The 144,179-nt window shown below is 46.5% G+C and overlaps 2 protein-coding genes across 4 annotated transcripts; one reads left to right on the top strand and one right to left on the bottom strand.

Annotated features, from left to right (window-relative positions):
- Positions 1-66,415: 66,415 nt before the first annotated feature.
- On the bottom strand, positions 66,416-117,338 carry HEMK1 (HemK methyltransferase 1, mitochondrial release factors N(5)-glutamine). The gene is made up of 12 exons (XM_074958285.1): positions 117,139-117,338; positions 114,553-115,067; positions 113,921-114,012; positions 112,765-112,858; positions 94,195-94,356; positions 87,636-87,700; positions 74,953-75,002; positions 73,451-73,556; positions 72,135-72,230; positions 69,349-69,462; positions 68,972-69,006; positions 66,416-68,109 (listed from the first exon to the last, which is right to left on the bottom strand). The coding sequence occupies exons 2-12, from the start codon at positions 114,802-114,804 to the stop codon at positions 68,075-68,077; spliced, it is 1,101 nt and encodes a 366-aa protein (XP_074814386.1). The 5' UTR covers positions 114,805-115,067; positions 117,139-117,338; the 3' UTR covers positions 66,416-68,074.
- A 2,012-nt stretch (positions 117,339-119,350) lies between these two features.
- Positions 119,351-141,616, top strand: C7H3orf18 (chromosome 7 C3orf18 homolog). 3 transcript variants are annotated; one of them, XM_074958283.1, is made up of 6 exons: positions 119,351-119,876; positions 124,224-124,631; positions 127,874-127,899; positions 129,739-129,868; positions 137,535-137,872; positions 140,942-141,616. In XM_074958283.1, the coding sequence occupies exons 2-5, from the start codon at positions 124,398-124,400 to the stop codon at positions 137,613-137,615; spliced, it is 471 nt and encodes a 156-aa protein (XP_074814384.1). In that variant the 5' UTR covers positions 119,351-119,876; positions 124,224-124,397; the 3' UTR covers positions 137,616-137,872; positions 140,942-141,616. The 3 variants fall into 3 exon arrangements, with proteins under 3 accessions (XP_074814384.1, XP_074814383.1, XP_074814385.1); XM_074958282.1 differs by having other exon boundaries at positions 137,535-137,968; XM_074958284.1 differs by lacking the exon at positions 140,942-141,616 and adding an exon at positions 138,726-140,904.
- Positions 141,617-144,179: the final 2,563 nt, after the last annotated feature.

Raw genomic sequence — 144,179 nt, 5'->3', positions numbered from 1 at the left:
CTTCATGAACCTTTTTCTTGATTGAGTCTTAAACTCAGCCCTGCAATCCCCAATCTTTTGGCAGCCAGGAACCGAATACAATAAAACATAATTGCTGGTTGGTAATCCATTATTACACGACGTGGCTGGAGCAGCACTCCCTGTTTACAGCAACAGAATTCCTGAACAGGGTTAATACCTATGCTGGCTAATGAGCTTTTCGTGGAAAACTGATCCTAGCTACACCCTTTGGTCCTAGCTACACCCTTTTTATATGTGACAGAGAACGCCTATTCCAACTTGACTTTAACTGCTAACTGGCATCACTGGAAGGTAGTCAGTTACACTAGAGTGTCTTCCTCCTGCTGTTTTATGTTGCCTATTTTAATCCCCTATTGAATACCTTGAACCTCAATCCCCTCTCATGTACACCAGTGTAAGTCAGAAGGGGCTCCACAGAAGATGGTGGAGCTTCACGGATATGAAACAGGTGAGTGAGAGGCAAGTAAGTCCTCTGAATATGCACCACAATCAACAATGACTGTGGGAACTGGAGAGCCAGCAGGGTGAACTCATGAGTTGCTGGGTTGCTCGTGTAATCTATGGGAGAAAGAAGTGTGTACCTTTTTCAGATTTCTCAGTGGCTAAGTGGAGAATTAATATTTGCAATTTCGTGTTGAGAAAAAGTTTTGGCTTGCCAGCCCTGAAGCTCTTTTTCCACAAATGAAGTATAACATAAGTATCGGCATGCTGCTTACGCTAAATCTGGAGGGAACACCTCTGGAGTCAAGAAGATAATTTCATCTTTTATCCCATTTAGTCCTTGACCAGAGACTAACAGCGATGACACTGACACCAGATTGCTAGGAACAGGAATGAGCTCACCAAGTAATTTCTGAAACAGTCTTTGCTCAGGTAGTGATAGCTTTCAGTCACTACCAGTCTAGTGGTGCTCTCCAGGAAAAAAGCTTCATGCACCATAGCCTCAGAGCCAGAGAGGGCCCCAGTTTTGGTTTTAAAATACTGTACAGTCAGTGAGCCAAATTAATCCCTGATATAACTTCACTGATGTCAATGGGAGGTTCACCAGAGATGAATATGACCTGCTGTATTTAGACTCCAACTGGATTCCTAAAGTGAGTCTAAGTAAGGGAGCCCAAATGGTAGGTGCCAGCTGTTTGATCACTTCCTCATAAGCCACACAGCATTCTGAGTCATGACTCAAAAATTATAGGCGTTTGCTTTGGAAGCAGGAGAAGAGAATGGCTTCCATCCTTCCCACAGGGACTAGGGAAGATAAAGATGCAAGATGCGCTTGGCAGAAGATAAAGAGACAGCATGTGGGCTAGAGATCAGGTTTCAGCTCCCTAATTCCATCTGCCTGTAATTCCAAAACCAGAGTGTATATTGCTTTGTTATTTAATGTTACATTTCATGTACCTGCCCAGCCCTCAGATGAGGGGCTATTTCTCCATTCTCTGAAATGACAGGTGGAATTTGTCTCCACCAACCAGTTAAGAGACATTTAGATTTTAGAGGCAAGAAACTTGATATGAGCCTGAACATCGCTTACCCTCCATATCCCAGCATTCGTCAAAGTCTGGGTGCTGGTGAAGGTGGAAACAAAATCCTCTTTCCATAATGGACCGGACCCAACCCCGTGATCAGAACACCTCAAAAGTATAAGGACAGTAGGTGCTGAAAGTTGCAACTCAAAGTCTGTCTGTTAACGAACTAAAAATAAACACATGAAGAGAAATATCCCAAAGACAGGAACAAAATCTATGGTGTAGGTAAGAAAGAGAGAATGTGGAGTGGGGTAAGGAGTGTCTGACCTACAGGGTTTAAGATGGTCAGAGCTAGGCTGAAGTAGCTCTTGGATCCCCCCCAAGAATACCCCTGATACGTCTTTACTGAAACACGGAGTGGTTAGCTGTTGCCTTTAGCAAGCAGGAGGCTGGGAGCTCCAGGACTCAGATGATGAGTGACCTGGCAGAAGTTATGTGCAGCTCTCCCCTTCCCTCCCTTTTTCTGTTAGGCTGCAGAAAGGAAACAAAATGAGCTTCAAGACCTATCTCCTCTCAGTCAGCTCCTTCTGCTCCCGCCCATTCCTCCCTGGAGTCATTTTCACTGGCACTCGGCTTCTTCCAGGAACCCAGACATGCAGCAGGCCAAGTCATTCCTCTGCCAGCAGCCCATCAGATGGCAGGGAGTGGAGATTTTTGAAAGGAAGCTAATTAAGTATGTTTTATTAAAAAACCTCTTGTTTATGAATGAATTAGGTGACGCATGAGAAACAAACATAATACAGGGAGATGCCTGGGCATGAGGGTACTGCAGGCGTTGTTCTGATGAATAACTGTGCTCTCTCTTTCGGAAAGGGAATAGGGACATATTCTTGGCCTGCACTTTACAGCTTGTCTGTTGGGTCTCAGTTGAAGACCTGGGAAAACGGTGGTGGAGTTTTACTTGTAGGCTTCATTGTGGACTTTTGGGGTGGGAATAACTTCTTGAGTTCACACTGGGAGAGGGGTTTCTGTTGCACATACACCTCATTTGGCAGTGGTGAGCACATCTCAGCCCCCATTTTCCCTGGGCTTAGAGGCACAGCACAGAATCGCACTCCTAATATTTTGCCAGACACAAAAAGCCGCCGTATACTTTCAGTTTCAATGACTTCTTATTTGACACTAAGGGAAAACCAACAAAGGAAAATCTCCCTGAGAGAGCAAAGTGTGTATCTCTCCCCTCTGTAGCATGATGCATCTGGACTCAAAACAAAATAGCAGATGCCTGCTGGAGATACCTAGAAATATAAAATGCAGTAGATAGGGCATATGGTCATAGCTACGATACACACCACATAGTTCATTTTAGTAGGGGCAGGTAGCTCGCCAAATTCCCATGTACTTATAATGTTCTGCCCTTCTATAGAGCCTTTCAGCGGAGGATCTCAAAAGGCTTCACAAAATATGGGCCAAATTCATCCTTAATGTAACTCCTCCATAGTTTGAATGACCCAGCCGACCAGTTCAGGGGGTGGCCTCTCTAGCACTGTTTAGTCTCAGTGACTCACCTTAACACTCCCCACTGTTTTTAGTTCCTGTAGGCACTATGGTAACCTGCCCTCCATGGAACAGAATGCAATCACATATTCATAGATTCCAAGGACAGAAGGGACCATTGTGACCTCCCGTATCACACAGACCATAGAATATCCCCAAGAACTGATCCCTGAGGGACCACACTGGCAACGTACCCACAATGATGATGATTCCCCATTTACAATTACACATTGAGACCCATCAGCCAGTTTTGAATCCATTTAAACCACTTTAAACCATTCATAACAGCAATATAGTTGATCCCTAAAGACATTGCATGGGATTGCAACATCTGTCACATCCGCCCCATAAAGAAGTGGGTGTAACTAAGGGACTTCACTGGCAACCAAGGGTAACCCACCAGTTTATTCCCTGGGTGGTGCAACAGCCAGCATCTTTTATAATTTCCAATAACTACCAAGCAAGAACATTGCAAAAGAATTTAAAATGTGCATGCAGGGGATGAGCCACTTCCTTATTTTGTGCTAATTTAAGAGGAGATGGAAGCTTCATATGGCAAAACGGATGGGGAAGCTCATGTTCCTTGCTCCTGGCATAGGTCACAACAAAGACAGAGGGCTTTTCAGGGTTGTGCTGCCACCAATATTCACTTCTTTCTAGCTGCCAAAATTCCTCCCTGTGCCACCACCATGTTCACATTGTCAAGGGGTCCTGTCACCAGTGTGCAAGTGCCATTACACACATTGAGTGAGATTCTGTGTTGCGTCCCCTGCTATGCTCGGAGCAGAACTCAGAGCATAGCAGGAAGCGGGGCAAGGCAGTGTCACTCCACATTTGATCCCCGTGCACCCCAAATTCCAGGCTGCTCCAGGGACTGAGAGGGTCCATGGAATCCTTTAGTCAGCTCAAGGGGCTCCTCTGAGTTATGTAGCCCAACCCAGGTTCCCTACGGAATGTTACAGTGCCCATCCCCTATTCAATGCAATGCCAGTGAAAGAGGAATGCTCCCTTTGCTGCCCAAGGGGCTTTTATAACAGTGTAGGGGGTGAATCCTTGTCATTAGAACATCTGTTCCTTGTAGGAAAGGATGCAAGCTCTCCTCTGCTTTCTCTGAGATTAAGCCACTTACTTTGGAGATGTTACCTGCAGAAAGAGCCAAGTCTTGCTAAGTGCGCTGCACATCATCACCTCCCAAAGCAGGCTACATATATCCTTCATACTGTATACTTCCTATGAGAGACTCATGCATGTGGTGATATATGGTAAACATAAGAACAATCCCAGTTTTCCCTCACCTGAGTGTGAGCCATATGCCAGGTTCAGATACCCATCCTGGCCTTCATCCCTGAGGGGGCCAAACCACCATCCTTTCAGTTAAGAGCCAACCATGTAGAACAATTTCACCAATGCCATGCCCAGGATTTAGCACACTCAATTCAAAAAGAATTAAAGGAAGGTAATATAATTAATGCCAATCAACATGGGTTTATGGAAAATAGATCCTGTCAAACTAATTTGATATCTTTTTTTGATGAGATTACAAATTTGTCTGAGAAAGGTTATAGTGTTGACATAATATACTTAGATTTCTGTAAGGTGTTAGACTTGGTACCACATGCCATTTTGATTAAGAACCTAGTAAGATAAAATAAACACGGCAGACATTATATGGATTAAAAGCTGGCTAACTGATGGATCTCAAAATATAATTGTAAATGTGGAATCAGCATAGAATGAGTGTGTTTCTAATGGGGTCCCACAGGGATCAGTTCTTGGCAATAGGCTATTTAACATTTTTATTAATGACCTGGAAGAAAACATAAAATCAACACTGATAAAGGTTGCAGATGACACAAAACTTGGGGAAATAGCAAATAGGAAGTTCACTGATTCAGAGCTATCTCAATTTCTTGGTAAACTTGGCACAAGCAAACAATATGCATTTTAATATGGCTAAATGTACATGTGTACATTTAGAAACAAAGAATGTAGGTTATACTTGCAAGATAGGGAACTCTATCCTAGGAAGCAGTGACTCTGAAAAAGATTGGGAGTTGTGGTGGATCATCAGCTGAACACAAGCTCCCAATGCGATGCTGCAGCCAAAAGGGCTAATGAAATCCGTGTATATATAAACAGGGGAATCTTGAGTGGGCAGCAGAACTGGACACAGTTCAAGGACACTGGTAAACTGGAGAGATTTCAGAGAAGAGCCATGAGAATGATTAAAGGATTAGAAAATATGCCTTATAGTGACACACTCTAAGAGCTCAATTTGGGTTAACAAAAAGAAGGTTAAGGGGTGACTTGATTACAGGCTATACATACTGTAACAGGGTCTGGCCAGATGGCTACAGGAGAGTGATAGAAGGCATATATATTAGCCCCAGGTTAAGTAGGTCCCTTTTCCCTGGGTAAGGTAACAGGGAAGGTTCCAGAACAATCAGGAACTTTCTGGAAACAATTCAGACAGACAGGCTGATTAAAACACCTGCAGCCAATCAAGAAGCTGCTAGAATCAATTAAGGCAGGCTAATCAGGGCACCTGGGTTTAAAAAGGAGCTCGCTTCAGTTTGTCGTGCGCATGTGAGGAGCTGGGAGCAAGAGGCACTAGGAGCTGAGAGTGAGAAGGCGTACTGCTGGAGAACTGAGGAGTACAAGCATTATCAGACACCAGGAGGAAGGAGGTCCTATGGTGAGGAAAAAGAAGGTGTTGGGAGGAGGCCATGGGGAAGTAGCCCAGGGAGTTGTAGCTGTCACACAGCTGTTCCAGGAGGCACTCTAGACAGCTGCATTCCACAGGGCCCTGGGCTGGAACCCAGAGAAGAGGGCGGGCCCAGGTTTCCCCCAAACCTCCCAACTCCTGATCAGACACAGGAGGAGTTGACCTGGACTGTGGGTTCATGAAAACGGCCAAACTGAGGGCTTCCGTGAATCTCCGAGGCGAGTAAATCCGCCAATAAGCGCAAGACCCACCAAGGTAGAGGAGGAACTTTGTCACAGTACCTACATGGGGAACAAGGATTTAATAATGGGCTCTTCAATCTAGCAGAGAAAGATATAACATGACTCAATGCCTGGAAGTTGAAGCTAGCCAAATTCAGACTGGAAATAAGGTGTAAATTTTTAACAGCAAGGGTAATTAGCACTGGAACAATTTATCAAGAGTTGTGGTGGATTTTCCATCACTGATAACTTTTAGGAAATCAAGATTGAATGATTTCCTAAAAGATCTGCTCTAGGAATTATTTTGGGGGAGTTCTCTGGCCTGTGTTATACAGGAGGTCAGACTAGATGATCACACTGGTTCCTTCCAGCCTTGGAATATATGAATTCATCACACTGACTGCCACTTCATAGCTTCTGTCTGTTTTTAGTTTGCCATAAAGGCAAAAAGTTTTCCTTTAAAAATATCACTATTGGAGACTTTCTTGCATGTAAATGATATCTGAAGCCTTGATGGGTTCTTCACCAACATGAGCATTAGCTGCTAATAACTTTGCATACTACTGAGCAAATTTGTAAAATGTGACACCTGTAGCTACTTACACCAGCGAAAGGAACTGAAACACAAAGAATCCTGGGCTTGGTTTGCTTTTAAACTCAGTATGAAATTGTCTGGCTCCCCTAATCTCCATCCTGTTCTTTTCTTGAAAAGAAAGAAACAAGCAGCAAAGGCAAATTATTTTAAACACACCTACTTCTGCTTCTCCTGACAGTAGCTCAGCATGGCTCCTGCTGACTTGGCCAATGGGAGGGTGCCCTTTGGTTCACCTAGTAGAACTGCTGCCTAGGATGCCACAAGGTGCCTTGGTTCTCATTCAGCTGCAGTGAAATGCAATCCCAAAGCCAGAAGGGACCACTGTGATCATCCAGTCTGACCTTCTGTATAGCAAAACCCACAGGACTTCCACAGAATAAATAATTTCAAACTAGATCAGATCTTTTTTTTAAAAAATCCAATCTTAATTTAAAAATTGCCAGTGATGGAGAATCCACCACAATCCTGGTTAAGTTGTTCCAATGGTTAATTACCTTCACTGTTACAAATGTATACCTTATTTCCAGCCTGAATTTGTCTAGTGTCAGTTGCCATCTCATAGCAAACCCATCCCATTATGTACAGACACAGTGAAATGCAAGAAGGGGGTTAAGGTCGTGGTTTGGATGTGAAGTCTCCAAAATCTGTCATCTGATCCTCAGAGGGTGACTGGGGGCAAATCTAAACTAAAGAACAAGTGCTGAGTGGAAACAGCCAGGTTAAATGAATAGATCCTTCGACATTAAGGCTGGAAGGGACTATTCTGAGTATCTAGTTTGACCTCTTGCATAACATAGGCCAGAGAATTTCAAACCGTGATTCCTGCCTCAAGCTCAATAACTTATGGCAGAGCTAGAGTATCTCTTTTCAGAATCTGTTAAGAGGGGCTGCCCGACCACTTGGGAGTTAAAACTTGTAAGAGAAGAAAAATAGGTATTAATGTGTACACTTGTAACAGGGCTGCACGTAACCTATGACAGTGCTTTTGAGCTGAATGCCCACTTGTCAAAAAATTTTCCCGTAATGCCGCTGCTGATTTTAAGTCACCCCATGGTGCCTAAGTGGTGCTGCACAGAAGGGAGATGGACTATTAAAATAACTTAGGATGGTGAGAACACTCCTCCCCCAGACTGAGGAGCAGATGTGCATATGGCTGCTGACAGTGAGCAAAACAGGGTTACTTTGTACATGCCATGCTGAGTCTGTTTCCTTAACTGCTTTGCAGGTTTACTGGAGAAATCTCCACATCATTTCCGGTTTGGAGAGAGCAAGTGACAAATCCCTGACTGGGTTGAGAATGGGTGAACAATTAACAGAAGCAACATAGTGCCAGGTGGCACCTGCTGTCTTGAGTTACAGCTTAAACAACAGGACCATTTTCTGTTGGTAGCTTTCTGGGTCCTTTTATTCATGGCCATGTGGGTTGTGTGAGGTTGGTTATGGGTGTCTCCCAGGTCTGACACTGACACTGACCTTTCACAAAGAGGTTGTGGCTGATACCTGAAAACTCTGACCTTTTTACCGTACCTCCCTTTTAAAAATTCCTGTGGTCACTACAGCTATCTCCTTCTGTCTGTGTAGCAAGTTCTCTTGCTCGCTTTTTCATGCCAGTTGCCCTGACGTTAAATAAAGTGCAAAAGCCAAACAACCAACTGAATTACAGGAGAAAAATATTAATCCCTTTTATCTCTGCTGCCTCCAAACTCTTGCTCCTAAGTCTTTGGAAGTTTAAGGTCACTGAAATAGTTATTTTGTTTTCCTTCGAATAGCAGAGAGAATTCCAGGAAGTTTCCGCCAGGACCCACAACTGCAATTCCTAGAACTGGAATTCACAGCTGCTGACTCGGCTTGAGCTTTCCTAGAACAGCTGGGCCTCTGGTCACCTCCCAGGGCTGGGGAACTCATTCTAAAGGAGGGAAGAAAATGAGAAAACATTTTAGAAGTCGGGGTAGGGGGGTGCAAGTGGAGAGAGAAGAATCACAGAAAACAGGCCGCATTTCCCTTACCCCTTCACCACCCCATGTTCCAAGGATACCAGAACCTGTCCCTCCCCTTTTATTCAAATCCCAGGAGGATTATTTTCATTTTATTTTTAAATATCAGAAAGTGCATGAACCTGAGCTGTGAGCCCAGCTGCAGCCTGTCTGGGCCATCCACTCATGCAGGCTGCCCCCCATTCCCACTCTTCCCATGCTGGAAGACTGCTGGCATGTCTTGGAGCTTGCTTTCAGTAATCACGTCTCTCAAATTTAAGAATGACTCAGGGACAGGAGGCAGCAATATCTGAGTGTTGATGGTCTCTCAAACTGGATTTTATTCTCAGTGTTCAAAGGACATTATGCAAAGTGTTGTCTTGGGTATGAATAGTTTAGGGTGAAATGGACCCCAATGCAGCAGGGTTTAAACTGTGTGTTGGGGCCTGTGTGGAAGATCTGTGCTGGGATGGATTTCCCCCAAGGGATGATATCCTTTATAAGCTTTCACTTGCTGGCAGGTTTCATGGCTAATGCCTGTGATGTGTCTTAAAGGAAACCTGTGATTAACACATTGAAAATAAACTGTTTTATAGAACAACTTCCTGGCTTTTTAAAGTAACCAGTTTCCCATATTTTGTATCTCTATTGTGACAGATATGGCAATCTCCTGAAATATTCTCAGAAAACCTTACTGTATGAAGTTTATGTATTAAGGTGGGCCGGGATTGCATGTAACTTCCCTGGGGAGAGATGTGACAGATGTGAGACCTGGGAAGTGTAAAGGAGTTCAAAAAACTTTTCTGAAAATGTGTCAGACAGGTATGGACTTCTGGGACAATAAGTGTTAAGTGGATTTCCTGGGGAATCCCCAGGGAGAGGTTAATGCAAATTCCCCAATTCTGGTGATGAAAAAACCTAGCCTTTTGAAGCTATGCCATCAGGAGAGGGTCATTGTCTTCTGATTTACCTGTCACAAGAGGCCAAAATCAAAGGCCCGAGCAGTATAAAATAATGGCTGATCTGCCCAGCCTTTGTTCTGGTTGTGGATCTAAAACAGATGAATTTGTAACCATGGGGAAAACCCAGCTGGGGGTTCTGAAGGACTAAAACCTACCAGAGCCCTAGCTTGGAGTTGGAAGTGACCTCTGGTAAGCCTTCTAGCATGTGTGCAGGATCTTTTATTGTTTTAATGTTTTCTCTGTAATGCTTTTATCTTAAGAATATTAGAAGGAGCAGAGTGGTAACATATAACTACAGGTCATACACTAGTCATAGCCCTTGGAGAGAAAGCAAAGCACAGGTGCTAGCCATTTTAGGCAGTCTGGCTTGCTGGGGATATCACAGTATAAGGCAGGGAGCTGTTCAGACTTAAAATCCCAAATCAAGAGGGAGGGAGACATGGATTTATTCCACCCAAGAGAGGTGAGAGCTGGGAGCCAGAGGAGGCCCTTTTGGACCATGGACAGGGAAAACAGGTGCAGTTGCCCTGAGATTGTGACATAGAGTGCATGTGTGTGAATCAGAAACCAACCACATGGAATGCTGGGAAATAAACTGGACTGTGGGCCAAATTCTCTTCTCCACTACACTGGTACAACTTCATGAAAATGAGGGAGGGAGCACGTGAGAGCTAAGCGAAGAATTTGTCCCCAGATGTGACTGGCTAACGTTGTAGACATTAATTCCCTAGAAATGCACTTTTCAGACAAATGTGTAATGGGATATACATGCAACTTCTATGAGTAGGGCTAAGAGGAGGCAGCTCCCATTTGAATGTATTGGAAAGCATATATACATATATATACATATATACATACATATAAATGCTTTCCAATACATTCAAATGGGAGCTGCCTCCTCTTAGCCCTACTCATAGAAGTTGCATGTGTATCCCATTGTATTAATATTGTATTAATATATATATTAATACAAAAGAGTTGACACACCTGCTGTTGGGTTTGAGGTTACCAGAAAAAGGCAGTCTTGGAAGGGAAGAGCTCTTAAAATAATTAACTGACTGAAAAATAAAAGCAAAAGATGTGGGAAGAGCCAGGAGGAAAGTAGACTGGGAAAGATGGTAATAAGCTAAATGGATTTCCTTGCTCCTCCATTACCAATTTCTCTTTCCAATTGTGTGCAGGGTGGTGGAAGGTGACAACTTGGTTCCATTTCCTGTCCTGTCCCCAAGGTCAAAATCCCGTGTGTTTATTTGGTTTACAAAAGGTTGAGAGAGGATGTTTGTGTAGCAGAGAGAAATTACTATGGACTTTCACCCTCAGGATCTCCAACTGAGTGTGCCAGTGTCCAGGAAAAATATTTATTGTTGCTCAAGTACATTGAACGGGGGCTATGAAAGGGAATAGGGAGGAGATCTCTCATTCTCTCTCTAACTGCTCTCCTATGTGGGTCCTAGCCATTTGGTTTCTGCAGGGCCAGGGAAATGAAAAAAAGAAGAGGAAATTATTCAGACCTATAGCCTGAGAATATTTTCAGGCCATGCCACTGAGCCTATCCAGCCACTGGTGTCATAGACAACAGGTAAGTAGTCAGCAGTATGAATTATTATGTACCTAAAAGGCTAAATTGTGGCTTTGACACAAGCGTTTGGCAAGGAGCAGTACTTAGTTTCATTACCCTTAGTGTAGACCAGGAACCAGATAGTAACTCAGACAGTCACATTCTGGTCCCCAGTTCCCCTTTGCTCTGGGAGATGCCATTATCCACTGTCAAATACTGACAAATGCTGAACCGTTGTAAATGCATTTTAGGCTTTCGAAAATAAATATACATTTTTAAAGACAGAAATCCAATGGCAATAATAACAAGAGGCTTCAAGATTATTTTGTGTATGACACTATCCTAAAGCCTTTTAAGTCCAAAAGAAAGGTTCTCTCCTCCCCTCCACCAGACTCCCTCTGCCAGTTTAGTTATAGTCCTTTGCCCATTTGGAATGACCACTGGGGTAGTCGGCCGTGAGAAGCAGGATTAGGAACCTGGCATTGCTCCACATCTAGTCCCCACTCTTCCTATGGGAACCAATGCAAAGTGAGTTTAAACCAACAGATGGAAAAGCCTGTACCCTTGGGCTGCCTCCAGAGGCCAGTATCAGGTGACTTCCTGTAAAGGAAGAACATGTAGCCACATGCTGGTCCTAGAACTTGAGTCATGTCATCTCTGGGTAGAACGGCACTTCCACCTAACACAGGCTACTGAGGTCACTGTGAGGATGTGATGCAGACAAAGTTCTGGAGACTGAGTCACCTACTCCCTAGCAGCCAATCCCCTCTCTTGACACAAAATGGAAGAGTGCAAAAGGGAAGGGGGACAGGAAACAGTAAAAAGTCACTCTGATGTCACCAGAGGCAGTGTCAGAAGGAATGAGCATCCCCTGTCTGTAGCCTCTCTCACATGTTCTGCTAGATGATGGAGCAAGACAGCGCTAGTGCTGGGTTTCCAGGAGGGGAGGGCTTAGCACATCCTCATCATCTGACACTGAGACAGAATGATATAAACAACCCTTTTCTGGGGCAGCAAGAGGAGATTATCAGGAGGGCTGGTCTACAGTTTTATGAAGTTCCTTTACTCTACAGGGCACTGCAATTGGCAGTGATCAGCTCTCCTTACATATGCTGTTCTCTCTATGATTGGTCACCCTTACACAGCAGGTACTCCTTGCTTGGTTCCGCCACAGATTCAGACTGACATTGCCTCTTTAAGACCACATCCTTGAGCCTGCCTCCTTCCAGGGTTTTCCTGATTGTTACACATCTACAAACTAGATACAAATTAAACATGTAAGAGCAAAAAGAACCACATCTCAGCAAAATGGTTTCATCAGGTTGGCTGACTGAGGAGAAAAAGGATGGATGGGGCAGCCCAGAAATTATTATTCATCCATTGCAGAAAACAGATATTTTTCTCACTCTTCGCTCAGATTTGGCTTATGTACTGAGTCCGAGCTATAAAAGGCTCAGAAATACAAAACAGATTTTTTTCATATGAAGCAAATTGCACAAACAAAATTGAAATCTGACCTTTCTGTAAAGAGCTCCTAATATGGTCTGTACAGCCCATTGCCAATGCCAGTTCACCCAATCAACTCAACTTTTTGTGGCAGCTGCAGTCCTCCATAATCCCCTATTTCTGGCCTTTATTCCTTCTTATAACCTGGTGGTGGCAACACTCCTTCCAGCTTCACACAACTTAACGGGCTTCCATTCTTAGCCTGTGCACTTCATTCTGAGGGACTGGGCGAGATCCCCCCTTCCTACCAGCTGGCACTGCATGTGCTGCTTCCGCAGCACTCCCAGCCCGGGATCAATATTTAATTCAAATCTACATGGTGGTGACAGCCCTGCCCATCTGCTACCACATGGTTGGGCCAACCAGAAACTTACATTTTATACCATTCTTATGGGAGTAAGATTCCCAGCAGTATGGTGATAGGAGAGCAGGTGTTTAAGGTTTATAGTGGGCTTTAAAGATCACACAATGAATTGTAGAAGTGATAGCCAAGATCTCATGGCCATAGGGAGAGCGTGGGAATACTCAGCCCTAACCCAGCACTGCACAGAGCTGCCATGTTTTAGGCAAAGGCTGTTTTTTCTATCCCTCTCCCACTTTCATTCTCTCCTTTCACTGTTTCTTTTTTCTTTCTTTGTTTACCACTCTCTGTACCGTTTTCTCTTTCTCTGGAAAGCAGTATCTCCTTGCCTCTTATTCTTTGCAGCCTTCCAGTCCTGTCTCTCAATTCCCTCCCTATGTGAACAGTCCCTCCTCAATTACCCCATGTTCCATTCTCGTCCCATCTTGCTTACCTCTGCCCTGGGACCTTCACCTTCTTCTATTTCCCCAGCCCTCTTTAATTCTGGCCTTAACACATATGCACCCATCAGTGGAAAATGACTCATACATTTTAAATTAAGTTGAATAGCAAGACAGGCATTTGCTTGACATCAGATGGACCTACAGAAAGATAGTGTCTGCACTGTAAAGAAGTATCTTTTCCCTTTTTTGCTGATTTCACTTTCTTCAGAATGTTTCTGTAGAGCTCTCTTCTCCTTCACAGTATGGCCACAGGGCAGGACAGCACAGTGCTTGGTCCAGCCAGCTACAAGGAGTCATTTCTCATGTAATTTCTTCGGCTCTAAAAAAACACTATCACTTCCTTTTTCTACATACCACGTGAGCCACTGTTGCACTTCACACGGCTTAGTACCCGCACCAGTGCTAGTGCCTGAACACTTAAAATAAAGTTCAAAATAATTTCTCAGGGAGCTGTTTTTCGCCACCAAGATTGCCTTTACTACCACTCAGAAATTCTGTTTCCCTTTCACAGCTTAGTCGTCATCCTCTCTTGACTTTATTCAAGGCCTGTGTATACCACGATCCTGCAGCCACAGAATTTGCCACACAATGCACCCCTTCCCACAAAACTATGCACCCAGATTTAAGCATTTATTAAAATAAAAGTGTTACTAGCCCCTACGGCTGAGAAGAAAACCTCAAAAACCATGAGCTAAGCGTAATCTGATGCAATGCTGTTTGTCTGAGTCTGCAGAGAGCCTGAAGCAATACTGTTGTAAACTGCAGTGTTCACACTGAAACTTAAAAATGACAATGTAAATGCCAGTGGTAAATATCTCACTGCTGATGGTTTAAACAACCAGCTCATGTGTTCATCTCCCAATCCCATACTATGTCCCCAGGTGCCAAAAGCCCCAACTGTACCCTATCCAGCTGCCAAAACATCTGGATTTCTCCCCTTCCTTGATGGCAATATGGTCTGAGTCACATCATTGGGGGAAAGGGTTCAAAAGAGAAGAATAAAATATGTGGAGCACAGAAAACACGGTGAAAAGGAAATGGGAGGCAGAGGGGTAATGGGTACGTGACCTACAGTGTTGAAAGATGCCCAGAGCTGATGCCTTTCAGAGCCAGACTGGAGTGTCTCCTTTGTGAGGATGCTCTGATATAGTTTCTTAAATGAGACTTGGAAGCACTGAGCTAGTACCTATCTGGGGAGGCTGTAAGGGGCTCTAACAGTGTGATGATGAGTGACCTGGCACAGCCTGTGTGCAGCATTCTTTCCCCTTTCTCCGTCAGACTGTGGCAATATAACATAATGAGCTCTAAGAAATATCTCCCCGCTCTGCCATCAGCTTTCTGCAGAACAGCCTGTGCCTCCCCTCTTCTCCCCGTAGTCATTTTAGCCAATAGCTGGAATCTTCCAGGAAATCAGACAAGACAAAAGCCGAGTCACTCCTCTGCCAGCTGCCCAATCACACAGCAGGGTGAGGAGATTTTTTAGAGGAAACTAGTTTGAAAAAAAAGCAGCTCTTTGCTTTTTCTCAGGACCTGGCTTCTGTGCAGCATGACACACACAAAAAAACCAACCACTTGGATGACGCCACCCAAATGAAAACCAGGCAGAAGTAAGGTGGGGGATGGTGGTGTGCAAAGCTCTGAATTAGGCTTGGAATATGCACAGCCCAAAGTGCATGTCAGAACAAGAGTTAAAGGCTTGCTTCAGGAACCCAAGAGAAATCCAGTCCCCTCCCCTGTCATGCTCCTGTATCAGACACAGACTGACTAAAGAGCTTTTACTTCTGAGGAACATACACACCAGGCAGGTTCATGATAAGATCCTTTAATGCTCTGCCAGGCATGGCCGAGGTTAGTTTAAGTGAGGTATTTTACACACACTGCCACCTAATGGCTGAACAGTACAATACAGTTTCACATTCCATTACATCTCTCCATTTAAGTTCTACTTTCCTACCATTTACAATATTTACACTAAAAGAAAAGGAGGACTTGTGGCACCTTAGAGACTAACAAATTTATACGAGCATAAGCTTTCGTGAGCTATAGCTCACTTCATCGGATGCATTCAGTGGAAAATACAGTAGGGAGATTTATATACATAGAGAACATGAAACAATGGGTGTTACCATACACACTGTAACCACACTGTTCCCCACCCCCTGCTCTCCTGCTGGTAATAGCTCACCTTAAGTGATCACTCTGGCTACGGTGTGTATGGTAACAGCCATTGTTTCATGTTCTCTATGTATATAAATCTCCCCACTGTATTTTCCACTGAATGCATCCGATTAAGTGAGCTGTAGCTCACGAAAGCTTATGCTCAAATAAATTGGTTAGTCTCTAAGGTGCCACAAGTACTCCTTTTCTTTTTGCGAATACAGACTAACACGGCTGCTACTCTGAAACCTGACAATATTTACACTATCACACTGTCTTTGAAGTTCAGGATGTATCAGTCTGTTAAGCGTCTCTGAATTGTACTTGTTTTCCAATTACACAACCCGAACATGCAACCACTTAGCCATCTGACTGTCCATTAGTTGCAATGACTGGCTGCAGTTGGTCCCGAATCCTTGAGTCTTCTTCTTCTGTTCTCCATCCACCATCTGTAGAGTTTGCTCTGTTCATTGTTCTTTCTGAGGAACAAATTGTAGATGTCAATGGTTTCTGTTGAACTCTCCACCATCATCAGTCTCAATCGCATATGATCTGGGCACTGAATTCTTTTTCTTTATGACAGCTGGAGTTGTCAACACCTTTTCTCCATCCATCCAGCAGTCACTAGGTTCTAGACCTGGCAGTTCTCTTACTGAATGAAATCTGTTGCAAAAGCGTTCATAAGCTCTTTAAGCCTTTTTATCCAATTTGGCAACTTTCTTCGTGTCTGGCCACTTTGGAGCTGGATTCTTTTCCAAAGTTGGAACAGTAATTCTGAGTTGTCTTCCCATCAGAAGTTGTGCTGGGTTGTGCCCAGTAGCTGCTATTGGTGTTGATCTGTAACTCAGAAGAGCAAAGAATGGATTTTCCTGTTGTAGGATTTTCTTGGCTGTCTGTAGAGCTCTCTCAGCCTCTCCATTCGCTTGTGGGTAATGTGTCATTTGGAATGACAAATTCTGCTACAATGAATTGTGGTCCATTGTCCATCACTAGTTGTTCTGGAATAATGAAGTGCACTTCAGTTTCTCGATAACATTGTGACATGTTATGTTTTTCAAGCACATTATTTCTATATACCTGGAAAAATAGTCCATGACGATCACGTAATGACGTTCTCTGAATCTGCGGCTTGTCTCTTTAAAGATCTCTCTGATAGAGGTGTTGTTATTAAAGTTTCTTTGTGTTGTATTTGTCTGTTAGTTCTGCAGTGTTCACGTGCAGATACTTTCTTCTTTGTTTTTGCTGGTTCCTAGCTACTACACTGACTAGTTGGTCCATTAGCAGCATTTAGTTAATCATAGAATATCAGGGTTGGAAGGGACCTCAGGAGGTCATCTAGTTCAACCCCCAGGTCAAAGCAGGACCAATCCCCAATTTTTGCCCCACATCCCTAAATGGCCCCCTCAAGGATTGAACTCACAACCCTGGGTTTAGTAGGCCAATGCTCAAACCCCTGAGCCACCCCGCCCCCCAATTGTGGATACACTATTCCAGTAGTGGTTGCACCAGTGCCAGATACTCTCTGATAATCCTTGATGTCCTTCATGGATAAGGTTTAGGATTTCTCCTCTCATTTTGTTTGGAATTAAGATGCAATTGTCTTTAATTGTAAGTCCATTTTGATTCACTTAATTGTCCATGCATTGCAAAGCAGTCTCTTGTCACTTCCTTGTTGTCCTTTAGATATTTGGACCAGCTGGCTCTAATGTAACTTAGAACTTCCTGAAGTAGCGTATCTTTCAAGGTTGCTTTCTATAACTGGTGTAGTCTCTTTTCTGACACAGGGCTCCATGACAGTATCTGCTACTACCAGATTTTTCCCAGGATCATATTTAGACACAGGGTTAAATCACATTAACCCGAAAAATAGATGTTATCATCTCAGTAGTGCTTGATTCAAGTCTTTTCCATTGTTGAGGGTTACAAGCGGTTAGTTGTCTATCATTAGTATAAATGAATCCAATCCACACAGATATCTGTAATGAATGCCCATACGCTTGCCAGGCACTCCTTTTCAGTCTGTGCATATCGTTTTTCTGCTTCTGTGAGTATACGAGAGCAAAATGCAATTGGCTTCCACTCAGACCCACGTTGTTGAAACAATACACCCTCTAGGCCAGGGGTTCTCAAACTGGGGGTTGGGATCCCTCAGGGGGTCACAAGGTTATTACCAGGGGGGTTGCGAGCAGTCAGCCTTCACCCCAGTCCCTGCTTTGCCTCCAGCATTTATAATGGTGTTAAATATATAAAAAGTGTTTTTAATTTATAAGGGGAGGTCGCACTCATGGGCTTGCTATGTGAAAGGGGTCACCAGTACAAAAGTTTGAGAACCACTGCCCTAGGCCATAGCTGCTTGCACTCACACTGACCATGGTGGGTTTGTTCACAACATAGTACTTGAGAACTGGAGTTACTGAGATAATTTTGTTTACCTTTTTGAAGGCAATGTCTTGATTTGGCCTCCACACCCAAGATGTGTTAGACTTTAACCATTCATTCAATGGTTTTGTCACTGTAGAAAGGTCTTGTGGGCATTGACGAAGGTAATTTACCATCCCCAGGCTGTGTCTCAGTTCTGGAACATTAGTTGGTGCATTCAATTCTCAAATTGCATTTACTTTTTCAGGGCTAGGACTGATTTCATCTTTGTTTATTGTCTGTCCCCAAAACTCGCTTTGGGGTAGGCGAAAAATGCATTTTTCCTTGTTTAGCTTCAGTCCACAATGACTGATTAGACTTAGGACTTTGTTGAGGGTTTTGTTATGTTTTTCCATCGAAGATCCATATATCAAAATATCATCCATGAAAACTGCAACTCCATATGTGTCCGATATTCTTTGACATTCTTTGGAAAATGTCAGGTGCACTGGTAATCCCAAATGGTGATCTTTGAAAGCAAACTCCCCCAAAGGATGTGATAAATGCAGTCAGTTTAGTGCTTTCTTTGGCTAAAGGAATTTCTCAGAATCCACTCGAGGCATCCAGCTTGGAGAATACTGTAGCTCCTTTCACTCTGGGGAGGAAGTCGTCCAGTCTTGGGAGGATATAGCTTTCTCTCACAACTGCTTCATTAAGTCTTTTAAGATCCACACAGATTTGTATTTTCCCATTTGTCTTTATAACTGGTACCATTGTGGCACTCCATGCTGTTGGCAGAGATTTTCTCGATTATGCCAATCCATTCCATTCTCTTTAACTCAGTTTCTGCTTTATGAAGTACTGGGATTGAAATCCTGTGAGGTGTATGTACACTATATGGTTCAGCATTGCCTCTTTAGGTTATTTGTACTGGATCTCCTTTCAAAAGTTCAATATCACTGAATATTTCATTAAGTTCTTCCACCTTTCTCACTAAGCCCATCATGGCTACCACACTGTGGCTGAGAAGGCTGTTGGTGTGTGATCCTTTGATCATGTACACTCTGAATGCATAGCTTTTGCAAGTTGTTCCTATGATGAACTGGCCCACACAGTTCAGAATACCTCCAGGGCTAGTCAGAGCTGTGTTAGGTGACTTCAGCTTTAGGAAGGGTTGATGATTATTGTAAATCCCGTCCGAGATGGCTGTGAAATTTGCTCCTGAGCCAATTTTAAAGTCAATAATCTTGCCATGAATATTCAGTTTCACTCTCCAGCAGGCTCTGTGTCACTGCAAGTGACAGATTCCAGAAAGAATGGCTCCTGATTGTCTGTAATATGAGTCAACTTCCTGACTGCTTTGGTGCAGCAAACAACTGGAAAATGTCCATATTTCATTCATTTATTACACCATGTGTCTCTGGATGAACATGCATCATCTCTGGGGACATGACTTCTTCCATACCTGTGCACGTAGGCTGAAGTTTGTCCCTCTTAGTCTGGGCATTCTCTCTTCTTGCCTCAGGGGTTTTATGATAATGTCTTTTAACACTCAAGTATCTGTTTATAGTGTCTAAGCTAGTTTCAGGTTTTTCAAGTTGCTCCTGCCTTTTGTTCTGTTGTTTGACTAATTCAGACTGCTTTGCTTTCTGTACATCTGTGGCTAGGATTAGGTCTGACTTCAGTTTTAACTGCTGTGAAAAATTTTTATGTTAACCCAATAACTAGCCTGTCTCTTATCTTTTCATAATTTGCATTCCCCAAAAAATCGGTTTTCAGCCAATGGATGCAGAGCTCTTGTAAACATTCAATATTTCCCCCTGGTTCTTGAATTTTCTGGTGAAAACATGCTTTTTCACAAACCAAATTTCTCTGAGGTATAAAGCATGCATCAAACACAACCAGAACCCTTTCACAGTCATCTCTGTGACTATCTTCAGTAAAGTCAAAGAATTCAAAGATATGCACTGCCTGCTTCTGCATAGCATAAATTGAAGAATACAGCCATATATTTCCAGTTTCTTTGTGGAGCTTATTTGCAATGTGAAACCTTGCAAAATATTGCTTCCAGTATGACCGTTGAGAAGGTTTGTCAAAGCTGAAATTCTCTGGGTCACTGAAGAATGGCATGCTGATGAGATCCTGCAACCTTTGTTGCTTTGTTCTTCCTGTTTGCAACCTTTGTTGCTGTTTTCCTTCTCTTTCTCTTCTTAGTTTACTTTTGACACCATGCCATGCTCTTGTATCAGATACAGACTGACTACAGAGCTTACTTCTGAGGGAGATATGCATCAGATGTGTTCATCATAAGATTCTTTAGTGCTCTGCTAGGTGTGGCTGAGGTTAGTTTAAATAAGGTATTTTACACACAGCACTATCCAGTGGCCGAACAGTACTATACAGTTTAGCATTCCATTATACTCCTAGACTTGTCTACTTGAAGAGTTGTAGAACTCCCAGTCATAAGCCTGATTGGCCCATGCTTTTAAAATACATACACTTCATGAACTTACCTTAAATTCAGCCCTGACACCGGCATCAGAACACTTTTCCTTCGGGCAAGAGGAGAAGGTGCCACTAAACAAAGAAGGCCTGAGGACAATGGTGTAAATCCAATGCAAGTGAGAGCAGAAACAGGCCCAATGTTTTTAAGGGAAGCATTTGGCTCTAAAGGGGCTATAGGTCCCCAAATATGCCACCTGTTCCTTATGGTCTGTATGGGTTTAGGCAGCACTGTGGCTCATGCTCCACTAAAATTATTACAAGACAGAACCTATTTTCAGCATTTCTCATTGGTGGTATACATGTGCGTGTGAAGGCAGCAATAGAGAACTACTATGATCCTTTAAGGTCAGGGAAGTTAGATAAAAGCTAGTGAGGAAATGTTTAATTATAGTAGCATGAGCAGTGCTGCTACAATGCACAGTGCTGTGTGTGTAGATCTCTATCTAGAGATGGTGTTGTCTGCTGCTGAGAGCAAGGGCTTGGGGATTATGACTCTTGGAATGTATTTATAGATTTTAAGGCCAGAAGTAACCAGTGTGATCATCTATTCTAGTCTGCCCCCCTGCATAAGTTGGGCCATAAAAATTCCCTGAACGATCTCCTGTTTGAACTAGAGCAGATCTTTTAGAAGACTGTCCATTTCTGATTTAAAAATTGCCAGTGACAGAGAATCCATCACAACCCTTGGTAAATGGTAATCTGTAAAAATGTGCACTTTATTTCTGGTCCAAATTTATCTAGCTTCAACTTCCAGTCATTGGATCTCGTTATATCTTTGTCTACTAAATTAAAGAGCCCAATAGCAAATATTTGTTCCCCAAGTAGGCACTTGTAGATTGTGATCCAGTCACCCCTTGGGCTGTAGCCCACGAAAGCTTATGCTGTAATAAATTTGTTAGTCTCTAAGGTGCCAGTACTCCTGTTCTTTTTGCTTATATGCTTCTGTTTGTTAAACTAAACAGATTGCACTCCTTGAGTCTATCACTAGTTTTAAGACATCTTTTCCAATCCTTTAATCATTTCCCATGGCTCTTCTCTGAACCCTCTCCAATTTGTCAACGTCTTTTTTGAATTGTGGACACCAGAACTGGACACAGTATTCCAACAGCATTCCAACCAGTGCCAAAAACAGAGGTAAAAGAACCTCTCTACTACTCCCACTCAAGATTGCCCCATTTATGCATCTAGGATTGTATTAGCCCTTTTGACCCCAGCATTGCACTGGGAGCTCATGTTTAACTGATTATCCCCCATGATTCCCAAATCTTTTTCAGAATCACCACTTCCCAGAATAATTCCCCCCACCCTCGCATCCCATCCTGTAAGTATGGCCTGCATTCTTTGTTCCTAGATGTATGACTTCACATTTAGCTGTATTAAACTACATATTGTTTGTTTGCACCCAGTTAATCACGTGATCCAGATCGCTCTGCATCAGTGACCTGTCCTCTTTCTTATTTACCAGTCCCCCAGTTTTTGTGTTATAGCAGTTAAGAATGGCTGGGAGACCTACCCTTAATTCACAGAATAAACCTTTCCAGAGTCAGTCGCAATGTTCTCACAGATGGGGGATCCCCCGCCTCTTTGGTCCTATATGGACTAAAATAGTAATCTCACATTACTAATCTATAGAACAGTAACAGTCAAACAGGATGGAACTGGTGAGTCCCCATGGCAAGGGAAACTCAAGCTCAGACTACAAAATAGAATACATGACAGGACAGTATATTCATCACCATTCCAAGAATACTATGGAGAGTGGGCAAAACTAATACCTACTTCTACTAATTTCAGTACATAAATTCAGCCAATGGCAATGCTCGGCCCAGAACATTTACATTGTCAAATAGAATCATAGAATCATAGAATATCAGGGTTGGAAGGGACCTCAGGAGGTCATCTAGTACAACACCCTGCTCAAAGCAGGACCAATCCCCAATTAAATCATCCCAGCCAGGGCTTTGTCAAGCCTGACCTTAAAAACTTCTAAGGAAGGAGATTCTACCACCTCCCTAGGTAACGCATTCTAGTGTTTCACCACCCTCCTAGTGAAAAAGTTTTTCCTAATATCCAACCTAAACCTCCCCCACTGCAACTTGAGACCATTACTCCTTGTCCTGTCATCTTCTACCACTGAGAATAGTCTAGAACCATCCTCTTTGGAACCACCTCTCAGGTAGTTGAAAGCAGCTATCAAATCCCCCCTCATTCTTCTCTTCTGCAGACTAAACAATCCCAGTTCCCTCAGCCTCTCCTCAGAAGTCATGTGTTCCAGACCCCTAATCATTTTTGTTGCCCTTCGCTGGACTCTCTCTAATTTCTCCACATCCTTCTTGTAGTGTGGGGCCCAAAACTGGACACAGTACTCCAGATGAGGCCTCACCAATGTCCAATAGAGGGGAACGATCACTTCCCTCGATCTGCTGGCTATGCCCCTACTTATACATCCCAAAATGCCATTGGCCTTCTTGGCAACAAGGGCACAATGTTGACTCATATCCAGCTTCTCGTCCACTGTCACCCCTAGGTCCTTTTCCGCAGAACTGCTGCCTAGCCTTTCGGTCCCTAGTCTGTAGCGGTGCATGGGATTCTTCCGTCCTAAGTGCAGGACTCTGCACTTATCCTTGTTGAACCTCATCAGATTTCTTTTGACCCAATCCTCCAATTTGTCTAGGTCCCTCTGTATCCTATCCCTACCTGCCACTGTATCTACCACTCCTCCTAGTTTAGTATCATCCGCAAATTTGCTGAGAGTGCAATCCACACCATCCTCCAGATCATTTATGAAGATATTGAACAAAACCGGCCCCAGGACCGACCCTTGGGGCACTCCACCTGATACCGGCTGCCAACTAGTCATGGAGCCATTGATCACTACCCATTGAGCCCGACAATCTAGCCAACTTTCTACCCACCTTATAGTGCATTCATCCAGCCCATACTTCTTTAACTTGCTGACAAGAATACTGTGGGAGACCGTGTCAAAAGCTTTGCTAAAGTCAAGAACCAATACATCCATTGCTTTCCCTTCATCCACAGAACCAGTAATCTCATCATAGAAGGCGATTAGATTAGTCAGACATGACCTTCCCTTGGTGAAGCCATGCTGACTGTTCCTGATCACTTTCCTCTCGTGTAAGTGCTTCAGGATTGATTCCTTGAGGACCTGCTCCATGATTTTTCTGGGGACTGAGGTGAGGCTGACTGGCCTGTAGTTCCCAGGATCCTCCTTCTTCCCTTTTTTTAAACATTGGCACTACATTCGCCTTTTTCCAGTCGTCCGGGACTTCCCCCGATCGCCATGAGTTTTCAAAGATAATGGCCAATGGCTCTGCAATCACAGCCGCCAACTCCTTTAGCACTCTCGGATGCAACACATCCGGCCCCATGGACTTGTGCACGTCCAGCTTTTCTAAATATTCCCTAACCACTTCTTTCTCCACAGAGGGCTGGCCACCTACTCCCCATGCTGTGTTGGCCAGCACAGCAGTCTGGGAGCTGACCTTGTTCGTGAAGACAGAGGCAAAAAAAGCATTGAGTACATTAGCTTTTTCCACATCCTCTGTCACGAGGTTGCCTCCCTCATTCAGTAAGGGGCCCACACTTTCCTTGGCTTTCTTCTTGTTGCCAACATACCTGAAGAAACCCTTCTTGTTACTCTTATATATCACCAGCATCAATCCAGTATGTATGTTTCATTAAAAATGATGCAGCCATTTGTCCAATGTAACTGCTTGGTTTTGCTCTGAGCTAGAACATCGGGTTATAAGGTTAAGAACATTTTACATCCTCACAGTACAGCTAGCAGTGCATCCCCACTCGGTACTTTGAAAATCTATCCTTAGAATGCAAAAAAAAAAAAAATTTTTTTTTTACCCCAACAAATATTGCTGAGTCCATGACATTGGCCAATCAGAGCCACCACTAGGAGTTTTCTAACTATTCAAATATACAGGCAAGCTCACCTATGGTTAGGGGACACTTCCTTTCAATAAAGCCGACGGCAATCTTATGGATGTTTTTGTCCATATCCTATCAGCTCTTTAATTAAGGGTAAACGTTAAGTAAGTAAATGAAAAATGCACTTGTTTTTCCTCCTGGCCCAAAATCAAAAGGCAGGAAATTCCCAGGGAAGAACAACCTTAGCTTGCTCCCCTTTACCTATATACAGCACTAGACTGGGTAAACATGTGAGGAGGGTCTGCATACTATCTTTATTCTGTACTTAGAATCAACAAAGTGAATTGAGGACAGGGTAGCAGTGAGTGAACAACAGACTCTGAGCTTTAACCTTAAATATCCTGGCTTGAATGCAGCCATGCAGAATTGCATCTTAAGGGGCCTTTGCCAAACGGTGGCAGATTTCAAAGTGCAGTGGGCCTGAACCATGGAGTTCAGATTCAGATTTTCCAAAGTGTTCGGATTCAGGGCTCCTCATCCAGGGGGACTGGACAGGGAACCAGTATTCACTGATACACAGGAATCTATGCAGAGATGGGAAAGGAAAGTACGAAACAAATTACACTCCAGCTTCATGGGGGTTTGGTCCAGCCTTGGTAATTTTAAAGCTTGCCTGAGAGTGGCCTGGACTCTTCAACTGCATTTTAATGTAAAGCAGTACATGTACTGTAACAAATTCCAGCTTCCCAGAACTTCAGGGTCGTCACTGTTACACTGTGGCCATTCGGAACTTCGGAAGGACAGAACTCTTGTCCACAGGGCCCTGTCATTTGAGTTAAGAGAGAATCTCCTTTAGCTGTTAGCAGTACAGGGACTACATACAAGCAACTGAACAATTCTGATTCTATCCAGCAGAGAGCTGTGGTACACACCCGTGCACTGCAGTACATTACAACACATTCTTCTAACAAAAGCTCTATTGAAAGAATGCTACGTGAAACAAACTGATCAAAGCAAGGAAAGGAACAATGACATGCACAGTTGCTTAGTGGAAAGGAGTGTGCGGGATGGGTGGTGTGGGTTAGAGCAGTGGTTCTCAATCTTTCCAGATTACTGTACCCCTTTCAGGAGTCTGATTTGTCTGGTGTATTCCCCAAGTTTCATCTCCCTTAAAAACTACTTGCTCCCTTAAAAACTACTTTATGCATAATCAGGCATAAAAATACAAGTGTCACAGCATGCTATTACTGAAAAATTGCTGACTTTCCATTTTTACCATATAATTATAAAATAAATCAATTGGAATATAAATATTATACTTACATTTCAGTGTACAGTATATAGAGCAGTATAAACAAGTCATTGTCTGTATGAAATTTTAGTTTGTATTGACTTCACTAGTGCTTTTTATGTAGTCTGTTGTAAAACTAGACAAATATATAGATGAGTTGATGTACCCGCTGGAAGACCTCTGCATACCCCAGGGGTATGTGTACCCCTGTTTGAGAACCACTGGATGTTTGGAAATACAAAGCAGTGGTTCTTAACCTTTTTGGGCTTAGAACCCATTTGTCAATGTTTATGGCCTGTCACGACTCAGTAAATAGTCTGGGGGTGGAGGCCCTGGGGTGGTTTCAGTCAGGTCCTGTCGCCCGAGTGGGTTGGGCCCTGCCCGGCACTCACCCCACAGTGGCAGCTCTTGTGCCATGGGGCCGGCTGGGCTTGGCTCTCCACTCCAAGCATTGCAACCTCCAGGGTTGCAGCACTGCTCAGGATTGGCCCCACTCTCAGACTGGATCAGATTTGTCTGAGTGGAGTTTTGACCTGGCTCACGGGGTTGCAGTGCGATTCACTCAAATTTGGCCTACACGGACTCCTGTCATCATGACAGCTGGGCTAAACCTCAGTGGCGCTGGGACCCCATAGGCTGGAGTGCCTGGAGTTGGGAGGCAAGCCCAGCCAGCCCTGTGGGACAGGAGTCACAGGAGCTGCCACGCCACCCTTTGAAACATTTGAAACCCAAACAATTTTGGGTCCCGACCTACAGGTTGAGAAACCCGACATTAGAGTTTGCCAGGACTACTGACTTTATTGTGGGGGAAGGTGAATTGAAAACTGACCCACATAACTTGAGCCAGGGAGAGTAACACAGAAATGATCTATTATTCCTAGAAACTAGGGGCAGACGCCATCCTTCTGCCAAGGTACACTCCAGTCCAGAGCCTATTAACTGCAGATTCCTTCCCCTGCTCCACCTTCCATTGTCAGGGCAACACTCCCCGGCGTTGACGTCAAAACTGCCTTTTGTTCGCTTGAACAGTCTTTCCCTTCTGCTGGCTTGTCGGGCTGAGGCACAGAGACAGCTGTGTAGCAAACTCTAATTTGGATTGTATTTCCAAACACACCCCAGTGCTTGGGAGAAAAGTCTCCTTCCCATCCCAAGAATTTCAAGATTTCCAAATGAAAATTCAAAGTGTCTCTCCACCTGAATAAATGATCTTCCACCGCTCCTTGCATCATTAATCATCTCCTTATGATCCCTTCCTGAATTCTTGCCCTGTATCTTATCTAGTGTTCATTTGTCTTGAATTATTTAGATGGCAAGATCAAGGGCAGGAACGGCCTCTCTTTCCTGGCGTGTGACATACAGCATAAACCTATTGCTATGTCAGGGATACTAGGAGAGAAAAAACCCTGCCTGCCTGCAGAGACAATGTTGCATTTGGGGATGGATCTCCACATGTGCCAGTGTAACTCTCAGTGATGCTGGAGAAGTGGGGGAGGAGGAGATTAGGTGGTACTATGACACCTTTCCAACTCCTTTAACCTGGTGCAGCCAGGGGCCAAACTGGTTTAAGAGACTAAACTCAGCAGGACTGCTGTGCCACACAGGATCACAACTGGGCACATTGTGCTTCACTCTTTCCCCTTTTGCTGTTCCCATACTCACCACCCCTGGAATGTTTCTTATGTTAGGGGAAACAGGGGTATGGGCTGGGCTGGCTATGTCAACTCTGGATAGCCTCAGTTTCTGCTTTAACTAGGGCACTTGGGAGGGGGCCCAGTATCTGGCCCTTTAAGTTTAGGTTAGTGCAGGCAGAATAAGGCTGTAGACCAGGGGTAGGCAAGATATGGCACGTGTGCCAAAGGCGGCATGTGAGCTGATGTCCAGTAGCACTCACACTGCCTGGGTCCTGGCCACTGGTCCGGGGGGCTCTGCATTTTAATTTAATTTTAAAGGAAGCTTCTTAAACATTTTAAAAGCCTTATTTACTTTAGATACAACAATAATTTAGTTATATATTATACACTTATAGAAAGAGACCTTCTAAAAACGTTAAAATGTATTACTGGTGCGTGAAACCTTAAATTAGAGTGAATAAATGAAGACTCGGCACACCTCTTCTGAAAGGTTGCCGACCCTTGCTGTAGACAGACATTACAAGCTGGAATCAAACCATCCATTGCAACTTCTAACTTTTGCCTTTAAATGCCCAAGGCTCAAAAAGGAATCAGAATAAAGTGCAATGACAGAGTCACATATGCATGTAGGGATTGACAGGATAACTAGCTGTTGAGAGCTCTCCCAGTTTGAGACGCCTACAGTCGCTGGCTGTTGGAATTAGAATCTGCCTACATTTTGAATTCCTGGCTTTTACAGCAATGCCCTGGGCACTTGCTATAGGGAATTCCCTCCCTTGCTGATGCTCCACTCTCAGGTGTACCACAATGATTCTTCTACTCTTGAAGTGGGATACAAGGCTCTGGGTTCCATTCTCCAAATATAGGAGTATATAAGACAGAAGTTGGGGGTGTCTTTACCCTTCTTAGGAATCTGAAATTAATATATGGCTTCATAGAGAATGACTCCCAAGGGCAGGGCTACTTTTGTTTGAACACTTCTGTGACAGCCCTGCTTACTTTGTAAAACCATACCTGGATGGAATGCAGGACAATTATCTCCATACTGAGACATGGGGTCATCACCGCTGGCTAGTGGAGTTTTTGAGCTATTAGCAGCTACCAAGTCAGAGGAAAACACACTCCTGCTGGATGGCAAATAGCCCTTTCCTCTATCATCTCTGCTGCCAGAGTGGCAGAACACTATAACCTCACCCTAGGCCAAAGTCTATTCCGATTCCCAGTAACATGTAATCTGAAAGTTAGAATAGGACTGCCAGTACTTAAACTCACAGCTTGGTCACCACACTTAAATAGAGAACGCTGAACTTCCTGGAAAACTAAACCAGGTCACTACTTATTACCTGGGTAGTGTGAGGAAATCTTTACTCAAGAACATACTCTTCTGAGGCTCGGGAAAAAAAAAGTACTCAATGAAGACTCTGAATATAATGCTACTGCCTGCTCATGTTCTTCAGCCAAAATACAAGCAAACTCACAAAAGAAGCAGCTGGGCATGTTGTTCATTCTCCAGCTCTTTCCTTAAGATCCTTCCAGTGTTCTCAGATAAGTACTGAATGTACTCCCTCCTGCTCTGTTAAGTTAGACTTTAACACATCAGAAAGGATGTTCCATTTTGCCAACTCTCTTATAATGAATTCTGAGACAGGAAGAACTGAACTACCCTGAGCCCTGGCTTCATGATGCAAAATTTACAAGAACACCTGGGCTGTGTCTATAATGACAATGGTTGGGAAATCTCCCGCTACAGCCTATGCTATGATAGCAATAGTGGGAGTGCTATGCAGACAGGGCTTAGGAGATTTTATCATGTTTCATATATTCCAAGGCAAGGAGGGATGATTGTGCTCATCTAGTCTGACGTTCTGTATCGCACATGCCGTAGAACTTCCCCACAATAACTCCTAGAGCAGACCTTTTAGAAAACTATCCAGTCTTGTTTTAAAAATTGACAGTGATGAAGAATCCACCACGAACCTTGGTAAATTATTCCAATGGTTAATTGCTCTAATTGCTAAAAACATGTGCCTTATTTCCAGCCTGAATTTGCCAGGCTTCTCAAAGCGGGTCCGGATAACATGATGGCAAAAACACCAGGGGCCTGCCTGTACTAGTGTTCCCACTGGTGGGAGATTCCATAAAACTGCCAGTGTAAACAATGTGTGTAGGCCCCACCCAGGTTCTTCCTGCAATACAAAGCCATCACACAGCCATGCCTACATGCTTTTCTCTGCAATCATAAGGGCTTGAAATATCTTTATATATATATATATATATATATATATATATATATATATATATATATATATATATAATAAAAATGAAAGCTGAGATTCTCACCTAATCACATGAGTCCAGGAGCTGGGGCTTTAAGAAAAATACCAAAGAGCGACAGCAACTCCAACAGACACTGCACCACTCACTGCTACAGAGTGATGCTCTGTGTCAATGCTAGGTACTTGCAGATGCTGTGTCAACAGAGGTAGCGGTGTAGGAAGGCACTCTATTGACCATCCATAGAAGCCATTATTACCTGCTGAGAGGTGTGCGTGTGTCTGGCAAGAGCCTGGCTCAGTTTGCATGCCTGAGCCCCTGATATCACACCAAATGTAGTCCCTCGTGGAACCTGACCTTCTTTCTCCAGTTCCACTCATCATGCTATATCCAGATTATGCAGGATGATGACTCTGTTAATAAACTTCCTGTCCTAAAGTGTGTGCCTTTGTGTGCATTATCATTTTGGGGTGTGTACAGGGCTATTTCCTAGTAAAAAGAATAGGAGAAAATTTTCAGCTAGCTCCTGTTAGTTCCCATAGGCCGACCAACAATCTTTATTGCCTTCCACAACGTGCGATCAATGAACGGATCTGTTGTGTACTGGCTCCCGGGGGACTGGTTCTCCACTTAAAATCAGTGGGGACAAATAGGAGGATTTTAGTGGAGCCTGTTGGAATTTCCATTCTGGTTTAAAGCCCCAGCTGCCTTTATATCTCTGTCTCTGTTGTGCTTGCACTGGGGTATCTGGCTACAGAGATGTAAGAAAGCAGCGCTCCTGTGAGAGGATGTGAGTCAAGGAACCTGCACTGTTTCAGGGGGAAGTGTGACTCAGTGCATGTAGTGCTAGTCTTGTTCTCCAAGGCTTTGCGGGAGGTGATAAGATTGTGTAATCCCCAAGACAGCTCACTGAACATCTTAATTCTGCTGATTCTCCCAGGGGAGGGGTGCCTCTACTCAGTACTGTATGTTAGCTGATTTCTTAGAAGAAAAGACCACAGCTCCTGGTGAGCTCATCAAGTGGGAGTCAGGATGCTGGGCTGCCTGCCATGCTGCCAGACGAACAAGGAGCAGCAGAAGCACTGAATTTATCAAGAGCTCTGCAACGATTTGGCAGAAGCCTCTTGTTTAGTCTACTTGCTCCTTCTCGGTTGCACAGGGGACACAAGTGCAAAGGCCATAGTGAAAAGCAGTCAGAAGGGGGGTTAAGGGGAGAGAGCAGAGAGACTGCTGAAGGGTGGGAGAGAAAGGGAAAAGAGAGGGAACAAGAGACTATTCAAGGGGGTGAGGCATGAAAGGGATGAGAAGGAAAGACAGGGAGTAAGGGACATCCAGAGTGGTTGGGAGAGATGGGAGAGCAGGGAGAAGAGGGGAACTGGGTCGGGGGGAGAGAGATGGGAAGCACTGAAGGGGTTGGTGGAAGAAGAAAACATTAGAGGGAGCAAGAGAAACTTTGGAGGGAAGCAGGGAGGGGATGAGGAGAGCCTGAAAGAGCAGGAGGGGAATGAGCGAAACTGAGGGTTTTGGAGGGTGGAGGGAAAATAGAAGAAGAAGTTGTCTGCTGAGGACAGGCAGAGAAAGAGCAGGAAGGGAGCAGGCAGCTGCCTGAGGGAGGACCCCTCTTCATTCTCAGCACAGCCCTAAAGCCAGGGATTTCTAGGTATTAGGTTTCTAGGTATTTACTATTTCATGCCTGTTCACCACAAAGTTGGGCACTGGGGGAATCTCACATGGTATTATTAGCACCAGAAAGATTCCCCACCTGGTGCCAGAGCCAGTTCTCTGGGCTTGTGCTGCATTTGTGCAGCACCTACCACAGCAGGGTCCTGGCCCATGATTGGGGCTCCTGGGTGCTACAGTATTACTAATCTTACTACTACTAACTGGTGCAGGAAGCTTTCAGACATCTTCACAAGCTCAAAACTGGCAGACCATGTTTCCATCATTAAAAACAACACAACAACCAACCAACCATCTCCCCCCACAAACTATTCTCCTCTGGGCCAAGACCAGGCCTGGAAAATTCCTGCCCCAAAGGAATCTGTGCAATGTCTGAGCGATTGAAAAGAGAGATTGGTTGTGAAAATTGTCAAGTGCTCACTGCCCCTGAACACAGTAATATTCCTGTGCTGGTGAGAATGCAAGTATGTTTCTGCTGTTTCTCAGCAGCTCCCCGAAACCTGTCACGAGCACTTTTATAAAGGCACCTTTTATTCTCTCTCTTTCCCAGTTTATCTGTCTTAAAACCCACAGGAAAACCCATGATACAGTGGGAGGTGGGAAAATCCAGGCCTTGCTGCATGGAAAGTTAGCTTTTAATAGGTATATTTTCTAGAGAGGTCTTCCCAGAGAGCATGGCTTTGCTATAGATTTTCAAAGAGGGGTGTGCACAAGTGGTCTTTAGCTCAAGCTGTAGAAGGCTTGTGATTTTTGGAACTGGAGGGCTGAGTTCTAGTCCCACTTGCCCTGGAGTTCTGAGTGCTTGTGATATGCCGCTGAGCAGCTGTAGCAAAGACCGATGCCTGCAGATTTGCTACAATATTTATGCCTTGAGGTGGGAGGAGATGAATCTTCAGTTTCTGTGCTCTTTAGAAACCCACTCTAACTCTACATTGCGAGGTGGTGTTGATACTAAACTGGCTGGCTCCCTGGAGCCCTGGGTTCCAGTCCTGTTTCTGCCATTAGGCTGCTGTATCACCTCAGGCAAATAGCTTCTCTGCTTTGGGCATGTCTTAGGGCTGTGGGGAGCAAATCTCCAAGCCTGAGGAGACAGGCTCAAGGTATTATGCTACAAATAGCAGCAGTGGATAGTTAACTGGAGTGACGGCTCAGGCTAACCACTGGTGCTCAGACCCACCTGTCCCCCTGGGTCTGAGGTCAGGTGGCTAGTCAGTGCTGTAATGGCCACATTGCTATTTTTAGCTCTTGTCTGGCTGCTTGGCTCCCAGCTGCAGAGCAGACATACCCCAACTGCCTTGTTTCCCCTCCCATCATTTCTCTGTCTTGCCTATTTGGAATGTAAGAGCTTTGGGCACAGTATGTATCTATGGCACATGGAGCCCCAGTCTCTGTAGGGTACTCTAGGTGCTCCTCTAATGTCAGTCATAATAAAAACTCTCTGCTTGGTATTTCTAAGATTCATTTCATGGCAGTATGAAAGAGGCTCTTCTGAACTAGCGTTATGGGGCCATGCCTTCTATGAAAGAGAATACTGTAGCAGTGTTTTAGTCTCAGCAGGGAGCAACTGATTCCAGAATTTCTATTAACAAAAAAAACAAAAAAAGTTGGTTTTAATCCACATACCCAACCACCCCTGAAAAATGAGAAATGACAACTCATTCATAATTCTATAGGCACTTCAATTGGTTGGAATTCTTTGCTCGGCTTTGTGAACAGTGTCACTGGTTTAGCGGTGTGGTGAGTGTGTGTGTGCATGTTAAGCTCTCGCTAACTGGTAGAAGAGCAAGCAGAGGTCAGAGACTGTTACTCAGCAATAAGGAGCAGCAACATGTTGTTACCATAGGCAACATGTGAGATCACAGACCTGCAGGGAAATCCTAGTTAGTATGCTACTTTGGACAGGCACTGTCATGCTGCCCCCTACCTTCCCCTCCCCTTCCCATGATGATGGCATCTGGATGAAGCTGCCTCTGGAGCGGAGTGTAGAGATGGGTGGGTTTTTCTGAGTTAGCTGTTTTCTGAGTTTGACTCAGCTGCCAGCACCTCTTCACCACACAGGATGTCTCAGCTCATCTTGCACTGCTCTGGTTTTCCCTTTGCAGCAACGTTTATAGGAACGCATCAAGTGGAAGTGTGTTTATTTTTCTGGTTAGTGTTTTTTCAAGCTGCTGCCTGGCCTGAGCCGATTCCAGGAATCGAGGCAGCCGAAGAGAGAAACTTGAAAGGCTCCTCAACACCACAGTCAGTGCTGTGTCAGGGTCCCAACGAAGCGCATCAAGAGCAAGAATTCACACAGACCCAGAGGAGGCTGCACGTAACAGGAGAGCTGAGCCATACAGTCAAAGAACAACCAGAGCCTGAGACCAAGCCTGGTCTGACATGGCACCTTCTCCGCTGCTCAGTGGAACCCAAGTACAGCAGCAACAGCAGACGTTTGAGGCTGTCAGCATCGTAATGCAAATGCCACTGGCTGGGCCATACACACATCCCCAGAGCACAGGGAAGGGCAAAGAGTTTGCTATTGCCCCAGCCCGCAGAGCCTGCTCTCTGGTAATGGGCCAGACAGAGGGCAGAAGGAGAAAGGGGTATCCATGCAACTGGTTCTCTGTGTTCTGGGGAAGGGCTTCCAGAGCATGGAGAATGTTTGTTTGGTGCAGCTTTACACCATCAGGTTTGGGGACTGCTGAAAATAGAGCCTTAACCTGAATGTCTGCAAGTTCCCATGTTGACATTGTGTGTGTGTGTGTGTGTGGGGGGGGAGAACGAGGTATTAAGCATATAAAATTAAACCAGAGTGGGTTTTCTCCCTCTTGAACACTGACTTTCCCATCAACTAATCCCAGAGTGGATGATATGGCAATACCTCCTAGGCTCTTCTTCTGCAGACCATTTACACCAAGGAAGGCAGCAATGAGAGTATTCACAGATGGTCCGTCATTCCACACCACAGCTAACCAAGCCAGGACATCTGCCATAGTTTGCCCCAGAGCAATTTCCAGCCCATCAGTCCCCCAGCTGGCCTGAATGCCCCAGCTTAGATGTCTGGAAAGCCACACACTTCAGCAGGGCTCTCTCTGTCTTTCCTGTTCTTGGCTCTCCTTAACCTTCCATCAAATACTAGCCTTCCCAAGAGAAGACAATTTTTTGTCTTTAGTATGTCTCAGGGTTTTGTACTGCCCATCCATCACCGCAGCATCTGAGTGCCAGATTCTCCTGTCCATCAGGACTTGTTGCAGACTCTCTACCTTAGGAAAAATGTCCTCATACCCCAACTACTAGACCTGTTCCTGCCAGACTCTATTCCAGGAACTAAGGAATCTATTGCTCTAGCTTTAACTTCCTCACTGATCACTCATTTTAAAGCTTTCTCTGCCACCACTCTGTATTGAAGTTAAAAAGAGCATAGCACACCAGGGACAGAGTGTGAGACTGGACTGCAGATCCCTCACATGGCTGCTCAATTAGAGCACTGGGCTAGCCTGAAGAGAGAGCTCTTCTATCCCTGACTCTGAACTGAGCAGCCTCGCAGGGAGCACCTCCCAAGTGGCATAGTAATAATTTGTATTTCTATAGTTCTTTCCCCCGAGGACCTTCCAGACACTGTCCCCCCTGCAAGGTAGTTCTGTATCATTATGCCCATTTTACAAATGGGGAAACTGAAGCAACAGGTGGTGCTATGATTTGCCCAAGGTCACACAGCAAGTCTGTGGCACAGTCAGGAAACAAACCCAGGCCACATGACTCCCCAAACCATCCACCTATCTATGGGCCAAATTCAGACCTGATAGAAGTGATTATAACTTCATTTGATTCAATGGAGTTTGCAGTCAGTCACTCACACCAGGTCTGGATATGGCCCTAATAGCCTGGTGTGAAGTAGCATTAATATCTTTTGTGTCCTCAAGTAGCATTAACATTTGAATACCCTCCTCTCCAGTATCCCCAGGGCACAGTCACAATGGAACTGTCTGTTACAGGACGAGTCCACCTCCTGGGGTAGTCACATTCGAATGGCCCCTTGCTCCACCTGTTCTGTGTTGCAAGGCAAGGTCTCTCTTCAAACACAGACTCTGTGGAATAGTTGGCTGATAGATCATGTGGACTGGCTGAACAGTTGACGTTACTTCAATTTGCTAAACAAAGAAAAAAAATTGGCCCTGGTGGAACTCTACTGAACTCGCTGGAATTACACCAGAGATGAACTGGGTCCATGATAGTCTGAATATGCTAATTGCTCCCAAATTCCAGGCTTATGGGAGAGAGCCCTGTACATTTTTTGAGGACCCTGAGAACAACTATGTGGTCTCTTTTGATGCAGAGTTTTATACGTGCACTAGTGAGGGAGAAGGATTCAGAGTTGCTCGTTTTTTCTGTGCAAGCAGTTCCTGACAGCAGAGAATGCTCAGATCTCAGTTACTTCCAGGAACAATGAGCTAAACTCAGCTGCTCTTCCCGGCACCAGCTGAGGGGGCGGCAGGCAATGGAACACTGTGTTGTTCTTGGAAGGCAAAGGAAAATAAGGCGTTGGCAGGGCTGTATGAGCACTCCTTCCTTGCCAGCTCTGCAACTCCCTGCTCTAAAGCTGGGCTCGTTCCTTTTATCAAATAACTTCCTGGACATTGTAAGCAGCTCACAAGCAGTAAGAGGCTGAATTCATCAAACCACCAAAGATCAGATCACTGGGTGAGTGATCATTCCCTCCGTTTCCCCACCACCACCGCATGGCCTGTTCAGTTACAGTGTGACCTACTGTATTTTTTAAACTTTTCCCAGAAATAAATACAGAACCCTCCAACATCACCCAGCTTATGGAAGCTATTTTGGGCTATTTTATCAACATGCAATACAAATTCCAAAAGCTGACTGGAAATTGGGCTCATTCCCAGCAGAGCTGTCCATGGAGGGAGTTTACAATAACCCTTACCCCGTAGTCTCCAGTGGAAACTTCTATAGAAAGGGATGTGTCCATTTTTAAAGGCAATAATCTGGTTCATAGGTGAAGTATGCTGAGAGTGACACAGAGCAAGTGACTGCCCACGGTGCCACTCAGAGCAGAGACAGATAGCAGCGCTCAGCATACGAATGGGAGAGACACAAAGGGAAAATAAAAATCAGATTGAGTCTACTTTACTCTTCCGGGAGCTAGCTATGAAACTCAGGAGGGGTGGTAATGAGCCAAGACAAAAGGGAGCTCTGTTGGAGAGGCTAGTGTCTGGGCAGCTTGCCAGGATGATGCATTACACAGCCTTTCACCTTAAAGCCCTGGTTCAACCCCAACCTTGGCTAGCAGTGACTGCAAGTCATTATTGTCTGAAAGTTATTAGCCAAGGTGAACTGAGTGGGTGGGTCTCAACGGGGTTCCTAGTAGACCGGTGTCCTTCTTGGGAGTTTCAGCAGAGAGGCCAATGATTGAATGGTCTGTAGAGCACATCAGTCCTACAGGTGACCACCTGGTGAGGGCGAAGACAACTTTCTACTGAGGAAGGTGTAGAAGCAGCTTCCATTGCTGTTCCCTATGATGCAGAGTAACTGGTCAGTTGGCAAGTTAGAAGACTTCAGGTTCCAGGGCTATTGGTCCATCACAAGTGCTAGCCACATAAAATATTTCCTTAGCTCCAACGGAGCAGGATGTAAATGAGTCTGGTCATGAGGCTTCTGCAAAGTTCTCTGCACTGCCAGATCTGTCTCTCAGGTTTCACAGCTTGAGGGGAATTTATTTTTATTACCTTTAGCTGGCTTCAGCATTGCTCTGTTGCAAAAAGGAGGACAGGACCAGAGATAGCAACATCTCCAGCAGAGTGAGCAATGCAAAGTCGTCAGCAAACCACTGGGCTGGTTTGCATGTAAATAAACATTTTCAACTCACCCAAATTACGATTTCAGAGTTCTCAGACACCAAACGCCACCCAAAAGGTTTAATTGCCCTGCTGCTCCTTAGAGAGTTCTATTCCCCATTGACCTGAGGCATTATTCAGTATTGCCATCTTAAAACTGGAATCAGGAACCGAAGAAGCTAGAAGAGGCTTTTTGCAGCCACCCGGATCGCCATTGGACCAAATACGCACCTGGTGTAAATGCTGAGGTATATCAGGTGAGGATCTGGCCCATTAGCTTTAATTAGAGATGGGCCCAAGCAACAAAATTTAAATTTGGGCAAGGATCTCAAGCACCCCCATAACCCGGGATCTAGGGTTTTGATTTGGGCTCATGTCTATATTTAGTATACTGTACTGTAACTGAAGCACTAAAAATAGATTAGTTTCCGAGCATTTAATCAAGGACCTATTCCTAGAATCGCGGAGAGCTGAAATTAAGGCAACGGAATTCATGGTAATCAGCCTGATGGAAAGAGAAGGAACCTCACATCAGTTTAAACTGCAAACACCCATTCTGGTCAGCTAAACATATTTCAGTTTGAGCCAGATGTAGCTGCACCAGGGCCCAAAGATCTAGAATTGCATGAAACACTTGTGAGCTATCAGAACAGTAAACTCAGGAGGCTGCAGTTAATGCACAAGGAATTACTGAGTGTGGTCTAATTCCAAGAGGACTAACTGTACTTGGCAAACTTTCAATCAGTTTGAAGAACACTGATCCCCCCAGGCTCAGAGGCTGCGGTCACTTTGTCCCATAACTCCTTCCAGGTTTACTGGAACACTCCATGGACGGATTGTACTGTAAACTGGCAGGCACAGCATGTCCTTTGAATGTTATGTCATGGTAGTCAGCCATATTTTTGAGTATTTATAGCTAACGCTCAGGCTTTCCCATCTGAGTGGGTCTCCTGAAATCCCAGGCCCTCTAGGTAATGATGCAGTTTCGATGCATGGATCTTCATTTTCTTTCCTAAACCTCTAGGTAACTATGAGCCACCAGCTCATGCCAAGGCCCCCAGGCCTCACTGAACACTGATAAAAGCATAGCGAGAAACCAGTCTGGCTCATCTGTGTGCTAGCATTGTTAACATAGATGTTAATTTGCTAAGAATGTGTTGAGTGTTTAGACTTGATGAAATGCTTGTAGGATGCAGCATGTATTGATCTCACTTGGTATGGTTATGGTTGGACCATGGTATGAAGTTATATGGAGTGTTTGCTTTGTAAACCTCTGTAATCATGTAACTCATCAAACAGGAAAGAAGTGTTAATTAACGTAAAGCGTTGGTCCTGCACACAAGAAGGCCAACTGAAACCCAATAAGCCATAGCGAAACATCAAAGGACTCTGGCAGTGAAGATCGCCCTCCCACCCCCCGCACACCCATGAAGAGGAGGCAGGCACCAATACTTGCTGCATCCATGTGAGCTCTGGGGGAAGGGAATAAAAGTCCCTGACCAGTCGGAACTGTATCACTGTGGAATTTGGAGAAGGCAATATTTCTAAGCATAAGCAAGGGATCCCAAAGCTGCTCAGCTTGGGTTAGCCATAAGGAACATATAGAGTTTGCATATTACAGCAGCTTCTATTGCCTTTTGAAACCTAAGACTGTAACTCATTTGTATGGGTATATATGTTTACCTGCTTTAACCTTGTAATTAACTCTCAATTTTTACCTTGGAGCACTTCTCTCTGTTGGAGTAAAGTTCACTCTCAAGGCAGGTATTGATTTGATCCTTTGGTTTCAGTGCAATTCTTTTCCCTCCATCGTATTACTGTGGTTGTACATGAGTGACCTGGGGAAGCTAGACGTAAGTGACTGGGAGTAACCTGAATATTGTTGTGATTTTTGGTATAAGAGACCATCTATCACAAAGGCAAGCTTGCGTAGGTGTCTAGATAGACCCGAGGGTCCAAAGGGACTGTCTGTGACTCCATGTTAATGGCTGTTGTAGTGCTTGAGGAGTTCATACTTGATACTTCGTTGATGAAATCTAAATATAGAACACACAACCAGTTTGGGATTTGTGCTAAGCTTGGCACTCATGGTCATAAGCCACTCTAGTTAGCTTGACAGTAACATTATTGTAATGTTTTTTCTAGCCCAATGGTGACTGTGTTCAGTGTTGGATGAAGTGATGTTTGTGAACATGTACAGAGCAAAATTCTCTCCTGAGACTTGAGATCATGCTATGGCATTAAATATAGCTGTATGGACACTGTGGGTCAGACTGGAGCTCATGCTCTGAAGCCCAGGGTGGGGGGTGGCATCCCTCACCATAGGCTTCAGAACCCAAGCTCCGCCTGAGCCACAATTTAAAAGCATTGTCTACACAGCTATTTTTAGCGCAAGCCTCAGTCTGTCGATCTAGACGTGGAGGCTCATGGCCACTGGCTGTGTAGACATACCCAGTGGGTACTCAGCACTTCTGAAAACTTAGTTGGGGGTAAAAATTTCCAAAGCACCAAACTGACTCAGGAGCCTATATCCCACTGAAAGGCTCCTAAGTCAGTTGGGCTCTTGGTGAATTTTACTCTAGGAGCCTAACTTTAAGCCTCTCTTTTTGAAAATCATGGCCAACTACCCCACGTGATTCTCTGCCGCCTTCTCTCCCTCAACTTGTTACTTAGCCTCTTTAGAATGAGATGAAAGTTTCTCCTACACTGATACTAGGGTGATGAGAACATATAAAAACCTAGATATACCGATTGGTATCAGCTGGGAGACTGTGCCAGCCACCTCTCTCTTTGCTTTGCACTGGGTTCTCTGTTCTACCCCGTAACACAGGCAGCCCTCGAATTCTCTCCTCCATTGGGAACGTGACCCATTCTTAGCACTGCTCACAATCAAGGTGCCAAGGCTCTTTTCTAAACCTCCCACCTATGCAGGTATGAATCCAGTTGACTCAGATCACCATAAAAGACACTCAGCAAGAACGAGCACCAGGAGAGGTGTCTGTCTCAGCTGCTGCTAAGCTCTTTGGGTGCTTCACTGTTTGCTTTATGCAACAGTCATAAAAAGCCTCAGTCTGTGAATATATGATTAGATATTTTACATCTTTCCTGCCTCTTTAATTTAGGATGAAACACAGCGAGACTTTCATGTAACAGAGCAGGGAGGGGGAGGACTGTGCTTACAGACCACATTTAGCGCAAGATCATTCCGTGTAAACACAGTGCTTGTGCTTCAGAGGGCTCCATGCAAAAAGCAAGAGTTCTGAAATAGCACATGCTTAACCCATTGGTCTGGAGCTATAAGCCCTTGCTTCTCTCCTCTCAGGAGCTACACTCAGCATTGTTTCCAGGAGCACCCTGACCAGGTACTTTTCCTCCCAGAAGCTGCACCCAGAACCCATTCAGTTCCTGTTCTTCTCCAAACAGGATGGGTCATTCCAGAATAAATCACTTAATGCAAACACATTTGGAAAAAAACTATTAAGCAGAAGAGAAATAGAGAGAAAAACTTAAAAGCCTTAGTGATAAATTTAGCTCTGTCTTCCTTAACTGGCTTCAATTTAAATGTAAACCCTTGGAGATTTATACAGTACATGGTGCTGTAGCGTGCAGTCAAAGACTTATTAGCACAAATTTAGGATGGCTGCATTATTCACAAACATCAAAGCCACAAGAGAATGAGTTATGCAAATCATCCCAAACGAATGCTGAGACAACCTTTATCCCACTCTACTACATTGTGTGCATATACCACATTTTACAAATGAGCTAGTTTAGAAATATTTGAGAGAGGTATTTTTGTTAAGACTGTTTTTTAACTCCCTCTGCATGTAAAGCTAAGGGGCTTTAATACCCCATGGGCAACTGTAGAGGGCTTGGAGGTAGAGGAAAAGGATAATTTTAGAAACCTGTAAAAATACCATTGGTGTGTGTATGTTGGTGGTGGTCTCACTGTATTTGTACTTGTACAGCTCCCTGGCATGAACAATAGCTGGAGAACATAGGATTCTCTGGATGGCATGTGCTGGCAGAGAGTGGTCAACTGACCATTATGAATATCCTGGAAAATTAGGGTGAAATGCCCAATCCTTCTTACTTCACTCATCAGCTTTACAGTCTGCTGCCTATCAGGGAGGCTGGATGAGTCTGGTTGATAGGTAATGAGTCACAGAGCACCACTCACTTGAAGGGCACCAGAACAAATCTGGCCTGAGTTTATGGTGACGACCTCTCTGAAAGGAGCTGGTCTCAGTCCTAGAGGGAAGTCCAGTTAAAAAAGCTCCCTTTTTCCAGGTGGCCAAACAGGTTTTGAACAAGCTAAATGGGCCTGTTTGTCTTCCACTGAATTGTTCAATGGAAGCCAAATGAACAATTCAAAAAGAACCTTCTGGAATTTCCACTAGGGTATCCATTTTCTTATGGACAGAAGCAGCATTACAAAAGTGCACCAGTCAAATAATTGTTGGCAAACTCAGTAGGAAGGCAGAGGACCGAATGGACTTGGAAAGTGAATAACACTCTGTCTCCTAAAGCAGTGGTTCTCAACCAGGGGTACACGTACCCGTGGGGGTATGCAGAGGTCTTCCAGGGAATACATCAACTCATCTAGATATTTGCCTAGTTTTATAACAGGTGACATAAAAAGCACTACTGAAGTCAGTATAAACTGAAATTTCATACAGACAATGACTTGTTTATACTGCTCTATATACTATACCCTGAACTGTAAGTACAATATTTATATTCCAATTGATTTATTTTATAATTATATGGTAAAAATGAGAAAGTCAGCAAGTTTTCAGTAGTAGTGTGCTGTGATACTTTTGTATTTTTATGTCTGATTTTGTAAGCAAGTAATTTTTAAGGAAGGTGAAACTTGGGGTATGCAAGACAAATCAGACTCCTGAAAGGGGTATAGTAGTCTGGAAAGATTGAGAACCACTGCCCTAGAGAAGATTCCTGAAGGTTCAGGACACCTCAGCAACGTGTTGCAGACAAGCCTGGACTGTTGTTGCTCATGCTATACTTACTTTGCGGGGATAGACAAAGGGCTGCAGTCGCAAGAGCTGTTCATCTGGCACCTTTCACTTCATCTGCAAGAAGAAAAAGAAAAAGAAAAAAAAAGAGCTCAGAAATCCACATTCTAGCACAGATATATGTGGTATTATTTGCAACCTGTGTGGGATCCTCCTTCTGACCAGAATATGCTTAACTTGCAAATCCAGGGCTATCATTCAAGAGAAAGAATATTGATGAAGTGAGCTGTAGCTCACGAAAGCTCATGCTCAAATAAACTGGTTAGTCTCTAAGGTGCCACAAGTACTCCTTTTCTTTTTTCTTTTTTCTTTTTAGTTTTTATTTGGACTCCATAGTACACACTGAATACGCTAGGGGTGAATTTGGCACATTGCCTTGAAACCCTAACCCATATTTACTTTTACAGAGATTTTGTTTTTCCCGATACTCTCAGAACTGCTGAGTTTTTACATCTCTGCTGTAATTTGATCCAGCTCGTGCCTGTCATGTGACTGGCTCAATTTTTGTTATTTAAAGAACAAAAGACTAATATTTTCCACTCTCTTTTGTACCTCTTATTAGATAAAAAAAATAGAGTGGAGATCTTATCTTAACTAACCATTGCCACTCTGAAATGGGTAGTGGAGCACAGAGACTATATCACTTTTAGCTCCTCTCTGAAGGATCTATTCCAGGGGTTCCCAAACTTCATTGCATTGCGGCCCCCTTCTGACAACAAAAATTACTACACAACCCCAGGAGGGGAGATGGAAGCCTAAGCCTGTCCAAGCCCCGCCACCCCTGGTGTGGGGGGCCAAAGTCCACGCCCAAGAGCTTCATCCCTAGGCAGGGGGCCTGTAAGCTGAGCCCTGCCACCCCAGCAAATTTAAACCAACCCTGGTGACCCCATTAAAACAGGGTCATGACCCACGTTGGGGTCCCAACCCACAATTTGAGAACTGCTGATTTATTCTACAGTAACTAACTCACATGTATTAAGTACTCATAGTGCCTAATATGCTGTTAGACCGACACACAATTAATAATGAGGAGCAGAGCTATGAAATGAAAAATAGAAATGACCAAAATGAAAATTTTCAAATTTTCAGGGGTTGTTTTTTTTTTTTTGGTTGATTTGTTTTCAGGTTTTTTGCAAGGGAAAAAATGGCATTTTTAACTTTGTCTAATAAGGACCTTACCTTCTTATATCTATCAAAATGAATATTTTTATATTACTTTGGGGTCAGATTTTTCAAAAGCAGTCAGTGTTGGTCTAACTTTGCTCCCATGGAAATGAAGGGCAGTTTTATCACTGATTTAATTGGGATTAGAGTTAAGCCAATGCTAAGTGCATTCAAAATCCCATTTTTAGCATACATCAGCCAGCAAGACTATTTTTATTGAACACATGATCTGAAGACAGACAAAGCAAAAAGTCTCCCATGCTGACACAGCTATCCTATCAAGATCACAGTATATTCATACATATTGACATAATAAAGCAGCAAGAAAAGTTGGATGCGGGGGGAAGTTATTTCTGCACTTGTAGTGTTTCAGAATGTCGTGCAATTAACCACAACTGAAAAAAAGAAAAAGAAAATTATGCACTTTTCTACACTTTTCTCTCCCTTGCTCTTTATACATGATGGGAATACCATAGGAAGAATTAGGAACACAATTCAACAAACTTAATATAGCCCCTATTACCACCTGGCTCAGTCCATCTCTCTTTGGGTGGACACCAATCTGTGATAGCAACTGCTGAATCTCAAGTGCTGTTAGGTGACTGGTCACTATCCCTAGCTCTGGGTCTCTCAGGCAAACACCAGATACATAGCCCAGTGTCTGAGACCTTTCTTGGAGAGTGGAACCCCACAGCCCAGCTGCCAAGATCCTGGAACCAGTGTCTCAGCCCTCCTCAGCCTCCAGTTGCTTAGGCACGTTCCTTCCAGTGCAGAATGGAGAATTGGAAACTTGATTGCATTTGGCTGTGAAGAAATGTGTCCAGTGAGGCCCTAGTCTGGCAGTGAGCTACAAAAGGCTGTACTGTGTTGTCTACATAGCAAAGATCTGAGTGGCAGATGATATCTGCCGTGGGTGAAGTTCTGGCCCCCTGGGGGAGGGATAGCTCAGTGGTTTGAGCATTGGCCTGCTAAACCCAGGGTTGTGAGTTCAATCCTTGAAGGGGCCATTTAGGGATCTGGGACAAAAATTGGCGATTGGTCCTGCTTTGAGCAGGGGGTTGGACTAGATGATCTCCTGAGGTCCCTTCCAACCCTGATAGTCTATGATTCTATGAAATAAATGGAAAAACTCCCACCGATTTCAATGGTGGCTAGGATTTCACTCCATGTACATGGGCAGCATAGGAAGGGTTAAAGACAGAGTGGCATCACTGACTTGTGGGGTTTATCTCAGAACCTTACATTGTTTTAGTTGACTTCTGCTGGGCCTGATCTCCTGCCAGGCACCACCCTGTGCTCCAAACCCAGACCCTTCCTGGTTTCCACTGCCCCATCCCCTCCTTCCACTGTGCATCTATTTGTCAGTATAATTTTAGTGCAGTGAGAAGCCTGTGTCCTAGCTTTACTTGCCCTGAGACATTAAAAGGAAATCTGGTCATTTTGGGGACATTCCTGTTGCCAGCAGGGGCATCCATCCTCGTCACTGATCTCCTGACACCAATCAGCAGTGTGCCTCTGCGGTAAGACAGCTTCTCCAGTCAATCCTTTGAAGAGCCAGACACAGGGGTAAGAGGCCACTCGGGGTCAAATCCAGTGCAAGTATCTTGTCTGGGCACTGGGACTCTCTGCTGGGGATGGTGGTTGTCAGAAGGTTTCCTCCAATCCATGTGGGAGAAGAACAGGGTAACCTTAGTGGGCCTAGCACCCTTTACTCAGTTCATTTTGTCAGCTCGCCCTCCCACCCCCTTTGTTTATTCTGTTCGCCTCTTGAGTCCAGTCGGACACCCTACGCTGTGAGCACTCCGGGGGTCCTGATTGAACTGATTCTGCTACCAACAGTCCTTCCACATCCAGCAAGCTATGGGCAGAATCTGCCCCTCCAGGCCAGACTCTGCTCCTAGCCATGGTGGAATCTGGCCGTCTGGTGCGAGCAAAAGGTGAAATGACTAAAGGATAGCATTACGTCACTTGATGCTCAGCCAAGCTAAAGGGATTGGGTCTGGGTGTTGCTGCGTTCCCTCCCCTGCAGGAGCAATAAAAGGGGTATTTATAACCTGTTGTGGCTGGCTCGTCTTTCAGGGAAAGCTGCAAGATCCAGTCTGCTAGTCCTTTGAGTAGAGATCCAATCTGCAAGGGAGGAGAGGAGGAGGAGAGGCACAAAGCTCCTTGTGCCTTCCTGATGATGGCAGAGCTCCTTTTCGGCCATAACCTTTTCTCCAGGACGGCAGGGTGCCTGGCTCTCTGCAAGCAGTCACACTGTAGTGATCTCCCTCTGAAAGTGGCCTCAGTTGCTAGGGCTGACAGAGGTGACATTCAGCAAATGCGAAGGGTGTTAGAATGATAGAAAGAGAGAAAGAGGGGTTCTCTTAAATCAATGTCCATTCAAACCTGGCTTCTCCTACCCTGTCTATCAGTGGTTGCCCAGCACCACCTGGGGCACACAGCCTCTCCTGGGTGAAGAGAGGAATTCACTCTTCGGGATTACTCAACACAAGGATTCCCCTTGACTGTTCTTGAGGGGGTAGGACTGCACTTGTGTGTGGGAAAACTCATCTGTTGATTTAAAAAACCTCCTTATTTCTTTCAACATGACCATCTTGGCTAGCTACCCAACTAGCTTCCAGTTTCCTTTTATTGGAGAAAACTGACTGGGTAACTCCAGGAACATTTATTCTTCCAACAGCTTGGGGGTGAGGGCTGGCACCATGCCATCATGTCACTGGGACAGCTCCTGTGAACATGGTCATGTGATTGATTGTGTTGCCACTTGCCTGCATTAGCCTACTCTGCACTGAGCATCTGAGGAACCCTGGGCACCACAAAGGAGAGGTTACCCATTTTTGTGACTATTTCATCAATCTAAAGTGGGAAAACAAAGCCACACAAGAATGTGTTAATAGGAGACCTAGCTGAGCCCATTGCTGTGTCTCAGATGAAGTCTGGTCCTGCGGCTAAAGCATACGACCAGTAGCCAGAAGATGCGAGTTTTATTCCTGGCTCTGACACTGACTTTGGACATGACACTTGAGACTTTTTCCAAGTAGCCAATGATTTGGGAGAATTGTCGTGTTTGGTGCCCAATTTGAGCTCTACTGATCATGAGTTATAGGATTGCTGAGCACCTGCAAATTCCACTGGCTTCAAGTAGTAGCAGACTTGTAACTGTGGAAGCTCAGCACGCGTGAAAAACAGCTGCATGGTGCTCAGACACTTTGCAGGAACTCATGCTGCAAAAGTGGGCACAGGGCTTAGGAAAAATAAAAAGGGAATGATACTTTTCCCTAAAGCTCACTTAAAGTTTCCTCTCAAAATATTGCCTATGGGCCGGATCCTGTGCACCACTGAAATTGACAGTGTTGCCGATTACTTAAATGGAAGCAGGGTCAGGTTTTCAGAGCCCCAAACAGTCTGCCCGTTGTGGATTACTCTGAAGCAGTTTCTAAACCTTTATAAGGAGTGAGTGAGGACAGAAGTGGAAACATCAGCTAAGTGCAAACTAAAAAACAACATTCAATACACTGGAAGGGCAAAGAGTGCCATACACATAGCCAAAGACAACTGACACTAACACAACAGACAAGTGGATCATGCGCCATGCTAGTGACTCCGTACCTGCTTCTCCATTGCACAGATGTAAAGAACTGTCCAAGAGGCACAGCAAAGGGGATGTGAAAAATGACCATTCTGATTGGGTGTAAATAGCTACACAAAGTGTAGGACAACTGAGAATTGGGCCTTCTGTCTTCACCATTGCTATTTGCTGGGTTACTGAACGAGATGCCAGGAGGATACGTAAGGGTTTGTCTACATACAGAAGTTCAACAATTTAACTAACAGAGTTTACAAACCAATTTGGTTGAATCAATATAAGGCACTCAAACTGATTTAACTTAAGCTGTCAGAGAGAGTGGAGTAGCAAAGGAAGAGAGAGAAATAGAAAGGTTAAGGGGGTAGAGAGCTATAGAAGTGTGATTTCACTACTCCTTGGTACATGCTGTACGGCCTACACTGTGAAAGTTTGTAGAAGCTCTTAGAAGAGAGAGAATTTCTCCAGGTTACTTTTCTTACCTATGAGGAAAATGTTCTCTATTCAAAGTATTGAGTAGATCCTCTGCTCCCATTCACTTAAAGAGAGGATCTTGATCTTTCGTATGGCATGTAAACTCATTGCTACTCAGGCAGGTTTTCTAAATTACACTGGAACAGGGCTACTAGGCAGCATTTGGCCAAGTGGATGAGGGGGCAGCATCTTCTGATACAGAGGCAAACAAAATTAAATCATTCTCAGAGAGACCAAACTGTTCGCACCTTCCAAATGAAGCTAAAATGAAATCTCTGCTACCCAAGGATTACAGATCCAGGCCCACCACACATGAATCTCAGCTGTGAACGTCTTGCAAGCAGACAGAAATGCACCCAGGCTCCACACCTTGGCATCTTGGTATCTAGAATGCTTAGAACCCCAAACTACAAAGGTGAGATAATTATTCTCTCTTGACAAATTCAAAGCTGCTAGAGCTGACAGTCTCCAACTGGTGAGGAACACTCCTTGTCTTTCAGTAACTGTTAATACTGCTGGCCTTCAAGTGCTGGTGATAGGGCTGTGAGATGCGGAGCTGTGAAGGCTGCTCTCAATAGGCTGTGCTCATTGGCTCCTTGCTCATCTTTGTGTGTGTGTAAAATGAGACTTAGGCTTCAGTTCTGTCTCTTTGCCTTTACAGTATGTGGAAGAGGGCACTGGGGAGATCACAGAGAAACATGGGAGAATGTTTCTAAAAGCCTGGCAGCTGGAGAGGGTACTGCAAAGAGCCAGCCAGCAGGGGCAAGCAATGCTCTGGAAGGTACTGGAGCTCCTCACCAACGTCTAGCTTCCCCAGGTCACTCATGTACAACCACAGTAATACGATGGAGGGAAAAGAATTGCACTGAAACCAAAGGATCAAATCAATACCTGCCTTGAGAGTGAACTTTACTCCAACAGAGAGAAGTGCTCCAAGGTCTCTGGGCCCTAAGGTGTGTGCTTCCTGGGAGTGGAGGTAAGGGAGATGGACCATTGGTTGGGTTGAAGAGGACAGCAGTTTGTTAACTAGTGGAGCCTCTATCAGATCATGCTGGGCTCAGCCCCCAAGATTCCCCCGCACTGAAACTCTGATTCTAACAGAAAGAGCTTTTGAAAACATGGAGACAGTATGACTCAGGGAGGTGGCGAAAAGCAAGACTGACAAGGCCAGATTACCCTTCCCTCTGATACATTATTACCAGAATTCTTGAGTTCCACCCAAGCCTCCTGGGAGGTGTGGAATTTTTCCTAGTCACTTTCTCCCTTAGCATCTCTCCCTCTGGCTTGTATCAGCCATTAATGGCAACTTTTAAGCTGCTTTGCTTATGCAATTTGTCTTACTGCCAAGCCAGTATCAGGCATGAGACCAAACACCTTGTGTCTGCTCATGAGTCACAGAGAAAGCACGCAAGGAAGTGAAAATTAAGCAGAGCTGCATGATGGACATTTTAGCAGGATCCAAGAGAAAAGCAGATTGTTGCCAGATGAGCAACTTTTTCTCCAGCCTCCCTTGACATGCTCGTGACGCCCTCTGGGTCAACTCTTAGTTGCACATCCCTTTACAATCCTCGGGGCCAGAATCCCCCCCACCCATCCACCCCCCGAGAAAGAGGCTACTCCTGTGAAGTGCTGAGCATCCTCAACTCCAGTTGACTTCAGTGGGAGATGAGAGAAACTGAGCACTCTGCAGTAATTTGTACTCGGTACTTGGGGGAAATGGGAAGCAAAGTATTTGCCCTGGACACTAAAATTTGTCACTGGGAACTGAGGCAGCCACCTGCTCCATATACTGGTCCTTCCTCCACTGCCCATGTTCTTCTCCCAGTCACATACGGGGGGCAGTGCTTCCTTCTTGCAACCCTTCTATTTCTGTGCTAATTCTGTCTCCTAACAAATTTGTCTGCATTCTCAGTAACACCTCTTTACCTTTTTGTACTGGGAGCTAGTTCTTCTGGCTTGGCTGTTCACATTTCCCTTCCATTTTCTGTCATCCAAAGGTTCAGATTATCCTACAGGAGAATGTTTGTGGCACTCAAAGCAACACCCAGGAACCCCCATATTCACCACTATCATATAATTATGATATGTTTTGTACACAGTATGCCTTGTGAGGTATCATTTTAAAAGTCCTGATCTGTTGAACATTAATATCCTGTTGGATTGAATGTGCTATCATTGTATGTGAGGTTATGAAATATTGCTGTATATGTTACTGAAATACGTTGTGAGTTTGGGAACACCCACATCCAGCCTTTCAGGTACAACTGTGGAGTAGCCAGATGTACTGATGGCCCATTAAAGAGAATCCACTATCCCAGGAACTATATACAATGGAAACTTCTCAGGGAGAGCATGTAGACAATGGAGTCTGCTTGACCAACCTCATAGCAAAACATCTTTCCAACAAACTGGAAGAAATTATAAAGAGGGGAAGCGACATCATGACTTGGCCTCATTCCCCCCACAACTCAACACCTGGAAACACATCTGGAGGACAAAGACTGAACTGGAGTGGGTGGTCCCGGGCTGGAAGGCAGTTCCAGTTCCAGCCTGTGTATTGAAGATCAGTGACCTATTTATACCATCTATCAGGGTGACACACTGCTTTATTCAAATCCTGTTTCATTTATAGAACTCAGACTGGAAATTTACTTTTATTTCTTAGGTAACCAACTTGCATTTCTATGCTTACTACCTTTAATCACTTAAAATCTAACTTTCTGTACTTAGTAAATCTGTTTTATAGTTTACCTAAAACAGTGCATTTTGGTTGAAGTGCAAAGGCTAATGTGTGTCCACTCCACACCAAAGGAGGGGCAGACTGGGTAATGAACTTACACTGGTCAGACTTCTGACATTCCCAATGTCGCACTGCAGATCCTCACGAGAACAGAACAGAAACCAGGGGTGGAATCCTGGCCCCACTGAAGTCAGTGATGTAAGAGCATGAATGGGGGTGGAGGATTTCAATCTATCACAGTGACAAAACTCCCATGGACTACATTGGAGCCAGAGTTTTACCCCAGGTCTCCTGAATTTCAGTCCTATGTCCTCTGCACTTCACCTCCTCTAAGAATTGGTTTTCTACTGGTGTTTGAAACTTCTGCTTTTAGCCAAAACCCAAAGAAAAATGGTGCAATAATTAAATACATACATACAGTGGATGCTGCTTAACAGCAGTCCCAATATTAACAACTTTTACCAGGAACTGATCCCGTCCCACTGAATCTAATGTTAATGGGATCCACAATGATTTTTTGGAAGAAAGGTCCCAGCAGGAGGCAGGTTTGTGGGGCTGCCGCCAGGACAAGAAATGCTGGGATGTGCAGACCAAACAGGCCCCTGGGCTTTCTTCCCTGGCTGCAGCCTCACAAACATAACTTTCACTTATTGGCAACTCTTCGATAATAGCAACTTTCTGCTGGGAACTGAAAATGTTGCTGCTAAGTACAATCCACTGTAGTTTAAAGACAAGTGAAAACATTTTCCTGTTTGGATGTGGTTAAACTCTGAACAAAGGTCTGGGGAGAAAAAAATTCTTATATTATTCAAACCCCAATTTGCTCTCATGAAAAAGGCAACAAAGAACACATGCTGTTTTGTGGAAAGTGAATCTGGTTGAGCACACTCCTGGGAATAGGTCTTGGGCTATTTTATTAGCATAGGTTCAGCAGCTGCTCCTATAGGCTGGCTCCCCCCATGCACTTCTCCCTGGTCCAGGCAGTGGAACTAGGTTTTTATGTTATAAGTATATACTAGCCTTGACTCAAACGCTGCCATCTTTTTCCTCCTCCTATGTGCCAGGTCCTGCTGTTACCAGGTCTTTAACTGGAGCTCATTCCTGTCTAGCTGTTGGCATTTCCATTCCTCCTTGTTGCAGGTCTTTGCCTGATGGATCAGCCCTCTCTCTAGCACAGTAGAGTCCCCTATGCTGGTACCATTGAAAAAGCTTTTCAAATATTTATAGCATTGAGAAACTGGCAACCCTGGCTGGATAAGGCCAGGCCAGCACAAGCAGGCACATACAAGCTTCCCCAAGATTCTTTATAGCTTTAAAGCACTGGTGTGCTTATTGTGCAAAAGGAGATGAGAAATGGAATGATTTTTCACTACAGAATCCTAGTCTGCCCAACCCTGCTGCCATCCCAGTCCTGAGCTGCACCATAGCACTGTCAAAGCACCCACAGCTCCTTGAATATTTTAGTCGTGGTGCCAATGCACCTCACTCCAGACCTGCTGTTCCACCAGCTATTCCAGTCCTGGGCCTTTCTTGAATAAAAGTGATAATCACTGAAAGGTAACTTCATAAAGAGCGCCCACCATATCAGCAGCAAACAAGTGACACAATAGCGAAGTATCAAATTACAACACATTCACCCCAAGGCATGATGGGAAAGGAAACTCTTTGGTCTATCAATTACTGCAGCCTCCAAACCATGTGTGGCATCCCCAGCTTTCCAGCCACCCTTGTATTTTATTTTCTGGAATGCATTTGTCTTGCTTGTTTGGGCAGTACCTCTCAGTGGCCTGGAAAGAGAGGGACAGAATCTTCTAAGTTCTCTACCTTCCTGAGTTCTGAGATACCATGATTATGAAACCTGGGGGTGAGAGCCCGCAGTCCCCTCTCCAAGTTAGGAGCACAAAGAATCTGAAGACCATGCTCCTGCCACAAGATAACAAGAGTTTATCTCACAGTAACCAATGCCAGGGCAGATATGAGACATTACAAGCAGCACTAAAACACATTGTGGAGGGCAGAGGAAAGAGATGACCGATGCAGTGGGTGAGTGCACTAGTTGTGCACTAGCCCTTCACTAGAACCCAGGCTTAAATCCTGACGCAGACCAGAAATGAAAATCAGACTGGTTGTCTAGGTCCGGTATGTTCATATCACAAACCCTCTGTGGCACCATTGTCAGTCCCTTTGCTGGAGGGGCCCAGGAGCTAGAATGACACTGGTTAGCAGTGAGGAGCACTGGCCGAACGTTTCTAAGGAAACACGGCAGGAACTAATAAGTGATGCTGAGGATCGGGACTGAGGTATTTATGTAGGGATCCAAGACTTGAATACCAAGGGTTGTTACAGCGCAGGTAGAAGTGAATCAGCAGAGTGGATGGAGGAAGGGGGAGAGGTCAAGTACTGGACTAGCAGGGAACTACAGGTCAGGACTGAAGTGCATTAGCAGAGCCTTGTGGTAGGGGTGGGAGGAAGATTCCAGGACTAGAACAGCAGGTGGAGATGCTAGTCAAGATGGAGCTGCAATGGCAAAAGTGTGTGGCACTATGTCCATGTCAAACCAGCACTGAGAGTGTCACACTTTCACAAGCGCTAAAGTTACCCCCACATTAGCAGCAACTGGAGTAATTTGTAGCTATTGATGAGGGTAGGTTTTTGTGACGGTGGGGAGGTCACCCGGTGCACCCCCTTTCAGTCAGGCATGGCACTGCAGGTAAGCCCTGCCAACATTTCTCCTCACAGGAAGCCAATCACTCTACTTTGGGCCCTTTTGAGTCAATAATACCCTCCTTGGGGCTGGTATATTACAAAACCCCACATAAACAGTCCTGGAAAGTCCCAAATAAGCAAATGATCCTTGTGGCTTTCAGGGCTCCCCAGAAGCCTGCCTTCCGAGCTCTGTTCCCAGCCCTCTGTCTCTCCTTAGAGCAGGAGTCCCAGCCCGCCTGGAGCTGGGCAATTATTATCCCTCTCCTTAAACTACAAATCTCCAGCTCTCCTTCTGGAGCTGGACTGTAATTTCGCCCACTGTAGGGCTTTAGCCAGCTTCTCCCTAGCTGGCCCTTTCTTCCCCCATTAGTTCTCAGGGGTGCAAAGCAGGCCCATCTTCTCCTGCTGGTGTCTGCCTCGCTACGAAGAAGGCAGCATTTATGCTGGTCCCTGTCTCTCAGCTCATCCCCAGTTGGTTGGGGGAGAGGAGAACCTTGCCCCATGCTCTCTGCAAGGCTACTGGCCCCAGCCCCTTAAAGAAGCAGGAACAGAATTTTCCTTCTGAACATTTCTTACTCCCAGGACCACTTCCTCTCTCCCAATATTTCCCAGGTCTTTATATATGTAGTCGGACCATCCAGCCTCTTAAAGGGCCATGCCACATGATGGGATGGGCTGGCCATTAGGCTCCACCACCCTTAAGGGGCAGACTACCCCATCACAGTTTTATTCTGCCTTTCTCCCCTGCAGGCAAACCAGCAGCCTTCTCTGTTCTCGCAGCTACCACCAAAGCAGGAGCAACTCTAAGCTCCCTTTATACAGGAAAGGTCACACCCTTTGCGTGGGAGACTGAGCATTTCATCTGTCTCATGTGCCTGAAACTAAAATGTTAAATCCCACACACACCTCTGCAGAACAGACCTATCCTCTTCAGGGGTGGGCAGGAATCCCTCCTCCTCCTCAACACACAGACAGTGGCTCTCTCCCTGATGATTTCCACCTGCCTTGCTCCTGTCTGGGACTTTAGGTAAAGGCTATTAGCAATGGTAAATACCCAGGCAAAACCCAGAATTTACCCATGCAAAGCCTGGAGACCGGAAGCTCACACTGTAGGATCAGAGAAGGCCTCGAGTTCCAGTCTTGAATCAGGAACTAGAGGATGTTGTGCTCTTTTAATCCACTCCTTATCCCTGTCTCTCCCCTTGTAAGAGAGGGAAGAACTTACTACTGCCACAGGCCCTGGCTAGGAAGAAGGAAACCTTTCCGAAGAGAGGGAGTCTACTCTCCCCCTTTCTCCCACATTGGCTTCTACCTCCTATCACAGTCAGTCCAAATAGAGGGACATGCCCTGGGACAGTCAGTTCTGTTCTCCTGGCATTGCCATTACTGACCAACAAGTACGACATGCTCAAACAGTGCCTGAAATTATACAAGTTACAAAATAACAGCTTAAGGCACTACCTGAATGAAAACTGTGGACTTTGGTACAAATAAACAAACACACAAACACAAAATCACTGACCTAGCAGTTGAAGCACAAGACCTGTTCACAGCCTGAGGACCCCTGCCCACGTGGATGGACGGAAGAGATCTCATTCAAGCAAGATATGATCTTAATCTGCTATGTATGAGCATGAAGAGCATGAGTGCTGGTAAGCTGTTGGCAGCACAGCTCCAATCCCAGCAAGCCCCATCCCTAGCATAACCACATCAAGAGCAATGCAATGCTTTCTTTGGTAGACCTTTTTGTACAAAACATATCCTCAAATTATCTAGGGTTAAGTGATACACTTATCCAGTCCAATCATAAACAGTGAGAGCAGGGGAGATATGAGAGGAGATACTGGCAAGGGAGAAATGACAAGTCTTCTCTGGAAACTTGAAGAAAGATGGAAGGCGAACAAAGAGGAGAGAGCTAGGAAGGCAATTCCAGATGTCAGGAACCGCAGAGAAGGGTCTTACAACAGCAGCAGGAAACAGGCTGTCAAAAGGGAGAGATAATGTCTGTGAGGTCAGCTGGGGCAAGTCCGCAGACGTGTTCTAAAACAAGAGCACGGTGGTTACTTCATCCTGCTGTGGGCCAAATTCAAATGTGGAGTAGCAGGATGCAGCTCCACTGAAGGCAATGGAGTTGCACCCACTTATACCCGCTCTGAATTTGGTCCTGGAACATCAAAGACATCATGCAAACATCGCTAATTAACCATAACTCAGATGATAGCTGGGAATGTTGCAATTTCTGCCAATGTCTCTATACACCAGAGTTAGGCAACAACACCAAGAGCCTTGTTGATGGCACTCAGACAAACCTCAGTAACAGACACTGAGAAGCTACAGTGGGGAAGCCGGTCTTCTGTTGGTTATCATTATTTACTATTTCTATGATGGCTGAGCCTGAGGATCCCAGCACAGGAACGAGGCCCCATTGTACTAGGCACGATGGAAACAAACCACCACACAGAGTCTGTGCCCCAGAGAGCTCACAATATAGCTTTTAGACAGTCATAAGTGGTGCAGAAACTGACAAAGGGAGTGTACAGGGAGGAAACAAAGTAACCTAAGGACAGGTGTGTTTGCATAAGATTTAGTAAGCATAGCAGCCTGCCAGGAGAAGATTGCTCAAGACACCACATCATTAAGTACAAGGTGGTCCCTGCTGAGGAAAGGTTATCCGCTGAATCTCATACAGCCTGCCAAGAACCAATGCCAACAATGCAATAGCTGCTTACAGAAATGAAACACAGTGCTCCCATGCCTTCGCTGATCCCAGGGGAATAGCAGGCACCAACCCCCATGATGTTGTGCTGTGTCTGCCATGGGGCTCTCTTCCTGTTTAAAACCTAGGCCAAGCTGCCAGTCTAACAGGACGAGGGGACTGGTTCCCTCCTTTGCACACCCTTCCCCATGAGGGGTTAATGGGGTGGGGCACTCATCTCCAATATGTGGTCTTCAGTTTGTGGGACCCAAAGCCCTCCTTGCATCATCTCTGGGAAGCAGAGAAGGAATACATTCTAAGGTTGCCAATTTTGGTTGAACGTATTCCTGGGGGTTTCATCACTTGACAGTCCTGGAGGGTTGGCAACCCTAAATACATTAGAGTGGGAAACCTCTTCCAAACCCCTAACACATCACATCTGTCAGCATTTCCTAAAGCGGCTTGGCCTTCTCCGTAGTGATCATGTGCCTTGTTCTTATCACCAGTTCCTTTCCCCTTCTATCATGTGACAAAATGAGGAAACCTGCTCTTCCCATTTTTGTCTGTTTAGATCTGGGGGCATTTGGCAGTGGCTCTCATAGCAATCCATGCTGCAAAAGGCGTTCTTATAACAAATACTGAGAGCAAGGGATGTGATGATACTCGACATGTCTTTGAGTGATAAATTCTCCCATTTTCCTTAAATAAAGAGGAGTAAGAATGAGATTCTCCTGCTTCCACAGCACTATCATCCTCCCAAAATAGCAGGTCCCGGGTGACAAATGGCAAGGAATACCCAGATGCACTGCTTTAACAAAGGACTTGAAAATAGCATAGAAGACGATCCAGTAGGTAGGGCACTAAATTGGTAGTGCTCTGTTCCGAGCCATGAACCTCTTGGGTGACTTTGGGTCACTTCCTCTGTAGTGCCATCCCACTCTTTGTTTGTCTTATCTATTTAGATTGTACAACTCTTTAGGTCAGGGATCACCTCTAATTACATATTTGTACAGTGCCTAGAGCAGCTGGGCTTGGAACCTTCAGGCACTATTCTAGACCACACAATAATGAGGCATCAAACCTTCATGACAGTATTTACACACTATAAAGCGCACATGAACACCTGTATGTGGCTGTATATTGATTTGCTTACGCCAGATCTAATTTCCTGCATACAAGTCAGGTGACAGATATTCTAATTGATAGTGAGGCAGATCCAAACCTGGGATCTGACGATCCCCCTGGTTCTGTCTGTCTCTTATATCCTCACAAATAATGCAGTTTGTGGAACTGGAATTCAGCTGATGCTTTTGTTGATTACAATGTGTGAGGCAGAATAGACTCTAGCTCATTGTCCCATTACTGGGCTGTAAGGCACCATTTTTGTAGGTAAACAGGGAGACACTCAGAGTCAGAAGGTACCCCTTTAACATTGTTACTTTTCTGACTATAACCACACACGAGTGCTAGACAGACCACACTGTGTACCAGCACTTCTCTCAACTGTTATTTATACCAATGAGATATTAGACAAACGGGCTTATGTACTGTAAAAACACCACTGTTTTTGTGAACAGGATGTAGGCTCAACTTTCTCAGCACTAGGCAGTAGGCTGGTTTATGTCTGCATGTCGTGTTCTCATGCACTTACAGAAAGATAATTGCTTTAGAAAAGCAAGCGGTGACAAGACAACTTGCTCCCACATCCTTTGGTTTTGCATTGGCATACAAAACATTTCTTGGAGTTAGCACAGCAATGATGTACCATTCATGACCCCATCTCTGCAGCTGGGCATGCATAGGACACTGGTCAGCACAAGAGACTTATTTATTTAATGAGGGTTAGATTATGCCCAGGCCTGTATGGACATGCAGTAAGGGAGGATGGTTAATAGGTACGGTCAAGGCCCTTTTGGTCTGTCTATATAAGGTACTTATGTGCCCCTCGTTATCGTAGCAGCTGACCGCTTTCCAATCTTTAATGTATTTACCCTCACAACATCCCTGTATGGAAGGGCAGAGCTATTATTCCCACAGTACAGATGGGGAAACTGAGGCAAAGAAAGGCTTGTCCAAGGTCACACAGGAAGTCTCTGGAGAAGCAAGCAACTGAACCCAGGTTTGCTGAGTGCCAGGCTAACGCACTAACCATCATCCCTCTCACCTTGATCTCACCTCCTGAGGTCTGTCAAGTCTAGGGCAGATAGCAGAGTTAAACTTCACAAGAGAAACAAAGAAGGGCAAGTGGTCATGCCTCCCTTCTGCACCATCTGGCGGGGTCGGGGAGTGCAAGCTACACTCTGTTACTGGTTGGAGCAAGGCCCACTCAGGCACAAGTTGCTCATGTCAGGGAGCTGCTGCCAGTGGGTAATGGCTTAAAGCCACAGTCTTTTCTCCAGCATATTACTTGTCTGAGCACTGAAACACAGCAATACGTGCTGAACTGTAAAACAAACTGCCACTTAGAAAAAGACTGGACTTTTTAAAAAAGGCTCAGAACTAGCAGTCACCAGGATGAAACTTTAAGCTAGGCATTTAAATGGGACAGGTTACCTGCCTCATTACAAACACTGACACTTAGCATTCTTTAACCAGACCTTCTCTTATCTGACACTTACCTGATTGGGATAGCATGTGTTTTGGTCCACATCTTTTCAGGTACACATTATTTTTGTAAGCCAATATTGTTGATATGTTGTCACTTACGTAGAAGAACAAGTCAAGAGCTAATAGAATGGCATGAAATAAATTAATAAACAACCAATTAAAAATTCAGCAACTGGCTCGTGCTATTCTAGCCCCTTCTGAATGCAGCTCGGGTGATCACAATTTGTCAATCACACACAGAAGCTACCCAACATTTTTAAATAGACAAGGTGGGTGATGTAAACATTTTTAAATCAGCGGGTCCAGATAACTTGCATCCAAGAGTTTTAAAAGACCTGGCTGAGGAGTTTGCTGGACCATTAATGTTGATTTTCAATAAGAAAGCTAAAGTTGTGCCAATTTTTGAAAAGGGTAAGCTGGGTGACTCGGGTAATTATAGGCCTGTCAGCCTGACATTGACCCCAGGCAAGATAATGGAGGGGCTGACAGAGCACTCGATTAATAGAACTAAGAAGAACTAATGAAGGATAAAGTAATTAATGCAAATCAACATGGGTTTATGGAAAATACATCCTGTCAAACTAACTTGATATCTTTGTTTGATGAGATTACAAGCTTGGCTGATAAAGGTAATAGTACTGACACAACATACTTAGACTTCTGTAAGGTGTCTGACTTAGTACCACACAACATTTTGATTAAAAAAACTAGAATGATATAAAAGTTAACATGCCACACATTAAATGGATTAAAAAGTGGCTAACTGATAGATCTCAAAACATAACTATAAATGGACAATCATCCATCAAATGGGTGTATTTCCAGCGGGGTCCTGGAAGGATCGGTTCTTGGCCCTATGCTACTTAACATTTTTATTAATGATCTGGAAGAAAACATAAAATCATCAACGATAAAGTTTGCAGATGACACAAAAATTGGGGAAGTGGTAAATAATGAAGAGGGCAAGTTACTGATTCTGAGCCATCTAGATTACTTGGTAAACTGGGCATAAGCAACCAATGTGTGTTTTAATATGGCTAAATGTAAATGTATATATCTAGGAACAAAGAATGCAGGCCATACTTAGAAGATGGGGGACCCGATCCTGGGAAGCAGTGACTCTGAAAAAGATTTGGGGGTAAATAATCAGCTGAACAGGAGCTCCCAGCGTGACACTGTGGCAATCCTGGGAGACATAAACAGGGGAATCTCAAGTAGGTGTAGAGAGGTTATTTTATGTGTGTCTTTGGCACTAGTGCGATCGCTGCCAGAATACTGTGTCTGGTTCTGGTGCTCACAATTCAAGAAGGATGTTGATAAATTGGAGAGGGTTCAGAGAAGAACCACGAGACCAGTTAAAGGATTAGAAAACCTGCCTTATAGTGATAGACTCAAGGCGCTCAATCTGCATTGCTTAACAAAGAGAAGATTAAGGGATGACTTGATTGTAGTCTTTAAGTACCTATATGGGGAACAAATATTTAATAATAGGCTCTTCAGTCTAGCAGAGAAATGTATAACATGATTAATGGCTAGAAGTTGAAGCTAGACAAATTCAGACTGGAAACAAAGTGTAAATTTTTAATGGTGAGAGTGACAAACATTGGAACAACTTACCAAGAGTCGTGGTGGATTCTCTGTCACTGACAATGTTTAAAACAAGACTGGATGTTCTTCTAAAGGCTCTACTCTAGGGATTATTTTGGAGAAGTTCTCTGGCCAGTGCTATGCAGGAGGTCAGACTAGATGATCACAATGGTGTCTTCGGGCCTTGGAATCTAGGAATCTGTGTGTTCTCAGGGCCCAGCAGCAGCCAGCACATCAAGAGCAGTGACCTGTGACGTTATTGACTTGAACTGGGACCGTATAGATCATTGTGGCAACCAAGGTCCCATAGTGGCACCAAATATTGTACAAAGGTTGTTGTGTGAGGTGTCTATGGGAAAGTTATGATTGGCTGATTATAATTATGCTATCTGTGTATGTGTATCATTTTGTAGTTGAAGTTATGAATATTGTCTCTATGCTGTCTGTATTTCAAACTTATGCTATGCTTCTGGGTGACACCCCCGACAAGTTGGTGTCAGCTCTGCCTAGCCTGTTTGATGGCCCATTAAGGACCATCAGCTATACAACTGACCCACTGAGAGAAGGCACACACACCTTGTGACTCAGCAAGGTATGCAGGGACATGCCTATGGACAGAACTCTGAGGTTTTTCCATGTCATGTGATGGACAGCTTGTCTTTGGAACAAAGAAAGACAGACCAGATGGCAAGAGAATATAAAAAGCTGCTGCAGCTCCTCCATCTTGTCTTCAATCCTGCTTCATACCTCTGGAGGGACTTTGCTACACTGAAGCTTTGAACCAAGGACTGAAAGACCCATCCCAGCTGTGGATGTACTCCAGAGACTTAATTTGAACCTGCAGCTTATTCCATCACTGCTACAAGCCTGAACCAAGAACTTTGCCATTACTATATGTAATTGATTCCATGTATCCAATTCTAGCTCTCATCTATATCTTTTTCCTTTTATGAATAAACCTTTAGATTTTAGATTCTAAAGAATTGGCAACAGCGTGATTTGTGGGTAAGATCTGATTTGTATATTGACCTGGGTCTGGGGCTTGGTCCTCTGGGATTGAGAGAATCTTTTTTTTCTTTTACTGGGGTATTAGTTTTCATAACCATTCGTCCCCATAATGAGTGGCACTGGTGGTGATACTGGGAAACTGGAGTGTCTAAGGCAATTGCTTGTGTGACTTGTGGTTAGCCAGTGAGGTAAAACCAAAGTCCTCTCTGTCTGGCTGGTTTGGTTTGCCCTAGAGGTGGAAAAACCCCAGCCTTGGGCTGTAACTGCCCTGCTTTAAGCAATTTGTCCTGAATTGGCACTCTCAGTTGGGTCCCACCAGAACCAGCATCGTTACACCTGTAAACCACTCTCTCGCCACCAGCAGGTGCAGATGAAAGAGACAAGCCTCTGACAAAGAGCAAACCTCAAAGAGGTTTGAAGACCCAGATTCTCTGCTATAGCCAAAATCTGCTTGGTATAGTTAGGGATTCAGGGATGGGGCATGGGGCAGCTGGTTATTGTTCCTTGGGTCCCTACCTGGCTTCATCCCAGCCACGGCACATGCTAGAGTGCCCTGGAGGTCACCGCAGCCCCTGGCAAGCCTCAGAAGGACAGCCTCTCAGCTGGGGACAGCTTGTACACAGCATGTTCTGGCCGTGTTCCCAACACTTAGGCTGCAAGAGGCAGGTGTTGTAAGAGCAGCTATGCTGGCCCTAAACCCTCTGGGGACTCCTCCAAGCTGGGGAGATGCAGGCAGTTTCAACTGTAAGGGATTGGAGCGGGACTGTACCTCTGGCCCTCCTCAGGTTGCAGAAGCATCTGAAAGTCCAGATGCCCATCCAAAGAGCATCCGAACCTCTCTGAAAGAGACAGTGGGCTGGACAGATCAGACTTCCTTGAGATTTCCAGCACTCTCTGGTTTGGGCACGCAAGGAAAGCTTTCCTCACTGTATTTCAGTATCCCAGCCTCTGGACGCAGGCTGGAGCACAAGCAGGGCACAGAAATGGTCTTTTCAACAAAATTAAACCCAACTTTTCAAACCTCAAAGAGAAAGCAGTTTGAGTTTGGGGTTGGCTCTTACTGTTCATGAAATGGCTCATCCCTAAGGCTAAGATTTTGTCATGGTTATTTTTAGTAAAAGTCACAGACAGGTCACTGGCAATAAATAAAAATTCACAGAAACCTGTGACCTGTCCCTGACTTTTACTAAAAATAACTGTGACAAAATAGGGAAGGAGGAGGGTCCAGCAGCCACCGCAGCTAGGGCTCCGGGGTCCCCCCTGATGCTCACGGTGGCTGAGAGCCCTGGATTAATGACTATAAGGTACTCAAATAGCCCTCATCACTGTAGTATCTAGATTAGAATGCTATAAACAAAGATAGTGTCTGTATTTCAGAACAGACTTTTCAGAAAACATGGTGACTCTGAAACAAATAACAATGCATCCGATGAAGCGAGCTGTAGCTCACGAAAGCTTATGCTCAAATAAATTTGTTAGTCTCTAAGGTGCCACAAGTACTCCTTTTCTTTTAACAATCCTGTAGTGAGGGTTGCCAATGTTGATTGGATGTATTCCTGGAGGTTTCATCACATGGCATAACCTTTAATTAAATAATCTTTAATTCCTGGAGACTCCAGGACAATCTTCGAAGATTGGCAACCATACCTGTAACCAGAATGGTTCTCTCTCTGCATCTGTATCTTCCTGCTTAAGAGTAGTCACCAACACCAATGCAGGGTCACAGCGCCACCTACTGGGCCATGCAGTTTGCATCCCCTTTTCCAGAGAGCCGTTTTGAAAAGTCTGTAGAGTGCTTTTAAGGATGCTTAAGTTAGCTTAAGTTTGGTTGTGCTGGAGGGTTTTTATAGCTTTATTCTTTTTTGCTTTGTATCATAAGAGATGAAGTAAAAACATATAAAATTGCCAGACTTGATTTTTAATACAATAGCATCACTTTGGTTATTAAGTCCATTATATTTTACTGCTGAATAAGTCTTTCTGAACTAAAATGGCTTTACAATTGCACCAGCAGATACGTCAATAGCCCCTAAAAATAGAACCTCCAACCCCCACAGAAAAAACCCCCAAACCTCTGCAAATGTTGTTTCAGAAAAACAAGCCACCTCCTTGATAAGACTCCATGGAATTAAAGCATGTGCCAAGTAACTGAGAATGAGCCCCAATAAGTTACTTGATTGTGTAAAATGTACGCAGAAATGTTAGTCTTCTTGCAGCTTCATTAATCAATTGCAAACTTCTCAGAGAGCTAATCTCAAACCCTAACGTTTACATGTTAGCATCATCCCTCTCTGGGTGGATAACTGCCCAGCCCTCTGGGAAAGCAGGAATTCTGAGAGTGTCAGTGGCTCCTTCACAGCTGTCACAGCCGTTTTGAAAAGTTTCTGCACCAAAAAGAGTTTGGCCAAAGGAGTATCAAGCACTTTGGAACACACTAGACAAACACGTTCCCTGAGCTGCGACATGCTGGCCAGTAAACCCAGCCACATCAGGGATAGAGCAGGATTTCTCCCCACTCCTGTCCTTAAGAGAAGATCAGCAGTGTCACATGATCTTCTGTACCACAGAATCACAATACAATGGCTGTGATGTAATCAGATTTCTAAAAAAGAGAGACAAACGTTGGAAGATAGTAGTTGCCCTGCTGGATTAGACCATGACCCTGCCTAGTACAGTGTCCTGCTCTTGAGGCCAGTAATCAATGATTCAGAGGAAAATGATAATGCTCCTTGCCACCCGTTCATTTATCTGCACAGGGGCAGCTTGTTCTGGACTGCTGCAGGTGACCACTTACGCCTAGAAGAATGCGGTATGATGACATTGAAGCCTCATCTAGTCATTAAATTACCCAGTCATTAAATCATGCTTTTAAAAATCCTGCTGGAGTGAGTTATAGGTTGTCTATATGCTCCATAGATAAGTACCATCTAGTGGCTGCACCCATTGCTGAGTCTGAGAACTCCGTTTAAACTCAGTTTAAAAAGACAGTTCTAGGTCTCAGTTTAGGTGGAAGTGGTTTTTTTGGTTGTTTTTTTAAACAGCTTGGTCTCTCCCTCACTGGCCTGCAAAACTGCTAAGAATCATCTCAGCTGGAATGGGGGTAAAACTAAGACAAAACATGGTTCCCCAACTCACAAACCCTGGGTGAGCATCACTGCAGATGCAGCCCTGCTGCTCTTTTGTTAAATTTCTCTTAGCATGTTCACATGAAGGAGGGTCCTTTTCTATTTTGAAGGCTTTTGGATACCGGATGCACTTTTGGGGGAAAGAAGGGGCAGGGACACGATTGTGCAATAGGCAACAGTGGGACCGAGGTAAAGGCTGGGTTGTGAGTGATGGTGGGGTGGCTCTGGCTGGGATCCAGGCTGGGGTTTGGGCATTGGCACATCAGTCAGGGTTGAGGTGACTTGCAAAGTTGCGTGCAAGACTCCAGAGGGAAAATGAGAATGAAGGAGCGGGCAAGAGTGAAAGAGTGATTATGAAAGCAGTGGAGAGAGAGAGGGAGGATGAGAGTGTGCTGCTGTTTAGTAAAGCCCTTGGAATCTGGTGGTGCTTTCTAAATAGCCTCACATGTATTTGCTGAGGCTTGATGTAGGCAGCACTGATGCAGGTCCCAACTAAGTGTCTGGGAAGGCACTCACAGCCCAGCCTTGGAGGATATCCCAGCAGCATGTCCTCCTGTGCTCAGAGACCGCAGAGGTCACCAGCTGGATATTTCCATCCCATGAGTGTGCGGTCCATTCTGATGACCTGTAGGAGCTTTCCTCTGAGATCAGCTCAGACTCCTTGACTTGGTTATTCCTTCCTGCTGGCCAGGAAAGGAGCTACTGACTGCGAAACAAGAAAGCAACTTGGCTTTAAATCCTCCCATTACTTATAACAGACTGCTCTGGCTCTCCACTCCAGTGAATTCTTCCCCTGCTCTTTCAGGCCTCTCTATTGCCTGAGTCACTTCCCCTGATAGAACAAGAAAATAAACCTTCGCTATTCCAGCTGCACTGCTTGAGGAGCCAGGAGACCTGGCTGCTATTCCAGGCTAAGCCACTGGCCTGTTGCATGACCTTGGGCAAATCACTTCTCCCTGTGACTAAGTTTCCCCACCTGTAAAATGGGGATAATGCTTGTGACCTCCTTGGTAAAGTGCTTTGAGATCTATAGGTAAAACATGCTACATTGGAGCTACGTATTATCATCTGATGAGGAGTGTGGATGAGGGTTTTGATTCGGGCCCACTGCAATAGGTAAAAGAATTATTTTACTCTTTACCAGCGATTCTTGTGTGTGATAGTTTGAGCTGAGGCTCATTTCCATCTACAGAACATGCAGCACTGGTTTTATTAGGTTTTTATATTTGTTACCTGTAACATTCACAATGTGCTAGGTGTTATATAAACAGAAAGCTCAAACTGAATATCGGAAGCTTTTCTCCCAGTCCTCTAGAGCAGTGGTTCTCAAAGCTGGTCTGCCGCTTGTTCAGGGAAGGGAGGCCAGCACACCCCTTGGCCCGCAGCCCCCATTGGTCTGGAGCGGCGAACCGCGGCCAGTGGGAGCCGCGATTGGCTGAACCTGCGGACGCGGCAGGTAAACAAACTGATCCAACCCGCCAGGGGCTTTTCCTAGAGCAGTGGTCACCAACCAGTCGATCACAATTGACTGATCGATCCTAGAGGAACTCCCAGTCAATTGCAATCTCCGGCACCAGTGCAGCGTGGCTGCCGCTAAGGCGGATTCCCTGCCTACCCCGGTCCCACAGAAGCTCCCAGAAGCGGCCACTGCAGCCCCACGGCCCTGGGGTCTCCCTCCACGCACTGCTCCTGCCCGCAACCATCGCCCCTGCAGCTCCCATTGGTAAAGCTGCGGGGACAGTGCTTGCAGAGAGAGGCAGCACGTGGAGCCTCGTGCCCCCCCGCCTCCCGCACCCCAGGGGCCACAGAGGCATGTTGGCCCCTTCCAGGAGTGGTGTGGGGCCAGGGTAGGCAGGGAGCCTGCCTTAGCCTTGCTGCACCTGCCACCAACCAGGAGCCACTGGAAGTAAGTGCTGACTGGCGGGAAGCCACACCCCAACTCCCATCCCTGAGCCCCCTCCTGGAGCCAGCACCCCATACCCCTTCCTGTACCCCAAGCCCCCTCCTGCACCCCAAGCCCCATCCCTGACCCCCCTCCCCGAGCTAGCACCCCATACCCCCTCCTGCACCCCAACCCCCGCCTCAGCCCTGACCCCCGTCCCAGAGCCGGCACCCTGTACCTCCTCCTGCACCCCAACACTCTGCCCAATCCCAGAGCCCCATCCTGCACCCAAACTCCCTCCTAGAGCTTGCACCCCTCACCCCCTTCTACACCCCAACCTCCTGCCCCACACTCCGCCCAGAGCCCCCTCTCACACTGTGAATCCCTCGACCCCAGCCCAGAGCCCGCACCCCCTCCCGCACCCCAACCCCTTGCCCCAGTGAAAGTGAGTGAGGGTGGGGGAGTGAGTGGAGCGGGTCTTTGGGGCTTCGGGGAAGGGGCGGGGTAGATCCTGGGTTGCCCTTAGATTCAAAAAGTGATCTTTGGAGTAAAAAGGTTGGAGACCACTGCTCTAGAGCTAAAATAACAGGACCTAAAGTAACAGGACTCTGGAAATAAACCAAGGATGCCAGAAAGAGCTACTCTTTCTAAAGTATCAGGGGGTAGCCATGTTAGTCTGTATCCACAAAAACAACAAGGAGTCCGGTGGCACCTTAAAGACTAACAGATTTATTTGAGCATAAGCTTTCATAGGTAAAAACCCCACTTCTTCAGATGCATGGAGTGAAAATTACAGATGCAGACATAAATATACTGACACATGAAGAGAAGGGAGTTACCTCACAACTGGAGAATCAGTGTTGACAGGGCCAATTCGATCAGGGTGGATGTAGTCCACTCCCAACAATAGATGAGGAGGTGTAATGAGCCAGCCACTCCGAGTCCCTATTCAAGCCCAAATTAAGGTGTTAAATTTGCAAATTAATTTTATTTCTGCCGTTTCTCCTTGAAGTCTGTTTCTGAAGTTTTTTTATGCAAGTATAGCTACTTTCACGTCTGTTATAGAATGTCCAGGAAGATTGAAGTGTTCTCTCACTGGCTTTTGTATGTTACCATTCCTGATGTCCGATGTGTGTCCATTTATTCTTTTACGTAGGGACTGTCCGGTTTGGCCAATGTACATGGCAGAGGGGCATTGCTGGCACATGATGGCATATATCACATTAGTAGATGTGCAAGTGAATGAGCCTCTGATGGTGTGGCTGATGTGGCTGGGTCCTCTGATGGTGTCACTAGAGTAGATATGGGGATACAGTAAGCAATGAGGTTTGCTACAGGAATTGGTTCCTGGGTTAGTGTTTCTGTGGTGTGGTGTGTAGTTGCTGGTGAGTATTTGCTTCAGGTTGCAGGGTTGTCTGTAAGCGAGGACTGGCCTGTCTCCCAAGGTCTGTGAGAGTGAGGATCATTTTCCAGGATAGGTTGTAGATCGTTGATAATGTGCTGGAGAGGTTTTAGCTGGGGGCTGTACGTGATGGCCAGTGGTGTTCTGTTATTTTCCTTGTGGGGACTGTCCTGTAGTAGGTGATTTCTGGGTACCCGTCTCGCTCTGTCAATCTGTTTCCCCACTTCCCCAGGTGGGTACTGTAGTTTTAAGGATGCTTGATAAAGATCTTGTAGGTGTTTGTCTCTGTCTGAGGGATTGGAGCAAATTCAGTTCTATCTTAGGGCTTGGCTGTAGACAATGGATTGTGTGATGTGTCCTGGATGGAAGCAGAAAGCATGCAGCTAAGTATAGCGGTCAGTAGGTTTCTGGTATAGGATGGTGTTTATGTGACCATCACTTATTTGCACTGTATGTCCAGGAAGTGGATCTCTTGTGTGGACTGGTCCAGGCTGAGGTTGATGGTGAGGTTGAAATTGTTGAAATCCAGGTGGAATTCTTCAAGGGCCTCCTTCCCATGGGTCCATGTGATGAAGATGTCATCAATGTAGCGCAAGTAGAAGAGGGGCGGTAGGGGACGAGAGCTGAGGAAGCGTTGTTCTAAGTCAGCCATGAAAATGCTGGCATACTATGGGGCCATGCGGGTACCCATAGCAGTGCCACTTACTTGAAGCTATAAGTTGTCCCCAAATCTGAAATGGTTGTGGGTGAGGACAAAGTCACAAAGCTCAGCCACCAGGTGTGCCATGGCCTCATCAGGGATACTATTCTTGACAGCTTGTAGTCCATCCTCATGTGGAATATTGATATAAAGAGCTTCTACATCCATGGTGGCCAGGATGGTGTTTTCGGGAAGATTACCAATGCATTGTAGTTTCCTCAGAAAGTCGGTGGTGTCTCAAAGATAGCTGGGAGTGCTGGTAGCATAGAGTCTGAGGAGAGAGTCCAAATAGCCAGATAATCTTGATGTAAGAGTGCCGATGCCTGAGATGATGGGGTGTCCAATCCTCAAGTCTTCAGATACAAGGCTTTCCCCTTCCTGTCTAAAACAAGATTTGCCCAAGAAAGGAGTCGATTACCACTAAATTCTGGTTTAAACCCATCCCACATCCTCCTCACAAAGCATTCCATTATGGATCCCATTGTCTGAGATGAAGAATACTGCCTGTTTGGGAATAATGGCTGCACATGTGCTGGTTTGTTACTGAAAGGTCACTCAGGAGGGCAAGACTGTGCATGCTGGCTTGTTGTTGGAGGGCTGCTCAGAAGCAATAAGTTGCACTCGGTGCTTTGTCGTGGTAGGATCACTCAGGAACAACAGGGGTTTCTGGGACAGAACTAAATCTGAAGCATTCGTTCTGGAATCTCCGAGCATACCCGCCAAAAGAATTCATAGGCTTTGAAAGTGGAGGTTTAAAAAAAAATAATTAAAAAGAAGCAGACCTACCAACAACCTTAAGTTCTTTTTCCAGAGCAAGACCTATGCTGTTCATTATGAACTAAAAGTGCCATCCGATGCATGGAGAAGTTGTATTTTTATCATATGTATTTACAGCATCAACAAAAATGAGATGCTTGGAATTGAGATTCTCTCTATGCTAGGTTCTCATACTTATTTCTTGCTTTAGCTGACTGAGCTAATAATCAGTGTCGGACCATCCATGGGAGCTGAAACACCTCTGCAGACTCAGACCTCTGCCCCACCTCCTTTCTAGTGATCCTTCAAGTAAAATCCTCTGTCAGCAATGGATGCACCAGTGACCATCTGCACAGATCGGAATGCTGGGAAATGCAGTGGAGGGTCCGGTTCCTATTGCTGTGCAGGGATCCAATAGACGACTCAGCAAAAAACTCAAGGGAGATGAACACTGGGTCAAGCAAAGCTGTTCTTGTTGATGCAGTCACCTGCTTTATGCTTTTGGATGTGTAGGAACCTCGGCCTGTTGGGGACAAGAATGAACATGGCATTGCATTTTGTCAGGGAGAATATGAATCCACACCCACCATATAAAGCCACAATTTTCCATGAAGGGTAATCCCATCAGATAATGTCAACACTAAGATATGTCAGGAATGCTTGGCAGTGCCCCCACTTCAAGGTAAACTATAAGTTTGCAGAGTTCGAAGAATGCAGGTGTTTAGGAAGGGGGTGCACTAAGTTGGTGACTGAGTCCCTCTGAGTTTAACCTCAAGACACGAGGATGCAGAGGGCAACTGAACCCAGGGCTGGATGCAACTGCATAAAGTTGAAGGGAACAGTCGGTGAAAGAGAAAACACTTACTTGCCAAAGAAGTCCTTGTGGGTGGCAGAGACAGAGAGAGACAGGTCAGGGCGACTCTGCAGCCAGTTCTCCACCATCTCTGGGTGTCTGGGATCAACTTCTAGAAACACACTCCTGAAAATATGTGTGTGGGGATGTGGAGGGGAAACAAACACATTTTGTTTGACCAGCTTGGAAATATAGACTCTCTCTATAAAGACACCAGACTCTCTTTCCTAGGATGGTCCAGATGTCTTCATAACTCAGCCTGATAGAATCACCCTCATAAAACGACCAATTATAAGAACTCAAGAACGGCGATACTGGGTCAGACCAAAGATTCATCTAGCCCAGTATCCTGTCTTCCGACAGTGGCCAATGCCAGGTGCTTCAGAGGTAATGAACAGAGGAGGTAATCATCAAGTGATCCATCCCCTGTTGCCCATTCCCAGCTTCTGGCAAACCGAGGCTAGGGACACCATACCTGCCCACCCTAGCTAATAGCCACTGATGGATCTATCCTCCAGGAATTAATCTAGTTCTTTTTTTAACCCTGTTATAGTCTTGGCCTTCACAACATCCTCTGGCAAAGAGTTCTACAGGTCGAACACATAGCAGGAGATCGTACAAAGGAGAGAGGGGGACAGGGAAAGGATCTAGATAGGAGGAAGGATGGTCTAGGGGTTAGGCCGCTAGCCTGGGACTTGGGAGACTGCGGAAAATTCCCTTCTTTGCCACGGACTCTGTGTGACATTGGGCAAGTCTCTCTGGGCAAGTCTCTCAGTCCCCCTTCTCTAAAAAGGGGATGGGAGTCCTGCCCCACCTCACTAGCACTCGGATACTATGGTAATGGGGACCATCTAAGTACCTAACAGACAGAGATGAGGCTAAAAGGGAGCGGGTGATGACGGAGGCCACTGCAGTATGAACGACTGTGATCCTGAAGCACTAGGATGAGTGGAGAGGGCTGGCCAGACCTGAGGTACACAGGTGTCTGAGTCCCCTCTCACAGCACCTTCACACCAGGGTAGCAACACTGAGGGAAATGGTGTCACACCACCAGTGTGACAGGAGCCTATATCTCCAGGCTGCTTGTCTGAATCTGGTCACCTGACAAGTGGTGCTCTACGCATGATGTGGTGCTGGTCTCAGTCCAGTTCCTACTGGACAGGGACCCAACTCAAAAAAGCCACCACCTCGCCAGATGGCCCCCTTGCCGGACGTCTCAGCAGAGAGGCCAAAGACTAGCTGGGCCTGGACTCTATACTCTACTTTGCATCCATTGATGTAGGTGCTGCAGGTTGCACATGACTCACATCAGCAGGGAATGTGATTGGAGGTTTGTGCTGCTGCTGCTCATACTGTTCCAGCTTGGTGAATACTTAGGGCACATCAGTTTCCAGAACTGTCAACCCAGCAGCTTTCAGCAGCTGTAAATTCACTCCAATATCAAACTAGGGACCTAGGAATATATAGCTTTCCATGTACACAGGTAGTGCTATCACTGAACTGTCTGAATTCACCCCTAGTCTTCTGGAACTGATTACAGCTGTTGGCAGTTTCGTAGGCTATACCAAACTGCAAAAAAAGAGCCAAACCCCAACCATATGCTCCTCTGAAAATCCCCAAACCTTCCCACACTGAACACTTTCTTTACCTCAGCCAAATTAATTACATGCCTGGATTTGGATCTCATTCCTGACCTTAAAAACTCCCTCCCATCAACATTGGCTCTACCTTAAAATACAAAATAAGCACTCTACAGAGCTTAATCCTGGGAAACTCTGAAGAGGATTTTGTGCTTCAGTGGTCACATCAAAGCTCTAAGAATGAATATGGCTCCATGTCTGCACCCCTATAGCACAATGACACTGAATATTCCTGTTCCAGCATTGCACAACAGGAGATTTTCAATGACTTCTCTTGGGCTGGTGAAAAGTCAGGACTGTCACAGAAGACACTTAGAATGTCCTGGCTAAGTGGAGGGCTACAGTGCTGATCTCTAGTATCTCATGAGGGACATCACAAGGTAGTGAATGGAAGCAGGAAATCTCCTTGTCATTTATCATGGAGAAGATTAATCCCTCAAGAAACAACCCCTGGGATCAGAGTAGCAGCCGTGTTAGTCTGTATCCGCAAAAAGAAAAGAAGTACTTGTGGCACTTTAGAGACTAACAAATTTATTTGAGCATAAGCTTTCGTGAGCTACAGCTCACTGCATCCGATGAAGTGAGCTATAGCTCATGAAAGCTTATGCTCAAATAAATTTGTTAGTCTCTAAGGTGCCACAAGTACTCCTTTTCTTTTAACCCCTGGGATGTTTTTTTCCCCCCTCCTGGGGTGTTTTATAAGATATCTTACCACAGTCCATAAATATCAGTGACCCAGGGGTGTCTATAGTGCTTCTCTCTCCAGATATCTCACTGCTTAACCGTTTTCTTCTTTTCTGCTCTCCCTTTTCATCTCTTCCCCTGCTATTCTCTTCTCTCTGCTTTTCCTCACTTCTTTAAGTTTCAGGTACCTACTTAAATAATGACCAAGCAACAATACCAAGCAGCTGGGGTCACCAGCATGGTGCATAATCCCCTGGCTGATTGTATTAATATCAGTAATTCTTTACTAATGCACGTGACATTCTTATGTTAAGAGGGAATGTCTTTTTTCCCTCTTTTCTTATGTGCACTTGACTCCCCCTCGTATTTGCTTATATTTCTGATCATAAAAAAGTGTGAGGTGGGAATAGGCAGAAGATATGAAAAGTCAAATGTAGACAGGCATTAGGATTTTAGTTATGTATCAGCGCTTACCCATGATCCTTCAGGATACAAGGAGCCAGAGCCAGAATTTTTTTGATCACTGTCATCCCATCATTTCCCCCATCCAGGGCACCAAGGTCCTCATAGCTGGAGGTTGAAGACAAGGGATGAAATCTCTCCATTACCCATCATTACACACAGCAGTAAAATGTGTTGTTAGTAGCATCTCCCACTGGGAACAAGCACTAGAGGGGTCTCTGGGCACATGAAAGTGATGGCTTGTGGGGCTGCGTCCCAGTGGAAAAGTCACAGTAACTTTGGAATCTGTAAAGAGGGAAGTTTGTAAGACCCCTCTGGTGACTCAGATGGGTGGTATGTGTAATAGAGGAAGTTATTCAGAGATTGCCACTGTGACTAGGCTGAGAGAGTCTTGGGGCAAACATCATCAGGCATTCCTGATCTCCTGTTGACAGCTATAGCACTGCTCCTGCCGGTCACGTTTAATAATAACAGTAGCAGTAATTCTTAGCTTTGGCACAGGCCTTTTCCTCTCAGAGTGCTTCACAAAGGTGGATAAATGTTTTACCCCCATTTTACTTCGAGTAAACTGGCAGAACCTGGCATCATGCCAGATGTTGGGCTCAGGAACCAGTTCTAACCTCCAGTTAAATCAATTTTGTGGGAAACAGGCAAAGAGGAAGGTGATGTATCGCATCACATCATAGGTCCAGCTACTGTCCCCAAATGGCCTTACTCAGAGCTTTTTCATTAGACAAAAGCCTTGTAACAGATGGTGGCTCTTGTTATAGCTATCAATGGAAAGCAAGTCAGTTCTAAGCTCTTGCCCCTCTGAGCTGCAGCCTGATTACTACAGCTGGTCCACTGAACCCTGAGGGGAACACTACCCAGGAGACATTAGGGAGTGTACTACGGTGAGTTAGCATGGGAATTTGCCAGGCATTCAACACCACTCCTGCTCTCCCAGAAACAAGGGAAAGTGTTTCCAGCTCACAGACCCTTTCTCTAAGTCATGTAGCATTTTCACATGTCTTCTGCCCAATTCCTCACAGTATCAGAAGGAGGCAAGCTCACCAGGGAACAAATGGGCCAAGAGGGAATCTCTGAACTAGGTCTGAAGGAGAGAAAATACCAAGATCCTCAGTTTGTGCAGGAATGAAAGGGACGGGCTTCCAAATAAGTGTATCGGCAGGTGGTTGCCCTTCTTGGACTGCATTCCGCCACTCCCCATCCCCGACGGATATCTCCTAACTTGTTAGTACTAGATACCTGAAACTTCTCTACAGAGAACAGAAGAGGGTGAAATAATGCATGGGAAAGAGAAAGATAGAAAGGTCTTATATGACCACCTGAGGATCTCTTCAGCCAGGTGAGTCATGTCTCCATGGAAGACATAAGGTGGGTTACTGACTATAGTGTCCACAGGACCCCAGGGGAGGAGCTGCTCCCAGGAACCTACAGCAGAAAAAGAATGAAAACCAAATCTCAGCCATAACTATGTACCTTCAAAACTCATTACTCAAGTAAGATCTTGATAACAGTGACTCTATAGGCCCAGGTTTGTCTCTCTCTCTCTCTCTGGACAGGATTTAATTTCACATTTTGTTAGACTAACCTGAATTGGTCCACCTTCCCACCTTAATTTAAAGGGCATGTCTACATTGCAATCCCAGGTGATGGCATCTTGGGTAGACAAGTCTGTGCTTGCTTCATCTATGTTAGCATTGCTAAAAATGGAAGTGTAGACATGGCGGCATGGGCTTCAGTGCAGGCTAGCAATGAGAGTATGTCCCCAAGGTCCTGGGCAGGATTGCACAACCTATGCTGAAGCCCATGCCACCATGTCTGGCCTGCTATTTTTAGCAATGCTAGAGTAGGTCTGTCCATCCAAGCTGTAAATGCACCATAAGCTGCTGTGTAGACATACCCACAGAACAGGATAACGGAGAGCTAAGCACATGGAAAGAACCAATCATTCACACAAACAATGTGCTGCAACACAATGCCTTGATGTAGTCGAGGATACCGAAACCATCTGGATCCAGAGTGAAGAATACCATACTCATCTGGGTAGGATGCAAATGTTAAGCGCACAGTTGTGCACGCATTCTCCTCTGTACACGGGTGCCTCTGCAAACTGAAAGTCCGGCCAGGAGAGCTTTGAAGATACAACCTTGCACTGAAGAGGCTGACTCTCAGTTCTCACAATATGTTTCCTCTGCTACTTCAATACTGTACTGACACCTGACATTCCACAGCAGCATAGGGACCTGTGCCCCTCTCAGGTGCACAGTGTGTTACCAGCTTGCAGTCAGCCATATGCAGGCGTGAAAGTAACTTAAAGGACTTACCAGTACGCCGGAGTCCTGAGCAGGGGGAGTGGCCTCAACTAGAAGAGGTGGGGCCTCAACCAGAAGAGGCAGGGCCTTTACATTCCCGGGCCCTTTAAATCACCGCTGGAGCCCTGCCGCCGCTACCCCAGGGCTCTGGCAGCAGGGCTCGGACGGTGATTTAAAGGGCCTGGGACTCCGGCCATTGTAGGGAGCCCCGGGTCCTTTAAATTGCTGGCCTGGGGAAGCTGGTCCGGTCCGGCACGGTGTACTGGCTCTTGCCGGTACGCCGTACCATACCGGCTTACTTTCACTTCTGGCCATATGCACATAATGTGAGATGAGATCTAAGCATAGCAACAACCAGAAACATGCACATGCCAGAGCTGTCTCCTGAATCACCCATCAGCCAGGATTTGGTCATTCCTGCCCCAGTTGCCTATTGTTTTCATGCCCACCTCCCCTCAGTAAAATAAAATGGAGAAAACATCAGGGGAGGTAGAAATATGAAAAGAAATTACCGGAGGAGACATTGTAGCGGAGAATTCTTATCCTGTCCTGTAGCTGCAACCTGCAGGCCCAAGAACAGAGAAAGTAAGAGATACACTCAGGTCATTCAATGGCACATAATTAAGGCTAAGATTTTGTCACAGAAATTTTTAGTAAAAGTCAGGGACAGGTCATGGGCTTTCGAGAATTTTTCTTTATTGCCCGTGACCTGTCCCTGACTTTTACTAAAAATATCCCTGACAAAATAGGGAGCCAAGCTGTGGGCTCCCCACACTGCCTGCAGAGGTTGGGCAGCTGCAGGGGTTGCTCTGAGCTCTGGGGCTTTGAAGGACCCCCAGCAGCTCAGAACACCGGGAAACGTCCACCATCTGCAGCAGCTGGAACCTTTGGGGTACGCCCGCAGTGGCTCGTAGCTCCCGGGTCCCCTGCCCTGCATGTCCACCAGGAGCTGCGGAGGGCCCCCGCTGCCTGCAGCAGCCAGGAGGCGTGGCCCTGCTGCCCATGGCAGCTCAGAGCTGCCAGGGCTCCCGCTGCCCGCAGTGGCTGGGAGCTGTGAGGGGCCCACACTGCCTGAGGCAGTCAGGAGCAGCAGCTCTGCCGTCCCGGCCAGCCGGGAGCTCCGAGGGGCCCCCACTGCTCGTGTTTGCTGGGAGCTGCGGGAGGGGGGCCCCGCGATGCCCGCTGCGTCCCCACGGCAGCTGGGAACTCCGGAGGGCCCCTGGCACCTGTAGCCATGAGGAGCTGTGCGGTCCCCCTGCCCCAAAGGGGGGACCCAGAAGCTCCTGACCGACAGGGCTGAATTCACGGAGGTCACTGGAAGTCGTGGATTCTGTGACTTCTGCAACCTCCATGAAAAAAATCATAGCCTTACACATAAGTAAATACAGGATATCACACCTACCCATGCAAACCCCAGCCACAATCTGCAGCACTATTACCTAGCACAAAATCTGAGGGAAGTCATGGGTCTGTTCTTTGCCTGCAAAGCAATTAGGTGCAAGTATTCAAAGCAGAGTACCACCTGTGCACCCAGAAAGACCTCTGTGCGCACGCCCACTGTGCATCTCAAAATTTCCTTTCAAACCCCTGCGCATATCCTTTTGTGATAAAGTGGGATTTTTTTGTAATATTTGTGTGACCCCTATGCATGCCTCAGTTTCCCCTATATGTTGTACTTTTACACAGTGGCGGGGGAAAGGACTGTTGGTTTGGAGACACAAGTGTGTGTGCTGCCTAGCTGTCTGAGCCTGAATGGGTCATTACAAAGGACTGGCCAAGGCTGACCCCAGTTAAAATGACCCAGAGGTAGATGCATTTCCCCACTTCTCACCAGGGAAGCTAAGGAGGGACCCCAGCTTGAGAACAAAGGACTGGGAAGGTGTGAGGTGGGGGATAAGAGTTGGCTGTGGAAGGAGTCAGCGCTCTCACCTGGGAACTGACCAAGGAGGTCAGACAGCTTGAGGCAGACAGAGCCTGAACATGGGGTTCACTTTCACTCCAGCTTGGCCGGGCTTTGGCTAACCAGACTAGACTATATGTTAACCTTCAATTCTCTATGCTAAAATAAGGACTTCCTGTGCTGTGTTCCAGCTGACTAATAAACTCTACTGTTCTGATAACGCTGCCTGAGTGATGCTGTAAATACTTGGCGACGTGCGTTAATCCCCAAAATATTTATGTCTCTACCAGGAGTCTACTTCAGTTGGACTCTCCGAACAGTGGGGTGGGGGGAGAGAAAACCTTTTGTAGTAATAAACACCCATTTTTTCATGGTTTGTGTGTATAAAAACATCTTCTGTATTTTCCACAGTATGCATCCGATGAAGTGAGCTGTAGCTCACGAAAGCTTATGCTCAAATAAATTGGTTAGTCTCTAAGGTGCCACAAGTACTCCTTTTCTTTTTGTGAATACAGACTAACACAGCTGTTACTCTGAAACCTCTCCGAACAGAGCTCGTGGTGTGAAGCAGGAGCATTGAAGCCCCAGAGGTTCAGTCCAGGAGGTGGTGAGGCTGCATGGCCTATTCTGGAGGAAGGGTGAGACCCCTTGGAAGTCTGGCACATTGAAGGGGTTCCTCCTAGGGTATGTCTACACTACGGAATAAGGTCGAATTTATAGAAGTCGGTTTTTTAGAAATCGGTTTTATATATTCGAGTGTGTGTGTCCCCACAGAAGTGCATTAAGTGCATTAACTCGGCGGAGTGCTTCCACAGTACCGAGGCTAGAGTCGACTTCCAGAGCGTTGCACTGTGGGTAGCTATCCCACAGTTCCCGCAGTCTCCGCTGCCCATTGGAATTCTGGGTTGAGATCCCAATGCCTGATGGGGCTGAAACATTGTCGCGGGTGGTTCTGGGTACATATCGTCAGTCCCCCCTTCCCTCCCTCCCTCCCTCCGTGAAAGCAAGGGCAGACAATCGTTTCGTGCCTTTTTTCCTGAGTTACCTGTGCGGACGCCATACCACCGCAAGCATGGAGCCCGCTCAGGTAACCGTCACCGTATGTCTCCTGGGTGCTGGCAGACGCGGTACGGCATTGCTACACAGTAGCAGCAACCCATTGCCTTCTGGCAGCAGACGGTACAGTACGACTGGTAGCCGTCCTCGTCATGTCCGAGGTGTTCCTGGTCGCCTGTGTGAGGTCGATCAGGAGCGCCTGGGCAGACATGGGCGCAGGGACTAAATTTTTAGTGACTTGACCAGGTCATTCTCTTTAGTCCAGCAGTCAGTCCTATTGAACCGTCTTATGGTGAGCAGGCAGGCAATATGGATTGCTAGCAGTCCTATTGCACCGTCTTCTGCCGAGCAGCCATGAGATGTGGATGGCATGCAGTCCTTCTGCACCGTCTGCTGCCAGCCAAAGATGTAAAAGATAGATGGAGTGGATCAAAACAAGAAATAGACCAGATTTGTTTTGTACTCATTTGCCTTCTCCCCTGTCTAGGGAACTCATTCCTCTAGGTCACACTGCAGTCACTCACAGAGAAGGTGCAGCGAGGTAAATCTAGCCATGTATCAATCAGAGGCCAGGCTAACCTCCTTGTTCCAATAAGAACAATAACTTAGGTGCACCATTTCTTATTGGAACCCTCCGTGAAGTCCTGCCTGAACTACTCCTTGATGTAAAGCCACCCCCTTTGTGGATTTTAGCCTCCTGAAGCCAACCCTGTAAGCCGTGTCGTCAGTCGCCCCTCCCTCCGTCAGAGCAACGGCAGACAATCATTCCGCGCCTTTTTTCTGTGCGGACGCCATACCAAGGCAAGCATGGAGTCCGCTCAGCTCACTTTGGCAATTAGGAGCACATTAAACACCACACGCATTATCCAGCAGTATATGCAGCACCAGAACCTGGCAAAGCGCTACCGGGCGAGGAGGCGACGTCAGCGCGGTCACGTGAGTGATCAGGACATGGACACAGATTTCTCTGAAAGCATGGGCCCTGCCAATGCATGCATCATGGTGCTAACGGGGCAGGTTCATGCTGTGGAACGCCGATTCTGGGCTCGGGAAACAAGCACAGACTGGTGGGACCGCATAGTGTTGCGGGTCTGGGACGATTCCCAGTGGCTGCGAAACTTTCGCATGCGTAAGGGCACTTTCATGGAACTTTGTGACTTGCTTTCCCCTGCCCTGAAGCGCATGAATACCAAGATGAGAGCAGCCCTCACAGTTGAGAAGCGAGTGGCGATAGCCCTGTGGAAGCTTGCAACGCCAGACAGCTACCGGTCAGTTGGGAATCAATTTGGAGTGGGCAAATCTACTGTGGGGGCTGCTGTGATGCAAGTAGCCCACGCAATCAAAGATCTGCTGATATCAAGGGTAGTGACCCTGGGAAATGTGCAGGTCATAGTGGATGGCTTTGCTGCAATGGGATTCCCTAACTGTGGTGGGGCCATAGACGGAACCCATATCCCTATCTTGGCACCGGAGCACCAAGCCGGCGAGTACATAAACCGCAAGGGGTACTTTTCAATAGTGCTGCAAGCTCTGGTGGATCACAAGGGACGTTTCACCAACATCAACGTGGGATGGCCGGGAAAGGTACATGACGCTCGCATCTTCAGGAACTCTGGTCTGTTTCAAAAGCTTCAAGAAGGGACTTTATTCCCAGACCAGAAAATAACTGTTGGGGATGTTGAAATGCCTATATGTATCCTTGGGGACCCAGCCTACCCCTTAATGCCATGGCTCATGAAGCCGTACACAGGCAGCCTGGACAGCAGTCAGGAGCTGTTCAACTACAGGCTGAGCAAGTGCAGAATGGTGGTAGAATGTGCATTTGGACGTTTAAAGGCGCGCTGGCGCAGTTTACTGACTCGCTTAGACCTCAGCGAAACCAATATTCCCACTGTTATTACTGCTTGCTGTGTGCTCCACAATATCTGTGAGAGTAAGGGGGAGACGTTTATGGCGGGGTGGGAGGTTGAGGCAAATCGCCTGGCTGCTGGTTACGCGCAGCCAGACACCAGGGCGGTTAGAAGAGCACAGGAGGGCGCGGTACGCATCAGAGAGGCTTTGAAAACCAGTTTCATGACTGGCCAGGCTACGGTGTGAAAGTTCTGTTTGTTTCTCCTTGATGAAACCCCCCGCCCCTTGGTTCACTCTACTTCCCTGTAAGCTAACCACCCTCCCCTCCTCCCTTTGATCACCGCTTGCAGAGGCAATAAAGTCATTGTTGCTTCACATTCATGCATTCTTTATTCATTCATCACACAAATAGGGGGATGACTACCAAGGTAGCCCAGGAGGGGTGGTGGAGGAGGGAAGGAAAATGTCACACAGCACTTTAAAAGTTTACAACTTTAAAATTTATTGAATGACAGCCTTCTTTTTTTTGGGCAATCCTCTGTGGTGGAGTGGCTGGTTGGCCGCGTTCTTGGGTGTCTGGGTGTGGAGGCTATGGAACTTGGGGAGGAGGGTGGTTGGTTACACAGGGGCTGTAGTGGCAGTCTGTGCTCCAGCTGCCTTTGCTGCAGCTCAACCATACACTGGAGCATACTGGTTTGGTCCTCCAGCAGCCTCAGCATTGAATCCTGCCTCCTCTCATCACGCTGCCGCCACATTCGAGCTTCAGCCCTCTCTTCAGCCTGCCACTTACTCTCTTCAGCCCGCCACCTCTCCTCCTGGTCATTTTGTGCTTTCCTGCAGTCCGACATTATTTGCCTCCACGCATTCGTCTGTGCTCTATCAGTGTGGGAGGACAGCATGAGCTCGGAGAACATTTCATCTCGAGTGCGTTTTTTTTTCTTTCTAATCTTCACTAGCCTCTGGGAAGGAGAAGATCCTGTGATCATTGAAACACATGCAGCTGGTGGAGAAAAGAAAAGGGACAGCAGTATTTAAAAAGACACATTTTATAAAACACTGGCTACACTCTTTCAGGGTAAACCTTGCTGTTAACATTACATACATAGCACATGTGCTTTCGTTACAAGGTCGCATTTTGCCTCCCCCCACCGCGTGGCTACCCCCTCAACCCTCCCCCCTCCCTGTGGCTAACAGCGGGGAACATTTCTGTTCAGCCACAGGCAAACAGCCCAGCAGGAATGGGCTCCTCTGAGTGTCCCCTGAAGAAAAGCACCCTATTTCAACCAGGTGACCATGGATTATATCTCACTCTCCTGAGGATAACACAGAGAGATAAAGAACGGATGTTGCTTGAACGCCAGCAAACATACACTGCAATGCTTTGTTGTACAATGATTCCCGAGTACGTGTTACTGGCCTGGAGTGGTAAAGTGTCCTACCATGAAGGACGCAATAAGTCTGCCCTCCCCAGAAACCTTTTGCAAAGGCTTTGGGAGTATATCCAGGAGAGCCGCGAATGCCAGGGCAAAGTAATCCTTTCACATGCTTGCTTTTAAACCATGTATAGTATTTTAAAAGGTACACTCACCGGAGGTCCCTTCTCCGCCTGCTGGGTCCAGGAGGCAGCCTTGGGTGGGTTCAGGGGGTACTGGCTCCAGGTCCAGGGTGAGAAACAGTTCCTGGCTGTCGGGAAAACCGGTTTCTCCGCTTGCTTGCTGTGAGCTATCTACAACCTCGTCATCATCATCATCTTCTTCGTCCCCAAAACCTGCTTCCGTATTGCCTCCATCTCCATTGAAGGAGTCAAAAAACACGGCTGGGGTAGTGGTGGCTGAACCCCCTAAAATGGCATGCAGCTCATCATAGAAGCGGCATGTTTGGGGCTCTGACCCGGAGCGGCCGTTCGCCTCTCTGGTTTTCTGGTAGGCTTGCCTCAGCTCCTTCAGTTTCACGCGGCACTGCTTCGGGTCCCTGTTATGGCCTCTGTCCTTCATGCCCTGGGAGATTTTGACAAAGGTTTTGGCATTTCGAAAACTGGAACGGAGTTCTGATAGCACGGATTCCTCTCCCCATACAGCGATCAGATCCCGTACCTCCCGTTCGGTCCATGCTGGAGCTCTTTTGCGATTCTGAGACTCCATCATGGTCACCTCTGCTGATGAGCTCTGCATGGTCACCTGCAGCTTGCCATGCTGGCCAAACAGGAAATGAGATTCAAAAGTTCGCAGTTCTTTTCCTGTCTACCTGGCCAGTGCATCTGAGTTGAGAGTGCTGTCCAGAGCGGTCAAAATGGAGCACTCTGGGATAGCTCCTGGAGGCCAATACCGTCGAATTGTGTCCACAGTACCCTAAATTCGACCCGGCAAGGCCGATTTAAGTGCTAATCCACTTGTCAGGGGTGGAGTAAGGAAATCGATTTTAAGAGCCCTTTAAGTCGAAATAAAGGGCTTCATCGTGTGGACGGGTGCAGGTTTACATCGATTTAATGCTGCTAAATTCGACCTAAAGTCCTAGTGTAGACCAGGGCCTAGAGACTGTTGCAAAGCTGAGGTTGTAGCACCAATCCTGTGGATCCGTGACACCTTTATAGCCTCATCCTCTCCTTTTGCATGCTGTGACAAAGTTCCTCCTCTGCCTTGGTGGGTCCTGTGCTTATTGGCGGATTTGCTCGCTTCAGAGATTCATGGCAGCCCTCAGTTTGGCCACTTTTGCTAGTGGCTCAAACCTGTCATTCACTCAGCTAACCTCATCACTGGCCAGCATGGGGAAAAGGAAGGAGAACAATCCCCGCAGTCTCTGCTGATCCACCTAGTGGGTCGGGGGACAGGCCAGGGACCTTCCCGTCTGGTGGGACCCACAGTCCAGGTCAACTCCTCCTGTAACCAATAGGGAGTTAGGGGGATGGGGGGAACCCGGGCCCACCCTCTACTCCGGGTTCCAGCCCAGGGCCCTGTGGAATGCAGCTGTCTACAGTGTTTCATGTAACACCTGTGTGACAGCTACAACTCCCTGGGCTACTTCCCCATGGCCTCCCCCCAACACCTTCTTTATCCTCACCACAGGACCTTCCTCCTGATGCCAGATAGTGTTTGTACTCCTCAGTCCTCCAGCAGCACTCCCTCTCACTCTCTGCTCCTTGCACGCCCCTCACTGACTGAAGTGAGGTCCTTTTTAAATCAGGTGACCTGATTAGCTTGCCTGTCTTAATGGATTCTAGCAGCTTCTTGATTGTTCTGGAACCGCCCCTGTTACCTCACCCAGGGAAAAGGGACCTGCTTAATCTGGGGCTTATACAGCTGCTTTCTATCACTCTCCTGTAGCCATCTGGCCCGACCCTGTCACAATGCATACACATATGTATTCACCTAGTGCACTCGCCACCCCACCTCATCTGTACATTAATTATGCCTGCAAAACCTCCTACGTGCGAACCCACCACACCTGCAAAAAACAAACAAAAAACCCCCAACAACCCTCAATTGCTGGCTTCAGACATGCAAAAATGGGGTTCTGTGAGTGCGAGGGGCACGCGCACGTTTTCCTACATGCCTCTTCTACCCTGCTTTGAAAACCTGGCCCTTGCAAGAGTTGTGAAATGTGAATGTATTTGGCGCTAACGCCACAGTGACATTTAGGTGTTTGCATCTAACATGCAGTGTCATGGTGACATGATAATATCATGTACTCATGTGAGGCAGGGAGTGAAAACGAAAGCATCACAATGCAGCTGATTCACCAGGCAGAACACATACTAAAAGGGTGGGACTTATTTAGGATTAGGTCCATTATGGCACAATGCTACAGAAAGAGGCTTTAGGGCTTCTCAGGTACAATATCCTTACATGGGCTCTCCCTCCACCCCTGGCATCTCTAAGAGAACACACAGCCGTAGCGGTGCCTCTCAGCTTGAACCGTACCTCACTGAACTCTCTGCACTACTTAGATTCCCTAGGGACTCAGGAGATGTGGGCACTTCTCTCTTGCTGGTGAAGAATGAGAGAGTAAGCACATGGCCCCGAGAGGCCCAGGTGACTTTCTGACATATTTCTGAACCCTCTGATCCTCAAGGCTGCCAGAGGCCAGACCACCCCCTTAGCTGCTTCAAGTCAGAGCAGCCTTGGGGCTGCCAGGGGATGTGAAGGGCATTATGCTCTAGTCCCACCCTGTCACAGTCCTGCCATACCCACTCCAAATCTGCTCCATAATGTCCCACATCCTAGGGGGCAGGGGCCAGATGAGGATTCCTCTTAACTAGGGGAACCCTTATCTGTAGCCCTCATAACCACTGTAAATCCCCTTGGTGCTGCTGGGGTGGAGCACAGTGGGTCCAGGCGTGGGACAGCTATGATTAAATTAGCCTGCTACATTGGCAGTAACCCCATTTCACAAATTGGGCCACTGAGGCACAGTGCAATGAAGTGACAAGCTCCAGGTTGCACAGTGAGGCCAGGTCTACCCTACAGATTTCTGCCAGCTTAGCTCTGTCTGTCAGGGGGGTGAGATGGGATCCCTGACTGACGGAGCTGGGCCAGCAAAAGAGCAAGCGTAGATGCAGTTATACCAGAAAAACTGTGATTTTACCAGTCTAGCTTATTTTGTTTGGGGGGTTGGATGGTGGTGCTGGAAAATAAGCTATACCAGCAAAAGCACAGCTTTGCCAGGTTAAGCTGTGTCCACACTAGGAGCGCTTTGTGGGTATAGTATACTGGTACGGCTATCCCTGGAAAAGCACTCCTATAGTGTAGACGTGGCCTCAGACAGTGGCAGTAAGGAATAGAACCCAGCAGTCCTGATGCCCCCTGGCTGTCTGCCTTAATCACAAAATCACCTTTCTCTTCTGAACACCAGATGATCACTTCTTTGCAAAGCCATAGGATTTCTCAAGGTTTGCTGGAGGAATGAGACCCAGGCAAGAGGTGACATCCAGGTCAGTATGTTACTGAGAGCATTCTGTGATGATTCCAAAAACGCTTCCCATTTCCCTACACTGTATTTATACACTGAATTAGAGGGAGCTTTTCAAAAACCATCCAGCTCCTCCCAATACACACTCTCCCTCCATGCAGAATAACTCACGTAGCAGACTAAAACCCAGTCAAGGGAGTACAGCATCCAGGATTTTCCTCACCAACTTTTCTATCCAATGCACTAGTGTATTTGGGACACATAGGGGGCCTCATGCTCCACGGGGCGAGAAAGAGTCCTGTTCCATTCCTAGACCCCACCTTGTGCTCCCTAAGGGAGCAAGCACAGAGGGTGCTGTAAGACCAGCACACATTGGCAGTGGGGAAGAAACAGTGTGAGGGGTGCAATGGACGTAGCGGGACAGACTCAGTCCTGTGCTCTATACTAACTCTATCAGCATGTAAGGACCAAACTGTATTGCAAGGAGCTGGGGCAGAATTCCTCATTGCATAGGGCCACTTAAGCAGCCCTACGTTGCACCCCTCCCCCCGCCGCCCGCTTTGTAAGTCTTTGCGCAAACAGTGTGTAGGGGCAGGACGGGGGGGTGGTACAGGGAGCACATAGAGGGTAGAAAGGGGAATCGCCACAGTGCACTTCACTACGAAGATTTGGGACTGCTCCAGACTGTGGAACAGCCCTCTGGGAATTCTCAGGAAGCTGCTGTAAATTAGAGCACCTTTGAGGCTGCTCTAATCTACACCAGTGGCCATTTCAGCCCCTAGAGCAGCCCAGAATCCTGGGGATGGAAGGGTATGATCAAGCCACCTGCCCTCCTCTTCCTGCAGGTCCAGCACAGGATAGGTCCCAGGATGCAGAGACACATAAGGAAGCCAGATTGTGGTGTCAGTTACAACCCGTATTAACTCACATGGAGCCACGCTGGATTTCCAATGCTGTAACAGAGAGCAGAGTTGGCACAGGGAGCTGAGGGGTAAATGAGACGGTGTAATTCTGACACCAGCACTGTCCTGGCCACGATTTCACTGTCAAGTGACAGTTACGGCAGAGTGCATTGTGGCATTAGACAGCTGCAGAGTAGAGCTGATTCTGAAGCCCTTAAAACTGAGCCACAGCACGGGTGGCTGCTGTGGATTGTAGTTCATTTGGTTACAAGTCAGTGATAGCGACAGCCCAGAAAGGAAGAAAGATGCTGTGGGACACCACACCAGCACACCCAGAAGTCTAGGTGCTGCCTGAGGAGCAAGATAAAATCTAGATGTAAGAAAAGAAGCAAGGCCTGAAAAGGGAGTTGTCATAAATATAAAGGGAAGGGTACCCACCTTTCTGTACACAGTGCTATAAAATCCCTCCTGGCCAGAGGCAACATCCTGTTACCTGTAAAGGGTTAAGAAGCTCAGCTAACCTGGCTGGCACCTGACCCAAAGGACCAATAAGGGGACAAGATATTTTCAAATCTTTGGGGAGGGGGCGGCGGGGGGGTGGAAGGCTTTTTTGTTTGTGCTCTTTGTTTACGTGGTTGTTCTCTCTTGGGACTGAGAGAGGCTAGACAGAAATCCATCTTCTCCAACCCATCCTAATCCAAGTCTCCAATATTGCAACCAGTATAGGTAAGCCAGGCAAGGCGGATTAGTTTATCTTTTGTTTTATGTGAATTTTGCCTCTGTTAAGAGGAAAGTTTATTCCTGTTTTCTGTAACTTTAAGGTTTTGCCCAGAGGGGGATCCTCTGTGTTTTGAATCTGAATACCCTGTAAAGTATTTTCCATCCTGATTTTACAGAGATGATTTTTACCTTTTTTTTTTTTTAAATAAAATCCTTCTTTTAAGAACCTGACTGATTTTTCCATTGTTCCAAGATCCAGGGGTTTGGGTCTTTGATGATTTTGTAACAAATTGGTTAGGATATTATTCTCAAGCCTCCCCAGGAAAGGGGGTGTGTAGGGCTTGGGGGGATATTTTGGGGGAAAGACGTCTCTAAGTGGTCTCTTTCCCTGTTCTTTGTTTAAAATGCTTGGTGGTGGCAGCATACTGTTCAAGGCCAAGGCAAAGTTTGTACGTTGGGGAAGTTTTTAACCTAAGCTGGTAAGAATAAGCTTAGGGGGTCTTTCATGCGGGTCCCCACATCTGTACCCTAGAGTTCAGAGTGGGGAAGGAACCCTGACAGGAGTCAATATGGTGTAGTGAGGTAGAAGGAGCCAGGTATTCTGGATTCTGCTATTGGCTCTGTCACTGACTCACTTTCTGACATAATATGACCAAGTGGCAATTTTCTGTAATATTTTTATTATGCCTTTGTGTGCCTCGGTTTCCCCATGTACTTTACATTGCTACCCAATGGTTGCAAAAAGGATTAGAATGTGGCTTTTGGGGCAGAGCGAAGGACATGAGGTGCTGTGTCACTTCACTGTCTGGGGTGGAATGAATGGATTGTTAGAGGACTGGCTGTAAGTGACCCATATCAATGAAGCCTCCAGAAAGACAAAGGGAGCTGCACCAAACCGAACGACTGACATTGTCCCGGGAACATATGAACTCAGCATGGGTCGGCAGGAAGGGGATAAGTTTGGGTTCTTGGAGGGACTCAGCAGATCTCTCTAAGGACTGACAGAGAGCCTGGAATGGAGTCCATGGCAGCTTGGCTGGCTGACTGGCTTGGCCAGTATGGACCATGTCTTAACCCGAGATTCTCTACACTCACCTCAGGACTAGCCGTTGCTGTGTTCCAGTCAACTAATAAACCCTGTGCTGTTTTAGAAAAGGCTGCCTGGTGTCACTGCAAATCCTCACAGACAGCCCTGAATGGTTACAGTACATGCCTCCTGCAGGAGTCCTGCTTGGCTAGACTTGCTGCAGGGAGCCACAGAAGGAGAAAGGGTTCTCTGGTGCCCGAAGACCCAGTTTTGGTGTCTCAGAGGCTGCAGCCCTGCCCTGTGGAATTGTGTGGGTCCTTGGGGCCCAGCACACTAAAAGGGTCACTCTGAAGGCACTGGTAATAGCCTGTGGCATGGACCAGAGTCTGGTCTCACTAGGTCTCAGTTTTCCCATTCACAAAACAGGGACAAGTCTACTGACCCGAAGTACTTTGGTCTCCTTGCAAGAAAGGTGCGACATAAGTACAAAACATCGCTATTATGCCATTTCCTTCCCAGCTGGTGGTCTGGCAAAGGGGATTCACAGGTCAGAGAAAGGGTTTTTTTTAACCAAAATAAAAATTCAGTGAAAATTTGTTCCAAAAATTCCTAATTTTCTCTGGATTTTCCAGAGGTTCAAAGCGTTTAACGCACCCTGGCACCTGATGGTGATGAACATGATATCCAGCCTGTGGCTGAGACACCGGGCATATTTGAGAATCATAAGCCAGGACTTTGGTGGCTATTCACTTGTCTCAGGGGATCAGTGTGAGGGGTCCTAGGAAGCAATGGGCACTCACAGAGAGAAAAAATGAGCAATGCATATGTTCCTACCTCTGAGCATTCTCTCTGGTGAGATTCACAGCAGCTTCCTCTTTATCCACAGCTATCACCCGGCTCTGGCACAGAAGGAAACAAAATACACATTATATCACCAACATTACTGCTGTTAGCTGATGACTGGACATACAGGCTGTGGCAAAAGGGGCAAATGAGACAGATGATGCCAATATAATATCTTGGAAAAGGTCTCTCTGTCTTTCTAACACCAAAATCAGATATAGCCCCTGAAGAATCCATCTTAGGACTTCCACTGGAGCAGGACACTTTGGGGTTGTGTAGTCGCACAGGGCTGACCTTACCATGAGGCGAACTGAGGCAGCCGCCTCAGGTGCCAGACTGTGTGGGGGTGGGGGTGGGCGCCACTAGGACCCAGAGTGTACAATATTGTGTCTGCTGCTGCTGTATATGTATTCACTCTGCTCTAGATGCACAGAGATGGTGGAGTGTTGTGCTGGAGGAAGGAGGGCACAAGAGACATAACAGGCAGGCAGGAGAAAAGGTGAGAGGGAATAACAGAAAGCAGCAGGAGCGGCAGGGAGAGAGAGGAGGAGGAGCCTCTTATGTACCTCTCTAGCACCCACAGGAGCCTGGACTGATTAACACCAGCTTCTCAAGGAGCTTCCTGTTTCTGCTGCTTCCCTGAATCCACTGGAGGAGAACAGGCAGTCAACTGAAGTAGTAGGAGCCCTTACGACGCTGATATCCTCCCTCACTCAGGCCTGGCTACCAGCCTGCTTATTTGTCCCCTTCAATTGAGCGTTGAGAGCCACTATAGCTGGCACAGAACAGCAGTCATGAGTGAAAGAAGAAAACACCCCTCTGGGGCAGCATTCAGAAAAAGAAAGAAAGCAAAGGAAGCTTTTCTATCTAAGCAGGAAGGAGCTCTCCTGAGATACATAGACACAAATGTTCATGGTGAGCGTTCCGGCCCCAGTGAGGATGTGAGTGGTGAGGAGATGCCTGATCTTCCAGTTAGTCAGAGTGCAGGTGACCTGGCAGCTATTGCAGCATCCATATCTTCATCTCACATGGATGTAACCATGCACATTCCTGAAGAAAAGTGTAGATCAGAGAAGACTGCGGTGGAGGTGCAAGCAACAGCTGCTGCTGAGTTTAGTTCCTTAAGTCTAGATGATCCAGGACTGTGGACCCACTTGAGCAGTAGCGTGAGGGACTTCCTTGTATTGCATGGGCCAAAGCAAGGGAAAAACTTCATGTTCTCCAAAGACAATGAAAATAGAAGTTTCCATCCAACACATTACTGGCGTGGAATCCCCAATGGTGACAAAGTGGAGAGGCCATGGCTTATGTACTCAAAAACTCAGAATGCTGCCTACTGTTTTTGTTGCAAACTCTTCCAGTCTAACGTTCCAGCCACATTGGGTTCGACAGGAACAAAGGACTGGAAAAATCTGGCTAGAAATCTGGCATGCCTCAAGAAGGCAGCAAATCACCAGAGAGCATTCCATAGGTGGAAAGAGCTTGAGATGAGACTAAGGTTAAAGGCCACCACAGATGATCAGCATCAAGAGAAGATTGCATCAGAGTCTCTTTTCTGGCAACATGTTCTGAAAAGGCTCATTGCCATTGTGAGAATGCTTGCTACCCAAAACCTAGCACGGCCTGGCACTTCAGATCAGCTGTATGTGCCAAACTAGGGAAACTTCCTTAAAATTGTGGAGCTGATGGCTGAATTTGATGCTGTACTCCAGGAGCATCTAAGAAGAGTCACCACCCAAGAAATGTACACACACCATTACCATGGAAAAACAATTCAAAATGAGATCATACAGTTATTGGCAACAAAAGTTGAACAGAAGATTGTAGCAGATCTGAAGTCAGCAAGATAATACTCTGTTATTCTGGACTGCACACCTGACATCAGCCATATGGAACGAATGACTTTAATGGTGCGTTTTGTAACAACAACAGAACCTAGTCCCTGCAATGGTGACTGTCAAAGAGTATTTTCTAGAATTTATTGACATTGATGATACTAAAGGGGCTGGTATGACAAATGTGCTTCTTAAAAAGCTGGAAGACACGGGAATTGCGATAGCTGACATGAGAGGTCAGGGCTACAATAATGGTGCCAACATGAGAGGAAAGAACAGAGGAGTGCAGACACGGATCAGAGAGTTAAACCCTCAAGGTTTTTTTGTCTCATGCAGTTCTCATTCATTGAACTTGGTGGTCAGTGATGCAGCATCAGCTTCTAGTGTGGCTGGTGAATTTTTTAATGTAATTCAAAACATCTATGTATTTTTCTCTGCATCAACTCATCAATGGCAAGTTTTGAAGCAACATCTGGGAACATCCTCTCTGACACTGAAACCACTGAGTGCCACACGATGGGAAAGTCGAGTGGAGGTGATAAAGCCTATCAAACACCAAATAGGGAAGATAGCTGATGCCATAGTTGACATTATGGAGGAAAATGCTATGACAGGAACTGTTCGCGGGAAAACAGTGGCAGAGGGAAACGGAATCACCAGAAACATACATAACTACGAATTCCTGCGTGGCTTAGTGTTGTGGCATGACATACTGTTTGAAATAAATGTTGTAAGCAAGAGACTCCAAGGTATTGACCTTGATATATCTGGAGCGATGAACAACTGGACAAAGCAAAGTCGTACCTACAGTCTTACCAGTCAGATGAGGGATTTCAAAACATTCTGAAGAGTGCACAGAAGTTGGCAGAGGAACTTGACACTGAAGCTATTTTCCCACCCATTCAAGAATACAAGAGTCACCGAAGAAGAAGACATTTTGATTATGAGGCACGGGATAATCCCATAAGAGACCCCAAATAACAATTCAAAGTTGAATTCTTTAACCAGCTGCTAGATTGTGCAATACAGTCAGTTGAAGAACGTCTCATGCAGCTCACGGAACACAGCAGTACATCTGGGATGTTGTATGCTTATTCCATAACTCCTCACTATACCTGAAGAAAACCTACACCAGCAATGCAGGGCACTAGAGACAGTGTTGACACATGATGACATGCACAATATTGATGCGAGTGATTTAAGTGATGAACTGAAAGCTCTTTCAAGATACATTTCAGCAGGATCAACTCCAAAGGCTGTTCTGGAATATATGTACACAAATAAGATTACCACCCTCTTTCCAAACGCTTTTGTTGCTCTGCGCATACTTCTAACACTTCCTTCTTACTTCTAACTTACTTACTTCCTTCCTTCCTTACCATACTTCTTACTTCCTTCATACTTCTAACACTTCTAACAGTTGCCAGTGGAGAACGCAGCTTCTCCAAGCTGAAGTTAATAAAAACACATCTACGCTCCACAATGACACAGGAGAGGCTGGTCAGCCTTGCAACCATCTCAGTAGAGCATGAGCTGGCCCAGACTGTGGACCTTCAGGAAGCAGTTCAAAACTTTGCAACCAAGAAGGCACGGAAAGCACCATTTTGATTCTTCAATGCCAGTGTTTACTATGCAGACAAGAAAAGTTACATTTGCTGTTCAGGCGTTTGAAAGTTAAGTGTTCCTTAACATTTTTGAACAAGGCATTTTAAGTTATTAGTTCTCCTTTATTGGGGTAGGTAGCAGAGCAGTACCATGAGAGGAGTAGAACAGGAAGAAGGCAGAATTGAGACCTTTCAAAGTTTTGGCCCAAGCGAGGGGGTATAGGGGCGTCATTTGAGCTCCCCGCCTCAGGTGCCAAAATGTTGTGGGCCGGCCCTGCGCTTGTAGCTAGGCCTTCAGCATGACTGAATATTTTCATTACCATTGCTAGCATTTTACCTTAATACCTTCCCCAGGAAGAGGGGACATGCACAAACCCTCATCCCATAACAGTTTGAACTCTGGGGAAGGGAATAAAAATCTCTGATCAGAAGATGTTCAAACAGTCCCTATGCTGTTTGAACTTCAGTGAGGAGGCAAGACTTCTAAGCATAAGCAAGGGATCCCCAGCTGTTTAGTTTGGATTAGCCCTAAAGGACATCTAGAGCTTGCAAATTACAGCAGCTTCTATTGCCTTTTGAAACCTAAGACTGTAACTCAAGTGTGTGTTTACCTGCTTTAATCTGGTAAATAACTCATTTATTTTTCCTAGTTAATAAATCTTTAGTTAGTTTATCACAGGACTGGCTACAAGCACTGTCTTTGGGGAGAGTTCTAAGGTACAATTAACCTGGGGTAAGTGTCTGGGACCAGAAGTAACCTGAATATTATTATGATTTTTGGTGTCACAACGGCAGACTTGTCTGGGAGGCAAAAGTGCCCAAGGGGACAGTCTGTGACTCCAGAATAAGGCTGTTCTAGTGCTTTAGGAGTTCACAGTTGATATTCTGTTGGCAAAATCTAATTATACAACATGTAACTAGTTTGGGATTTGTGCTCCAATTTGTAAGGCTGCCTTGAGGCTGGCACCCATGTTTGTGAGCCACTCCAGACAGCCTGACAGTATCAACTGGTAAACTGGGACAGAGCAGCCCAGCAGAACAGAGAGTGAGGGGTAGAGAGGGAAGAGCTTCATAGGTTCCTCATGTCTGATGCAGAAAGAATCCATGCCCTAAGGAATCCACTCCAGCTTTAAAAGGAGATACACTGTATGCTGGGACAGGTGACCTGGGGTACGCAGTCTGTTCTGCGGAGAGCTCTATCCTTGATATAACCATACATGACAAGTCACTAGTTCTTTATCTTAATGCAGCACTTTAGGGCCAAATTCTGTCTCGATGTACATGTCATAGACATTAGTATGGTTGTGTGGTGCGTAAGCCTGCACAGATCTAAGCTGGTGTATTCACTCAAGGCTCATGTATGTTGGCCATTTGGGGAAGGGCTGACGTAACATATAAGGACAGACTGACACAGTCATTTATGTCTGAAAGGCAAGGAGAGCAGCGTGGTGCTTGAGTAGGGAAACCAGAGCAATTTATAATTTGGCCTAGTGAAAACTAAACATCAGCCCAACAGGTCACCGGGCAAAGGGACATGAGCTACAGGAATGACCTTCCATAGACCTTACAAACTAACCTCGATGCTTCTTCTCAGTGGCGTGCCAGGACAGTTTTATTAAGGCATGCCACAACTCACTGGCACACCTTAGGCATCCAAAATAGTGTCATCCATGCCACGTGACCTCGCACGTACCATATGGGCCAAGGTGATGGTGTTTGGAGGTGTAGTGGGGTGGTCACCCGCTCCAGCCTTGAAGGGCTTAAAACAACCCAGGAGAGGGCTGTGGCTAGGAGCAAGCAGTTCCCAGGCTGATTGGGGAAGCAGGCTCACCTGTGGCCATGCCCCAGTCAGGGCTCAGCTGTCCCTTATAAGAGGGCATATAAGTCTCCTCTAGCTGTGGAGGGAGATGGGCCTGGCTGCTGGGAAGCACACCAGGGTACCTGAGGTGAAGCAGGGCTGGGGAAGGCCAGAGGAGCTGGGAGACTCCAGACTAGAAAAGCCCCTGGCTGTAGGCTTGGCAGACGGCCTAGGATAGGTACTGGGATTGCAGGGGGCAGCCTAAAGGTAGGCAGAGGCAGCAGGTCCAAACCCCCCTTGCCTCTGATGATTGGTTTATACACTGCAGTCCGCCCCAGTGTGCAGGGGCTCAGTGGTCACTGGCAGTAGCCAAAGACTGAGGCGAGGTGGGGATAGTGAGTGGGGGATCCCCGGGGAAGGGAGACCCAGGGACTGTGGGGGTACTGCCAGTGGGCAGCACCCTGGGTAAAAGGGGCACTGGGGTCTGGGAGGGACATGGGGGCCAGCAGCAAGAGGGACACCGGCCTGCAGAGGGCGCTCTGGAGGCTGGAAGAGCTAATTCCCTGAGAGACCAGCAGGAGGCACCGCAGGGGTGAGTCTTGCACCGTTACAAGAGGACACGATTTTGTTCTACCAAATGGTGTCCTCCATCATGAGAGCTGGATGGAGTTATTCTGCGGACCGGATGCGGCCCACGGGCCACCAGTTGGACAACACACTGTCGGTCAGCATGCAAAGCGTGCCTTGCATACATAAATGGCATACCACTGATTCTTCTCCAAGGATGATAATCAGCCTGGATGAGTCTGAGGGATGAACTGATGACCAGATCTAGAGCAAGGGAAGGCCTTTTTTTCTCCACGGCATGTGGGCAGGGTCATTCTTTCCCTCCTGGAGCACTGAGCAGGGATTATCCACTGTGTGGATTGGGGTGGGATATATCCCATGTGATTGATAACCTGAGACTGAAGGGGGCTTTAGTTACCTATAGATCCCAGTCCTTCCTGTGACTTTGTTTCCTCCTTGACCGGTGAGGAATTATGTTACTGGGGAAGGGACAGGCACCAAAATGGGCTCTTGGCAGTGATCAAGTAGCTGGTGAACTGTGACTACTGCTCATCACATTGCTCATAAATGCCTCATTCTTTCCTTGTGCTCTTTTGTGTGTCTGTATCCACCTGTTGTCTCTTGTCTTATACCTAGACTGTCAGCTCTTTGGGGGCAGGGACCATCTTTTTGCTACTCGTCAGTACAACACATGGTGCAATGGGACTCAGTGCTACCATAATACAAAGGACGAAAAGCTCACCCACCGTGGGCAGTTTGCTCAGTAAACTCAGTGCAATGGCCCCTGAGCCACAGCCGATTTCCAGGATCACTGGGTGAGAGACAACAGTGGGGCACTGGTGACCCACATTAACTGCAGGGCTCCCGCTCCTCTGGATTTCTTCTTCCAACACCAAGGAGACAAGATCCTAGCAGAAAAGGGAAAGAGAGCTGTTTCTGTGGGAGTCTGATGTTGACAACTCAAACTAACACCCAAGAGCTGGGGAAAAGGAGGGTGAAAGAGCCCCATTTCTCACCTTTGCAAACAAATCAAATGCATCTTTGTATTTTAAAAAAAGCAACACATGGCAGCAGCAGGACTGAGATCCCAGAAACAACTTCAACTCCACATAGTGCTTTGACTGTAACCAAATCTGCAGGTGCCCTACAGATCCTTTGATATCTTTTAGGACATTTAAAAAGAATAAGCAGCTAGAACACACACACATTGCCTGTCCCCCATTTCTTTTGCCACAATCATTAACTTTTATCTCTGAAAGCCTCACTACTCACCAGTCTTAGCCTAGCCATCTCTGAAACTTTACTCATGGTTTGAAATCCCTTAAGACCAACCCCTAAAGCACTAAGCCAACCAGCAGATTGACAAGAAATACAGTAAATGGCCCAATCAAGTAGGCTTCCTGTTTTGGCTTGCATTGCACAACTACAAACGCTGGTTTGTTATTGTAGGGTCACACTCAGGAATGGCTGGTTGTTAGCATGGATTTTTATTTTATTTTGACAAGTCAGCACTAGGATTTTTATTGTGAATCGCATATAAAAACCCATAACAAAGAATTGTATGGATTTTGCCAACAGGTATATGAGCAGAAAGATGCTCCAGGGTAAATTACAGGCCTTCCATTCTAACTAGCAGCATTTTATGTCAATCCATTGTGACAAAGTTCCTCCTCTACCTTGGTGGGTCTTGCGCTTATTGGTGCAGTTGTTCGACCATCTGGCCAGACCCTGTCACACCATAAAGTAACAACGAGTGACTGGTGGGAAGGTCAAAGTCCTTTATGTAAAACGCTAGATTTTTCTCAGGAGCCAGCACTGAGCTGCCTGCAGAGTGAACCCTATTTGCATGGCCATCCCAGCATTTTCCCACACCCTGCTCTGGAAATCAGGCCTAAAGTGGATTAGAGAGCACAGGAGGCCTCAGGCAAAACTGCTTGGTTCATCTGCCTTTGCTGGTTATTCCACACCACAGACCAGTTTGTGGCATCACAGCAAGCTGGTGTGGAAACAGCTAAGATGTTGCAAACAGGTGAAGAAATAAGTAGCTGTGGCAAACGAGCCCTTAAGAAACAAAGATCCTATTTCCATGCAGCAAGCTATCCCTAGCAATAAAGGAAGACGAGCAGGTGAAATACCTGGGAGAGGTCAGTTGCCTTCCTAAGAAACCTCCAGAAACATTTTTGTACAAGGCATGAGCTGCTCTTCAACCCATTAAAGAAAAAATCCACATACACTGTGTTCCAAGCGAGAACTGGAGCTTGTAGTTGATGAGCAGCCTGGCTTGTTTCAATGTTCCCCCGACCTCGACCTGACTGTGGGAAAGGCAGTATGACTGTCACATTTTTAAAGGGAGCTCCTTGTCTGTGGATTCCTCCTGCAACAGGGTAAGATCACATGCAGGTGTACTCAGGACGCAGTGTATGGGGGTCTAGCATGCCTCTGGCCAGGTCTACACTACAAAGTGGCATAACTACATTGGTCAGCAGTGTGAAAAAACTGCCCCCCCAGCCAACAGGAAAACCCCCCAGTTGGCTGATATCTTGGCTCCTGTCAACCTAGCTAACGTCATTCAGGGAGGTGGTGTAAATATGCTGCCAGAAAAACTTCTGTCAGCATAAGATGCACCTTCATTAGCGGACTCTGCCAATATACCTATTCCAGCAAAGCATGTGTTGTGCAGACAAGGCCCCTCTCTTGGAGCAGAATCAGCTGGTTTTGGGAAGGCTGGCTGCAGACGTGAAGCAGCACCCTTCCTCGCGTCCTCGGAAGGGGTTAGTACCCAGAAAGCTTGGTCAGCAAGTTCATGCTGGCCGTCTCTAATCACTTACAAAAGGGCTATGCTTACAGGAACACTCCAGTGTGACAAAGAGAAGACAATCACAGGGAGTGAGTACAGAGCAGTAGTTCCTTCTTATCCTATGCCTCAATGATCTCGTATTGCCAGAGTATTTCCTCATGAAGCTCTTCCAGGTCTCTCTCCAACAACAAATGCTGTTGCTCACGGTTTTCTTCTTTTGCCCTCAGGCGGGCATATTCCTGGTCCAGTTTTATGGATTGAGCCAAGACACTGTCCCTGGAGGAATGTATCTCTTCCAGCTTGGCCTACAAATCTGTCTGGACTTGGCTGACCTGAAGACTTATTTCCTTGAGCCGGCTGTTCACTATCTCATTGTTTCTCTGCTTCTCCACCGGCACCACTTCTTCTCTAGGTCCAGCGCTCCTTGATCCCAGGTACTAGCAGTCCCCACTATCAGACCATCTATGTTGTACAGTGCCTGGCATTTGCCATATTTATGGCTAGTTTCTCCTGCATTTGGATCATCTCAGCATTCATCTGCACATGCACATGCAGATGCTGGTGCTGCTTCTTTAACTGCAGGGCTTCATGGAGGCGAACCCAGATCTTTCTCTGAAGAATGACATACTTGTTTTCCAGTGTGTTGATTCACAGCCACAACCAAGTGGTTTCTCTCCTTCTCTGCAACCAGCTCTTTTTGCCTGTCTTCTAGTAGCTAGATTTGTTTGGCCAGTTTCAATAAGAACCCAGCATCTAGGACTGCAATATCACCTAGGACTGTTCAATATCGCCATCTGAACCCTAATGACACCCACTTCCCGGGACCTTTGACTGCCTCTAAGTCTTTACCCTGGTTCTCCCAGTCTGGGAACCCCGCTGTCCTTTGGAGCAACCAACTGTGTCTTTTTCAGGCTCCTGTATCGGGTTACTCAAGATCCTCACACCCTCATGCTATGAGGATGACAAATAAGTCAAGGCATCCTCGGCAAGTTGGAAATAATCTGAAACCCATGGCTGACCTCTTTCCCTGAAGCTTGCCCACAACTTCAGTATCTTTACTTTGGTGACAGCCCCTTGGTCCAAAGTTCTTAGAGGGCAGCATCTTCTAACAGGCCCCTTTTCCCCCATACTTATTTACAAGTTACCCCCAGGTTATCACTCTTCCTCACCCCAGACTGTGTCCCCTCAGTCCTTTGTTCAGTTTCTGCAGATGTCTGGGTCCCAATATCCTTAATAGTCCAGACCGGCCCAGGTGTCTCAGTGCCCTGTGTTGGTCAGCAATCCAGATAGTCTCTGGTTCCACAGGGGCAGACCCAACCTACATGCCCATCTTGGCAACAGCCAGTGCACCTGACTGGCAGGACCGCATGTCTCCTCCCCTTTCAGCATTTATGACAGGCCAGCCTGTCCAATCGCTGCCATTGCTGAACCTACCACCTCCCCCCACACCCTGCCAGGGACCAGAACGTTTGGGGTCATCACTGTTTTCTGTCCCCCAGCCTGGGAGGTTGAACATCTCACAACCAGGGCTAGCACAGGCACCTCTCTGCATTCTCATCCCTCCTTGATGGCAGGGCACTTTCAAGTCCATATCCAAGGACCATAAGTAAAAGTATGGGCTGTCCCTACATGCTCCCTTGTGGCGCAGTCCGGTGCTGCAGATGTGCCCCACCTTGACTCCTCCTGATTGGGATGTCAATAGATTCACTTGAACAGCCCCAGATGGGGTGGGAGCTGGGAAAAGGAGAGGCCAACACACTAACGAAAGAGCAAGTTATCTTTACATAAGGCTTCAAGGCAGGATCAATTACAATAAACAAGTCATAAAGCCCTCACCTCAGAGCCCTGCTTATGCTTCCAAACTTAATGTTCACAATCAAAGTCTCTAGTTAGGTCAATTTCCTAGAGCCTGAGCAGAAACAACCCCACCGCCCTCCTGAAGCCTGTATGGCTTCTGCTCCTCTCTCTTGCTCTGCTTCCTCTTCCTGTTTACATAGCCCAGCCCCAGGGTGGGGAAAAGCCTCCTGGATTACCTCCAGGCTGCCCTAGCTGTAGGCTCCAGCCTGTCCCTCAAAGGCGCAGTATTCTCCTTCACAGACCCCATCCCAGGGCAAGCGCCCTGGTATTTAATTTAGGAAATATGCTCACCTGGGAGAAATCAGCTCTCATGTGAATACACAGCCAGGAGACTAAGGGTTTGTCTACACAGTGAAATTGATCAGCATTGCTATAGCAGAATAAGGGTACGCCTACATGACAATTAAACATGTGTGGCTGACCCGTGTCAGCTGACTCAGGCTCACCAGGCTCAGGCTACAGGGCTGTACAATTGCAACAGAGATGTTTTGGCTCGGGCTGGAGCCCGAGCTTTAGGACCCCACGAGTGGGGAGGGTCCAGAGCTTGGACTCCAGTCCAAGTCTGAATATCTACACTGCAATTTTAAAGCCCCACAGCCTGAGCCCTGCGAGTCCGTGTCAGCTGATACAGGCCAGTGATGGCAATTGCACTGCAGTGTAGCCTAATTGTTCCTCTAAAGTTGTGTCAATATAACACCCCCCCGAGGACACTATTCCAGAATAAAAGTGACTTTATTCTAGAATTCCAGAATAGAGTGTCCACAAATGGGAGTTATACCGGGATAGCTATAGCAGGATATTCCACTACAGCTGTGCCAGTCAATTTCCCTAAGCAGACAAACCCTTGGCAAATAGGCTTGTATTCAGATGGAAATTTCATTCCCCAGATCCTACTCTACATCATCAGACTGGAGCTTCCAGCTGGGAAGTAGCATTAAAATGGAAGTATTAGAGACGCCAGCACTTGACATAGAGAAACTGAGCACAAACCTCACCACCTTGCACTCCAAGTACAAGCTACATTTCTTTGACCTTACATTCCCTAACATAAATATACAGCCATATGTATACTAACCCCTTCCCTCCTAAACACTATCAGAAACCCCTCTCCAGTGCACATGCTGCTCCCCCTTGGGAGAGGCTGAGAAAACAAACAACATGTGACAGGTTTTAGGTTGCTTAAGGAAATACTGGAAAGTGCTCAAATACTTTGGTGATGAGCACGCTATAAGAAATATAGATTAGAAACAGAGGTTTCTAAAATGGCTTTACATATTAATTATACAATATATAGTATATATTCTCATATTGAGAGTATTCACTGAGCTAATTACTGCTATAGAATGCAGATTTCCTTTCAGTAATCTCAATCCACTAATCTAGCAGACAAAGGCATAACAAGATCCAAGGGCTGGAAGATGAAATTATGAAAATTCTAATTGGAAATCACAGGAAACATTTTAATAGTCAAAGTAATTAACCTTTGGAACAGATTATCAAGGGACGTGGTGAATTCTCCATCACTTGCTGTCTTTAAACTAATTACATTGGATGCCCTTCTAAAAAATATGCTCTAGTTCAGACACAATTTGTTGGGCTCAGTAGTGCCAATTATATAAAAAGGAATAGTAATTCCCCCTACTGCAGGAACTACATGCAGTACGTTAGACCAAATAATCATAGTGCTCTTAAAAATCTACAAAAATTGAATATCTAGTCATCCTATTTAGCTTAGGTGTTTATATGTCCCCATTAACTATAGTATGGTGAGCACCTATCCCCATTTAATGTATTTATCCACACAACACCCCTGTGAGGTACAGAAGTGCTATTATCCCCATTGTAAAGATAGCAAACTGAGGCAGAGAGAGACTGAGGCCATGTCTACACTATGGGGGGTAGAGTGGCACAGTTGTAGCTATGCTCCGGTAGCACCATAGCATAGATACTTCCTGTATTGATGGATATGGTTTTTCCATCAATGTAGGTAATCCACCGCCCTAAGCGGTAGTAGCTAGATCAATGGAAGAATGCTTCTATTCTGGGGGCTAGGCCAGCTTAACTAAGCAAATGAGCAACACTGCTTGGCTGATCTAAATTTAAGTGTAGGCCAGGCCTGAGTGACTTGTCTGAGGTCACACAAGAAGAAGGCTGTGGCAAAACAGGGAAGTGGCCTAGCCTGGGGCATGGGAGACCCAAGTTCATTTTTTCCCTTTTGGCATAGCTCTGAAAACTTGTGCTGAGTGTCTCCCTCTCAGGCAGCTGGGAAAAGTGAAGAACAGAAAGGTCAGAATCAGATGGTGCACATCATGACAACACAGTGCTTGGTTACCGCCAAACTATTTTTTTGTTTTCCTTTTACTGCTGCATATTAAAAACCTAAGACACACATTAACAATTCACCTTAGAAATTCGACCTAGTTAGATATTTATCACTGGAGAGGTGTGTTATCCACTTGATGGAGAAATGCTCAATTACGGGGCTATTAAAATGCAAATTATTGCTTACAATAAATGTCAGAGCCAGTGTGCATGCAGCTCACACGCTCAAAATCCTGCTGACCTGAGTCATTGCCACAGATAGTGGCAGAGCTGCTGGATTTATACTCCTTTCTATGTAACTGTGTGTGTGTGAGGAAAGGTTGTTTAAAAGAAAATTCCCCATCTAATCCCAAGAATAACCCCTACCAGCACCTTTGCTCTGGCATGCAGTAGTCTTTAGGGGGAGAGGGAACAGGGGGAGAGGGGACGGACTGTGAGATGCTCCTCTCCTTTTGCCAGTGGAAATGGGACCCAGGCACCCTTTGGCATGACCCACAAAGCCATTAACAGCCTTCAAGGAGAGATTGTACATTTCTCCCAGAGGCTGGATACCTAAAGGTGATCCACAGCAGAAGGAAAGGCTGCAGAAAGGAGGGAGAGAAGAGGATGGTGACCCTAGAGTGTAGCAGATGGAGTGAGGCAAGGACAGAATACTGACCCCAGGAGGGAAAGAGTGACAAGGGGATAGAGTAGAGATGATGGGCTGGACCAGTGATGCATTTAATGTGGGAGTTTCACTACCAGAACGAAAGCTTGGAATTTCCCTCCCCAGACGAGGCGGCCAGTTTCCTCCAGTCCCACCCAGGGGGGCAGAGATTATTGCCCCACGTCTGCAGCGCTCCTATCCTTACCCACATAAGGAGTGCCCATCTGCTGCACTCTAAGTCCAGCAAGCAGGGGCATGGCCCACCTTCACGCTGTCTATTGTCCAGCACAGCTTTGCTCTATTGCCTTTGGTTAGCCGACGAAGGATGGATGGTGCTGCAGCAGGGCTCCAGGCTGAGACTCAGGAGACCACGGGTTAATTCCTAGCTCTGCCACAGAATGAGAAAGTCATGTTCTTTCTTTCTTCCTCAGGCTCCCACCTGTACAGTGGGGACAATGATAATTCCTCATCTCACAGGGTCAGTGTGGGGATAAATCCACAAATATAATAGCCCCATCCATGGTGATCCATACATAATACCTAGGATCCATACACTGTGTAATCATCTATAGGATGTTGGGCTGGGGATGTAGGAAGAGGGCAAAGGTTGCTATGTGTGGGGATCCAAGTTTGGCGTCCCCATTGAACCAGGCTGGGAGAACTTCAGAGGCCGTGGGCTCAATGAGTACATTGCTTTAGTGACCCTCTTTGGCAGACAAATGGGGTGCTGTTCGCAGCCTCTGGAGGCAGCGATTTCCAGCCCCTCTTTATCTTTGACACAGGGAGGGAATTTAAGAAGAGACTGGAAAAGGAATGGAGCAGGGCATCCTTGGAGTTGGGGGGGGGGGGGGGGGGAAGCTTTCCAAACAATCTCCTTTACCAAGCAAAAAAAAAAAAAAAAAAAAAAAGGTGTATCCACTGTTGCTTGTTTGACTTTACTGTCTGAATCCAGCTAACTTCGTGCTATGGTTATTTTTTCCACTTCACGAGCTAATTGTGAAATAAATGTGTACATTTGCAAACACTCCCAGTTCCCCATGAACCCTGACTTCACCCCTCCAGCAGACACATTCTCACAGGTTCTCGGTATTAGCTCCCCCCTCCCTGTGGCCGGGTCTCTCGTTCACTGTGTTTCTTGGAACTGCAGCTGCACAAAGAGAAAGTCAGGGCACCGCTCGCCAGAACCCAAACCACAAGCTCTCCACCTATGCAGCTCCATCCGGCAGATAGTATATGGCCAGGCAGCTTGCAATGCAAAGATGGGGAGGTGAAAATACACTTGAGAGTCTCATGACTAGAGCTGAGCAAATACCTACAAAAATCACCTTACCCTGTTTGTTACTATTAGCTAGAATCAAAATGCTGAATCTGAACTGGCCAGGTTCACACCCCTTTCCACTGTCTTCTAGAGAGATGCTTACATATGCCCCGGAATATCTAACCTCCTTGCAGTCATTAATGGGTTTATTCTCACCACCCTCCTGTAAGAAACTCTACCCCCATGTTACAGAGAGGAAACCAAAGGACAGGAAATCTGTGGCTGAGCCCAGATCTCCATTGTCCCAGTCCCCCGTCCCATTCACCGAATGTCCTTCCTCTATTCTCTTTCCAACAGCAAAAATATTCAAGTAAACAGCAAATCTAAGATTCAAAGTACAAGCATCCACCTCGGAAACTTGATTCCTAGGCCTGGACTACACTTAAAATGTTGAGCAACCTAGCTACATCGCTCACGGGCATGAAAAATTCACACCCGAGTGTTGTAGCTCTGCTGACCTAACCCCCCCAGAGTACAGGCTGGTAGGTCAATGGAAGAATGCTTCTGTCAACCTAGTTTCAGTCACTCAGGGAGGTGGATTACTTACACTGATGGAAAAAAGCCTTCCGTTGCTGTACGAAGCACCTACACTATGATGGCCATGACTGTTCAGGAAAATTATTTGACAGATTAATAGAATTTTGCAAGCCATTCACAGGAAATTTGTGAATTAAATTTTAAAAAGTGAATTTCATGGAATAAGTTATTCATCACAAACTATTCACTGTGTCCAGGCTCATTACAAGAACAAATCATTTGAAAAACATCTTCCTTAAGAAACTAGTTAAATGCTGAAAAGCCCCTGTGTAATTAACCTCTTCACCCCAACCACTTCTCTGTGGCTCAGGATGGAACACAGTGCGAACTTTGGTCAAGCACTGCTTTGCTGATGTCATCCTACGTCCCATTTGCATTAGGAGACTGCAGTGCGAAAGCTGTCAGCAGAGGTATAGCAAGCGATTCAGCTGAGAGTTTGGTGGGGGGCTCATGCAATCTCTTATGGGTACAAGCGAAAAGAACCTGCTGATATCTAGTCATCCTCCAGTGGCTGTATAACAGTACCACAGAAACCCTGCACAGCTTGGTGCTGCTGACAGTCTCTGTGCTTAACAGACTTAGGACGGGGTGCTGCAGTTCAATACTGTGCATGCTGAGGGTAGGATAGGTACCACAGGGTGGGCTGTAGGCCAGGGCTGAGGTGCAGTGGCAGAGCAGTGTGTGGGCCCAGCAGTGGGATGATAGAGTATTATAGGTTGGAAGCTCATTGGAACAGGGACTGCCTTTTTGTTCTGTGTTTGTACAGCGTCTAGCACAATCGGTTCCTGGTCTATGACTGGGGCTCCTAGAAGCTATGATAGCATAGATAATAAATATTAATAATCAGTACTGTCAGAAAAACTGGAGAGTAACCCCATGTTTTTCTTTCACAAAACACAAAATTAACAGCTGCAGGGGCAGGGAGATAGCATGTTAACCCTCTTAGCACCCCAAACACTTCCTACAGGCTGACTCTGATGCTTCTCAGCACTCCCTGGGAGCATCCCTTTGAGTCATGCCATTCCTGGCTCAAGTGTCCTGAGGCAGCAGGGACAATGAGGTTTGAGGGTCAACAGTCAGGGTGGTGTTCCGCCTATGAATCTCTCAGGTTAGAGTTGGGAAGCAGGGGGAGACAGTGAGGGATACAGAAGGCTGGGTGTACACCCCTGTCCAAATACCCAGAGACACACACTCTCGCTTCCTGGGAATGTTTTTACGTGTGTTTTTTTTTTCCCCAGAAACTGCACTTTCCGGAATCCAGGACTCCCTGCAGAGCCTAATCTGATCGCCCCCTTCCTGTCTGTTTGTCCACTGGCTCCCAATCGATCTGCAACAGGGCACACGGAGGCCAAGCAGGAAACATGAGCATATGGAAGCCACGGAAATTCCCCCCGACCCCTTTTAAACACAAGGCCTCCAGGCCAGCTCCATATTCAGATGGCAGCACAGCTCACAGCAATCCCAGTTCATCCCCTGGCCAGCAGTGTGGGGAAAGGGACACACCTCACAAGCCTCCCACACAGACCCTAGACAACTCCATGCCAATGGGGTGCTGAGGCAGCCATGCTAGTGCTTTCGGGGCAGTAGCCCAACACAAGGCCACTGAGGGGGGCCTTTGATCCTATATGGACCAGGAGGCAGCTACATGGATGCCTCCAGCGTTAATCTTCATCCCCTCATAACTGTCCCTGAACATTCGCAAAATGCCAGCTTCCTCTGAAGCTGCGGGTGCCACTGTCAAAGACAGGATCCCAGACAACATGAACCACTGATCTGATCCTGTCTGGCAGGATTCTGTGTTCTTAAAACCCCATTTAGGCTAATGTTGGTGAGGGACAAAGGAAATGGGTCATGGATTCTGTGCAAGCTAATCTGCAGGCTTTATTCAAATAACTCTCCCCAATTACTTTTCTGCGGTAGTTTCACACAGCTCTAGTCCTGACTTCCCACCCTGTACTTTAACTGCTAAATCACACTGCCTCTCAGCTAAGGACCTGAAAAACATGGACCTGAGATCGCAATCTCAAACAGAACAGGATTCCAAAGGAGCAGAGGCTTGGAAGGCAGGAAAGTAAGAGTCCATGTGTGGTATGAGGGCTGAGAGATACAGGGAACAACTAGTATGGTGGAGGGGCGATACCCAGAGCATGCATTAAGTCAATCCATTCCAAGCATGTCCAAGTCCATGTGTGTCCCTAAAGGAAAGCTGCCTCCTCTCTGCCCAGCACCAAGGGGAGCAAATTGTGTTTGCAAAGGAAGGTTGGGGATTTTTAATTAAAAATTGACATTTCTGAGTCTCTTTTGGCACTCTCCAGCTGCCCTAGCACAGCTCCTTTTATCAAAGGATCCCAAAGCCCTTTCCAAAGGTGGGCAAGCATTGGCATCTCCACCTCACACACAGGGAAGTCAGAGGCACAAAGGCGGGAAGTGATTTGCCAAGGGTCACACAGCAGCTCACTGGTAAAACTGGGAAGAGAATTCAAGTCTCCTGACTCCCAATCCATGGCTCTAACCACTAGACTACATGCCTTCTGCACTTGCTGAAAAGTGATGCAATTTGTGGCATTAACAAGGAGTCTGAGGAATAAAAACAGAGGCTTCGATCAATCCAGCATCAATACTGGCTTCTCAAGCAGATGAACACAATGCCGCTTACACATAAAACAGTGGAGAAATCCCCCACCTTGCAATCTGTCTATTTAAAATACACAGATTAACGAGTCCAGATCTTTCTTGTTCTTCTCCCTTTTGTGTGGCTCTGAAGAAATTAAAAAGTTCATAATTAAGGTTAACTAAAAGTTCAGTTATAATCCATGAAAGCCCTCAATGAGTCCAACTTTGATCACATGCTTGTATAACATATTTCAACACCTACAAAATGTCACTCAGGCAAAGCCTACACTTGAAGGTAGGGGTATGATTCCCAGCTTGCATAGCTATACTTACACTAGCTCGATGGCTGTAGTCACAGTAACATGGGCAGCGGTGAGCAGTGGCACAGGCTAGTTACCATGAGTACAAACCCGCCTGAACCCTGTGGGTACGTAATCAGGGCAGCTGGATCAGGATACCATTCCCCAGGCTTCTGTGGCTACACTACTCTTTTGAGCTAACGTGAGTATCTCTCTGCAATCTAGGAATCACACCCCTAGCTGAAGGGGGCAAGTAGACAGCAGTGGTTTTAGTGCATACTCCCATTCAAGAACATCAGAGTTATAAATAAAAACACAATACCCCTGCTCTTGCCAGAAGAAAAACAAAAACAAAAAAAGGAGTCAGAAACCTAAGAAATGCACAACTAAGGATGCACGTTCCCCAAAAAAACCTTAACTCTGCCCCACAGCAATGATAACCAGCCAGCCATCCCACAGAAGATGGGGTTTACGATTCATACACACACACATGCACACATCTCTCATGCTGAATGTGCCTTTTAGTCCTGACTCCATCCTTTCCTCTTTACAGGTCAGTGATCTATTTCTATGATCTAGCCCCCACAACTAATCTAAGACAGGCTTGTCTGGGGTTAAAAAGCCTCCTACAGCTCTGAAATGGTGCTGATATCCCAGCCAGCCACAGGGCTGTGGAGGTGTCAAAGGTTGTCACGATGAATCCCCTAAGGCTCAAGTGGGGCAGTGGGCCCTGACAAGGCCTAAGAGGAGGGTCAGAGGTAGTGCTAATTAACCATTCTGTGGCTTAGGGGGCAAAGCCTCCTAAGGATAACTGGAAGTTGTCCCTTCCTGTGGCTCTCCATTCAGCAAGTCCACAGGAAGGAGTTTCAGAAGGTTCTGGATGGAACCAACTATCCCTCTCTGGCAGGAAAGCCATCTCCAGGGGAGAGGGATTTAGAGGGAGACAATGTTTACTTCTAAAAGCAAGCCTTAATTTGCCTAAAAATACAGCCTCACCAGTCAGGGAGGAAAACAGACACCGGAAACTCTGTTAATCATCAGCTACAGGAAAATAATTCCTGGAAGTCAAATGAACCTAGGGAGGGAATCTGAGCCTGGAGTGCCCTCTAGAGGTGAGACGTGTGTTACCAAAATAATCTAGGAGATAAATAATAGGATCAAATTAAAAACTCATATACGTGAAATTATGAGGAGGCTTAATTTAGCCTGTGCTTACACATGTAAGATAATATATGGTTTGCCTCTGGCTTGAGGCATCCTTCACATTATTTTGTTTTTCTCTATTCCATAAGAGGCTAAAACACCTGTACATTATGCAGAAGAACAGCACACAATCTAGCCTGGGAATTTGTGGAAGGTGTTTCCCCAAAAGACCAAGGACCCATTGTGAAATTATACTCTATCTAGACTGTAAATTCTTTGGGGTAGGGACTGTCTTTTTGTGTTTCTACAGCACCTAGGACAATGGGGTCCTGGTCCATGCTGGAGACTACTAGGCACCACTTCAATCCAAAAAATAAGATACATAACAGTACATCAAAAGTAGAGAAAAGCCAACCTTTGGCAAGAAAATCTCCACTCATGCAAACTGCTGATATAGGTAAATCTAGGGTGTAAATACAGAAATAAAGCCAACCACCTTGCTTGCAAAAGGTTTTTGGTGTCTTGAGCCTTTCACTTTGATTCTCAGAAATCTTAGGCAGCCCTTGAATAGGCAGAAATTTTCTGAGACAGAGTTTAGTATCAGTTTCTTAAAGAAATCTGGCAAGGATCTGAACTGAACGAGCACTCATGGACCCAAAGCCAATTATTAGAGCTTAAAAGAACTCTGGTTTCACATGGAATTTCAGCTTCACCATGATGGGTTTCAAAGGAATCCAAATGCTAATGTAAAATACAAGAAAGGGTGTGAAACCGTATGAGCTGAAATGAATGCAAAAAAAATGTGGGTTGAGAGTTTACACACCATGGAGATGGGTGCAGTGTAAGAACTTGAATAGAGTAGAAAGTGATGAATTTCAAACAGGTGAAAAAGAAAACCAGAAAAAGGTGTTTATTTTTCATTTATATATTTGCTCATACAATCAAATATTATTCTGCTGGTTTCACACCGCTTACGTGTCTGTTTCCTTATTCTTTTTTGTATTAATGTAGCACCTTGGGGCCCCAATCAAGAACCAGGACCCCATTGTACTAAGTGTTCTACAAATGTGTAATAAAGACACCCCCTTCTCCTAGCTTGTGTCCATGTTTACAGGCAGGAACATTTGTGGAAGCAGCCAAGTTTCACCAAGTAGCAACAGGAAGCACATTTTGTACTTGTAAATATATCTGCATCAGAGTCTCAATAGTAAGAGTTACACTCAGCCAATCAGGGAACAGAAACATGCCAGATGACTTGCGTGCAAACAGAATGAACCAGTTCAAATATGGGATAACAATTACTGGCAGTGAGCTGCCTGTGCATGATCTACAGACCAAGAATTATTCAGACGTTATCTGGTGAATGATTTCTAACCACCAATCGCTATGAGAACATTGCAAGCTGCTTGCAGACAAATCACGAGCAGGAAGACAGCTCAAATGTACTGACTACATTATTTGCTCAAAAAATAAATCAGAGATTTTCCTGTTGCATTTTTAAAATAAAATGGAATTCCTGAAAAGTTACATTGGCTACATATGCAAAGCAACATTCACCCCTGAAACACACCACACAGAGTTCAATGTCTGAAGCAGCAGAGTGAAAGGAGCTGAACATCCACTCAGCTTGTGCAACAGATTATGCACAGTACGTGGTGCTTGGAAAGAGTACATGCACAAAGCATCATCCAGCTGGATGGTGCTCAATATCTGGACCTGTCCCTACCCACTTCCTATCCAACTATCCTCCCCCAAAGCTGGCCCAGGAGTGCTCCCACGTAGTGTCAATGGCCTGTCAACTGGGCCACATGTTTGTTGTGATTGTGATGTAAATGGTCTTGCCCACACACCTTCTCGAGACAACAAACAACTGAGTTCCCAATGTTTTTGTTAGCTTGACATTAAACTAGAGGGCACGGCTGGGAATGGTGACAGTGTAGGATGGGATTAAGGCCAGACAAAGAACACTCAGATCTTCAGCCGTATCTCTCTGCATCAGATACCAGAAGTGGCTGTCTCAAAATACAGCAGCTTCATCTGAGCCAGCAGCAGGTGCTCCCATTATTTAAAGTAGGATCAACAGAATCAGACCTGAGCAATACACAGACTTACACAGCAGCAAGAGTGAAGCTCAGCATACCTCACCATCTCTTGCCATGCCACTGCTGAGCAGCATATGACATTACAGAAATGATGATGAGACAACAGAAAGCCAAGAAACAGCAACAGGTAAAAGAGAAGCAACAGCAGCCTGGGGTATATGCTGCTGCTGCACTTTCTGAGTATGACAGATACTTACTCTGCCACAGGGTAGGTTCCCCTCTAACCCCTACTCATCAGCACCCTCCCACTACTCCTCCCTATCACCCTCACTCATCAGATCCTTTGCTATTTCCTCTTATATTTCCAGATGAAATGATACATAGGACAACTCCTCTGTCCTCCCAAACTCAGCAGCAGCACAGACCAGCTGCCTGCCAGCCTGTGGCCTCTCACAAGTGCCTGCCTGATTGCTTCCTCCTTCCAGTTAGGCTTGGCAAATTAGATCTAAATTAGTGGGTGGCAAGACATGCCACGTCTCTCTGCAAAGGAATTCGCTGACATAAGAAACACTCCCAGGAACCTCAACAAAGGAGAAATTTAAAGCCTTTTGAATCTCTAGGATTGTGCCAACAAAGGGTTTGGCACCCATGTGCAGAAGAGGCGTGACCCTGAGGAGATTTCAGCTGGGATCCACTCGGGTGGAATGAAGGAATGTGGCTGCATTTTGTTGGTTAAAAAGGCACTGTGGCTAGGATGTCTATGCCCTTGTCAGCATGGAAAAGATTTTTTGTTATAACCTAAGGTGGGCAAACTATGGCCCGTGGGCCACATCCAGCCCACGGGACCGTCCTGCCAGGCCCTTGAGCTCCTGACCAGGGAGGCTAGCCTGTCGCCCCTTCCCCGCAGCCACGCGGGGAGTGTGGCTGGCTCTGGCCGGGCAGCGCAGCTGCCTGTCCTGCCACTCTGAGCGGCATGGTAAGGGGGTGGGGAGCGGGGGCACTGGATAAGGGGCAGGGGTTCCCGGGGGGCAGTCAAGGGGTTGTTGGATGGGGCAGAGGTTCTGGGGTGGGGTGGTCAGGAGACGGGGAGATTGGATAGGTGTGGGAGTCCCGGGGGGAGGGGAGGGAGCCTGTCAGGGGACGGGGGTGTGGATAGGGGTCGAGGCACTCAGAGGACAGGGAGCAGGGGGGGTTGGATGGGGGGGGGGTTCCGGGGGGGAGGGGCGGTTAGGGGTGGAAGGTTCTGCGGGGGGAGGGGGAGCGGTCAGGGGCAAGGAGCAGGGGAGGTTGGATGGGTGAGGGGTTCTGAGGGGGGAAGTCAGGGGGAGGGGGCGGGGACCAGGCTGTTTGGGGAGGCCCTCATACTCGGCCCTCCATACAGTTTTGCAACCCTGATGTGGCCTTCAGGCCAAAAAGTTGGCCCATCCCGACCTAAGGTGTGAACCACTGTAGTTATACCAGGATCAACTCCTATGTGGGCAGTCTTATTCCAGTTTACAGAGACCTCCTTTAGGTTTAATTTATGTCACTTGTGAAGGGATTCAAGCTATACGAAAAAAAAGCCACTCTTATACTGGAATAGGAGTGTCCACACAGTGGGTTATAGTGGTCTAACTGGTAAGACTTTCCCTTGTAGACATGGCTTCAGTTAGCTTTTCACACTGGGTTCCTGCCTGCGCTGAACACCTTTAAATGCAGCATGTTCCAGCACACTGCATTGTAATTTACCAAACAATGCAAGCACATGGGCACAACCAGCAATACTCTCTTGCATTGGCAATCACGGCCTGCTCTGTATGCAATAGGCCTTTAAGGACTGGCGGGCTGGTGCTGCATGGAAAGAATTGGAGCACAGCACCTAAGGAAGCCTCATCAGCAGATGTTTTGACTTTCAGAACATACAAGCTCCCTCTGGCATTTGTGCCAACATTGCAGCCCTGAATTAGAAGAGGGTCAGAGGCTGGAAATGCTCTCTGAAGTTGACAAGAACAGGACTACCTATGCAACACAGCTGCTAGAAACTGTCCTTTTTGGCGGTTGATTTTGGATGTAGCTGTTGAGGGGCAGCTTTCTAACTAAGAAAACAATAATTCAGGGCCCCTGCTCCAAACTGAATAACCATAACCAGCAAGATAAAAGCAAGGCATCAGACACAACTCGGGCAGTCTCCACTCTTGGATGCGAGCACTACATTTAGAAAAAGCAATCTTGGTGCAATTTTGCCTAGTAGGTAGAACTCTGCATGGATAAAAAATCTGTATCTGCATCCAATCCACAATCTGCAAATATGGCTCATGGATGCAGATAGCCACAGATTTCCAGGGCTCTATTAGTAGGACACTAATGAGGTTGTGCTGATGTCACAGTCCTGAATGGGATTCCAGCGCTGAACATTCATACGGTCACTGTACAAGCGAGGGTAATGGGATTCTTCACCGAGGGCCTGCTCGTCCTCCCATTAAAATCAATGGGAGCTTTGCCATTGACTTCAGGAAGAGCTGGATCGGGCCCCTATTCTCTTGCCTAACCAAATAATAGAAATTTTTTTTCCCCAAATATTTTATTTTTGGTTAAGGAAAGAAGCAGGATGAAAAACTCTGGGACTGGAGATCCTCTCTTTATCTACAGATCAAGTACAGTATATCTAGGTGCTTTCCACACAGTCTCTCTCCCCCCCTCAATATGGCTCACCCCTGAGGTAGCAGATCAGTCCTATATGGGTGATGTATTTCAGTCTCCATGACTCACTGCCTTTGGCATCTCTGAGACTGCCAGCAAGGGGGCTAATTGTATCGGTCATTTTTGTGACGTGGGCACCTGCCTAGGAGGAACTGAGCAGTGACCCACCAGTTTAGTTCATAGTGGCCACCAAGCTGTAGTCAAATGGTAAAAGCACTTAGTTACTAACCAGCAGGGAGCAGATCTGAGCCAGAGAGCTAGAGGTGAAAAGCTCCATGGCCAATCCTCTTAGCCATCCAGTTTCCTTACTTTCTCATCAGTCCGGGCAGATGAGGAAAACATGGTGACTCAAGGGGTCGGTGATGAGATATGGACCCCACCATGTCTAGGACACTGGTTCAAATCCAGCCCATGCCAGAAATGACCTGTTTGGTGGCCTAGGGAATGAGTCAGTGATCTGAGTCCTGTTTCTTCAGTGCCTGTCCTGCAGAAGCTACCCAAAGGGACCAGCTTCCATCCCCTACTAACTCAGGCTCAATCTGAGCCAGCAAAGACACAAATACCCACTACCAATATCCTGAGATTTCAAGAAGAGTGATTGCTACCTCCAACCACACGCTGATTTTGTTAACATAAACTCTGAATAGCTGCAGGCTTCTTATTCTGGTATCAAAGTACCAAGCCATTAGGCTCCATTAACTATGTCCTTAGGGTATGGAGAAAGCCATTACATAGCAGAAAAAAAGGAAAGCGCTCCAACTACTTCCACTTGGGGTTTCCTTGTGACTGGCCAAGGTGAAATAGAATCGCTAACAAAACCTGCCCTAGTCTGGGACTGGGAGAAACACAACCTCTCCCCCAACTGCATGGGCCAGGAAGCAAAGTTCACCTACAACAGTCTCATATATCCTTTTTGCCTCCTCCCGCACCCGACCCTGAAGGAAGAGTGAGATGGTCAGTCTGGGCAGCTCATCACCTATAGACTCTCATAAAGTACAGGGCACATCTGTAGCAATGCAGTGCATGGAAGAGCAGCTTAAACACCTCCTTTCCAAGGTCTTACCTCTGTCTCAGGCCGAGGAATGAAGACTGGGGGTCTCATCTTGAGGGTCAGTTCCCAGAAATCCCACTCACCAAGGACGTACTGCACAGGCATCCTGCAACAGGAGGGGGTGGGTTACACATCACATTAGGACTAGACTCCCCTGTTACAGACAAGCCCTCAATCACCTTTTTATCAACCTCCAAGCCATGGGCACTGTCATTGCCAGCAATTTCACTTCAGGGGATGGAGGGCAATGACTGGCGCTGCTAAAGATCCTTGGATGTGGAACTGAAGGGGTCTAACAAGATGATCCATGAGCACATGGGCAGTGAGGGGATAATACATGAAGCCCAGCATCCACTACTGACACATGATGCCTCTTCTAGAATCCCCAAAAGACTCCTCTGTCATGCATCGCATTGCTAACCCTCACTGCAGGACACAAGCATGTTCCACAACCACCAGTCACATGGATAATTGGGAGGATGTATGTCTGCAGTATCCAAAGGGTTACGTTTTTTTCCATATCTCCTCTAGGCTCACTCCAGATGCCTTCTGGAGGTCTCAGTTTTCTCAGTGATCCAAGTCCCTAAGCATTTCCTCTCCTCACAGACTGCCCCACCATCTCCAATTCCAGGTGACTTGCAGAAACTGGCCAAATTCACCCCTGTACTGAGAGATACTGGGGAGGAGGGAGGGGAATACTGGGTTTTGCCAACTCTATAACAGCCAGAGAGACCCCAACATCAGGAAAATTCCCCAGAGGCTGGATCTGCCATCTCTGGGGTGGAACGTGACAGCTATTTAACACTGCACAGCAACACTGCACAACAGTTGAGGTCAGGGAGCCAAGAAGAGGACCATAGCCAGCGGAAACTGACAGGGGAGTGAAAGCACGAGGCACTACTGATAGTTTCTCTAATGGACTCAGAGCCAACATCCAGCTGGGCCGGGCCTTTTTTGTAAAGTTCCACCCGACGCAGCCTCCTTGCTCCAATGGCAGACTTCTATTACCGCCACTCCCTGGTCATTCAACGACGACACAGCGCTAGCGTCTGCTCTAGCCCGTTGAATGTGAACACAACCCTCCTCGCTCTGTTTGTTTCCTCCATGCTACTTCCTTCCCACTGGAAGGAAAAGATGGTGGGATGGTTTTAAAAGGGGACGTTCCTACCTTTGTAACCGCTTCGTACTCAGCTTCTGGATCTGCTGCTGCTGCTCCAATGTGAGTGGGGTGGAGAGGCTGCCAGCACCCAAGCTGTGAAACTGAAGAGGAAATAGCTTTAATACCTGCCCAACTGTGCAGCTTGCTTACCTCCTTCTCCTGTTCCCGAACAGCACCTTTAAAGGGTATTGGAACATTCACCAATAAATAACACCCCAGACTCTTTGAGATCCCAAATCATTAGCAGAATCTACATAGAGACTTAGTAGTGACTGACTCAAACAGTTCCTCTGCATTTACCTGCTAAGTTCTGGGGTTCAGGAGAGTGGGCCAAATTCAAGGCCACATAGCCACAGGTCCGGGCACAATCTGGGTGCCTGTTTCCCATGCTATAACCAGTGCTAACTCTGGCAGACCCCTGTATAGAAATCATTAGAGGAGGGCAAAATGCTTCACAAACATTAATGAATTTAGCCTCACCCCCATCCCCGTATGAGACAGGGAAGTGTCAGTCTCCCCATTTCACAGCTAAGGAAACAGAGGCACAGAGAGATTCAACAATCTAGTCAAGATCACCAAGTCTGTTGACGAATCAGGAGTGCTGTGACCACACAACCATAATCCTTTCTGCACCACTTAACTGTCTTTGCTCCCAGGACGTAGGAAACGATATATTCGCTCGATTCCTGTGCTTCAGGGATCCCGTTTGCCTCAAACACACCTCGCCAGTAGCTGACCAGCTCAGTGGCTGTCATTTTAGCACTGAAATTCTGCCTCCGAAGCAGGCGGTGGGGGTTTAGGACACAGCATTTGGCAGGACTCCCTCCCTCTCCTTCACAGAGATTCAGGAGGCCCAACAGCATCCGGCGCAATGGGCTGGTGAGGAGCCTCATCTCGTCAGACGCCACTTCTGGTTTCCAAGATGCCACGTGTGTCCTTCCTTCCCGGGCCACCTTCACCAGACCTAGTCAATCTCAAGCCTCAGCAGGCCGGGGACACGGTCTCCTCACCACCTGACACTCCCACATCACGGCTTCTAAACGCCCACCAGACACTCGGCCACTGCGGGAGTCTTCTCATGCCCACAGGCGTTGTGAAAGGCATCCTGTGGGCATCTCCTCACATCAAGGCACCAGCTCAGCGCATCATTCCTCTGCTGAGAGAGAGAGAGAGAGAGGGAGCACATGTGGCTTATGGGCTAGTGAGTCAAAGGGAATCCATCCACCAGAGAGCAGGGTGCTTTCCTCACTCCCAGCCAGAAAGGCACTCACTGTCCACAGGAAAACACAAACAATCATTCATGCTATCACAAAACGCATCTATGTTTAAAGGGTTGAGATTAATCAACAGGGAACTAGTAGAGGCAGGACACTGGGAATGGGGAGCGGGGCTTTTCGCCCGTCACCAGCTCCGTTTCGCCTTGGACAGTAGCAACTGAGAGTTACAGTGCAAAGGGTGACTCCTATGTGAAATGAGTCCATAGTCTCAGCCCCCTGCCCTGTCCACACACTGCCATAACTGGCTCAATGTGCTCCCCACCCTCTTGCTCGCATTACAGAAAAGGCAGCAAATAGATGCAGAATCCAGACTCCCCTGTCACTCCTATAGGTGGTCCTTGCAGGGTTGAAGCACGTTGCTGGAGCAGCCTGTAGGGACCATGGCATGCTGTTGCTTGTGCTGTGGATAAACAGACTCCAGGCTTCGGCACCTCTCCTCAGTACCAAAACCGGCTTGCAAAGTGTAAAATGATTCCACAAACACAATGACTCATGAAATGTAACTGGGGGCGCATTAGTCTCTCACCTGGAGAGTGCTGCCTCTGGAGTCCATATCATAGCAACGCTGCTCAGCTTTGCAGGCCTGTCCCTCTAAGGATGGGCCAGTCAACACATTTGGTCCGGGAGAAGCCAGTACACAGCTATGGCTAAACAGCCACCACTTCTTGGCCTGGGACCTTTTGTCCCACAATGCACATGAGGTGGCTGCATTGGACGGTGTGTCCTGCTGCCTTGGTTCTATTCTCCCCAATGCACCATCTCTGTATCCTGCCACCCTCATTCTATTTCCAGTCTGTCCCAAATTCTCCATCTTAATGTGAGCTTATGACATTCACCCACTCTTGGAGTGAAAGAGTGAGAGCCTTAAAAATTCACTGCCAGTCACCCTCCAAAACACTCTCATCAGCTGCATTGGAGAGTGAGCAGGAGCTGGGCTCCCGTCTCCATGCAAAGAGGTTGGGCATGGGAAAGGAGAGAGGACAGAGAGGTTGGGGAGAGGGGATGGAAAGTAGATTGGCTCATGAAAGGTAGGAATGAGGGGGAGAGAAACACGCTAATGTGGAGAAAGGCCAGGTCAGGACAGGAAAATCTGCTAGAGGGAAGCCCTGGGCATCTTGGGGAGAGAAGAACAGCTGCATCCATGCATGGAACGAAGAGAAATAAACAGGAAGTCCAGGAGGGAAAAGAGAAAGGGAGCCAGAACTCTATAAAACAGTTGTTCAACACCACACTTTGGAGCTGTGATTTAATGGAAAACACAAGCCAAAACTTTCCCCAGTTTTGTGCTGTGAGGGGATGCTCTCCCTTTTCAGTCCCTGCTCCCTGCAGTTGCTATGGCTTCTCCTTATCCCCACATTTTCTTTTTGGGAGGTTGATGGGGTGCTGCTTAACAGCCCTGCGAGATGCCTGTCCCCAGTGCATAGAGGGCCATTGTGAAAAGCAAAATAACCTTTCCCAGCTGCAATATGGTCTGGAACAGAACAGCAAAGGTTTTCCTATGAGGAAGAACACGGGAGAGAGCCAATCAGGTGAGAATTAAAGGGACCGAGTCAACCCACCTCTGTCCAAAATATTGGGTTTTGTAACCTCCCCGTCCGCCGGAAGTTTTATTAATTTTACTAGGGGAAATGTTCGCGCCTTGGTTTGTTTTTAAACTAGACTAGTGGGAACAGTGGCTTTTAACGACACACACTGCCACATCCCCCCTCCCTGCAGCATTTGCATCCCCAGCGCGGCAACAGACCAGAGGGGAACTGACTAGAAGCAAAAAGAGCCAGACGGACTCCGTGGATTTTATCCTGCTGTGCTGAGGGAAACGCAAAAAAATAAAATAAAAACCAACCCCAGAAACAACCAGCCAGAGGGAAGAGGGGAGTTATTTGGGGTTTCCCTCCTGTTCCGGAGCCTAGGTGCTGGGACAGCAAATCCACCGGGTTATTTACAACATACCAGCGACCCAGACCTCCTGGTAGCCCCTGCTGCCTTTTCCCCTGTCCGGCCCCGAGCCCGCCGGCGGGTTTGAGCCAGGGACTCCCCGGGAAAAGCCGGAGCCTGCAGCGCGCGCAGCAGCAGCACGTTCTATCGACGAGCACTCGGGGCACTTCCTGGTGGGGTTGCAGGCAGCGCAATCCAGCGTGCAACCGCGGCCTCCGTGCACGGGTTCCCTCCGCTGCACTGTTCCCCCGCCAGCAGGACTCCAGGGAGAGCGGCTGCTTCGGGGAGAAGAGGGAGAGCTCAGGGCAGCAGCAGCAGCTCGAACAGCCCAGCCACGCAGCTGGGAGGAAACCAGGGGAGGGGGCCGCTTCCCCACCCTTGCGCCCTGGAAAAAAGGTCCCAGTGCAGAGGTGGGTGACAAGGGAGCGTCCCCGAACAGTGCCGCTTGCACTGTAGTGACTGCCACGTCCCGGCTGGGGTAATTTTCAGGAGTTCAGACCAGATATTCCCCAGTTTCATTAAACCTCATTATGCAATCAATAGTGCCCTTCCTTGGAACACTCAGGCAGTCATCTTTGAAGACTGGACCCAATGCCTCATGACCCAGACATGGGATCTAATGCACCAGAATCTGTCCTACTTAGACTGGAAGACCTTTGGGGGCAGGAACTGTCTTTTGGTGGTTGCACCTGTGCGCAATTCCAATTCTCAGCCCTCCATGAAACCTCTAGGGGCAGCCACAGTGTAAACAATAAACAATAATTCAGGGGACTGGTTTCAGCCACTAACACAAGGGTCTCGTCTCAGGAACCTGGAAAGTTTCTCTCTCTCACCAGCAGAAGTTAATCCAATAAAATATTTAAATTGTTTTATTAAAGCTAATGTTAAAATTATCAAATACACAGGTTAAGGAAAGAGTGACTATACATCTGGGTGTAATGCTTGAATTGTCCAAAAGTACAAAGTTAGGTTTAAAAGTCATAAAATATATATAGTACACAATCTGCAACATCCCAAATTCAGGTTAATAAATTTAACAAAAAAGTTTAGATATTAGCATCCAGATATTCAGCTACATCACTCATAAAAGGTTATACTAAGAGTAGCTTGTGGAAAGCAAATATAGTAATAAGTGTAGATCGTCCCTCAGTAATTGAGAATTTAGGATGGATTGTATTTACTGAGAAGTATTTCAGTTACTTTCCTGACTTCGCTTTTCAAAGACACTCCAGCTCCCCCCTCCTGGTATTGCCGATGTCCCGGGATGTTTTCTAAATAGACAGGTGAGCAATGTGCCGATGCTGCTTCCACTTAGAGCAGGTTGATTTTCTGCTGGTAAAATGTCATAAGCTGCTCCTGACTGACCCCAGTGTAAAGGAGCTTGATGTCCACTGCCTCTATCTTCCAAATTCCTTCCCACAGAAAGGTTTCAGAGTAGCAGCCGTGTTAGTCTGTATTCGCAAAAAAAAAAAAAAAAAAAAGGAGTACTTGTGGCACCTTAGAGAGCTGTAGCTGTAGCTCACGAAAGCTTATGCTCAAATAAATTTGTTAGTCTCTAAGGTGCCACAAGTCCTCCTTTTCTTTTTCCCACAGACAGAGGCTGAAACTACAAGATTGGATTGGAGGCGCCAGTTAAAGTTATACTTCAGTTAATAGAGAGAGAGCGCCCGCTTTGAGATCCTCAGATACAAGATGCAAGACGCAGGGGTGCTGGAACTAGGGATAGCACCCCCTCGCTTGATGGAGTAATAACAAAATATGTGGTTTCTGATTTCAACACCCCCACTATAAAAATTGTTCCAGCACCCTGGCAAGACAAGAGAGCAAAGTACCAAGTGTCATGACCATCACTGACAGGGACGTGAGGCAATTGCACTGGGTAAAAGGCACAGTGGTTATGGGTGGGGACAAATGCCCTCGGTGGATTTCCCCTGGGAAGACTTGGGCAAGGCTGGAATTCCGTATAACCAAGCCCGATGGCGGTACTGCAAAGCGAAACACAATCCTAAAGGTTATACAGGAGCTAAAATCTCTCAGCCCCCGCGCCCCCGCCAATTGTGTGGGGGCAATGGCATGTGGCATCCTTCCAGGCTGAGAGTGCATGGTGCTACAAATCCCAGCTTCCCACTGTTTAACCTCAATCTCCCTGCAGCAGCAAAAGCTCGTGAGTGACAAACAGGCTGGCCAACCCTGAGCCAGAACCCCGTCCTCTCCCTGCCAATCCTCGGCAAAAAGGAGATCAAAGCAGGAGATCAGAGAAAGGGGAGGAGGGGTGGGCAGCTCCTGGCATCTTGGAAAATACAATGGCAAGCAGCGCAATAACAGCAGCCGCGGGTCCTCTATCTCCGGTACAAGCAATCTGAGTTCCACTGCCCAAGGCGGCTCGTCAGCCCTGTCTCCACCAAACCAAGAATTATCCATCTGCTAAAGTCGCTCTCCTTATGCTGTCCATTGGAAGCAGCTTTCTGTATGAGAGGGCAATTTGTTCCTATCCCCTAGCGTGCACGCACTCACACACACATCACCCAACGTTTTGCACTTCTGCTCTTGTCCCAGTTGTGGTATGAGACGACGAGGTTAGACAGACAGACAGCAGCTCTCCGGGGACAAGGCCAGCGGCTACTGTTTCTGTGTGGGCTGTGGTTACTCCCCCTGCCTGCCGGCTCGGGAGGCTTGGCCTGGGCTACTCTTCCAGTCTGAGACGGACGACTGGAACCAGAAGGGGACTCGATTCCTCATCTGGGAGGAATTAAGTAAGTGCTGATGTCACGGTTTTGTTCAGGCGGTTAGGGAGGAGGGAGCATGCACCAGCTTGTTACACTGAAAGTAAGTGGGAAGGGGATGAATCCAGAGCAGGCCACTGGGACTGAAAGCTGATGTGAGAAGCAGTAGCATCAGCCTGGCCCTAAACAATGAAAGCATATTGCTGTGTGAATATGCATCACCCAGCAAGGACATGCAGCTACTTCTGGGGTGGAATTTGGCAGCCATCCTGTACCAACAGTACTGTAAAAAGATATTTTTAGAAGAGGGGGTGAAGAGTAACTTTAATTGGAAATGCAGGGGGTTCAGGCTATTTTATATACGGAGAATAGAAGTGATGGAGTTGGAATTTGGCCAGGACATTGGGGTTAATACAGGCAGGCAATGAATTTCCCCCACCCATCCCCCTTATTCTAGTATGTCAAATCCCACCCAAGACTGAAAGAAACCAAGAGTGAAAGGAGAGCTCTGCAGATGTTCCATGCCTCAATTTCCTCCTCTGCAGGTCCCCTCAGCCTTCCCCACATAGGCTGGAGTTAGTGATGTGGCTTAGCCCTCCATCCAAGTCACTAGCCAAAACTTAACCTGGGTAACAAGAGTCTACACAAACAAAAAGTTCTTCTGCTCCCCTTGGACTCCTCTCCAGTCTGTCCTCTGGGCTCAGTTCCCAGTCCCTTCTGGGTTCTTTTTAAATCTCTCTGCAATGAAGCCCTGACTCCCTTGCTTCTTCTAGCCCCTACTTCAGGTCCTTCCATGGGCACCCAACCTTTTCCCTATGGTTCCTCCTATAAACTGCATTCTCTGCCCTTAGAAGCCCTTGTATTCATAAGATTGTCACTTGACCCCAGTTAATCCTCTCTTCTTCAGCTGGGAGATAGCTAATTATGGCATAGGCAGGGCTGGTCCCATTGCCCTTGTGACACCCTCTCATACAGCAGGCAGACTTGTCTTCAGGGACAGGTTTGAAATTCAGCAGTCATGGATAATCCTGATAGAAATGCAATGTTGAGTAACAGTTTTTCCTCCAGGAGAGACATGTCCCAGCCTCTGCACAAGAGATTCTCTCAAGGCCCTCAAATGGTTCAGGCTGGGAAGGCTTGGCTCATTGGAAAAGTCTGAAGGGACACTTCCCAGTGCTGGGGGAAGTGACTGTCCATGAAGCTAAATCCCTGAAACCCTCTCTGCTCAGACCCCAGCACCTTGCTGTGACAGGCAACTCTGCAGAATTCAGTTGTCTCCTCTAGTCCTTGAAATGGACTTGGGATGGCATCTGCCCAAACCCCACTCTGCAAAGGCTCACAAAAGTTGGATAATTGATTGGTCTGGGAGACGCTGTGGAGCCAGCCACCACCTTCTAAGTGAGATCCTGTTATACTGTACCTAAGGACAGATAGTGAGCAAATAGTAACCCCAGGGCAGTCCCTCTCCTGCCCCACACATAATGGGGAAAGATGTCAAGGTGAATTTTCTCAACGAGGTGCAATGAACATTCCTGAGAGTAGTGGATGAAAGAGCAGACAACATGGCAGTCCTGGAGTAGAGGAGTAGGAGGAGGGGTAGGATGGAGGTCTGCTCAATGGATGGCCTCTCTCTCTCTCTGCGGAAAGATGATAACCAGAGCGGCAAGGGGCCTGTGGGAGTCAGGCTGTGCCACAGAGGACTACATAGGAGGCTGAGGGGCCATCCACCTACAGGGTGGTTTAGGAGGAAACCTCAAGGTCTCACTCTGAAAACCCACATCCCATGAGGCTGCAATGACCAAATACCACTTGTTAGAGACGGTGGTTGATATTGAATATGCTTCTCTTGGGTGATAGGTCCAGCCATAGTAATAATGAACATCCTAATAATTCCTTGTCCTTTTTATCCAGACATCCAAAGCCTTTCGGTAAATATCAGTGCCCTGCCATACATATGGGGAACTAAGCATAGAGATATTAAAATTAAAATTGTCAAACCTGCATAGGCGCTGACTCTGTGGGTGCTCTGGGGCTGAAGCACCCATGGAAAAAAATAGTGGGTGCTCAGCACCCAGGAGCCAAATCTTGAGTGTGGAATGTGATACAAAATTACTCAAGATTGCAGTCTGCTTTGGACTTAAGAGTTACGAAGGGATCTCACAAAACTGGGTGATTTGGCAACAAAATGGCAGATGAAATTCAATGTTAAATGCAAAGTAATGCACATGGCAAAATATAATCCCAACTACACACGAAATGATGGTGCCTAAATTAGCTGTTACCCATCAAGAAAGAGAGTTTGGAGTCATTTGCAGTACTCTGGAAGCACTATGTTTCCAGAATACTACAAATTTATAAGAATCTTTTTCACTGTACCTGGATTACCCTGAACTCATTCTCCAGCTTGAGAAGATTTAAAAATCATCTCCAGTCACCAATGGGACAGACAACTGAATAATGTAGCTGGCCTTAATGTGCATCAAGGCAATACCAGGGAACTAGATGTAAATAAGATTGCTGGCAGTTTCATCTTGAAAGCTACAGTGAGACATAACGTCTTTAAACTGGGAGGTTAGCAGTGGTGCAAGTAGAAATAATTTCTTGCTGGTACTACACTCATGGGAGGGTCACAGGGGGGCATGTGACCTCCCCATGTGACTCCTCCCCGCCCTCAGTCCGGGGCCCCAACGCTCTCCCCATCCCCTCTGACACTCCACTTTGTATATACAATTATCAACATGCTTAACTACTCACTTTCCCCCCAAATATATAGTATTTCAGTCTGTTTATATGGAATATGGGAGTTGGGTGAGGAGCTCTTTCAGCATATGTATGACTTATTAAAAGATAAATTTTAAGTAGAACTGTATCCTAAACTGCTTTATGGTATTGTACCCAAATATGGCATTTCAATCGGGGATTCAGCTTCCTTTATAGGAGCAGACTCCTGAAACTCTTACCATTCCACAAAAGTGGTCAATAGTCATGCAAATAGTCCCATTGTCTTCAATGGGATTGATCAAATGATTAAGGGTTACAGGATTAAGTTCCAAGTTTGTAAATTGTTCTGGATGAAACTGACAATGCCTGAGCTGTCAGATCAGAAGGAATTTCATTCAAATAAAGGTGGGCAGATGTGTGATAAGTCTTAGCTCTGTTGCTAAGATGAGGAACATATTTTCAGCAAAATTCTTGGCAGATTCCTGAGGTAGCTGGTTTAAGGCGGTCAGTGTCGGCCATTATAATCTTCACTTATAGTTCTCTCACCCACAAAGCTGAAAAATGAGGCATTTGTTTTCACTGTTTTGCTGCTCCACTTCTGGTTAACAAAATGCATGTTAGACTAGTTTGGCTGCAAAGAAGAATTCTGTGTACACTGGGGACAACACCTGATTCCTGTAAGGCTGCAGAACTGTGCTGACATCAGAATCCACACATCCTCTAGTCAGTGCAAGCAGAGGAATTCCTCTAATGATTTGGACTTTATGTAATGCAATATGGATGTCATGGATAATTCAGACCAATGGGGAAAACAAAATAAAAAACACTGTTTAAACACCTTCCGTCCCTCCCACCCCTCCCCTCTTGAGGACTCCTGACCAACCAACAAACTTAAACAAAGCCTTTGCTTAAGTTTGTTAGCATATGTATTGTGCTGTTAATGCCATTTAAACATTGAATGCCTTCCCTAGCCACGTTCTGCTCCTTTAAGCAGAGGGGGGAGCTAGTTCCAAGTCTTTCTGGTATCCTGTACCCGCTAAAAATCTCTTGCTGGTATTGTGTACTGGAGGGTAGTACCCTATTTTCACTCCTGGAGGTTAGTGAAGACAGCTTGTAGGTGATTGCAATTATTTTAATATACTTTAATTTATGAAAATGTAATTATGTAGTTCATAGCCATTTAATCATTATTAAAATAGTAAAGATACCAATATAGATGCATTCAATAACTAGAATATGAAATAAGTATATGAATATGCTGAAAATAGCCTCCCCCCCAAAACTGGCAGTCATATACACCTCCTCAAAAGTACCCACCAGCAAAAACAAAAGTCAGCACCTATGCAAATCTGGGTGTCTGAAATTAGGCACATAAATCAATAGTCTGATTTTTAGAGGTGCTGATCACCCACAGATCCCACTAACTTCAACTGGAGTTGGAGGCACTCAGCATCTCTGAAAAGTCAGCCACTTTCCATCTCAGGTTGAGCACCCAAAAATACTCTCTAAGCCTCCCCTCTCCCCCAAAATTATATCTAATCTATCTCATACTCAGAATCAGTTGCCATTTCAGAAAATGTTGGTCATGTATCTTTAGGACTGTCACCTTGTGCATCTGTGACTCATAAAGCTTCTGCTTATCTCTCTCAAACACAGGGAGAAGCAACAGGATTCCCTCAAAGAAGGGCCAACAAGGACGATGTTGCACAACAGCGCTCACAGGAGCGCCCTTGACATAAGGAGAGACGCTATGACTTTGTAGCAGAAATCGAAGAGTCCCGAGTGGGTGGAGACAGTTCAGTAAGAGAGGACGTGGGGCTCTTGTCCAGGATGAGTTATAGCATGCCCTCTGTACACGATTTGTACCACAGCACCACTACCACCTCCGTGCCAGACCCAGGGTCAACCATGGACAGGGCTCTACCAGAAACTGCTACTGTAAGCCCTGGAACCACCAGCTTTAACAGCACCAAAATCCCAGATGTGGTCAGCAGTGGGCCCAGCCTGAGCACAATGCTTCTCTCATTTGGAATCATTACTATGATTGGGTTAGCTGTAGCAATGGTAAGAGAGACCCACTCCATCTGGCATTCTAAATACTTCTCTTTCTAAAGTAGGGAGGGTGGGTGTGATTTATCAACACGAGTTTTAGTCCCAGTAACTTGATTGAACCAAGAAAGAGCCACCACACCGGAGAACCATACAAAAGTTTTGGGCACCGAAATTGTCGGAGATCCACAACTTTTAACTGTCTTTATCCAGTGCTCAGAAAGAGCCAAGTCTGGGAGGTGTGTGTAGGCTCCCAGTAGGAACCCAAATCGCAGCACAATGATCAGTGCTTCTGGGATCTCCCAGGACTTGAGTCCAGGCAGGGTGCCCAGTAGTTTTAAGGATGCCAGGAACCAGTTCCCATATGTGGTATGAGCATTTTTTAAAATAACTTTGAGTTTATTTAAAAGAAAATGGGGCAGATTCTGCTCTGAGTTGTAAATCTGGGTTAGCTACTCTACTCTGTCCTATGTAGGTTTTTATACCATGCTTATCACTGTGGCATCTAAACACCTTCCAGTAGAGCATTAAGCCATATGACTATCCATCTGTTGTTTATGCTCTCATCCTCCCCCCAGAGGAACATGCATGTGCAGTGGAAAGTCTTGGTCTGGTAGGGTGTCTGTTTTTTTAATAAAAATATACCTATTACTAAATGTGTGTTAGAAGAGACAAGGTCAGAGAAATGTGCCTTGCACTTTGAGCAGATAGTGAGGTTTGTGATGGCTCTTAGTTCCTGGGGAAGTTCAGTCCACAGTCTCTGCCCCTGCAGAAAGTTCTGTCTCCCTTGACTGAGGTGGAGTTGGGGGGGCCTGTCTAGCTTCCTGTGATACGGACACAGCAGAAGTAGGTCAGCACTTCAGATTACATGAGGTGATGCACTGTTAAGCAGTGAAATATTAAGAGGGGAATGATCTCCCCTCCCTTTCTTCCCCCATTGTCACGTTTACTTTCAAAGCCAGCTCCTGAGTAGATCCCTTGGCAATTTGGAAGTAAAAAGACTTCTGAATGTGTGATAGGTTTCCTACATAACACCTAACCCATCTCACATACGGAGAGTTAAAGAAAAAAGGAAGATTCTGTGATTGTACAAAGAAGCTGTTATCCAAATAACAACGGGCATGTCTAATGACGTGTGGTGTGGAGTCCGTCACACTCTTCCCACGGGATATTGAACAAACCCTTAAAATTCCCCGAGCTGCTCCACAGAGCCAGCCCTTCCATCTCTGCTATAGGTAGTGGCTTTCTAAACCTTTCTTCTCACTTAGCCCTGAATGCGTGTCGCTCACAAAGAGGGCAGCGCAAAGGGCTGGGGTCCTTCTCTAGTAGAATAAGCTAGTTTACCTTTCAGAAGAAGATGGGTGTTAACAACAAAAATCAGTTCCTAAGGTCAGCTTCCCTTACAAACTGCAACAAGTTAATCTGTGGAACTTGCTGCTGCAGAATTTTCTTGCAGACTTTCGATAAAGTTTTCAAAGACAAAAGCAAGTCAACCTAGACCAGTGGCTCTCGACCTTTCCAGACTACTGTACCCCTTCCCTTTCAGGAGTCTGATTTGTTTTTTGTATCCCTAATTTCACCTCAAAAACTACTTGCTTACAAAATCAGATATAAAAATACAAAATTGTCACAGCACCTTACTGCTGAAAAATTGCTGCTTTCTCATTTTTACCATATAATTATAAAATAAATCAATTGGAATATAAATATTACACTAAATTTCAGTGTATAGTATATAGAACAGTATAAACAAGTCACTGTATGAACTTTTTGCTTCTACTGATTTCACTGGTGCTTTTTATGTAGTCTTTTGTAAAACTAGGCAAATATCTAGGTGAGTTGACGTACCCCCCAGAAGACCTCTGCGTTCCCCCATGGGTACATGTACCCCTGGTTGAGAACCCCTGACCTAGACCATCCCTGTCAGGTGTTCCAACCTTCTCTTTAAAACTTCTAGTGATGGGGATTCCACAACCTCCCTCGGAAACCTATTCCAGAACTTAACACCTGTTATAGTTAGGAAGTTTTTCCTAATATCTAACCAATCTCTCTTGCTGCAGATTAAGCCCATTACTTCTTGTCCCACCTTCAGTTAACATGGAGAACAGTTGATCACCATCCTCTTTATAACAATCCTTAACATATTTGAAAACTTATCAGGTCCTCCCCAGTTTTCTTTTCTCATGACTAAACATGCCCAGTTTTTTGTAGTTTTTTTTAACTTTTCCTCATTGGTCAGGTTTTCTAAACCTTTCATTATTTTTGTTGCTCTCGGCTGGACTCTCTCCAGTTTGTCCACATCTTTTCTTAAAGTGTGGCACCCAGAACTGGACCCAATACTCCAGCGGAGGCCTCACCAATGCTTAGTTTAGAGCGAGACAGTTACCTCCCATGTTTTACATACAACACTCCTGTTAATACACCCCAGGATGATAGCTTTTTTGCAACTACTTCTCATTGTTGACTCATTCCATTTGTGATCCACTATAGCCCCCAGATCCTTTTCAGCAGTGTTAACACCTAGCCAGTTATTCCCCATTTTGTAGCTATGAATTTGATTTTTTTCTTCCTAAGTGAAGTACTTTGCACTTGTCTCTACGGAAGTTCATCTTGTTCAATTCAGACCAATCCTCTAATTTGTTAAGGTTGTTTTGAATTCTAATTCTGTCCTCTAAAGTGCTTGCAACCCCTCTCAGCTTGGTATCACCTGCAGATTGTATAAGCACACTCTCTACTCCATTATCCAAGTCATTAATGAAAATACTGATTAGTACCAGCCCCAGGACAGACCCCTGCAGGCCCCTCTAGGTACTCCTTCCCAGGTTGACAGCAAACCATAACTCCTCTGAGTATAGTCTTTCAACCTGTTGTAAACCCACCTGAGAGTAATTTCATCTAGACCCAAATTCCCTAGTCTGCTTATGAGACTATCACCTGGGAGTGTGTCAAAAGCCTTACTAAAATTGAAATATACCACATCTACTATTTCACCCATCCGCTCGGCCAGTAACCCTGTTAAAAGAAGGAAATTGGGTTGGTGGAGTTTGTTCTTGACAAATCCATGTTGGCTATTCCTTGTAACCCTATGATCCTCTATGTGCTTACAAATTGATTGTTTAGTAATTTGATCCAGTATTTTTCCAGGACTGGTCTGTAATTCCCCAGGTCCTCCTTGTTCCCCTTTTTAAAGATAGGCACGATCTCCTGCTCCTCTCCTCACTGGAACTGTTTTAATGGTGTTTCTCTTTCTCCTCTAGGTTCTCTATATCAGGAAGAGGAAGAGGTAAGTGCAGTCTGCTTTTGGGGAGTCTTAATGCATCAAAGCTAAGGCAAAGGCCAGGTAATCTCTAGCAGACAGGGAGGCCAGGGGAAGGGAGTCAGATGGGAATGCAGAGTTCCCTCCCTTTCTTCCCCCCCATTGTAGATTTCCTTTTCAAAGCCAGCTCCTTGCCATTTTGAAAGCCAAAAGTCCTCCGAATGTGTGGTAGGTTTCCTACACAATACCTAACTTATCTCACATAGGGCGGGTTAAAGAGAGGGGGAAGGTTCTGTGTTTGTACAAAGAAGCGGTTATCCATATAACAGGCATGTCCTATCAGCTGTGGAGTCTGTCACATTTCAGCCAATCCCAAATGCTACACTTACAGGCAGGGCTCCTCTGCTCCAGCAGCCTTATGTAATGAGGTTTGCCTGGCAAGGCTACATCTGCCAGACCCCAGTTCTCCAAAGCTTCGACTTAGCTTGGCAAGGGCTGTGGGCCTACCTTTCCCCCTGCTTTCCTCTGTTTATGGCAGTGCTGCTGGGCGGAATGATGGACTCCACATTTCCCCTGGATCCGGTTTTGCAAGACACTAAGTTTCCTAGCTCAAGATTTAGTGGTCTCCCCCTCACCCACCCATTAAGCTTGCTGCTGAAAATCAGGAGAAGGATGGCAAGCAGGGAAAGACATCTCTCCTTGATTCTCCTGCTATTTCCAAATGGACACAGACATTGGTGGATTTCTGTGCCATGGACGGTGCCTCACTTAGTGACTGCAGTGGGCAATGCTAGGCTACACACAGCCTGCAGGATACATTGCTACTAGCCAGAAAACTTACAAGCTGGTTCCCAAAGCAGAGACTTGAGAGAAACAGAAGCAGCTAATGGCAGTGCTGAAACATTTAGCCTGTAAACATACTGATGGTTTAGTGGGCAGAACCCAGCCAGAGGCAGGCAAGGGTCATGTGGAGAACGTCATCTGAGCCTGGGCCAAAAGGGATATTTGTGGTGGTGAACAGCTCAGGAATCCCTGCCTCCCCACAAAATGACACCCACAGCATATGCTGGGGCTTTGACAGCTACACACAAGTATGCCTGTGTGATGGGCTCAGCAGTCCCTCTCATCACTGCTTTGTCTAGGCCAGCATGAAGGGAGACTCTTTGCGGGGTCAGGCTGCGTTGTTAGTGTGAGAGCAGGTAAGCCACACAGAATTACAAAGTGTTTGTGTGTCCATCAGCTCCCTCAAGAGCTCCTTTTAGATTTTATGTACCAATCCCGCCTTCTTCCTTCCCAGGTTGTTGGCAGAGACTGAACTCAGAACCAGACACAGGCCTCTACCACTTGAGCTGAAGATGTAATTCTGCCAGCAGTAGGAGGTTTTTATCCAACATGTGGACTAGCCACTGTGGGGGGGGGGAGGGTGTACAGCACACTGAGCCAGCGTGGTACGTGCTTCCCCCTGCCACATAAAGCTTATCCTGAGATTCTAGGTCAGTTTAAATCCCCACATGAGCCCCTACTGTGCAGCCACAGGTTACCGGGGGTAACTGAACCCTGCACATTCAGTACCGGCCTCTTCCACTTTGTCTAACAAAACAACCTGGTTAGCTGGTAGCAGCGGTTGGATCTTATCCTTGCCCCTGGACGGGGACATGACACTTAGTGAGTTACAGCCAAATCCTCTCTTAACAGCAAGAAGCACCCTAAAATATAAAATATACCCCTACACACAGATCCATACACACGTTTCAGCAGCTGCCCAGCAACAGAGTGGGGAGGGAAGACTAACCAGTCTATTTCACTCTCCCTCTTTCCTCAGCCACAGGTTTCGATGCTGCACTTTGCTCTTCTTTCCTTTGGCAGGTTAGAGAAGCTGCGGCACCAGCTCATGCCCATGTACAATTTCGACCCCACAGAAGAACAGGACGAGCTGGAACAAGAGCTGCTGGAGCATGGGAGAGATGCTGCATCTTCCCAGGCCACCCAGAGCAAGGTAGTAGTTGCCTTCCACAGTCACATCACCCTTCTTTCTACCCAACCCACTCAGAGATGTGCAGGTCTGTTATTACTGAGCCTGGCAAATGCATTGGAGTTAGTCTTGTAACGAACGCCGTGTGTGGCGTAAGCCACACAGAGCCTCTGGGGTCTTCATTAACCATGTGGTACAGGCTGGGGTGGAAGGCCAGAGCAGCTTGGAGGGGAACAGGGAAAGGGGAAGATCACAGGGTTGTCATTACAGAGAGATGATGGGAGGGAAAATGCAAAATTTGGCAAACTAGAAGAGAGGGAAGGGTGGGTTTCAGCAATTAGGGGATAGGTTTCCTATAGCTAATCTCTCAACATGCTGCAAGGGCCTAGCAGAGTATCAAATGGAGTTGGAGCCGGTACGTGCTGGGAGTGGGAGCTGACAAAGAGAGCCCAGCACATGCATGGCCAAGTGTGCAGCCCTTGCACAGGTCATGGAGAAGGGCATCTTCACCTCATGAGTACCCCCTCCTCTCTAGTGATAGCATTGCATGGGGTCCTGGTCTCTAGCATTCCTCCTTCTGGGCTCTCGCTGGGGCTGCAATAGCCTATCTCAGGCCACATCTTCCCCTGACTCCCTCTCTGCGGTTCTGCAGGTTGGTCATCCAGCCAAACCAGATAGAGTCTAAACCCCCTCCGCAGGAGCACAAACTAACAATCTAAATAAAAGTCCAAATCAATCTTCACACTAATAGCGCTTCTGCCCCCTCAGGCTTCAGTGTAGGTCCCTTATTTTCCTCTGTCTCAGAGGTTCCCTTGTAGGAACCTAACCTGCCCCTGTAGCCTAGAGTTCTTTCACCATTGTTTCCTGCCTATTAAACCCTGTCCCAGAGCACCTCTCCATCAGTATCTGCCACCTCAGCAATCTCTCCCAAACTGAGCTCCACAGACTAGCTCTGCCTCCTCTGGTCAGGAGGCAATTAGTAAGTCTCCCCTCCAGGTGCAGAGCATGCCTAGTTGCAGTTCTGTCTCTTGCTTTGCAGCTGGTGGGGGTTAAGCTCCATCAAAGGGAGTAACCAATTTCTCATCTGCATGAAGGAATCTAACCCTCTGGCTGGTCCAGCTGTGGAGAAGTGTGTCTCAGCACGGGCCTTGCTGTGGAGGGTAGGGGTGCAGCCTCCTGTGAGTTTCCAATCATTGCAGTTAGCACACATTGCATTTCCGAGTAGACGAGTGATGGTGAAGTATGCATGGACTTGGCTAAGCAGGTTACTTGAGTGCTACTGCATACAAGGCTTTAGAAGAAAGACCGGGAGGCGAGTTTCTGCTTTAGCTCAAGTGGGACGGGCTTTTGCAGCAGAAGCGCCCAGGCTCTAGGTTTGACAGCTGCTGCAGACCTCTGAATGGCCACGGCATGCACCATAATGACAACTGCAAAGTCCCACAATGCTGCCGATTTGCTACGCTAGACTGATTTGAGAAGAGGGTCTCCACTAGTGGTTTTCAGTTGCTATTGGTATAGTCTTTGCAGTATCTCAGCCAACATGTTAGCTCTGTGCCAATTTGCCCAGGGCACCAGGTTGTGGGAGGAGCAGGGAAAGGAGCTACTTACCACTCTCAGCCAGTTTCACAATCTTCTTTGTTTTCTTTGTGGGGGGGAAAAAGTTCTTATGAAATGCAGAGGCATCAGGGATAGCTGGAACAGGTACGTCTTGGAGCAAGTGATGTGAGGGTGCAGCCCCTCTGTAGAGTAAACAGCTCCCCTTCCTTAGATTTCTCTTCAGCTGTATCAACCAGCCCACATATTCCTTTCCATTTCCTATGGAGCTATTCCTTAGGGGTGGAAAGCGCTCTTGTTTTCAAACACATACTTCACTTTATATACTTAACTAATTGGCAGCAGATTAATGGAGGTGAGTGTGGGAGAGGAAAAATACGTAGAAGTTGTAACTGTAAAGCCTTTTTCCCCAAAGGAACCTCCCCTATTGCCTAAGCACACATGTAAAAATGTAGTAGCAAACTGTAATGTGGGCAGGTAGAGACACCTGAGGTAACAAGTAAACAATGGCAGCCTTTGCTTCTGTATCTTCTCCTTCACAGAGTCACCGTCTTAAAATTCTGCTTCCAGAACTAACAAAGCGTCCCTGAGAATACACACTGCTGCGCTTGACATGGGCACAAACTACAAAACTTTGATCTGCAGGCTGACTGCCCTGAAATTCACAGAGCTTTTGGATAAGGGGTTTTGATAGCTCCATTGTCAGAATAAAGGCCAGTGGCCAAATTTGGACCCAAATCTGGATTTAGATTCCAGTTGCCTGCCCCAAAATGTGGGCTGTTTCTTCAAACCCAACTCTACTTGACAGGATAGAGCAGGGAGTTGGGTTACTGCATTTTAGGTGACCGGTTCTTCTGGGGTCACTTACCCCTTGAATCATTGCTTGTGTGTATGTTTTGGAGGGATTGTTGGTGGCAGAGGGTTGTGTGTTTAACATGTTGATTTTTGAAAAGTAGAGGAATAATATATAAAATAGGGATTCTGACTAAAATGCGACTAGGAAGAAATACAGGATGCGTAAGGAAGAGCTCATTCAGGTAATGAATTGGGTGAGGGAGGGAAACAATGGCACAGTAGCAATGCCAAAGGCAACTGATTAGGACAGGACTGTGCTGCTGGACTCCTCAGATCCCCCTGGGGCCTGCTGCCTCACAGCTGCCTCTGATGATAAATGGCAATTGTAAAGGTTTGAAAGAATAAGAGAGAACATCCAAAATGGAGCCACTGTATAGCGTGTGGCAGGTTTCACAGGTTCCACGGTGCAAGAGCCATAGGGCTGCAACAGTTTGGAAGTGACTGCCTTGTACATACAAATATTGATATAGAGATAAGCCATCCAAATGATGCAGGGAGAAAGAAAGCGTTACATGTTGTTTATCCATGCAGCCTGGATAAACTACATCTAATGATCCCCATTGTCTGATGGTGTAAATTGGCTTGTCTCCATTGACTTCAATATCTGGCCTAATATATATTTGGGTCACAGATTTGTTAAGCCCAGTGTTTTCTAATCAGACTAATCTTGGTGATGAATGTAGGCACAGGCGTGCGTACAGGGTGTACCCAGGCACACCCTAATGTACGGCTGGGCAAGCTCGTCCTGCCCGGCCCACCCGAGCTCCCGGCCAGGGAGGCTCCCCACCTTCCCCTGGCGCCTCAACGCGCCGCGTCCGGGAGCAGCCCTGATCAGCGCGGCTGCAGCGGGGCTTGAGCTCCCGCGGCTCAGAGCCGTGTGGTGGGGGGCGGGGCTGCGAGCTCAGGTCCCGCCGCAGCAGCACCGCTGCAGCGCTGCCGCTCCCGGACGCGGCGCGCTGAGGCGCCGGGGAGAGGTGGGGCTAAGCGGCACGGTAAGGGGGCCGGGGAGTCCTGAGGACAATCAGGGGCTGGCTGGGGCAGAGGCTCTGGCGGTCAGGGGACGGGGAACAGGGGGTTGGAGTGTGGGAGTTCCGGGGGTCTGTCAGGAGGCGGGGGCGTGGATAGGGGTCGGGGCAGTCAGGAGACGGGGGGTCCGGGGTGGTAGTTGGGGGGGGGGCGGTGAGGGAGCAGGATGGGTCAGGGATTCCGAGGGGGCAGTCGGGGGGCAGGAAGTGCGGGGGGGTCAGATGCGGGCAGGGGCCAGGCTGTTTGGGGAGGCACAGCCTTCCCTACCTGGCCCTTCATACAATTTTTGAACCTCGATGTGGCCCTCGGGCCAAAAAGTTTGCCCGCGCCTGCCCTAATGTCTCCAAAAAAAAAAAGAAGAAGAAGGGGCTTTGCGTTTTAATGTAACCGCATGATGCGCTCGGCATGGAAAGCCCACAGTCGCTCCAGCGTGCGTCCCCACGGCTGCGGCACCGCATTACCATTGGCCCTCCCCTCCCCTCCCCTCCTACTACTAGTCTAGAAAATTCTTTGACCTCTATCAGGGGTCGGCAACCTATGGTAGGCGAGCCAGTTTTTAATGGCAGGCTGCTGTCTGCCGGACACGGGCAGGCAGCAGCGTGCCACCAAAAATCCGGCCCCGGCCGGCCGCTCTTTTCCGCCCCCCGCCCTCTCCTTGCAGGGCAAGCAAGCTTCCCCCTCCCCCGCCTCTTCCCCCAGCATGCTGGGTTCCGCCCCTCCTCCTCTTCCTCCCTGCCGCCGATCAGCTGATGGCCCTTGCCAGGGAGGGGGAGAGGGAAAAGCAGAGCCACAGTTCGCTCTCTGCTCCGGGGACCTTGGGGAAGGGGGTGGAATCAGGGGATATCCCCTCCAGCCTGCTGCTGTGAACTGCTCAGGGCTGGGAGCACCCCCATGACCCCCGCCCTCACCCCCAGCCCTCTGCCCTGACTCCTGCACCCTCCTCACACACCCCCTGCCCTGACTCCTGCACCCCCCACACATACCCAGCCTCCCCATTCCCTGACTCTTGCACCCCCCACTCCCACCCTGAGCACTAAACGGGAGCTCCTGCACACCCCCACCCCACATTCCCACCTGCACCCCTCACACCAAATGGGAGCTGCCCAGGTAAGCGCTCCACACCCAAACTTCCTGCCACAACCCTGAGCCCCCTTCCTCATTCTAGCTCCTGGCCAGACCCTGCACCCCAATCCCCAGCCTGCTTCTTCACCCCCAGCCCTGTTCTCAGCACACTCCCACCCTCATCTCAGTGCAGAGAGAGGAAGAGAATAGGCTAGAACCAGGGAGAGGGTAGGTACCTACTCTATGCGGACAGGGCCAGGACTCCAGACCGGCAGCGGGCTGAGCAGGACTGGCAGCCGGGACCCTGGCTGGCAGGAGCCGGCAGACGGAACCCCAGACCGACGGGGCTAAGCGGCAGCGGGCTGAGCTGCTCAGGTCACTGCCAGTCTGGGGTCCCGGCCACCAGCCCCGCTCAGCCCACTGCCAGTCTGGGGTTCTGGCTGCCGGCCTAGGTGAACGGAACCCCAGGCCAGCAATGGGCTGAGCGGGCCAGCGGCGTAAGATCAGCATTTTAATTTAATTTTAAATTAAGCTTCTTAAACATTTTGAAAACGTTGTTTACATACAACAATAGTTTAGTTAGATAATATATAGACTTATAGAGAGAGACCTTCTAAAAAACGCTAAAATGTATTATTGGCACGCAAAACCTTAAAGTGAATAAATGGAGACTCGGCACACCACTTCTAAAAGGTTACGGACCCCTGACCTATATAAACGGCTGCGTCAGGCATGCCCAGTGCAGTGTCTACAGTGTTTGTAAGCTTTGTCACATGTACTCTGCTGAAATAGCCTAACAAGCCCGTGGCTTTACGTTTTAATTCAATCGTATGACACCCCCTTTTAATTTTAAAATATGGATTGGTTCATTGTTAAGATAAGAAAAGGAGCAGACAAGCTGTTCATGTGAAAGAGCCTTTTCGAAACTAGCACATGTAAAAAACAATCTAAGAAGTACAATGTCCCAACAGCGCCTCGACTCACTCATGATTTTGTACATTGAACAAGAATTGGTTTCGTCAGTTAATTACAACGATGTGATTGAGGAATTTAAGTCCATAACACCTGGTGAGCGAAGTCTCACTCTCTAGGACAGGAAGATGAAGAAACCTTAATCTGTTTTGGTCGGTTTGGGTTAGCTCATTATCTGGTTAAAGATAAAGATCATGAAAATTTACTATCTTTGTATATGCCTGGTTATCACTACAGCAAAAATTTGGTATTTTGTGCCTCATATTTTAAGTAAAGTTTAGTTGTTAATTTAAAAAAATTAAGTTAAGTTTTAGTTTATTTAGTTTGTTTGATGAATAAAAATAATGTCCTTTATGACTGAGTAATTCAATAAATGTTCGCCTTTTAAAAAAATTCCCTGGGTGCACATCCTAATGAAATGTGCTGCGCAAGCCTGTGAATGTAGGTAAGACACAGTGTGTAAGTTTATGAACAGACATGTGGGTTAGAATCATAGAATCATAGAATATCAGGGTTGGAAGGGACCTCAGGAGGTCATCTAGTCCAACCCCCTGCTCAAAGCAGGACCAATCCCCAATTAAATCATCCCAGCCAGGGCTTTGTCAAGCCTGACCTTAAAAACTTCTAAGGAAGGAGATTCTACCACCTCCCTAGGTAACGCATTCCAGTGTTTCACCACCCTCCTAGTGAAAAAGTTTTTCCTAATATCCAACCTAAACCTCCCCCACTGCAACTTGAGACCATTACTCCTTGTCCTGTCATCTTCTACCACTGAGAATAGTCTAGAACCATCCTCTTTGGAACCACCTCTCAGGTAGTTGAAAGCAGCTATCAAATCCCCCCTCATTCTTCTCTTCCGCAGACTAAACAATCCCAGTTCCCTCAGCCTCTCCTCATAAGTCATGTGTTCCAGACCCCTAATCATTTTTGTTGCCCTTCGCTGGACTCTCTCCAATTTATCCACATCCTTCTTGTAGTGTGGGGCCCAAAACTGGACACAGTACTCCAGATGAGGCCTCACCAATGTCGAATAGAGGGGAACGATCACGTCCCTCGATCTGCTCGCTATGCCCCTACTTATACATCCCAAAATGCCATTGGCCTTCTTGGCAACAAGGGCACACTGCTGACTCATATCCAGCTTCTCGTCCACTGTAACCCCTAGGTCCTTTTCCACAGAACTGCTGCCTAGCCATTCGGTCCCTAGTCTGTAGCGGTGCATTGGGTTCTTCCATCCTAAGTGCAGGACCCTGCACTTATCCTTATTGAACCTCATCAGGTTTCTTTTGGCCCAATCCTCCAATTTGTCTAGGTCCCTCTGTATCCTATCTCTGCCCTCCAACGTATCTACCACTCCTCCCAGTTTAGTATCATCCGCAAATTTTCTAAGAGTGCAATCCACACCATCCTCCAGATCATTTATGAAGATATTGAACAAAACCGGCCCCAGGACCGACCCCTGGGGCACTCCACTTGACACCGGCTGCCAACTAGACATGGAGCCATTGATCACTACCCGTTGAGCCCGACAATCTAGCCACCTTTCTACCCACCTTATAATACATTCATCCAGCCCATACTTCTTTAACTTGCTGACAAGAATACTGTGGGAAACAGTGTCAAAAGCTTTGCTAAAGTCAAGAAACAATACATCCACTGCTTTCCCTTCATCCACAGAATCAGTAATCTCATCATAGAAGGCGATTAGATTAGTCAGGCATGACCTTCCCTTGGTGAATCCATGCTGACTGTTCCTGATCACTTTCCTCTCGTGTAAGTGCTTCAGGATTGATTCCTTGAGGACCTGCTCCATGATTTTTCCGGGGACTGAGGTGAGGCTGACCAGCCTGTAGTTCCCAGGATCCTCCTTCTTCCCTTTTTTAAAGATTGGCACTACATTAGCCTTTTTCCAGTCATCTGGGACTTCCCCCGTTCGCCACGAGTTTTCAAAGATAATGGCCAATGGCTCTGCAATCACATCCTCCAATTCCTTTAGCACTCTCGGATGCAACTCGTCCGGCCCCATTGACTTGTGCACGTCCAGCTTTTCTAAATATTCCCTAACCACCTCTTTCTCCGCAGAGGGCTGGCCATCTACTCCCCATGTTGTGATGCCCAGCGCAGCAGTCTGGGAGCTGTCCTTGTTAGTGATATGCAAGGGTTTGCATATATCTCTGCAGATCCCTGCCTTGTCTCATCTCTCATTGCTTCATTTTTGCAGATCCTCCTGATGAGCCAGGGAACCGTCCAGAGACCCAGCCGTCTTGTGTTCACAGACGTCGCTAATGCTATCAATGCATGAACGACACCTGCCCCTGCTTTGGATCATGCTGAGATCGGGGAGGACGGAGCCAACCAGTTACATACCACAAGCATGGATGAGGATACCGAGCTTACCGACCACCCCATCAGTTTGTGCTGTGACTGAGGAGCAGTTCTGGGCATTTACACACTTCAGGCAGCAAATGCTTGGTGGTGGCTGGCTGCAGCAACTTTTGGTGCATCCATCGCTACCAAAGGGCCCTGAGCTGCCATGCTCAGATTTCAGGAGCGATCCTGGTTAGTGCCGTCTTACCAAGCTGTGCAGGGATGAAGATAAACTGTCTTGAAGCTAAATCGGTCAGGACCCTACCAAGTCATGGGATCGTGGTGGAGGTGGGAGCACTTGTTTTGAGGGGCTTTCCCAGTGGTTTTATACCATAACATCTCATGATTGGAGTCCTGCAGTGTAATCTAATGGTTTCCACGGAGCTTTAGCGGGTGCCTGGAGGCAACTTAAGCCCCCTTGAGCTGGAAGGCAGTGCAGCTGTGCCTGTCTCCTCGGCACTGCACATGATATTATCCCAAGGGCAAGCTCATCCGTCTTGCCTCTTGTGCTGCCTGGATTGTTCATAAACACACTCACGGGGTAGCACTCAAAGATTCCTTGTGGTCTTCCATTGGGTTTCGGTAGCACTGGAGTTTCACTAGTTTTAAAGGTGAACCAAAGAGCTTTGGAAAAACAAATTGATTACATAAATCTAAAGAGAGGAAATGGTTGAATGTCCCAGATCAGTAATGTAATAAGAATGTAAGGACAAGCCACTCAGCTCGTAGAAGCTGGGACCTCTCATCTCCCTCTGTAGAGCTCCCTCTGGCTTAGCTAGGAGTGGCAGTGATTGGTGACCGGATACCACAGTGGTAGAATTAATATAATAATAATAATTAATAAATGGGATTGGATGTAGTCCCATCCACTCCTGTGCTTTGGCCAAGGAAGATGGTTCTTACAGAGCAAAGTTTTCTGAGGGAAGAACAACACTTTGAGGAAGTCTGTGTGTGTGTGTGTGAGAGAGAGAGAGAGAAAATATAGGACAAATAAATTTCAGTACAAAATAGTCAAAAGTGTGATCCTTACTTATTTACTTGCCAGAATGTGGATTCAGGGTTCTTTGCTTCTCCTGCTGAAATAGATGACCCCATCTAAAGCAGTGTACAGCGTATAAGAAAATGCTCTGCTTTATGTCTCAGTCACATCAGCCAGCAATGCAGAAGAAATGCAAAATCTTGAACTTGGGTCTTGGTAGGTAAAAACAAATCCTTTTGGTTCACCTTTATCACTGGTGCACTTCTCTGTCAGCTGTGTCATTAACTGATAGGGCGAGTGCTGAAGAGGAAGCTCCTGGGCAAGAGTGGTGTTATGGTGCCTGCCAGGCCCCCACTGCAACTGGCCAACTTAGTACACTGCAGTATGGAGCTGGCACTGTAATAAGCAGAGCTTTCTGGCAGTCACCAAGAGGAAGTGCAATATGGCCAGGCACTGCAGGGAGAACATCAAAAGCAAGTAGCAGGACCTAAGCAATGATAGTAGGAAAGTGTAAAAACAGGCTGTCTGTAAGTTTCCCTTCACCCATGTCCCCCAGCACAGCCAGATCATAAGACAATTGTAATACCAGGTGATGGGTCTGTACCTATGGATCTATATCGATATAGTCAAGAGATCCAGCTGTCCCACCAATAAGTTTGAGACCTGATGTATGCAGCACATGCATGTGTCCATCACAGTTGATGCACTGGTTATCTATTGGTTTTCCTTCAGCACATGCATTTGTCAAACAGAACTGCCTTCTGCCCAGGAGCTCCAGTGCAGAGAGAGCCAACTACATGACTCTCAAAGTAAAGAGCTCTCTTTAAATTGGCAGCCAAAATCCTAATGCATACCTATATTTAGAAAGTGGGCATTATGCAAAGAGGCAGGTGACTGGCTGTCAGAGTGTCCAGCAGTTTGGGTATTCATAGAACTGCACAAGTCAGGACTTGCTGGTCAGTGTACCCTCCCTCAAATCATTTTCTGACAAATTTCCCCCTTTCATATGTGCACATACCTTTCCTGCTTATGGGCCCGATCCTGCAACCCCTTCTCATGCAACTTGTCCTTACCCAGCAGAGTATTCACTGACTACTCACCTGCATAAGACTTTGCAGGACTGAGCCTTTTGGGGGGGTTATTTTTTTTAAACTTCCCCTCCCTGTTAAAAGCTTGAGGATTCTTGGAACCTGTTTGATCCTGGAGTCTGTAGCTGCCCTTGGGAAAATGGCCCTTAGCACATAGCCAGAAGAAAACTGGAATCTATGAAAAGGCATCCCAGCACCTCAGCTACAGGCTGCCATTAGTGTTCCCACTCCAAAAGGATGGCTTACAACAGGGTGAGGTGTATGGAAATAAGCTTGATCCTCAGCTGGTGTAATACAGCCTATCTCCGCTGGGTTTGGTGGACATTGTCAATGGCCCAGATCCATAAATGTATTTAGGTGCCTAATTTAATGGGAGTTAGGTGCTAATACCTTTGAGGTTCTGAGCCCTGGAGGCTTCAATGCAGCTACACTAATTTTACCCCAGATGAGAATCTGAACCAAACACATCACACACTTTACTCTGCTTTGGGAGAACCAGCATCTCTTTCTATTAGCTCAGAAATGGCTGCCAGCAACTGAGTTGTCAGATTTCTCCCTTGTAGATTTCAGCTGTTGCTGTAAGGCCCACTGGGGCTTGGCAGGCCTTAGGGCTTCTGAACTATTTGAAAACTAAACAACATTGGCTTTTTTCTTTTTAGGGGAACATTTTTCAAGACTCCTTATCACTGACGTGAATTTTTTTAATTCTTTGATTCAATACACAAAACGGTAACAGGAAGTATTTCCTAAAAGCAACAATATGCTTTGCAAAGCGCTGTGAACCCCTTCCTTGCATTTCTCAGGCAGTTGCTGAGTGATGCACTTGCTGTGTATCCGGAACGAAACCCATACCTTGTCATGTATTAGGGGTAAGACCTATATTATATAATAAATGGACAGAATTCCACTCAGATTCAAACAGTTCTCTTATATAAGGGGGCTCTGTCCTTTGCTGGGGGCCGCTGAATCAATGTAATACAGATAACAAGACTAAAAGAATATTTCCACTATTGGCTGGGCTTTAGCATTCTTTTAGTGTAATAGCACCTCCTTACAGGGTACTGGACATATACATATAATTTAGTAGATGTGTTAAGGTGTAATTTAACTCAAGTTTTAAGCATTCAGATGTAATTAAAGTATTTACATGAAATCTGGCATGATTTTTAGTCTTTTTTTCTTTTCATTTTTCAGGAAAAATGGCTGAGCACATATACCCAATGCATGCTGAATCAGCATGTTCCAAGCACAGTACTAGACACTGAATACTTGAGCAGAAACACTCCCCCTCCATGAGAAAAAATATCAACAGGTTGAGATCGACAAAATCGGGCTTGCAAAGTTTCTGCTGAACGCTTCTCTCTGGGGGAGAGCAAACTGGGGTGAGACAACCCACATTGCAGATCACAAGGATGCATGATCAAGGAGTATAGAAGCCAGGGCTTCTGTGGTTGGAACTTGTGCTCTGGCAGCCCAGCTTCTGGACAAGCCACATTCTCATGGACATCCCCACTCATATCAATAATAATCCTTCTGAGATTGCAAAAAAAGTGGGGATGAATACTGCTTGAAGAAGCCCTGAGAGTCCCTTGCTGATATACACTAGACTATCTACCAGGATTGCAGAGACAATAGGAATTGTAGAAAATTGATAAGGGAAGCAAAAGGACACAAGGCAAACTCTACAGCCAGCAGAGTTAAGGACAACAAGGAGGTTTCTTGACCAATATATTGGTCTATTACTAGATGGAAATGATAGAATTATCAACAACATAGACAAGGCAGAAGTGTTTAATAAATATTTCTGTTCTGTATTTGGGGAAAAAACAGATTGTCATGTCATCTGATGATGACATTCTTTCCATTCTATCTCATGGGGATATTAAACAGCAGTTACTAAAGTTAAGTATTTCTGAAATCAGCAAGTCCAGCTAACTTTCATTCAAGAGTTTTAAAGAACACTGAGGAGCTTGTTGGACTGCTAATGTTGATTTTCAATTAGACTTCAAACACTGGGGAAGTTCCAGAAGACTGGAAGAAAGCAAATGTTTTGCTAATATTTAAAAAGGGTAAACAGGGTGACCTGGGTAATTATAGACCTATCAATCTCAGGCAAGATAATGGAGTGGCTGCTAGAGGACTCAATTAACTAAGAAATAAAAGAAGGAAATATATTTAATGCCAATAAACATGGGTTTACGGAAAGTAGAGCCTGTTTAAAACTTTTATTTTTTGACAAGATTACAAGTTTGGTTGATAAAGGTAATAGCATTGATGTAATAGACTTCTGTAAGCCATTTGGCTTGGTACAGCATGACGTTTCGATAAAATGAAAATTATATAAAATATAATGGTACACATTAAATAGATTAAAAGCTGGTTAACTGAGAGGTCTCAAAATGTAAATTGGAATTATCATTGAGTGGGTGTGTTTCAAATAGGGTCCTGCAGGGATTGGTTCTTGGCACTATGCTATTTCACATTTTTACTTAACACATTATGACCTGGAAGAAAATATAAATTAACGGATAATGTTTGCAGAAACACAAAAGTTGGGGGGAGTGATTAAATAATGAAGAGGACAGGTCACTGATACAGAGCCAGCTGAATCTCTTGGTAAGCATACCGCAAGCAAATATGTGGTTTAATATGGCTGAATATAAATGTATACATCTAGGACAGTGGTTCTCAAACTGTGGGTCGGGACCTTGTTTTAATGGGGTCACCAGGGCTAGCATTAGACTTGCTGGGGCTGAAGCCCTTGGGCTTTGACTTTGGCCTTAGCCTCCCTGCCTGGGGCAGCAGGGCTCAGACTTTATTTTGTCCCCCACACCCAGGGCAGCAGGGCTTGGGCAGGCTCAGTCTTCAGCCTCCACTCCTGGGGATGAGTAGTAATTTTTGTTGTCAGAAGGGGGCCACAGTGCAATGCAGTTTGAGAACCCCTGATATAGATACAATAAATGGCCATACTTACAGGATGGTGGACTCTATCCCAGCATGCAGTGACTCAAAAAAATTTGGGGGTTGTGGTGGAGAATCAGCTAAACATGGACTCCCAGTGCAATGCTGTGACTAAAAGGACTAATGCAATCCTTGGATGCATAAACAGGTGTGTCACAGGGTCCACTCACTGCTGGTGGCACCTCCTCCTGGCCATCCTGGGGATTAGCTCTGGCCAGGTATTGTGCCCTTCTCCCATGGTGTCTCTCCCGCTGTTCTCTCGTCATCTGCCCCTCAGGGGGCTCCCTCTTCATGACTTGGCCCTGTGGCCAGGTCACCACCTGTTTCTCCTTGCGGGGGGGGGGGAGAGGGAGGGAGACGACAAAGTCTTTCCAGAACAAGTTGTTCCAGTGTGTCATTCCCCTCTGGTGTTATCCAGACCAGTGATCTGCTAGGCCACTCCAATCCTTGACTCTGGGAGCCAGCCTTACGCTGCTCCACTGTGAGAACCCCACTCCTGGGTTTTTCACGCACAGCCTCTGACATGTAAGCTGCCCCCAGCTACTTGCAAGTGAATGACACTAGCCAATATCTCCGGTCCCAGACACAACCCTAGGAACCTCCCTCTTGCAGTGTCCAGATATGCCCGCTGGGCGCTGCAAACTTATATAAGTTCGTCAATTTAACAAAGAAATTGATATATATCAGGCTTGTTATCCCAAGGGGAGCCTCCGACACACTTCAAACCAAACGCACTGCTTCAGGTAGAGTAAACAAACAAATTTATTAACTATAATGATAGATTTTAAGTGATAAGTCAAAGCATAACAAGTCAGATTTGGTTAAATGAAATAAAAGCAAAACACATTCTAAGATGATCTTAACACTTTCAGTGCCCATACAAACTTAGATGCTTCTCACCACAGGCTGGCTGGTTGCTCTTCAGCCAGGCTCTCCCCTTTGATCACTGCTTCGCTTGGTGTGGTGTCTGTAGATGTCGGTGAGAGAGCGCGCACCCGCACAGGGCAAATGTCTCCCCTTTTACCATGTCCTTTCTTCCCTCTTGGCTTTTCCCACCCCCCCAAGTCAAGCAAGGTTGAACAATTTCCCTGGTGTGGCCTCATGCAGGTGAGTCATTGCATTGTAGTTCCCAGGCTGGACAATGGCTGTTGATGGGTTGTTTGACACCCCACCCAAGTGTTGGTTACTTTCCTTGCTGTTGCCTCTGGGTAGCTAATATCTGGCTGAGTCCCCCAACTTACAGCATGTTTTAGTGACAACTATACTACACAATTCTCATAACTACATATATGGATAGAGAAATGACTTTCAGCAGATCATAACCTTTCCCCATGATACCTTACAAGGCATACTTTTTACATAAGATCACAATTATATGAAAATGAGGAATATGGGGGTTATAACATGCTCCCCCAAGGTATAGAATGTCATATCCAGGTAGTCCACTGTTCTCTGCCTGGTCGGTACCACA

Source organism: Natator depressus, chromosome 7, assembly GCF_965152275.1.
Source record: "Natator depressus isolate rNatDep1 chromosome 7, rNatDep2.hap1, whole genome shotgun sequence".
Lineage (NCBI taxonomy): Eukaryota > Metazoa > Chordata > Testudines > Cheloniidae > Natator > Natator depressus.
Note: the sequence above shows the minus strand (reverse complement) of the source record. Positions and strands in the feature narration are given on the sequence as shown.

What these genes read in the sequence shown, in the direction of transcription:
- C7H3orf18 (XM_074958283.1), top strand. Translation starts at nt 124,398, where the DNA reads ATGAGTTATAGCATGCCCTCTGTACACGATTTGTACCACAGCACCACT. An exon ending in TTGGGTTAGCTGTAGCAATG is followed by an intron (nt 124,632 to 127,873) that starts GTAAGAGAGACC and finishes TTTCTCCTCTAG; the next exon opens with GTTCTCTATATCAGGAAGAG. An exon ending in CCCAGGCCACCCAGAGCAAG is followed by an intron (nt 129,869 to 137,534) that starts GTAGTAGTTGCC and finishes TCATTTTTGCAG; the next exon opens with ATCCTCCTGATGAGCCAGGG.
- HEMK1 (XM_074958285.1), bottom strand. Translation starts at nt 114,804, where the DNA reads ATGAGGCTCCTCACCAGCCCATTGCGCCGGATGCTGTTGGGCCTCCTG. An exon ending in TACTGAGCAAACTGCCCACG is followed by an intron (nt 87,701 to 94,194) that starts GTGGGTGAGCTT and finishes CTTCTGTGCCAG; the next exon opens with AGCCGGGTGATAGCTGTGGA. An exon ending in ACCAGAGAGAATGCTCAGAG is followed by an intron (nt 75,003 to 87,635) that starts GTAGGAACATAT and finishes TTGGGCCTGCAG; the next exon opens with GTTGCAGCTACAGGACAGGA.